This window comes from Bos taurus, chromosome 26, assembly GCF_002263795.3.
Source record: "Bos taurus isolate L1 Dominette 01449 registration number 42190680 breed Hereford chromosome 26, ARS-UCD2.0, whole genome shotgun sequence".
Lineage (NCBI taxonomy): Eukaryota > Metazoa > Chordata > Mammalia > Artiodactyla > Bovidae > Bos > Bos taurus.
Genome location: NC_037353.1, coordinates 735,513 through 879,691, shown reverse-complemented (window position 1 = coordinate 879,691; position 144,179 = coordinate 735,513). Strand labels below are relative to the sequence as shown.

Genomic DNA, 144,179 nt, shown 5'->3' with positions numbered 1-144,179 from the left:
TTGGGCCAACGTTTGCTGCTAAGTTTCCATATCCCTTACCTGCTGTGTCCCTGGCAGTGTATTGATTAATGTAATTGGTGTAAGTAGTAGCTTTAATGTTTGTAACCTGGGACCCTTGAGTTAATTCTTTTTCTTGTTATAGCCCACCACACCTTTGCTCTGTAGGAATGCAACTTTATCTAATGCTTTTTGGAGGCTGGCGCCTGACTTTAGAATAATCACCTTTAGAGAAAAAGGCCTCCGGGCCAGAAGATGATGCAAATCACCTAAACTTTTGCATATGATAAGTTTGCAGGAAGAAAGCCTGGCTTACTGCATGACTCTACCCCTTCCCCCATTATCCTCTATGCATAACTTAAGGTATAAAAACTACTTTGGAAAATAAAGTGCGGGGCCTTGTTCACCAAAACTTGGTCTCACCATGTCGTTCTTTCTCTTACCTTCTGGCTGAATTATTTAGCCTCTTTTCTCCACTGAATTTCCTCACTGAGCTATCCTTATTCTATTACTCTTTATATCCTTAATTAACGTTTAATTAAGCAGTTGTTTCCTGATCCTCGCCGACGCCGTCTCTCCTTCGAATACCCTGGATCAGCCGGGGCTGGACCCCGGCAGAAGAGGAACTAGAGTCTCTTGATGAAAGTGAAAGAGGAGAGTGAGAAAGTTGGCTTAAAGTTCAACTTTCAGAAAAATAAGATCATGGCATCCGGTCCCATCACTTCATGGCAAATAGGTGGGGAAACAGTGGAAACAGTGGCTGAATTTATTTTTCTGGACTCCAGAATCACTGCAGATGGTAATTGCAGCCATGAAATTAAGAGACACTTACTCACTGGAAGGAAAGTTATACCTACCTAGACAGCATATTAAAAAGCAGAGACATTACTTTGCCAACAAAGGTCCATCTAGTCAAGGATATGGTTTTTCCAGTAGTCACATATGGATGTGAGAGTTGGACTATAAAGAAAGCTGAGCACTGAAGAATTGATACTTTTGAACTGTGGTGTTGGAGAAGACTCTTGAGAGTCCCTTGGACTGCTAGGAGATCCAACCAGTCCATCCTAAAGGAGATCAGTCCTGGGTGTTCATTGGAAGGACTGATGTTGAAGCTGAAACTTTAATACTTTGGCCACCTGATGCAAAGAGCTGACTCATTGGAAAAGACCCTGGTGCTGGGAAAGATTGAGGGCAGGAGGAGAAGGGGACGACAGAGGATGAGATGGTTGGATGGCATCACCGACTCAATGGACGTGGGTTTGGGTGGACTCCGTGTGTTGGTGATGGACAGGGAGGCCTGGTGTGCTGCGGTTTATGGGGTCACAAAGAGTCAGACACGACTAAGTGACTGAACTGAACTGATGGGCTTTGTTGTTCCACAGCATGTGGAATCTTCCCAGACCAAAGATCAAATTCATGTTCGTGCATTGGCAGGCAGATTCTTTACCACTTGACCACCAGAGAAGTCCTAGTTTATCTCTTTAAATAAGAGGTTGAAGAGAAAAGAACTCATTTCACCAGGAATGAACAGCCAGGTGAGGGGTAAGCAGATTACCCATCTCTTGAGTGGGTGCAAGGATGGATAGCTTTGAAACAGGGGTCATGAAAAGACACAGGAATACTGAAGGAGGCACAAAATACATAAGCCTCTGAACAAGACTCTGATGAGATAATGTGCTCTTGGTTTCTGGAGCTTGTGTTGTGGGATTAAAGAAGGATGATCCTGGGGAGGAGCTGTGTAATGAAAAAACTCAGTTCCCTTCCTGTGTTTCTCCTTTACTTTTCACATTATCACCATACTCACAACACTTCTGACAACAGCAATGCAATTCTCTAAGAAATCTACTGAATGTCCTACAATTTAACTCAATTCTGATGCTCTCTACCTGGAGATAACATAAACCCCATAGTTAAGAGCTCAGTCGAGACTACCACCCACTTCAGATGCCAATCTCAAGTAGTAGGCCCCTAGGTTACCTATAATTTCTTTCCCACTTGGCTACAAATCCAAGGTTCCCAAGACCTCCTCCTCCTTGGATTCAATTATTTGCCAGAACAGCCTACAGAACTCAAGGAAACACTTACTTATGCTTACCAGTTTGTTGTAAGGATTTACAATAAAGAAGATGATAAAGAATACAGATGAACAGCCAGATGAAGAGATACACAGGGTGAGGTCTGAGAAGGTACCAACTGTGGGAGCTTCTGCCTCCAGAGTTGGGGTGTCTCACTCTGTTGGGTAGGTTGGTATGTTCTACCTGGAAACTATCTGAACCTGGTACACAAACAATTGATATTTTAGACATATTATTCTTTAAGCATACGAGGCATTAACTGCCCTATCAATACTATTGATCTTTGTTTTGTAACAAATATTACAAAGAAAAATTGTTGCTCATTTCACATTGATATTAAGGGTTCATCAAAAAAACATTTTTATATTGGGTGTCAGCATAGATGTTGCTTCTGATAAGTTCATTTTCATTCATGCTTAATTTTGGGTGTGACATTAAAATAGATACTGCTTTTACTAATACAGATCTTATATAATTTGTGGTTATATAAGAGTATTCCATATAAATATTCACATCTTTTCTGTATTTCTCTGTTAAAGTATTTACAATTTTAGGTATTGGAAAACACCAACAAGCATTTTTAGGTATATTCTAATGCCTAAAATTCAGATCTTCTAGCAAAGTTAGCAGCATTGCTAGAAATCATGTGTCAAAACTCCCAATTTAAGAACTATTTTGTCTACAAAACTTATTTTTTGGAATGCTACTTATATAAGTTGCATATAGTATATAATGCATGTAAACTTATTAATATTAACTCATCTTTTATAAAAATGACTCACTGTGAAAAGTAGTCAAGGCCACAAGCACAAGTTATGTCAACAGCTCTAAGACTGAATGATTATATCATGACCACTTCCCTCCTATGTGCTCCTGTACCAATTCCCAGAAATGTCAAACTCAACCTTCAACCTCACGTGGCAGCTTTCCTGTTCTTGCTTTTAACTTGACTTCAGTGAAATCTCAAATTAGTAATTATGTTGATTGTTAAGCTTTAATTCCTTCAAGGTCTGGAATTTTAAAAAGCATACAAGTCATAAGAGCTACAAGGAAGGATTCCTGCATGGAAATACAAAGGCTGATCAATAACTAATTAGTAAATACAGGCAATAAGTCAAATGTAACAGTGTCCAAGGTCCCCCAGCTGTGGACACTCACTTACTTTTGGTCCACATGTATAAACTAACAATAGAATTGTACTATCCCTGGCTTCTGGGATTTTTCTAAGGGCAGGAGCTTCCCACCATGCCAAAGGGATCCTCAAAATCCTCAAGAGTCCAAGGAGATAACACACAGGGATATGAAGAAAAGACGGGGGAAACTTTCATCTTAGACATCTGCACTTATTTCTGTTGCCTTCAGCATAAGACTCCCTGCTTTGAGGCAGTGGTCTTTGAAAATGTGCAACAATTGATATGGGAAGCACTCAGCATGGTAGTAGGAACATAGTCGACTCTTCTGGTATGTTTAAATAAAATCCTTCCAAAGTAGTACCCTGGCCTTGTCCCTTCTCCCTGAAAACCCTTTAGAGTCATTCATTTTCACTGGATTTTGACAGTATTGTTGGTCTACATCCCCTCACCTCATCCTCTATGGTACCCAGTGTGTTGAATTTCTTCCTTTTGCGATCCTGCTCCATTGTTAATAGAAGCTTGTGAGCAGTCAGATTATTTCATCACCTCACTTCTAATCATTCTGCAGAATCCAAACGGGCAGTCACACAGTCCACAGGTCAGGGAAGAGGAAGGGACGGTGATGCCAGTTTAACTCTAGCACTTCCTAGTCCTAGTTGTGTCATTAAAATTTGGCCAATGACTGAGAATACACTGACCAGGGATTCACAGCCAAGATATATGAAAACTGAAGAAACCTCACAAATGAACCTTCTTTCTACCAGCCTGCTTCTATCCATTCATTTTGTCATCTTCTAATTTTACCTACTCATTTCCTTTTTACCTCTTCTCTTCTCCTCCATCTCCTTTCTCTTCCTCATTTGCTCCTCTGCTTCCTTTTTCCCTGTGGCAAAAGATAAAAATAAAATAAAATGGCATATAGAAATAAAAAGAACATAAACATTCAAGTCAGGTGAAAGAAAATAAATGTTGCAAAGCAGAAAACACATGCACATTAAATCATTTCTTGCTGTATGTCCTTGAGTAATGTGTTTAACCTCTCTGAGCTTTGTTTCCACCATGAAGAAATATGTTACAAGAATTAAATGGGAATAATATATGTCATTTCTATTATATATAACTAAAAGTACTCAATAAATGGTAACTACTATTATTTATTATAGGCAGCAACATAATTTTCTATCTTTTATAACAAACTTTGGAAAATTCTTAAAGAGATGGGAATACCAGACCACCTGACCTGCCTCTTGAGATATCTGTATGCAGGTCAGGAAGCAACAGTTAGAACTGGACATGGAACAACAGACTGGTTCCAAATTGGAAAAGGAGTACATCAAGGCTGTATATTGTCACTCTGCTTATTTAACTTATAAGCAGAGTACATCATGAGAAATGCTGGACTGGATGAAGCACAAGCTGGAATCAAGATTGCTGGGAGAAATATCAATAACCTCAGATATGAAGATTTACCACCCTTATGGCAGAAAGTGAAGAAGAACTAAAGAGCCTCTTGATGAAAGTGAAAGAGGAGAGTGAAAAAGTTGACTTAAAACTCAACATTCAGAAAACTAAGATGATGGCATCTGGTCCCATCACTTCATGGGAAATAGGTGGCAAAACAGTGGAAAGAGTGAGAGACTTTATTTTTAGAGTCTCCAAAATCACTGCAGGTGGTGACTGCAGCCATGAAATTAAAAGACGCCTGCTCTTTGGAAGAAAAGTTATGATAACCTAGACAGCATATTAAAAAGCAGAGACATTACTTTGCCAAAAAAGATCCATCTAGTCAAAGCTATGATTTTTCCAGTAGTCATGCATGGATGTGAGAGTTGGACTATCAAAAAAGCTGAGCACTGAAGAATTTATGCTTTTGAACTGTGGTGTTGGAGAAGGCTCTTGAGAGTCCCTTGGACTACAAAGAGATCCAACCAGTCCATCCTAAAGGAAATCAGTCCTGAATATCCATTGGAAAGACTGATACTGAAGCTGAAACTCCAATACTTTGGCCACCTGATGTGAAGAACTGATTCATTTGAAAAGACCCTGATCCTGGGAAAGATTGAAGGCAGGAGAAGGGGACGACAGAGGCTGAGATGGTTGGATGGCATCACCGACTCAATGGACATGAGTTTGAGTTAACTCCACCAGTTGCCGATGGACAGGGAGGCCTGGCATGCTGTAGACCATGGGGTCACAAAGAGTCAGACACAACTGAGGGACTGAACTGAACTGAACTAATAGGCTCTCTCTTTCTCCCCATACTGTGCTCCCTTAAGCCCTCTTTGCCTCCCATCATCTTGTATCCCCCAGAGATGATGTTCATGATGATAATAATGATGGATAAGAGGGAGGGGAAGTGGTTTGCAATTCATTTTGTGCTCATGATGTGCTATAACCTGTGCTAGATGTTTAACACACATTATCTGATTCAATTCTCACAATAATTCTACTAGGTAGCTACAGTATTAATATTATCCTCATTCTACAGATGAGAAATAGAGGCTTAGAGAGTTTAATCAACTGGACCAAAAGTTCATACAACTAATAAATTGCAATTGGAGATTTTGAAACTAGTCCTGTGTCCTTAACCACTACAAAACTTGCCTATCCAAGGTAATTCTCCACAATCAAAGGCAAGCACATCCACAGTGGCATACCTCATTTTACCTTCAAAGTTAAGGGGTTTTTATGTAACTTCAAGGATAGAAATGCTCATAAAGTAAAACGCTATGGAGAGAGAGAGCCTGAGAAATGGCAGTGCAGGTGCCTAAGCTTCCCTAGTTGTTCAATCACTCAGTCATGTCCGACTCTGCAACCCCATGATCTGCAGCACGCCAGGCCTCCCTGTCCTTCACTATCTCCATAGCTTCCTTATGAATCCCTAAGTTTTTAGTGTTGGATGAGTGTAGGATCTATTTTGTGCTCTGACATTTCACTGGGGAGGGTTCACGCTTTGTTGATATTCCCTTCAAGTACCTCTTACTTCATCCCAAAGACTAAGGAATATTGTTACAGACTGGTCAAGTTCCTGGATTGCAGCTCCAAGAAGTAGATCTTTCAAAGGGATTGACGTTCAAGCAAATATGATCATACACACACACACAGAAGTCGCTCAGTCGTGTCTGACTCTTTGCGACCCCATGGATTGTAGCCCACCAGGCTCCTCGGTCCATGGGATTTTCCAGGCATGAATATTGGAGTGGGTTGCCGTTTCCTTCTCCAATATATGATCATGATTTCTCTTTAAATATACTTTATTCCGAGGCTTAAGAGAGAACAGGTGAAATTGGCTCAAAGAAGGTCTGGCTAAATCTTCCACTTTATTTTGGACTGAGAGAAAGCAAGATGATCTCAAGCAACTGGTTTTGAGCAATGAACTAAATTTTACATAAAAAGAACTCCTCCTACACACACACATGCACACACACACACACAAAATCAACAAGAATAGTGCTTAAATTGGGACAAATGAGAGAAGAAAGCAAATTAACAGAAATATCTTAAGAGATCTCCTCATTCATAATAAAATTCTCACAATTACAGATAAAAAGGTACTCTGGCATAATGACAATGCAAGGCCCAGAAAGGCTTAACAATCATGCAAGACAGAAAAACACAGAGATCATGGAGCTACTCTCAGGGGCATGCCTTTAGAAATGTAGTCTTGCCACAAGAGGGAATGAGCACTAAATCCCTAGAGAGAACCTACACTGTATGGACTGAATTGTGTACCCCCAAAGTTCACATATTGAAGCCCTGAGCCCCAGTTCAGCTACACTTGGAGACAAAGCCTTGAAGGAGGTAATATTAAGGGTGGGACCCTAATCACATAAGATTGGTGTCCTTAGAAGAAGAAGAGATACCAGAGAGGTCTCTCTCTCTCCATCTATCTATCTCTCCTTCCCTCTGTCTATCTCTGTCTCTCCCTCCCTCTTTCTCCTTCTTTCTCTCTGTTTCTCTCTCTCCCTCCCTCCCTCTCTCTCAGTATCTGTCTCTCTCCCTCCTTCCCTCTCTCTCTCTCTCTCTCTCTTTCTCTCTTATATCTCCTTCCCTCCATGTCTCTCTCTTTCTCTCTCAATGTGCCCACAGAGGAAAGTCCATGTAAGTACATGGTAAAAAGGCAACTCTCTATTGGCAACCCAGAAAGAGAACTCTCACCAGAAACTGAATCTGCCAGTCCCTTGGTCTAGGACTTCAAGCCTCCAGTACCATGAGAAAATTAATTTCTGTTGTTTAAGACACCCAGTCTGTGGTATCTTCTTATGGCAGCCTCGTCTGACTAATACAGACACTAATTCAACAATGGAACCCAAGAAAGTAGGAAATCAAGAAAAAGTTGGAAAGAAAATTTAGGAGTTTTAAACAATAAAATGGACACCAAAAGGAAGACGGAGACTTCAGAAAAGATTGAGGGTGGGCAATGCCACTGTCGGAGAAGGCAATGGCACCCCACTCCAGTACTCTTGCCTGGAGAATCCCATGGATGGAGGAGCCTGGTAGGCTGCAGTCCATGGGGTCGCACAAAGTCGGACACGATTGAAGTGACTTAGCATAGCAATGCCACTGTAGCAAGTTGCTAAATTTCACAAAAATACAGGAGCTTTAGATATCCCTCATGGAGAAGAGACAATTTGTAACAGGGCAGATTTCCCCCTGGAGAAATCTGCCCCTGTTACAAATTGTCTTTTCTCCAGCTGTTGTGCCACAATTAACTTCCTGATGGGAGTTTCCTTCCAGTAGATTTGTAAGTTCACATGTCCTCCACTCTAGAAAACGCATGGATTCATCACCACCAGTAATGCTGGAAACAAGGAATCTCTGTCTTTTGCTCTCCTGTTGACTCTATCCATCAACTTCTCCCACATAAATCTCTTAGTCCATGGCTCATATCAACCATGTAGATCTAGAATATAATATATGTTAATTTCCAACTAATACTTTGTTGGAGGACATGCTACTCTATGAAGAAACTGCTACTGTGATTGAGAGTGGCTGAAGCAGGAATGTAAGTTGCTGCAATTTTATCTGTTTTGGAACTCTAGAACTGCAGGAAACATGTACAGCTGAAATTAACTCAAATTTTTAGAAGTTTGTTGGTGTTTCAGGAGTAAACTCAGCTCCAGAAGAAGTCAGTTGCAATAGGAGAAACCCAGTTCCCAGTAAGCCACCACTGACAGCAGAAGAGTCCAACAAGAAAACAAGGATTGTTATACATATATGGGGACTTTAATCTTTCTATGACAACAAGAAAAAAGGAAATCCAGTTTATTATACTAATTTCTCTGGTGAAACAAGGGATTAACTTACTAAGGAAATTCATATTGTTCAACTTTAGGTTAATGTGCTATAGCATTATAAAGCAGATGAGCCTGGGTTAAAATCCTATATCCATCATTAATTAGTATGTTGTTTCAGTAAATTACTGAATGTTTCTGAGCCTCACATGTAAAATGAAATAATGATACGAACCATCTCAGAAAGTTAATTTGAGAACTGAGTTAAATAATGCCCAAAAAGTACCTAGCACATCATAATTTCTCAGTAAATATTAGATCCTCTTATTATTAATAATTACTATTTTCTCTGGACTTTACTCTGGGGCAAATACCAAAACATTATCTGCTCACTGGGTTGGAGAAGGAGGCAAGTATAAGGAACACCTAGCACTGAATGAGCACTTACTCTGTGCTAGACGCAGTGCTGAGTGTTAAGACAGATTATTTCATTTTAAAATTTAATTTATTTTTCAATTATTACGTGTGTGCATGCTTAGTCACTTCAATTGTGTCTGTTTGAAACCCTATGAACTGAAGCCTGCCAGGCTCCTCTATCCACAGGGATTCTCCAGTCAAGAATACTGGAGTGGGTTACCATGCCCTCCTCCAGGGGATCTTCCCAACCTAGGGATGGAACCCAAGTCTCTTATGTCTTCTGCATTGGCAGGGAGTTTCTTTACCACCAGTGGCACCTAGAAAGCACCAATTACTATGCATTTGAATTTTTATTTATTATTTATTAGTTAGCACCACCTTATGAAGTAGGTACTATTACTTTAAAAATGATGAATCTGAGATTCAGAAAGCATTTTACTAAGGTCAACACAGATAGTAATTAGTGACTCTAGGAATGTAAATCTCAGTGATAAGACTCCAGGGTCTATCATCTCAACAAGGATCAACTAAAACATATTTCAACAAAATTCAAGTCAAAAATAAGAAGAGTGTGACATCTCAGGTACTATAGAGAATGGTTCTGGGTCTAACCTCAAAAAGGTTTCTTGGGCAACATCACAAAAGCCTTGAAAAACCAAGCTGCCCATTTCATGGTCACAGACACAGACTCAGAGACTGAGCCAGTGATCTCAGTGAGGTCAGGACACTAATATTTCCTGACTTTCACATCTCATTCTACTCCTAAGGAAGAAAAGTTTGTCTCTGGATTGACCTCTGTCCTTAAACGTGAGTTGTTCAAGGGCATGAGCATACATGTATGATCATGAGCATACATGTATGTTCTTTCCTTGTATTCTCTTGATTCCTTGAAGCTGGAGAAGGAAAACAGAAACAGGACCCAGGGCCTGCTCTGTCCTGGAGGAAAATACATCCATCTCTGTTTCCTTTTGGCCCCCTTCTCCCTTTTGAGACCTACATCATCCCACCTAGTGAGGAAAGATGTGTCTGCTGATGACTCCTTCCTGAGGGCTTCTAGAGCTTCTTATTCTTTTATTCATTGCTGGGCACTCTGGCCCCTGCCATTGGAGCAGAAAGACCTGAGGGGTGCACTTAATGGGAAAGAAGCAGAATAGATTAGTGGTTATTATCCTTGACTACACATTAGAATCCACCTTGATTTTTTTTTAAAGTTCTGTTGGCCAAGCCACATATTATACCAAATCAGCCAGTATCTTTGGTGGCAGAAAAGAGAAGAACCAAAAAAAAAAAAAACAAAGAAAAACAGTGTTTTTTAAATCTCAGATCACTCCAATGGGCAGCTAGCAAAAGAGGCTATATAACTTGTTTTGGTTCCAAAACTCAGAACCACCCTGAGAAGGAAAAAAAGTTTTCTTTTTGACTCAGTACAGACTGTTACAGTTCTACAACAAGTTTAAGGGTCATAACCAGAGCATAATAAAGAATGCTCCTTGGTCCCGCCATTTTATTCTGTTCATAAAGTCCCTTTGGGGACTTTGAATGATTAAACAGCAATGGTATTTATTGGTGTTTTGGGGTTTTGGGTCATATACAACCCTCTTATTGCATGATATTTCTCACAAATTGCAGAGACCACATTTCTCTCCAATAACAATTGTGCTTTTTCCCTTATCCTTTTCCCTCACATCTTCAGCAACACATGAGCTGGAAATTAGTCTCTACATAATTATGATATTGTTCCATGAAATATCAGGATTGATTTTTTAATATTTTTTTATTTTATATATGTATTTATTTCCGGATGTGCTGGGTCTTCATTGCTGCACAGGCTTTTCTTTAGTTGCAGTGGGCAAGGGTTATGCTACAGTTGTGGTGCATGGGCTTCTTATTGCAATGGCTTCTCTTGGTGTGGAACACAGGCTCTAGGGTGCTCAGACTTCAGTAGTTGCAGCATGTAAGCTCAGTAGTTGCAAATCCCAGGCTATAGAGTGCTGGCTCAATAGCTGTGGCACACAGGCTTAGCTGCTCCAAACATGTGAGATCTTCCCGGATCAGGGATTGAACCCATGTCTCCTGCACTGGCAGGCAGATTCCTACCACTGAGTCACCAAGGAGGCCCAGGAGTGATTTTTTAAAGTGTCATAAAAACATTTCCAGAGGATGAAATTCTTGTATCTGACAGAAATGTAATAGGTCAGCCAAAACTTCTATTTATGTGTCACGAAACAAAAATAAAGTTCTGTTTTTCCCTAGAACTATGAAAAAAATCACGAATTATCTTCACCATAAAAGAAAAAATTTAAACAAAAATATCAAATTATGCACAGAGGGAGAAGCAGCAGTATCAGACTGAAACAACACGGTCATAGAAATATGCTCTCAACTTGGTTCACATGTTACGCATGGTGAGATTTTTTTTTCTTTTTAATTTATTTTTTAATTGAAGGATAATTGCTTTACAGAATTTTGTTGTTTTCTGTCAAACCTCAACATGAATCAGCTATAGGTATACATATATCCCTTCCCTTTTGAAACTCCATCCCACCTCCCTCCCCATCCCACCCCTCTAGGTTGATACAGAGCCCCTGTTTGAGTTTCCTGAGACATACAGAAAATTCCCATTGGCTCTCTATCTCACATATAATAATGTAAGTTTCCATGTTACTCTTTCCATATATCTCACCCTCTCCTCCCCTCTCCCCATATCTATAAGTCTATTCTCTATATCTGTTTCTCCATTGCTTCCCTGTAAATTCTTCAGTACCATTTTTCTAGATTCCATATATGTGCGTTAGAATATGATATTTACCTTTCTCTTTCTGACTCACTTCACTCTGTATAATAGGTTCCAGATTCATCCACCTCATTAGAACTGACTCAAATGCGTTCCTTTTTATGGCTGAGCAATATTCAATTGTGTATATGTATCATTACTTCTTTATCCATTCATCTGTCGATGAACATCTAGGTTGCTTCCATGTTCAAACTATTGTAAATAGTGCTGTAATGAACAATGAACATGTGTCTTATTCAATTTTGGTTTCCTCAGGGTATATGCCTAGGAGTGGGATTTCTGGGTCATATGGTGGTTTTATTCCTAGTTTTTAAAGGAATCTCCATACCATCTTCCATAGTGGCTGTACCAATTTACATTCCCACCAACAGTGCAAGAGTGTTCCCTTTTCTCCACACCCTCTCCAGCATTTATTGTTTGTAGACTTTTTGATGATGACCAGTGTGAGGTGATATCTCTTTGTGGTTTTGATTTGCATTTCTCTAATAATGAGCAATACTGAGCTTCTTTTCATGTGTTTGTTAGCCATCTGAATGTCTTCTTTCGAGAAATGTCTGTTTAGGTCTTTTTCCCACTTTTTGATTGGGCTCTTTGTTTTTCTAGTATGGAGTTGCATGAGCTGCTTATATATTTTGGAAATTAATCATTTGTCAGTTGTTTCATTTGCTATTATTTTTTCCCATTCTGAGGGTTGTCTTTTCACCTTGTTTATGGTTTCCTTTGCTGTGCAAAAGCTTTTAAGTTTAATCAGGTCCCACTTGTTTACTTTTTTAAAATTTCCATTACTCTAGGTGGGTACCAGAGGATCTTGCTTTGATTTATGTTCTCAGGTGTTCTGCCTATGTTTTCCTCTAATAATTTTATAGTTTCTGGTCTTACATTTAGGCCTTTAATCCATTTTGAATTTATCTTTGTGCATGATGTTAAGAAGTGTCCTAATTTCATTCTTTTACATGTAGCTGTCCAGTATTCCCAGCACCATTTATTGAAGAGGCTATCTTTGCCCCATTGTATTTTCTTGCCTCTTTTGTCAAAAATAAAGTACCCATCAGTGCATGGGTTTACTTCTGGGCTTTTTATCTTGTTCCACTGGTCTATATTTCTATTTTGTGCCAGTACCATACTGTCTTGATGACTGTAGCTTTGTAGTATAATCTGAAGTCAGGAAGGTTGATTCCTCCAGCTCCATTCTTCTTTCTCAATACTGCTTTGGCTATTCGGAGTCTTTTGTGTTTCCACATGAATTGTGAAGTTTTTTGTTCTAGTTCTGTGAAAAATGCCATTGGTAATTTGATAGGAATCGCATTGAATCTCTAGATTGCATTTGGTAGTATAGTCATTTTCACAATATTGATTCTTCCTACCCAGGAACATGGAATCTCTCTCCATCTGTTTATGGCATCTTTGATTTCTTTCATTAGTGTCTTATAATTTTCTGGGTACAGTTCTTTTATCTCCTTAGGTAAGTTTATTCCTAGATATTTAATTCTTTTTGTTCCAATGGTGAATGGGATTGATTCTTTAATTTCCCTTTCTGATTTTTCATTGTTATTATATAGAAATGCAAATGATTTCTGTGTATAGATTTTGTATCCTGCAACTTTGCTTAATTCACTGATTAGCTCTAGTAATTTTCTGATACTGTCTTTATGGTTTTCTATGTACAGTATCATGTCATCTGCAAACAGTGAGAGCTTTACTTCTTCTTTTCTAATCTGGATTCATTTTATTTATTTTTCTTCTCTGATTGCTTTAGATAGGACTTCCAGAACTATGTTGAATAATAGTGGTGAAAGTGGACACCCATGTCTTGTTCCTGATCTTAGTGGGTGTGCTTTCAGTTTTTCACCATTGAGAATAATGTTTGCTGTAGGCTTGTCATATATGGCCTTTACTATGTTGAGGTAGTTTCCTTCTATGCCCATTTTTTGAAGAGTTTTAATCATAAATGAGTGCTGAATTTTGTCAAAGGCTTTTTCTGTATCTATTGAGATGATCATATGGTTTTTATCTTTCAGTTTGTTAATATGGTATTCCACATTGATTGATTTGAGTATATTGAAAAATCCTTGCATTCCTGGAATAAACCCAACTTGATCATTGTGTATGAGCTTTTTGATGTGTTGCTGAATTCTGTTTGCTAAAATTTTGTTGATGGTTTTTGCATCTATGTTCATCAGTGATAGTGGCCTATAGTTTTATTTTTTTGTATTGTCTTTATCTGGTTTTGGTATCAGTGATGGTGGCCTCGTAGAATGAGTTTGGAAGTCCTCCTTCCTCTGCAATTTTTTGAAAGAGTTTTAGAAGGATAGCCATTAGCTCTTCTCTAAATGTTTGATAGAATTCTCCTGTGAAGCCATCTGGTCCTGGGCTTTTCTTTTTTGGGAGATTTTTGATCACAGCTTCAATTTCAGTACTTGTAATTGGGTTGTTCATAATTTCTATTTCTTCCTATTTCAGTTTTGGAAGAGCAAGCTTTTCTAAGAATCTGTCCATTTCTTCCAGGTTATCCATTTTATTGCCATGTAGTTGTTCATAATAGTCTCATATTCCTTTGTTTTTCTGCATTGTCTGTTGTAACCTCTCCTTTTTCATTTCTAATTTTGTTCATTTGATTCTTCTCTTTTTTTTTTCCTTGATGAGTCTGGCTAAACGCTTGTCAATTTTGTTTATCTTCCTAAAGAACCAGCTTTTAGTTTTATTAATCTTTACTATTGTTTATTTTATGTCTTTTTCATTTATTTGTAGTCAGATATTTATGATTTCTTTACTTCTACTAATTTTGGGGTTTTTTTCTTCTTCTTTCCCCAGTTGCTTTAGGTGTAAAGTTAGGTTGTCTATTCAATCTTTTTCTTGTTTCTTGAGGTAGGATTTTATTGTTATAAACTTCCCTTTTATAACTGCTTTTGCTGCATCCCATAGGTTTTGAGTTTTCCTGTAATCATTGTCATTTGTTTGTAGAAATTTTTTTATTTCCCTTTTTGATTTCTTCAGTAACCTGTTGCTTATTTAGAAATGTGTTGTTTAATCTCCATGTGTTTGTGTTTCCTACAGTTTTTTCTTGTAATTGATATCTAGTCTCATAGCATTGTGGTTGAAGATGCTTGATACAATTTCAATTTTCTTATATTTACTGAGGTTGGATTTGTGACCCAAGCTGTGGTCTATCTGGAGAACGTTCCATGTGCACTTGAGAAGAAGGCCCATTGTTCTGCATTTGGATGGAATGTCCTGAAGATATCAATGAGATCCATCTCATCTAATGTATCATTTAAGACTTGTGTTTCCTTATTAATTTTCTGTTTTGGTGATCTGTCCATTGATGTGAGTGGAGTGTTAAAGTCTACTATTGTTCTGTTACTGTCAATTTCTCCTTTTATGTCTGTTAGTGTTTGTCTTATGTATTGAAGTGCTCCTATGTTGGGTGCATAGATATTTACAATTGTTATAATGATGCTAAAGCTGAAACTCCAGTACTTTGGCCACCTCATGCAAAGAGTTGACTCACTGGAAAAGACTCTGATGCTGGGAGGGATTGGGGGCAAGAGGAGAAGGGGACGACAGAGGATGAGATGGCTGGATGGCATCACTGACTCAATGGACGTGAGTCTCAGTGAACTCTGGGAGTTGGTGATGGACAGGGAGGCCTGGCGTGCTGCAATTCATGGGGTCGCAAAGAGTTGGACACAACTGAGCGACTGATCTGATCTGATCTGATATCTTCCTCTTGGACTGATCCCTTAATCATTATGTAGTGTCCTTCCTTATCTCTTGTAATCTTTATTTTATGCTCTATTTTGTCTGACACGAGGATTGCTACTCCAGCTTTCTTTTGCTTCCCATTTGCATGCAATATATTTTTCCATCCTCTCACTTTCAGTCATTATGTGTCTTGAGGTCTGACCTGGATTTCTTGTAGACAGCATATATAGGTCTTGCTTTTGTATCCATTCAGCCAGTCTGTGTCTTTTGGTTGGAGCATTTAATCCATTTGCATTTAAATATATGTTCCTATTGTCATTTTCTTAATTGTTTGGGGTTGATTCTGTAGATCCTTTTTCTTCTCTTGTATTTCTTGACTATATATGTTCCTTTAACATTTGTTGTAAAGCTGGTTTGGTGGTACTGAATTCTCTTAACTTTTGCTTGTCTGAAAAGCTTATTATTTCTCCAAAAATTTTGAATGAGATCCTTGCTCAGTACTAAATATATCCTGCCATTCTCTTCTGGCCTGCAGAGTTTCTGCTGAAAGATCAGCTGTTAAGCACATGGGGTTTGTCTTGTGTGTTACTTGTTGTTTCTCCCTTGCTGCTTTTAATATTCTTTCTTTGTGTTTAGTCTTTGTTAGTTTGATTAGTATGTGTCCAGGTGTGTTTCTCCTTGGGTTTATCCTGTATGGGACTCTTTGTGCCTCTTGGGCTTGATTGACTATTTCCTTTTCCATGTTGGGGAAATTTTCAACTATAATCTCTTCAAATCCCTTTCTTTTTCTCTTCTTTTTCTGGGACCCCTATAATTCAAATGGTGTGTTTGATATGGCCCCAGAGGTCTCTGAGACACTATCCTCAGTTCTTTTCATTCTTTTTACTTTATTCTGCTTTTCAGAAGTTATTTGCACCATTTTATCTTCCAGCTCACTGATTTGTTCTTCTGCTTCAGATATTGTGCTACTGATTCTTTCTAGAGTATTTTTAATTTCAGTAATTGTGTAGCTTGTCTCTGTATGTTTATTCTTTAATTCTTCTAGGTCTTTGTTAATTGAGTCTTGCATTTTCTCCATTTTGTTTTCAAGGGTTTTGATCATCTTTACTATCATTATTCTGAATTCTTTTTCAGGGAGTTTGCCTATTACCTCTTCATTTCTTTGGACTTCTGTGTTTCTAGTTTATTCCTTCATTTGTGTAGTATTTATCTGCTTTTTCATTATTTTTTTTTTTAACTTATTGTGTTTGAGGTCTCCTTTTCCCAGGCTTCAAGGTTGAATTCTTTCTTCGTTTTGGTTTCTGCCCTCCTAAGTTTGGTCCAATGGTTTGGGTAAACTTTGTATAGGGTGAGATTTGTGCTGAGTTTTTGTTTGTTTGCTTTTCCTCTGATGGGCAGGGCTGAGTGAGGTGGTAATCTTGTATGCTGATGATTGAGTTTGTATATTTGTTTTGTTTGTTGTTTAGATGAGGAATCCTGCACAGGGTGCTACTGGTGGTTGGGTGATGCTGAGTCTTATATTCAAGTGGTTCCCTTTGTGTGAGTTCTCACTATTTGATACTCCTTAGGGTTAGTTCTCTGGTAGTCTAGGGTCTGGGGTCAGTGCTCCCTTTCCAAAGGCTCAGGGCTTGATCTCTGGTCAGGAATAAGATAACACTTGTTGTTATGGCATTAAGTGAGATTAAAACAAATATTCAAAAACAAGAAACCAAAGATGAACCCCAGAAAAATGGCAGTTACAAAATCAGGCAAATAATAATTAAAATAATGGAATATATACATATACATCCATGAGCAAAATAAAAACAGTCCAACAAAAATAAAATACCCAGAGAACAAAGGAAATCAAAAATTATACTTACCAGTTAAGAACAAAACTAACTAAAGCACAAAGTGGAAAGCAAAACTAAAGCAAGGTGCCAAGAGGGAAATAAAGCAATGAAAACAAAGCTAACAAATGCTGAGAGGAAAGGAAAGAAAGAAAAGGAAGAAAGAATAGTTATGCAAAGTTAAATAGAGGTAGATGAAGAAGATTTATACACATTAAAGATTAACTACAAGGGGAAAAGAACAGTAGGAAAGGCAAACAAAGGAACAAATGTAGAAAAAATATAATAGGTTTTAAAAATTAAAGTTAAAATTATAAAGTAGAGGGGGGAAAAAAAAGAACGGAAGAAGAAAGAAAAAAGGAAAACACCAAGAACTGCAAAAGCCCAACACAGAGGCAGAGGTTTATAACAACAATAAAAAATGTGACCGAGGGGAAAAAAGCTCAAAAGCTTACTCAGGTTTCATAGTGCCAATAAAATTGACAAATACAACATAGATGGGGGGAAAGGAAAAAAAAGAAAAGAAAGAATCTACAGAACAAGTCAAAACATAAGAATAATAAATGTTTTTCCTGAGTCACTGCTGTCAGAGTCCTTTCCCTTGCTGGGAGTCCTAGTCCACCTCACCTCCCTATGATGCCCTCAAACACTGCTGATCTCTGGACCTGTTGTGGGGGCAGCTCAGGTTCTAATCTGGTCCTACTCTGTGTTCTTGCCTGCAACGTCCACAGCTATCAGCACTAGTGCATTTTCTTTTGTGGGAGCTCTCAATGACCTTTTACATATTCCATGGACACAGAGTCTGCCTAGTTTATTCTGTGGTTCAATCTGCAGCTTGTACAGCTGGTGGGAGGGTTTGAGTCTTCTTCATTAGTCACACTGACCCCTGGGTTTTTATTCTGGTTTTATTTCCACCTCTGGATGTGGGTCATCAACTGGGGTTTGCTTCTGAGGCTTCCCTGGAGGACTTGGGTTTGCCCCTGTGAGGGCCAGTTTGCAGGTGGTGCAGCTGCTTAGGTTGCAGGGGTTCTGGCAACACCAGGTACTCAGGGGAGTTGGCAGCTAGGGCAGCAGGAAATATAGTGCTCTAGAAGGGTATGGAAACCAATATTGGCCAATATGCTTCAGTATTCTTTCCCGGAGAACCCCTCTCCCTGACAGAGAAGCCTGGAAGGCCACAGTCTACAGGGCTGCAAAAAGTTGGACACTACCAAAGCAACCCTGTGCACATAGATGCAAGACATTTTTTGCTTATGGCAGCTCTACCCCAGTGAGAGTATGAAGGTGGCACAGCTGCTTGGCTTGTGGGGACCCTAGCAGCACCAAGTGTGCAGGGACACGGACTGCCTCCACCGCAAGAGTTATGGCCCTATCAGAGTCTTTTTTCAAGCCTCTTGTAGCTGGCAATCAGAAGGCCTCTTTGGCCAGTCTTTCTCCATAGCTCCGCCCATTCAGGCACATAGAGGGGTCCCCTTGCCTGAATCCTTCTCTGTTGTTCAGTGCATCAGGCATTTGATGGGCCAGCCTCTCTATTGTTTAGCTGCCAATGCTGGCTTGGTGGGGGGAGAGAGGCTATGGTGATGGCTCCACCCACTACATGTGACTCAGAAGTATCACCTTGCTTCCATGGCTGCCTGGCTTTCCTCCTCCACAGGTATTTCCCACCACAATCTCCTCCCTTACATTCCCTCGATCCATTTCTCTGCAGTCAACAGCAGCCCTTACCCTGGGATTGCTCCACAATCCCTAAACTCCAGCTCCCAGGCACTGTACCTTCCAGGGGATCTATGACCCTGTCCAGGGTTTGTATGGCTGTGGCAAGGACTGTCTGATTCTCATTCCATTTAGGCTGCCACAGATCAGCTGTTTCACTCTCAGCCTTAAATGTTTCTCCTCTGACTCAGACAATTGCCCCGATGTGGTGACTGGACCCCTGCTTCAGTTTCCCCACCTGCTCAGGGCAGGTCCAGCCCTACTAACATTTCTGTTTTTCCTCCTAGTTCCTTCATCCTACTGAGTTTTGTGTAGGTCTCTATATTCTTTTCCACTGGTCAGGTATTCTTGTCCACTCTCAGCTGGTGTTCTGCATGCACTTCTGTGTCTGAAGGTGTATTCCTGATGTATCCATGGAGAAAGATGTACTCCATGTCCACCAACTCCTCCACCATCTTGTTCTCCCTAGTGAAAGATGAATTAAACCAGAATCTGTAGAGATGAGATCTATATATGAGGTTGGTGGGGTGGTTTGTTTATTTGTTTGTTTGTTTTTTCAAGCTCTCCAGAGGACTCCAATATTCAGCCAAAATTAAGACCAATGTTCAAGCAATGTTTCAGAACCTTGAACAACTAGATACAGAATAGGCAGAAGTGAGAAAAAATAATAATAGAGACATTGTTCACTTTTTACTAAAGACATGATCACTTTTTACTAAAGAGACAGAAAAGTAGAAAAAAACAGGAGGAAAAAAAGTACAAAGCATCAAGAGAAAATTCCATTCTTATTTAAAATAGTGTTCTCAAACCAAAATGACATATAGGGTTCAGATAGAAAATGCTAAGAAAAGAAACAGACAAGGTTTGTTATGTAATGGTGGTTTAAGTTTACTCTTTTGACAAAGACCCTCTTTGCATATAGAGTACCCTCCAGTTACACATACATACACACGGACACATGCACACACACACACACACATTCTTTGATTCTTCTAGAAAAGCCATGACCTTCTAGGTCTGGATTTTACTTCTACTTTTTTTGTTCCGTTTTGTTTCTTTATATGGAATCATAAATTGTCAGAGGAGGAGTTTTGGAACTTTATGTTTATCCTTCTTTTTTTTTAATTTTTAAAAATTAATGTATTTATTTTAATTGGAGGTTAATTACTTTATAATATTGTGGTGGTTTTTGCCATACATTTACATGAATCAACCATGGGTGCACATGTGTCCCCCATTCTGAACCCCCCTCGCACCTCCCTCCCTATCCCCTCCCTCTGGGTTGTCCCAGTGCACTGGCTTTGAGTGCCCTGTTTCATGCATTGAACTTGGACCAGTCATCTACTTTACATCTGGTAATATATATGTTTCAGTACTGTTCTCTCAAATCATCCCCCCCTTGCCTTCTCCCACAGAGTCCAAGTCTGTTCTTTATATCTGTCTATTTGGCTGTCTCGCATATAGGGTCATCATTACCACCTTTCTAAATTCCATATTATATGTGTTAATATACTGTATTGGTGTTTTTCTTTCTGACTTACTTCATTCTGTACTTTTAATGGGAAAATATTCTTACGACTAATTGTATTTTCCTTTTTATTCGACTATAAGAAAAACAAGATGATGATAAATGGAAATTTGGGGTGGAGGGGAACACCATGAAGGTTAAACAGAACACATCTGTAGGATGATTTTGGCATAGATTACATCAACTCGCAACTATATGAAATTAGCAAAATAATTCAAAACATGTGAAAATTTATGTCTCACTTCAAAACTAAGATCAAATTAATTCTCAGGCTTAAATGTGCTCTATGATTTATGAGTTATTTAAAGGGGAGAGATCTTTTCACTATTTATCATCAGGTTTCCTACTTCCCAGTCAAATTACATTAGCAAATTTCTGTTTTTTGGCCTGATCCCTATAGTTCACACAATGCAAAAAAAAAAAAAACTGTAGCAATTACATGGACAATTCATGATGAACAGGGCATTGGCATAGCATTTGGGATATTCCATTATCATTTTCATTACAATGTAGGCAAATTATTTACTGGAAACCTAGATAAAGCAGTTCATATTTATCAGGCAAAACCACAGAGGATCTATGCAAATAGCTCAACCTTTTCTGCCACTTGAGTTATTTCAGTCAGTTCATCATGGAAAGCACCTTTCATTAAGCAAAGGAGTCTGACTGTGAAGGACTAAACCAAACAAAAGCTCTTTTTATCCAATCAATCATGGGAAAATAGATAGTACCCATATTATCTAATTTATTTATAACAGATTTGTCATTGAAAATCAAAAAAAAAAAAAAAAAAGGAGAGAAATTTGCTTTCTTCATAAACAAAGTAAATCATTTTTATGTTATTTCTTTAAAAGGAGGATCCTTCAGGCATCTGGTTGGATCCAATCACTCTGGATGCTCTCATTTTAAATAGCATTCATCCTGGTAGATTGAGAAGCCAGTTTTTCATTCTATCCCATTGCACTCCTGTGAGCTCTGTATACTACTCTTTCCAACAAATGGAAAGCCCTGGACCATGCTTTCTGTGACTTTGAAGAGGAGAAGCATTAAGGCATAATGTCAAAAATATTTACAGTTGCCAACAATTCCACCTCTGAGCTAAAGTTATAAATACTTAACTAAATTCCAAAGGAATATTTATGAGATGTTTTTCCCTCGAGAAAGAATTGCTATCTCCAAAACCCCCTGTTGTAAAAAATATATATATAAGCAGTTTGAAAAATGTATATTTCTTTCTGGGTTCACAGAACTTTAGAATCTATGATACAAGAGGACTAGGGCTCATCTCTCCAACCCTAAGGGCTGCCTGGGTGCCATAGGTAAAACTCGGAGGCTTGGGCTGCTCTAAGTGCTAGTGCAGACTGCCCTGGCTGCAGGCCTCTCTGATTAATCCTGATTCTTACAAAGTGGCTACAACCTGCCCATCAATTGGGAACTGGGATAGCATCATGATTCATATTGGAAGGCTACACAAATCGATTTCCAAAGATTTCTGAGACTGATTAACCACATGGGCACCCAGAGACCACCAAATGTCACTGCACACAGTTCATTCTATATCCTGAATATTCTATGCTTGCCTTCCCTGAGTATAATAAGAACCAATACAGAGGAAAACTCTAGTGATAAAAAAGACATGTGGTAGATGGCTAATTTAGAATTGATAAACAGAAAGTTTCCCCCAAGTGGGAAATGTTGCCTTTTGCAGTTATCAAGTGTGTGTCTGTGTGTCTGTTTTATTTAGGTGAAATTCATATAACATAAAACTAACCTTTTAAAAAAATTTTTTGTCTTTTAATTGGTGGAAAATTGCTTTACAATTTTGTGTTGGTTTCTGCAATACAACAACATGAATCAGTTATAATTATATTTATATATATATATATATATTATATATATATTCCTTCCCTCCTGAGCCTCCCTCCCCTCCTACCCCTCTAGATTATCACAGAGCACCAGGCTGGACTCCTTGTATTTTTTAGCAACTTCCCACTGGGTATCCATCTTACACATGGTAGTATATATGTAAGGTTTCTTTCTCAATTCGTCCCACCCTCACATCCCACCTCTGTGTCCACAAGTGCTTTATTTACTAGGTTCATTTGTGCCATTTTTCTAGATTCCGTATATATACATTAATATATGCTTGTTTTTCTCTGTCTGACTCACTTCACTCTGCATAAGAGCTCTAGATTCATCTACCTCACTACAACTGACTCAAATTTGTTCGTTTTTAAATGGCTGAATAATATTCCGTTGTATAAATGTATCACAACTTCTTTACCCATTCATCTGTCAATGGACATCTAGGTTGCTTCCATGTCCTGGCTATTGTAAATACTGACTGCTGCAGTGAGCACTGGGGTACATTTGTCTTTTAGAACTGTGGTTTTCTCAGAGTATATGCTCAGTAATGGGATTGCTGGGTCATATGGTAGATGATGGAGGCCTGGAGTGCTGCAGTTCATGGGGCCACAGAGTCGGACACGACTGAGTTACTGAACTGAACTGATGGTAGATGTATTCCTAGTTTTCAAAGGAATTTCCATATTGTTTTCTATAATGGCTGTATCAGTTTGCATTCCCACCAATGGTGCAGGAGGGTTCCCTTTTCTTCATATCCTCTCCAGCGTTTGTTGTTTGTAGATTTTTGATGATGGCCATTCTGATAGGTGTGAGGTGATATTTCATTATAGTTTCAATTTGCATTTCTCTAATAATGAGTGATGTTGAACATCTTTCCATGTGTTTATCGGCCATCTGTAGGTCTTCTTTGGAGAAATGTCTGTTTAGGTCTTCTGCCCATTATTTTTTATTGGATTGTTTGTTTTTCTGATATTGAGCTATATGAGCTGCTTGTATATTTTGGAGATTAACCTTTTGTCAGTTTCTTCAATTGCAATTATTTTCTCCCATTCTGAGGGCTGTCTTTTCATTTTGTTTATAGTTTCCTTTGTTATGCAAAAGCTTTTAAGTTTTATTAGGTCCCATTTGTTTATTTTTAATTTCCATTAATCTGAGGGGTGGATCAGAGAGAATCTTGCTACAATTTATGTCAAAGAGTTTACTGCCTACATCTTCCTCTAAGAGCATTACAGTTTCTGCCCTTAGATTTAAGTCTTTAATCCATTTTGAGTTTATTTTAGTGTATGGTGTTAGTAAGTGTTCTAATTTCATTCTTTTGCACGTGGCTGTCCAGTTTTCTCAACACCACTTATTGGAGAGGCTGTCTTTTCTCTATTATATATTCTTGCCTCCCTTATCAAAGATAAGGTACCCATAGGTGTATGGGTTTATCTGGGCTTTTATTGGTCTATATTTCTGTTATTGTACCAATACTACACTGTCTTGATGACTGTAGCTTTGTAGTATAATTTGAAGTCAGGGAGGTTGATTCTTCCAGCTCTGTTTTTCTTTCTCACAATTGCTTTGGCCATTTGGGGTCTTCTCTATTTCCATACAAATTATGAAATTTTTTGTTCTAGTTCTGTGTGAAATACCCTTGGTAATTTGATAGGGATTGCATTGAATCCATAGATTGCTTTGGGTAGTATAATCATTTTGACAATATCAACTCTTCCAATCCAAGAACATGGTTTATCTCTCCAGACAAAGATATCACACACAAAAAGAGAAAATTACAGGTCAATACCACTGTGAACAGGGTGCAAAAATCCTCAACAAAATTCTAGCAAACAGAATCCAACAAACATTAAAAGAATCATACACCATAATCAAGTGGGGTTTATCCCAAGGATACAAGGATTCTCCAATATATGCAAATCATGCATGCATGTTAGAACATGCTTTAAATACCACTGGATTTAGCTTATTCATTCCTTCCCAAGGAAGAAGTATACCATACAGTGGACTCCTCCATACTAAGAACTGTGCTGGGACAGTGCACTGCAAAATTAGAAAACGTACAAAGTCTGCTTTAGGGAACCTCCAGACCTTCTTACCAGAATTCTTCTCCTGCCTTGTTTTGCTCGGGTGTCCAGTGAATTTCTGTATGTCCCCATAGCCAAGCCTGCCCTTACCAAGAGGACACCGAAATCCTAAAACTTCCTCATTTCTGAGCAACCTAGTGATTAATGTCCAGTGCTTTACTGACTGCTTTTCTTCAAGATTTAAAAAATTTTTATTTATTGATTTTTTTTTTTTTTGACTGTGCTCGGTTTTCATTGCCGTGCAAGCTTTTCTGTAGTTGCAGTGAGAGGGGGGTACTCTCTAGCATCGGTGCGTGGACTTCCCATTGCAGTGGCGTCTCCTGTTGAGGGGCACAGGATGTAGGGCATACCAGATTCAGTAGTTGTGGCATGTGGACTCAGTAGTTTTACCTCCCAGGCTCTAGAGCACAGGCTTAGTTGCTCCACAGCATGTGGGATCTTCCCGGATCAGGGATCAAACCCTGTCTTCTGCTTTGGCAGGTGGGTTCTTTATCACTGAGCTACCAGGATTGCTTTTAATTACACGATAAACAACTCAAAACTATTAAGCTAAAGGTTAATGATGAGAGAAGACTCAAACCTCCTGCAGGCTGAAGGGTAGAACGAACTTGGGACTTCAGGGTTCTTTCTGTGCTCCTGAAACCACCACTGTGGTCCGTTAGCTTGTGAAGTTGATCCTGAGAATGTGTTTACTTTATGCTTAAGAGATTACAAGTGTTACTCTAGGGTGGAAATTTCACTCCAGATTCACCCATTCTCAAACGGAAGATGCTTGTGGCTGTTTCTGACTCTAGGGATACTGTCTTTAGCATCCAGGCATCCGTACTTCTTGAAAGCAACTGGGTAAATTTCAGCCACAATCAAGGTTGACTCCCTCTCTGTGGAGATTCTAATCAGGTGACCAATGAGGGTCAACCTGTTTCTCAAGTTCTATGATATTCAGTGAAACTTCTCTTTCTCCACAATCATGAGAGAAAATTACATCCTACTGTCTGTTCTGTTAGCCTCTTCTAAGGCCCCAAAATTTTTAGGCATTGATTTTTAGTACCAAGCATGACATCCAGGCCTTAAATCAGATTTCGTTTTTTCCTAATGCTCACCATTGATGAATGAGAGGTTGAGGCCTGCGTGACTCCGTTCCATTACTGAAATGAATTGAAAGGCCTCAAAAAAGCATCCTCAGCCAAGCCATCAATAATGTAAAAATATGGTCCCCGCGGATTGCAAAAGTGATGTCTATTTCGATGGGAACATCCTGTGTGGCCTTTGTGTGTGAGGAGGTGACTGTTTAATTAAGAAAGAGCACTGTCCCTGGCAGGACAAAGCAGCTTTCCAAACTCAATCGTCGTCTTAACTAGAGCACGTCTGCCACCTAGTGTTCAGAGCTAGCATAACATTCTGTCAGTCTTCAGGGAGAAGTGGCTGCTTATTTCAGGCCTACTTCAGTTTTACTTTCTTTAGTTAAGGTCGTTTCCGGAATGCTTGGGGGTAACAGTGGGAGGTATTATTTCTGAGTAACACCTAAACACTAAACCTAAAAATACAAACACTTGCACTCATCACTCACTCACTCACTAAGGACTGTAGTATTTTGGTGTTGAAATTTATATTTCATAAAATATAATTCAATCAAAATGTTCTGTCCCTGGGAAATGTCTGGGGCTCACAGCTCAGCAGACTAAACAGCCCTCTTTCCCTGGATGATAGTTATAAAGACACTAAATAGAATAAACATGAACTTACAGGGAGATATTGAGGAACAGCTATTAGATGTAGGGGTAAAGGATCTTGTCAAAACAAAGACATAGGTGTATCTTATGTGGTTTAATGCCCTTTCCCCAGCCAGAGTAAGAGCTGCCCTACATCTAATGTAAGTGGGGATGGATCACCAGGTAATGGATTCAGAGAGAGAAACCTATGGGGATAACTAACTCTCTTCCTCATGGTGCCACCTCTACAGTGCAGTCTATCTTCTTTGCACTCTTCCAGGTTCAAGATGAAAAAGGGCTAACAGCTATCAGGAGAATTTATCCAGGCACCACTGAAATTAACTGGTGTCAATTACGCACTTACGACATACCAGGCCCTGTGCTTCACCTACATTACTACCCCAGTGAGACAGAATCAACTGTCAGTACCCTGTGCCAGTCAGCCTGGAAGAACTAAAGGTCTTCCCTACATGCAGGGAATTCCTGCATCCCAATTTTCCTTGGTACCAAAAGCCAAAGGAAAGTTTGGATAAAACTTTTTAAGGATGCCAGGACTGAATCCAGCCAATGGGCAGCCAGTTCTAGAATCTGGGCTCTTGAACACTGCACTACACTCCCCTCCTGCAGCACAACGTTATACATTCTCCCTGACGGCTTATTCTCAGCCCAGTAAAAACAAAAGAGAAATATCTCAATCTGATGCCATTTAAACTTAAATCAGACACTGAACAACACCACTTTTCCCTAAAAAAAAAAGAAAAGAAGGAAAACCATTATAGAAATGTCTAATTCTTACCCTAATTCTCACAGCTGTTGCTGAAAGCATGGTTCAGTGCCATGATGAAGAAGGAAACCACAAAACCATTCCTGGGCCACCAACTCTGACAGCAGCAAGCCCAGGATGGCTGTCCTGGCTATAACAATGATGTACATCTCACAGCCTCAGTCCTTCTCTTGGTTACACAAAATGACCTCTGCATAATATTTAAAGTTTCTTTCTACTGGATTGGACAATATCAGTATAATGCATTCACATTATTTATAAACATTTGCAAATATTTACAGTTTGCCAAGCAATTTAAGACAAAAAATGTAAAGATAATCTAAATCAGTGAGCATTTTCCATGGTTTTAATTTCTTATATTGGAATTGTTTTACTCATATATGTTGGACTATTCCTCACAACAGAAAAAAAATGTATATCTAGCTTGTGAAATAGCTTTAGGAAGACAGAGCTCCCAGGGTTTAAGTCAATAGTTCAAGATCTGGCTAATCATCAAAACTTCCTGCCCAGATTTTCAGAAATACAGGTTCCCAGGCTCCATCCTGAAGCATCTGAATCTAATTCTTCTGAGAGCCCAGTGTTTATCAATATAATTTTTCAAAACTCCCAGTGATTCTGATGGTCAGTCAGGTTTGAGATCCTCTGCTGCAGACCACAGGAGGAGCCCTTCTCTTTCTTTCTCTGTTCCTTTTTTTTTTTTTTTAATCTTTCTCTGTTCCTATATTGGGTCATTTAATGGGAAATTTCAGAATTAATTTTACCCTAAATGTTAAGGGGAAAGTTTCTGTCAGCCCTTGGTTCCTCTTTCCCTCACTTGCTTCCACCAGAGAAGAGGAATGACGTGTCTTAGTTGGCGAAGTTGAAGGAAGGTCACTGCATGTGCATGACCTGTCCTCTGGTTGCTGCTGGCTCCCAAGTAGACCAAAGCAGGAACATCTCCTCCAATCTGCTTCTGCTTCCAGGCTCTAAGAAGCCCTAAAATGGCCCCTTCTTCAAGGCTTTTCTCTCGGCCCTCTGACTCTTGGCTATTTAAACTTGAAGGGCTATGACCCTCCAATTGCCTTAATATGCATCACATCAAAGGGACTGACATTCTTAAGTTATCAGTCAAGATGACATCCTAAGCAAGATGTTATTTAATTGGATATTTGGAAATCATCCAAGTTCACATGAGACTGAGGGAAAGGAAACTCATTAACTGGCAAATAAAATGCATTTTCACCTATAGGAATATTGATTTGGCCATATGAATGAAAGATAACTGATTTATCTTACCAGCAGAAATATATCATTTGGGCCTTTGGGTCTATATTGTACTGTAATGTCAAACATTTGAAAGGTAAATTCTTCCAACAAGTTCCAAATTTATTCCTCTCACAATGAAAATTTATTCCTGTGTGATTTTCCCATGGTAGAACACACAAAAAATATATTGCTAGATGCCTTTATAAGACAGCAGGAAATATGATTACCTCTTTGATATTCTTTTTACCAAAAAATGGACTGGAAAGCATAAGGGACATTTAGTCACATCTAGAGGGAGAGAAATTTAACTAACTTGCTATTATTTCCTTATGAAAATGTCAAAAAGAGAGAAACTCTTCTAAATAGCTTTTCCTGTTTGTTACATCTTTCTTCCTAGAGAAAAAGACAATAGTTGAGTGATGATGACAAGAAAAAATATATTGTAATTTATGCTTTTTCTGCATGACTCATGTGAAAGACAATAAAAGGAAAGAATAAAATTCTTATTTTAAATCACAAGAATAAGATTACAACTATCATAGCAGTGTAATATGTGAAAGAAACTCCTTGGGATATTAAATTAAGAGAATACTGTTGGCCCACCATATTCATGGGTTCCACCTCCATGGATTCAACCAATCTGTGAATCAAAACTATTTGGAAAAAAAATTTTTTTCTAGAACGTGCCAAAAGGCAAGTGAATTTGCCAGACACCAACAACTATTTACATGGCTTTTACATTGTATTTACAAACATTTACATAGCATTTATGTTATATTAGGTATTATACATAATCTGGACAGGATTTGACCCAAATCAAATCTCTTATGATTATATATAGAGGAAGTGACAAATAGATTCAAGGGATTAGATCTTATTTTTTTTTCTGTGTTTTATTTATTTTACTTTTTTTAATATAAATTTATTTATTTTAATTGGAAGCTAATTACATTACAATAGTGTATTGGTTTTGCCATACATCGACATGAATCTGCCACGGGTGTACTCATGTTCCCCATCCTGAACCCCCCTCCTACCTCCCTCCCTATACTGTCCCTTGAGGTCATCCCAGTGCACCAGCCCCGAGTATTCTGTATCATGCATCAAACCTGGATTGGTGATCCATTTCACATATGATAATATACATGTTTCAATGCCATTCTCACAAGTCATCCCATCCTCGCCCTCTCCCACAGAGTCCAAAAGACTGTTCTATACATCTGTGTCTCTTTTGCTGTCTCGCATACAGAGTTATCATTACCATCATTCTAAATTCCATATATACGCGTTGCTGCTGCTGCATTGCTTCAGTCGTGTCCGACTCTGTGCGACCCCATAGACGGCAGCCCACCAGACTTCCCGTCCCTGGGATTCTCCAGGCAAGAACACTGGAGTGGGTTGCCATTTCCTTCTCCAATGCATGAAAGTGAAAAGTGAAAGTGAAGTCGCTCAGTCGTGTCCGACTGTAGCAACCCCATGGACTGCAGCCTACCAGGCTCCTCCGTCCATGGGATTTTCTAGGCAAAAGTACTGGAGTGGGGTGCCATTGCCTTCTCCTATATATGCGTTAGTATACTGTATTGGTGTTTTTTCTTTCTGACTTACTTCACTCTGAATAATAGGCTCCAGTTTCATCCACCTCATTAGAACTGATTCAAATATATTCTTTTTAATGGTTGAGTAATACTCCATTGTGTATATGTACCACAGCTTTCTTATCCATTCGTCTGCTGATGGACATCTAACTTGCTTCCACGTCCTGGCTATTGTAAACAGTACTGCGATAAATATTGGGGTACACGTGTCTCTTTCAATTCTGGTCTCCTCGGTGTTTATGTCCAGCAGTGGGATTACTGGGTCATATGGCAGTTCTATTTCCAGTTTTTTAAGGAATCTCCACACTGTTCTCCATAGTGGCTGTACTAGTTTGCATTCCCACCAACAGTGTAAGAGGGTTCCCTTTTCTCCACACCCTCTCCAGCACTTATTGCTTATAGACTTTTGGATAGCAGCCATTCTGACTGGAGTGAAATGGTACCTCATTGTGGTTTTGATTTGCATTTCTCTGATAATGAGTGATGTTGCACATCTTTCCATGTGTTTGTTAGCCATCTATATGTCTTCTTTGGAGAAATGTCTGTTTAGTTCTTTGGCCCATTTTTTGATAGGGTTATTTATTTTTCTGGAATTGAGCTGCAAGAGCTGCTTGTATATTTTTAAGATTAATTCTTTGTCATTTGCTTCATTTGCTATTATTTTCTCCCATTCTGAAGGTTGTCTTTTCACCTTGTTTATAGTTTCCTTTGTTGTGCAGAAGCTTTTAAGCTTAGTTAGGTCTCATTTGTTTATTTTTGCTTTTATTTCCAATATTCTGGGAGGTGGGTCATAGAGGATCCTGCTGTGATTTATGTCGGAGAGTGTTTTGCCTATGTTCCCCTCTAGGAGTTTTATAGTTTCTGGTCTTATATTTAGATCTTTAATCCATTTTGAGTTTATTTTTGTGTATGGTGTTAGAAAATGTTCTAGTTTCATTCTTTTACAAGTGGTTGACCAGTTTTCCCAGCACCACTTGTTAAAGAGATTGTCTTTTCTCCATTATATATTCTTGCCTCCTTTGTCAAAGATAAGGTGTCTATAGGTGCATGGATTTATCTCTGGGCTTTCTATTTTGTTCCATTGATCTATATATCTGTCTTTGTGCCAGTACCAAACTGTCTTAATGACTGTGGCTTTGTAGTAGAGCCTGAAGTCAGGCAGGTTGATTCCTCCAGTTCCATTCTTCTTTCTCAAGACTGCTTTGGCTGTTCGAGGTTTTTTGTATTTCCATACAAATTGTGAAATTATTTGTTTTAGCTCTGTGAAAAATACCGTTGGTGGCTTGGTAGGGATTGCACTGAATCTATAGATTGCTTTGGGTAGTATACTCATTTTCACTATATTGATTCTTCCAATCCATGAACACGGTATATTTCTCATCTATTAGTGTCCTCTTTGATTTCTTTCACCAGTGTTTTATAGTTTTCTATATATAGGTCTTTTGTTTCTTTAGGTAGATATATTCCTAAGTATTTTATTCTTTTCATTGCAATGGTGAATGGAATTGTTTCCTTAATTTCTCTGTTTTCTCATTGTTAGTGTATAGGAATGCAAGGGATTTCTGTGTGTTGATTTTATATCCTGCAACTTTACTATATTCATTGATTAGCTCTAGTAATTTTCGAGTGGAGTCTTTAGGGTTTTCCATGTAGAGGATCATGTCATCTGCAAACAGTGAGAGTTTTACTTCTTCTTTTCCAATTTGGATTTATTTTATTTATTTTTCTGCTCTGATTGCTGTGGCCAAAACTTCCAAAACTATGTTGAATAGTAGTGGTGAGAGTGGGCACACTTGTCTTGTTCCTGACTTTAGGGGAAATGCTTTTCAATTTTTCACTATTGACGATAATGTTTGCTTTCGGTTTGTCATATATAGCTTTTATTATGTTGAGGTATGTTCCTTCTATTCCTGCTTTCCGGAGGCTTTTTTTTCATAAATGGATGTTGAACTTTGTCAAAGGGTTTCTCTGCATCTACTGAGATAATCATATGACTTTTATTTTTCAATTGTTAGTGTGGTGTATTACATTGATTGATTTGCAGATGTTGAAGAATCTTTTCATCCTGGCATAAAGCCCATTTGGTCAAGATGTATGATCTTTTAAATGTGTTGTTGGATTCTGATTGCTAGAATTTTGTTAAGGATTTTTGCATCTATGTTCATCAGTGATATTGGCTTACAGTTTTTTTTTTTTTTTTTTTTGTGGCATCTTTGTCAGGTTTTGGTATTAGGGTGATGGTGGCCTCATAGAATCAGTTTGGAAGTTTACCTTTTTCTGCAATTTTCTGGAAGAGTTTGAATAGGATAGGTGTTAGCTTTTCTCTAAATTTTTGGTAGAATTCAGCTGTCTGGACCTGGGCTTTTGTTTGCTGGAAGATTTCTGATTACAGTATCAATTTCCATGCTTGCGATGGGTCTGTTAAGATTTTCTATTTCTTCCTGGTTCAGTTTTGGAAAGTTGTACTTTTCTAAGAATTTGTCCATTTCTTCCAAGTTGTCCATTTTATTGGCATATAATTGCTGATAGTAGTCTCTTATGATCCTTTGTATTTCTGTGTTATCTCTTGTGATCTCTCCATTTTCGTTTCTAATTTTATTGATTTGATTTTTCTCCTTTTGTTTCTTGATGAGTCTGGCTAATGTTTGGTCAATTTTATTTATCCTCTCAAAATACCAGCTTTTGGCTTTCTTGATTTTTGCTATGGTCACTTTTGTTTCTTTTGCATTTATTTCTGCCCTGGTTTTTAAGATTTCACTAACCTTGGGATTCTTAAGGGATTAGATCTGATAGAGTGCTGGAAGAACTATGGACAGGTTTGTGACACTGTACAGGAGACAGTGATCAAGACCCTCCCCAAGAAAAGGAAAGGCAAAATGGTTGTCTGAGGAAGCTTTACAAATAGCTGAGAAAAGAAGAGAAGCTAAAGACAAAGGAGAAAAGGAAAAATATACCTATCTGAATGCAGAGTTCCAAAGAATAGCAAGAAGACATAAGAAAGCCTTCCTCAGTGATCAATGCAAAGAAATAGAGTAAAATTATAGAATGGGAAAGACGAGAGATCTCTTCAAGAAATTAGAGATACAAAGGGAATATTTCATGCAAAGATGGATACAATAAAGGACAGAGATGGTATGGACCTAACAGAAGCAGAAGATATTAAGAAGAGATGGCAAGAATACACAGAAGAACTATACAAAAAAGACCTTAATTACCCAGATAACCACGATGGTGTGATCACTCACCTAGAGCCAGACATCCTGGAGTCTGAAGTCAAGTGGGCCTTAGGAAACATCACTATGAATAAAGCTAGTGAAGAAGATGTAATTCCAGCTGAGCTATTTCAAATACTAAAGATGATGCTGTGAAAATGCTGCTCTCAATATGTCAGCAAATTTGGAAAACTAAGCAGTGGCCACAGGACTGGAAAAGGTCAGTTTTCATTCCAATCTCAAAGAAAGGCATGCCAAAAATGTTCAAACTACCATACAATTACACTCATCTCACATGCTAACAAAGTAATGCTCAAAATTCTCCAAACCAGGCTTCAACAGTACGTGAACTGTGAACTTCCAGATGTTCAAGCTCTATTTAGAAAAGGCAGAGGAACCAGAGATCAAATTGCCAACATCCACTGGATCATCAAAAAAGCAAGAGAGTTCCATAAAAACATCTACTTCTTTATTGACTATGCCAAAGCCTTTGACTGTGTGGATCACAATAAACTGTGGAAAATTCTGAAAGAGATGGGAATACCAGACCACCTGACCTGCCTCCTGAAAAATCTGTATGCAGGTCAAGAAGCAACAGCTGGAACTGGACATGGAACAACAGACAGGTTCCAAATTGGGAAAGGAATATGTCAAGGCTGCATATTGTCACCCAGCTTATTTAACCTATATGCAGTCATGCGAAATGCTGGGATGGATGAAGCATAAGCTGGAATCAAGATTGCCAGGAGAAGTATCAATAACCTCAGATATGCAGATGACACTACCCTTTTGGCAGAAATCAAAGAGGAACTAAAGAGCCTCTTGATGAAAGTGAAAGAGGAGAGTGAAAAAGTTGGGTTAAAACTCAACATTCAGAAAACTAACATCATGGCATCTGGTCGCATCACCTCATGGCAAATAGATGGGAAAACAATGGAAACAATGAGAGACTTTATTTTCTTGGGCTCCAAAATCACTGCAGATTGTGACTGCAGCCATGAAATTAAAAGACACTTGCTCCTTGGAAGAAAAGTCATAACCAACCTAGACAGCATATTAAAAAGCAGAGACATTACATTGCTGACAAATGTCTAAAGCTATGGTTTTTCCAGTGGCCATGTATGGATGTGAGAGTTGGGCCATAAAGAAAGCTAAGCACCGAAAAATTGGTGCTTTTGAACTGTGGTGTTGGAGAAGACTCTTGAGAGTCCCTTGGACTGCAAGGAGATCCAACTAGTCTATCCTAAAAGAAATTAGTCCTGCATATTCATTGGAAGGACTGATGTTGAAGCTGAAACTCCAATACTCTGGCCACCTGATGCAAAGAACTGAGGCATGGGAAAAGACCTTGATCCTGGGAAAGACTGAAGGCAGGAGGAGAAGGGGACGACAGAGGATGAGATGGTTGGATGGCATCACCAACTCAATGGACAGGAGTTTGAACAAGCTCTTGGAGTTGGTGATGGACAAGGAAGCCTGATATCCTGCAGTCCATGGGGTCATAAAGAGTCGGACATGACTGAGCGACTGAACTGAACTGAACTGGAAAGAATTTTAAAGTATATGGGAGGATATGTATAGTTCAGTTCAGCTCAGTCGTGTCCGACTCTTTGCGACGCCATGAATCACAGCATGCCAGGCCTCCCTGTCCATCACCAACTCCCAGAGTTCACTCAGACTCATGTCCATCGAGTCAGTGATGCCATCCAGCCATCTCATCCTCTGTCGTCCACTTCTCCTCCTGCCCCCAATCTTTCCCAGCATCAGAGTCTTTTCCAATTAGTCAACTCTTCGCATGAGGTGGCCAATGTACTGGAGTTTCAGCTTTAGCATCATTCCTTCCAAAGCAATCCCAGGGCTGATCTCCTTCAGAATGGACTGGTTGGATCTCCTTGCACTCCAAGGGATTCTCAAGAGTCTTCTCCAACACCACAGTTCAAAAGCATCAATTCTTCGGCACTCAGCCGTCTTCACAGTCCAACTCTCACATTCATACATGACCACAGGAAAAACCATAGCCTTGACTAGACAGACCTTTGTTGGCAAAGTAATGTCTCTCCCTTTGAATATAGTATCTAGGTTGGTCATAACTTTCCTTCCAAGGAGTAAGCGTCTTTTCATTTCATGGCTGCAATCACCATCTGCAGTGATTTTGGAGCCCCCAAAAATAAAGTCTGACACTGTTTCCACTGTTTCCCCATCTATTTCCCATGAAGTGATGGGACCGGATGCCATGATCTTCATTCTCTGAATGTTGAGCTTTAAGCCAACTTTTTCACTCTCCACTTTCACTTTTATCAAGCGGCTTTTTAGTTCCTGTTCACTTTCTGCCATAAAGGTGGTGTCATCTGCATATCTGAGGTTATTGATATTTCTCCCGGCAATCTTGATTCTAGCTTGTTTCTTCCAGTCCAACGTTTCTCATGATGTACTCTGCACAGAAGTTAAATAAGCAGGGTAACAATATACAGCCTTGATGTACTCCTTTTCCTATTTGGAACCAGTCTGTTGTTCCATGTGCAGTTCTAACTGTTGCTTCCTGAGCTGCATACAGACTTCTCAAGAGGCAGGTCAGGACGTCTGCTTTTCCCATCTCTTTCAGAATTTTCCACAGTTTATTGTGATCCACACAGTCAAAGGCTTTGGCATAGTCAGTAAAGCAGAAATAGATGTTTTTTCTGGAACTCTCTTACTTTTTCCATGATCCAGCAGATGCTGGCAATTTGATCTCTGGTTCCTCTGCCTTTTCTAAAACCAGCTTGAACATCTGGAAATTCATGGTTCACATATTGCTGAAGCCTGGCTTGGAGAATTTTGAGCATTACTTTACTAGCATGTGAGATGAGTGCAATTGTGCGGTAGTTGGAGCATTCTTTGGCATTGCCTTTCCTCGGGATTGGATGAAAACTGATCTTTTCCAGTCCTGTGGCCACTGCTGAGTTTTCCAAATTTGCTGGCATATTGAGTACAGCACTTTCACAACATCATCTTTCAGGATTTGAAATAGCTCCACTGGAATTCCTTCACCTCCACTAGCTTTGTTCGTAATGATGCTTTTTAAGACCCACTTGACTTCACATTCCAGGATGTCTGGCTCTAGGTCAGTGATCACACCATCGTGATTATCTGGGTCATGAAGATCTTTTTTGTACAGTTCTTCTGTGTATTCTTGCCCCCTCTTCTTAATATCTTCTGCTTCTGTTAGGTCCATACCATTTCTGTCCTTTATTGAGCCCATCTTTGCATGAAATGTTCCCTTGGTATCTCTAATTTTCTTGAAGAGATCTCTAGTCTTTCCCATTCTGTTGTTTTCCTCTATTTCTTTGAATTGATCACTGAGGAAGGCTTTCTTATCTCTTGCTATTCTTTGGAAGTCTGCATTCAGATGCTTATATCTCTTCTTTTCTCCTTTGCTTTTCACTTCTCTCCTTTTCACAGCTATTTGTTAAGGCCTCCCCAGACAGCCATTTTGCTTTTTTGCATTTCTTTTCCATGGGGATGGTCTTGATCCCCGTCTCCTGTACAATATCACGAACCTCAGTCCATAGTTCTTCAGGCACTCTATCTATCAGATCTAGGCCCTTATATCTATTTCTCACTTCCACTGTATAATCATAAGGATTTGATTTAGGTCATACCTGAATCATCTAGTGGTTTTCCCTACTTTCTTCAATTTAAGTCTGAATTTGGTAATAAGGAGTTCATGATCTGAGCCACAGTCAGTTCCTGGTCTTGTTTTTGTTGACTGTATAGAGTTTCTCCATCTTTGGCTGCAAAGAATATAATCAATCTGATTTTGGTGTTGACCATCTGGCGATGTCTATGTGTAGAGTCTTCTCTTGTGTTGTTAGAAGAGGGTGTTTGTTATGACCAGTGCATTTTCTTGGCAAAACTCTGTTAGTCTTTGCCCTGCTTCATTCCGTATTCCAAGGCCAAATTTGCCTGTTGCTCCACGTGTTTCTTGACTTCCTACTTTTGCATTCCAGTCCTCTATAATGAAAAGGGTGCAGGAGGGCCTAGAGGAGCTATCCCACGTTGAAGGTCAGGAAGGGCGGCGGTGAGGAGATACCCCTCATCCGAGGTAAGGAGTAGTGGCTGCGCTTTGCTGGAGCAGCCTTGAAGAGATACCCCATGCCCAAGGTAAGAGAAACCCAAGTAAGATGGTAGGTGTTGCAAGAGGGCATCAGAGGGCAGACACACTGAAACCATACTCACAGAAAACTAGTCAATCTAATCACACTAGGACCACAGTCTTGTCTAACTCAATGAAACTAAGCCATGCCCATGGGGAAACCCAAGATGGGCAGGTCATGGTGGAGAGATCTGACAGAATGTGGCCCAATGGAGAAAGGAATGGCAAACCACTTCAGTATTCTTGCCTTGAGAACCCCATGAACAGTGTGAAAAGGCAAAATGATAGGATACTGAAAGAGGAACTCCCCAGCTCAGTAGGTGTCCAATATGCTACTGGAGATCAGTGGAGAAATAACTCCAGAAAGAATGATGGGACGGAGCCAAAGCAAAAACAATACCCAGCTGTGGATGCGACTGGTGATAGAAGCAAGGTCCAATGCTGGAAAGAGCAATATTGCATAGGAACCTGGAATGTCAGGTCCATGAATCAAGGCAAATTGGAAGTGGTCAAACAAGAGATGGCAAGAGTGAATGTCGACATTCTAGGAATCAGGGAACTAAAATGGACTGGATTGTGTGAATTTAACTCAGATGACCATTATATCTACTAGTGCGGGCAGGAATCCCTCAGAAGAAATGGAGTAGCCACCATGGTCAACAAAATAGTCCGAAATGCAGTACTTGGATATGCACAGGTTATATGCAAATACTACACCATTTTATATAAAGGATCTTAAGATCCACAGATTTTTGGTATTCAAGGAAGTCATGGAACCAGTGTCCCACAGACACTGAAGGACACCTATATATCAACATCCTCATCTATTGCAAGATGATGTTCAATAAGATAATTAATATACCATCATACCACAACAGTATTAAAGGGATTGTGCTATTCAAATAATAGCACAATGTCTGGGAAATTTCATTAACAGAGGAGTCTAGTGGGCCACAGTCCATGGGGTCCGAAAGAGTCAGACACAACTCAGCAACTAAACAGCAGTCGCAGCTTCTGCTATTCAAATTTTATTGTATTTCAGGGCTTCCAATTTAAGCTGGTGACATAGGAAGATCCTGAACTCACCTCCCCCAAGTAGCACACTCATGTATAGCTATATACAGAATAATTTCCTCTGGGAAAAAAAAAAAAACAACAACTTTAAAAATAGCTGCCAAGCCTGGATGAAAGGGGGGCTTGGGGGAGAATGGATACATGTATATGTATGGCTGAGTCCTTTCATTGTTCACCTGAAACTACCAAAACATTGTTAATCATCTGTACCCCAATATAAAATGATTTTGGTATTAAAAAATTAGAAATAAAAAAATAATAAATTAAAAAAAAAATATAGCTGGCAAATAAGAAAAAAACACATCAAAAGGATAGAGGAGGCTGGGACACAATCTCATCATAAACCATACCCCCTGTGAGGTGAACCACAATCAGAAGGAAAATAGAAACCTGGAACTTCTCCCTGAGGAAGGAAAGGCTTTATCCCACATTGGGCACCCCAACTTTTAAGGCCTGCACCTGCGAGACAATCCCTAAAAAAATTTGGCTGTGAAAACCAATGGAGCTTGCGTCCACAAGACCCACAGGGCTATGGAGAACTGAGAAAGAGCTCTTCCTAGGTCCCCACACAACTTACTCACCTCAGGGCTCAGCACAGAAGCAGCCCTTTGCAAAGCACTCAGACTTCCTATGAAAGAGGCTCAGTTGCTAGTTTTCAAGCATTGGACTAAGGGGCAGAGGCCTGCTGTGTACTCAGGGGACCAAGATTGGTACATGCCACCTTCCTGCTCTCCCTCTGCTGACCTCCAGAGTGACAGTATCTCCTGGAGAGGAGCTTCTACACACAACTGGTGCCCTGGCTTCTGTGGCTACAGCCCAAGGGACACTACTTGATTGCCTGATTCTGGAGGCCAAGGGGGTTTGCCCTGTATTTTCATATTTTTATATCTTAAAGGTGAACATTGGAGGCTATGCACCTAGTCCACCCCTTTTGTTTTATAAATGAAGAAGCTAAGGTCTGAGGAAGATAAGTCACTTGTCCAGGGTTACAAAAGTAATGCTAGAGGGAGGGTTTTCAAGCCAGTGGTCTATGTCAAATATGACTAGCTCATCCAGTTGCCTTGGGGCAAAGATCAAACCAACATTTATTGAACAGTTACTATGAACCACAAGAAACCCTGTGTGCCAGTTATCAATGTATTGCCTCTCAGCTTTATCTTAAATGCACCCCTTCAACACATGCTCTGCAGTAAGTGGATTTTCTTAATGCATTTCTCTTTTACAGTGAGTGCCGTTTTAAAACATTTCCAGTAGAGGGTGCTACAGGAACATTTCTAAAGGAAAGATACCTGCTGTTTGCTGTGGCTGCAGGGTCAGTCCTTGGTGTTGGTGTGAAGGCAAAATGTAGTACTTGACCCCAGCCAGCTGCCAGAATGTATGGTCTTTTGACGACCTTGCAGCCTCAGCCTGACCTAGCAATCACCTTCTCAGAGCCCTCTCAATAGCGATGGCAACCCTGAATGGTGCCCTCACTCTTTCTGCACAGCCACATGCCAGCTAGCTGGCTACAGCTCTCCTGTACCCGACATGTTCCTGGAGAGTTGTTTCCTGCTTGCCCAGAATATGCAGACCATGCAAATCAAAAATTTTTACCATGCAGTGGGCTGTAACTACAACTTTTCCAACAAAATCTGAACCCCAGCCTTAAGGATGAGCCCGTCTTCCAGGTGTGTCTTCCTGTGTACTCTCCCTCAGTCTAGGAACCCTATAAAGTCTTCTTTTATCTTACAGTTACCCTTTTCTCAACATTTAATAGGTCTTTATATGCTGCTGCTGCTGCTGCTGCTAAGTTGCTTCAGTCGTGTCCGACTCTGTGCGACCCCATAGACGGCAGCCCACCAGGCTCTGCCGTCCCTGGGATTCTCCAGGCAAGAACATTGGAGTGGGTTGCCATTTCCTTCTCCAATGCATGAAAGTAAAAAGTGAAAGTGCAGTAGCTCAGTCGTGTCCAACTCTTAGTGACCCCATGGACTGCAGCCTACCAAGCTCCTCCATCCATGGGATTTTCCAAGCAAGAGTACTGGAGTGGGGTGCCATCGCCTTCTCCGCTTTATATGATACACACCTGTTTAAATTATTTTGTGGTTTATCTCACCAGATTGGATACAGACTGATATATTTTGCCAGATACTTTCAAAATGCCAGTCCTCTCCCATGACATCCTTGCATGCATGTGTGCTCAGTTGTGTCTGACTCTTTGCAACCCCATGGATTATAGCCTGACAGGCTTTTCTATCCATGGGATTTCCCAGGCAAGAACACTTGAGTGGGTTGCCATTTGGTACTCCAGCAGATCTTCCCAACCCAGGGATCAAACCCACATCTCCTGCGGTGCAGATGGATTCTTTATCATTGAGCCACCATGATGCCCTTAATAATTATAATTATTGTCATCATCATCCTAACAAAAAATAGCACTTTTATTGCTTACCATCATACCTCTACACAGCAGACACTTTAGAAATTGAATCATTTAATCTCAACAATTTTATGGGGTAGACGTGCTGGAGGAGGTCACTGAGAGGATGTGCTGCAGGTTGGCTCTTGAGCTGGACCCAGACAGTGGGAGGCTTCCCGGCCACTTCCTTGCCCTTGGAATGAACCTGTGCTTACTGTCCCCATCCTAGCAGCCAATTCAAGGATGTAGCCTTAAAAGATGAAGGAGTTGTTGAGACCCTCTGAATGGTATATGTGACTGAACCCCTGAAGACCTCTGTATGAACTTTTAAGATTCTGTTGTTCAGGTACAGAGATCTACTCATCTTGTGGTCACACAAAACAAACCTCACATGTAAATTTTCTTGCTTACTAAATCAGCCATATACCAATCTGTAGTGGTCAGCCTCTTTATTCAGTTTCTCCCTACCCTCCATGTATGGGGGCCAGTTTTAACATTCACCCAGGGAACTCTAAGGTTTCAAACCAAAAAGGTATTATTATAATTCCCATTTTCAAACAGATGTGAGGCTGAGAGAGGTTCAGTAACTGGTGCAGGATCAAACAGCCAGGAGATAATGGAATCCACAGCAGTTGTGTCAGTTAGCAGCTCACATCCCATCTCCCTTTATCTCCCAACTATCTGCTTCCAGACCCCTCCCCTCACTATGCTCCTGGTATTGTTTCCTGCGATCCTCATCAAAACCAGAAGCAGCTTAGCCCATCCTTTCCTTTATAAAAGGCACCACAGCAGAGCTGTCTTTTACATGCTGCAATTGCAGAAAATTTCCAGCCACTTCTTGAACAAGCAACAGAGATACAGAATGTGACAGTGCTCCACTCCACAATCACCACTGGAAAATGATGTCATTAAGTGGTAGAGAAGAAGCAGGTAAAATAAAAGTCTCCTACCCAAAGGCTTAGACAACCTTTTTAAAAACAACAGTCCCTATCTGTAGACAACAACACATGCATCCATCAAGACAGCTGACTCATTGCCTCTATTCCCATCTCTGGATTAGGTTCAAAAGAACAGATAGAGAATCTTGGACTTTTTGTTACCCTGGGATGTTCTGGTCACTAATTATCACCACAGATGCTCAAGATAACCATGACGTATTCCTCTTCTCTGTTGAAGCTCCTGGGAGATTTTCTTTGAAATAGACAGCAAGCTAAAAGTCCTGGGTCATATATGCCTTAGATACACTCTTCAGCAGCTCATTTTCCAAAGAGAATTGAATCTGTTACCCTTTGGAGGCACAAAACAACATATCCACACTCTAGAATATACAAACAAACATACTGAGTCCTAGGTCATATATGCCTAAAACACACTCTATAGCAGCTCATTTTCAAGAGTATTCAATCTGTAAGTTACCCTTTGGGGGCACATGCTAGAACAAACAAACATATCCATTCAAAATAAATTTGTCGCGTCAGGAAAGTACACATTTGCTGGAAAAAGACAAACTGTAAACCTGATGGGTGGCCCTGGTGGCTGCATCTACACTTGCCCCCTTATTGTCCCTTCTCATCACTGCCCATCATTTTGGTGATCTGGCAAAGAGTTTGCTCAGTAGGAGTGAGCTGGCTCAGCTGAAGCTCTACAAGGTAAGTAGTTCCTACCAGCTTCTAGCATGTGAACCCCCTCAACTAATGACTTCTGGGCACTGAACACTCTTTTTTCAGCAAGGCCACTTCTTGCCACCAGAAAACACTCATTGTACGTGACCAAACAAGTGTTTTCTGCTCCCCTTCAGTATTTTCTTAATCCTTTCAGGCTGCTATAACAAAACAGATTATAAACAACAGAAACACGTATCTCACAGCTTTGGAGGCTGTTTGTCTGAGACCAACATGCCAATACAGTCGGTTTCTGGTGAGGGGCTGCTTCCAGGTTGCAGACTGCTAACTTCTCACTGTGTCCTCATGTGGTGAAAGAGGCAAACTAGCCCTCTGGAGCCTCTTTTATAAGGGCTCTAACCCCATTCACATGGGCTTGACTCTTAGGGCCCAATTGTCTCCCAAAGACCCTACCTACTGGTTTTCAACTTGTAAACTTTGGAGAGACACACATACTCAGACCACAGCATTCTCCGTTTTCCAAGGAGTACAGTGGCAGGATTCTTCTCAGGGGCTACTTTCAACAGTACATCCTGCTAAGCCTAAACTACACATGATGGGCTGACCTTCTTTAAATCTCCCCTAATAAACTTCACTTGATCCGTACCCCTGTGACACGAGAGGTGTTTGTCTCTACCCTATGGCATGACACTTACATGACAAAACTCAAGAGGAAGTAAGTCTCTTTGCTTTGCATGTTGTGCTTCAGCCGTGTTCAACTCTGCGACCCTATGAACTGTAGCCCACCAGGCTCCTAGGTCCATGGGAGTCTCCAGGAAATAATACTGGAGTGAGTTGCCATGCTCTCCTCCAGGGGATCTTCTTGATCCAGGGATTGAACCCAAATCCCTTACATTTCCTGTATTGGCAGGTGAGCTCTTTATCATTAGCACCACCAGCAGTTTTTATTCCAAATAAAGTCAGCCTTGTCTATGGCCATACCACCCTGGATGTATCCAATCTCATCAAATAAAATCAGCCTTAAGGACACAAAATGGTGGAAAGAAAAAGTCAGTCTTTGGAGTCAGACAGATCTGAGATTGGGTCCTAGCCCTGGCTACATGGACTATGAACCCTCAGGCCATTTACACAACTTCTCTTAGGTAAACTGAACTTAATAATGGCTACTAAATATATTTTAATGAGTTTTAACAAAATGTATTAAAAGTTCATTTCCTTTCTAGTATACTTTCTTTCACTTATGCTCCTGAGTCTCTTTCTCTCCAAACTTAGCAGACTTAATTTCAACTCAAGTTTGGCTGGTTGCAGAAACCAAGTCATTTTCACATGATAAAGGTTTATTACTATTGAGTTACAAAGAAAAAAAAAATGCCACAGATGTTGAAGGCAATTTGTAGGACCATTTCTCAAAATACACTGAGCAGTGGCAGTAACATTTATTGAAAGATGTTTAAAGACCCCAATGTGACTACTTTGGGAATAGTAATAAGCATTCTATGAGTTTGGGCCTTCAAAATAAAATTAGGTATCTGATAATGGTTGGTCATACCATTGTTAAGTATTAGCTCTCTTGAAGATACTGTTGCCTATGAAAACTGCAAAAAGAAAAAAAAAAAAGAATAAAATCCAGTCTTCTGCTTTATTGACTATGTCAAAGCCTTTGACTGTGTGGGTCACAATAAACTGTGGAAAATTCTGAAAGAGATGGGAATACCAGACCACTTGATCTGCCTATTGAGAAACCTGTATGCAGCTTAGGAAGCAACATTTAGAACTGCACATGGAACAAGAGACTGGTTCCAAATAGGAAAAGGAGTACATCAAGGCTGTATATTGTTACCCTGCTTATTTAACTTATATGCAGAGTACATGATGAGAAATGCTGGGCTGGAAGAAGCAAAAGCTGGAATCAAGGTTGCCGGGAGAAATCTCAATAACCTCAGATATGCAGATAACACCACCCTTATGGCAGAAAGTGAAGAGGAACTAAAAAGCCTCTTGATGAAAGTGAAAGAGGAGAGTGAAAAAGTTGGCTTAAACCTCAACATTCAGAAAACGAAGATCATGGCATCTGGTCCCATGGGGAATAGATGGGGAAACAGTGAAAACAGTGTCAGACTTTATTTTGGGGGGCTCCAAAATCATTGCAGATAGTGATTGCAGCCACAAAATTAAAAGATGCTTACGCATTGAAAGAAAAGTTATGACCAACCTAGATAGCATATTCAAAGGGAGAGACATTACTTTGCCAACAAAGGTCCATCTAATCAAGGCTATGATTTTTCCAGTGGTCATGTATGGATGTGAATGGACTGTGAAGAAAGCTGAGCACCGAAGAACTGATGCTTTTGAACTGTGGTGTTGGTGAAGACTCTTGAGAGTCCCTTGGACTGCAAGGAGATTCAACCAGTCCATTCTAAAGGAAATCAGTCCTGGGTGTCCTTTGGAAGGACTGACGCTTAAACTGAAACTCCAGTACTTTGGCCACCTCATGCGAAGAGTTGACTCATTGGAAAAGACTCTGATGCTGGGAGGGATTTGCGGGCAGGAGAAGAAGGGGATGAGATGGTTGGATGGCATCACCGACTCAATGGACATGAGTTTGGGTGAACTCAGGGAGTTGGTGATGGACAGGGAGGCCTGGCGTGCTGCAATTCATGGGGTCGCAAAGAGTCGGACACAACTGAGCAACTGAACTGAACTGAATTAGAGGCCAGGAATATTTAGCTTCAGGAATGGCTAGAACAAAACACTCAAATAATGTTACAATCTTTTGGTGTCTTTGTGTGTGTGTGTGTGTGTGTGTGTGTTAACTCCATGCCAATATTTTTCCTCTGTTGGCCTCTCTTTCAGACAAGCCCTCATTTATGCCAAAAAGAGCCTCAGATTCAAATCCTCATAGTTTATCAACTGTGGTGGAAAAAGAGCTTCTCCTTCCTATTAGTTCCAATAAAAGTCCCAGATTGTACCTCATTAGTCTGGGATGGATCTTGTGACTATCTGTGAACCAATCACCGAGGCCCACTAGATGGAATGCTATGATTGGTGAGGCAAGGCTCATATGCCCTTCCTTGAAACTGGGGGACTAATCTCAGCCTCATCTAATCACATGTATAAAAACAGGAAAATTGAGATAGTATATCCTGAAGAATGGAAAGTGCATGCTTGACATGCAAAAACATTGTAGAGTCTGTTAGCTAAGATTATATTAGAATGTGAGTGAGTGCCAAAATAGCTAAAAATCATAGTGGTTTAAACAAAAATGGAAGTTTATTTCTCTCTCATATTCAAAAAGCCAAATAGTAGTCATATCAGAACTGTTAAAGCACTTGTAGTATAAGAAATCAAACTTAATTATCTTGTTATTGCTCTCTATAGGATATCTAGTCTAAAGGTCACCTCATTGTCCAAGATAAATGCTGTAGCTCCAGCTATTACATCTTTATCTGCCCAACAAATATAAGAAAGTATAAAAGAAGACAGATCCCCCCCCCACCTCAACTTTATACATTACCTCCAGATACATCCCATTGAATGGAACATAATCATTTGGCCATATCTAGCTATAAAAGTTGGAGAAGGCAATGGCAACCCACTCCAGTACTCTTGCCTTGCAAATCCCATGGATGGAGGAGCCTGGTACGCTGCAGTCCATGGGGTCACTAAGAGTCAGACACGACTGAACGACTTCACTTTCACTTTGCACTTTCATGCATTGGAGAAGGAAATGGCAACCCACTCCAGTGTTCTTGCCTAGAGAATCCCAAGGACCTGGGAGTCTGGTGGGCTGCCATCTATGGGGTCACACAGAGTCGGACACGACTGAAGTGACTTAGCAGCAGCAGCAGCTACAAAAGAGGCTGGGAAATTTGTTCTTTTTTCTGAGGAACCAAGCACTGAACCAAAAATTGGAGTTTAAAAATTGGGGAGAGAACAATGAATACTGGGGAAAAACTATAAGATTTTAATACAAAGAGTTAAATAATTATAGTGCAATACAAGCTAGTAAGTGATAATAAAACAAAATAAAGGAATGATGTGTTTGGCTTTATATTTCTGGAACTCTAAGCAGCTATAATTCAAATTGGTCTCCTGATAACACTGTCAAGTTAGGGACTCATTGATCCAGAAGAATACTGAATCATGATAAAAGTCAAACTGTGTCAGCCAGAGACTTTAGGTACATCACTTATATAACTGTAGACATTCACTGAAGACATTGTTTTGAGAGTAATAATGAAATAATTTTTCAGACATTGGGAGTTTTTCATTTCAGATCTTCAAATAATGTCACAAACAGTCACAAATAGTTTACATGACAACGTTGAGAATAATATTAAGTAAATGTTTTCCCTGTTCTATTATTAAGAAACCAGAAGCAAAGCCAAACCAACAGAGTATTTCAGAACTGTACAAAGTCTACCGAATAAAATGAAGAGCCTCATTTCAAAGATTTTTGCTAACATGGATTTAACATACACTTCCACACTCCCCTCCCAGAGATACACAACACTGCCAGCACTAACCATAACCATTCATTCAGCACACTCCCCACATTTTCAGCTAAATCTTTTAGTAATGTTGTCATTCTGGGTAAAACTCCCTGAAAATATCCATTCTTGTTGAAATTTCACACTTCTTTTTACAGTTGCGAAACCACTAAAGAAGAGTGGATGAGCACAGCAGGAGAGAGAGAAATAATAACTAAAATAAAATTTCCCTCTCAAGAATGCCCTCCAAATGCCAAAATCATTGAAAAGATCTAATTAAGCCAAGACATAAACACAATAAACTTCTATAATTGTTTGGCAAACACCAGAAGTATAAGGTGATCATCAAAATAATTGCAAAAAGCATTATTCTAAGAAGAACAACTATAATTCTAAAATTATGTTATATATTTACAACATAGTCCTCTCAGAAAGTGATATAACAAACAGATAAGAATAAGTGATAATATCAAAGATATGAACAATTAATACTGTACTGGATTTATCAAATATATTAAATGTTGGAATACACACACACAGAGCCATTAAGAATATATATTTTTTGGATACACATACAACATTTATAAAAGTAAACAATTTTAGGCCTTTGAATTAATCTTAATAAATCCCCAAAGATCAATATACAACTCAGATTACTTCAACCATAGTACAATAAAATTTGAAATTAATGCCAAAAAAATATAGTTATTAAGACCTTTCAAATGCTTGAGAATTAAATAACATAAGACCAGGCAACTCATGGAGTTAAAAAAAAGAAAAAAACAGAGAAAATAAAGATCTGCTTAGAACTGAACATGAACAAAACACCACTCATGTAAAAAATTGTTTGACATAGCTAAGCCAACACTTAGAAGGAAATTGATTGTTCCACAAACACTCATTAGGAATTAAGGTTAAAAATAGAAATCTTTATTCTTTCTTTTCTTCTTACCTCTTTGGACGTGCTTTGTTACTCTTTCCGAATTCACTGAGTTAGATGCTGTGCTTAAATGACTAATAAATATATGAAAAATATGCTCAGCCTCATTAATATTCAGAGATAAGCAAATGAAAACAATGAGATACAAGGCTGGTTTGTTACACACATCTGCATAGTCCATATTTGCATTCCAGACATCAGAAAAAGAAGGAAATGGAGAAGAATGGGAAATCCCTTCCTTTAAAAGGTACATGGCCTGAAAAATACACACATGACCACAGCTCAAAACCAACAGACCAGAACTTGGTCATATGACTATACATAACACCTCAGAGCTTTCTTAAGGTCTGGGATATGTATATTTTATAGTATGGCTTCCATATACCAAGATGATAACTGGCGTTTTACATTACTGTTGAAGGAGCAGAGAATGGATACTGAGCAGAGAGCTGGCATGCTCGGTCACAGTTGACTTAAATGAATTATTTTTTTTTTACCCTTGGACTTCTATGAAGGTTTCAGTTCCCTTCTGATATTCTCATTTAGTTGTAAAAAAGTCTCTGCTGCTCAGATTTGGATTTCAAAAACATGCCAAAAGTAGCTTTGGAAAGAAAAAATATATATATGGAATTTTCCTCTAGGAAACTCTTTACTCCAGTATTTAATTTTTAAGCATGTACCTTTTATGGAGTGTTCAAATTAACACTATCTGTGGTCTTATAAAGTGGAACTGATTTGGAAGTTCAGACCCTGAGGATTGATGGCAGTCAACTATGTATACTTAAAATCAGACTATTTTGCATTTCTGTTCATGATATTCCATGATTTACTAATGTTTTTATCTTTTCAATTCTTTCACCCCAAGAAAAATGTATAAACCTCCTTGCATGCTATGACAAGAACTTTTAACACTTCTTTTGTATCTCTGTTAAATGAATGGGTATTTGACAAATAAATTGTTTAACTGAATACAGAGCAGAATATTTTCTTTGGAATAACTGACTCCTCTCAATTAATATGAAAAGCCATAATTTCCTCTCTCAGACCCTTCCCACTTATTTCCCAGGAAACAAGATAGCCCAGGCTTATCAGTTTATAAAAGTCTAATTTCTTTATATAGAAACATTCTAGTCTTCAACCTTCAAGGCAAAATCTTAAGATTCTGTCACTCACAGAAAGAATCAAGAGACCTATTGTCACCTATGACTGACTCATGATAGAAGCAAGCAAGAAAATGAGAATAAATGGGTAGAAAAGCAAAAGCCAAGAGGTGGAGGGTTGTGATACAAAGCAAGGTGCTAGCACTAGAGTTCAAGGTCATTGCACTTACATCAAGGGTCAGCAGATCAAGGATCAAGGGTCCAAGATCCTCACCCCATTGACTGAACGGGGATGAAATATCACTTTTTATTCTACCTCTTTTCTGCTGTAACCCATAGCACTCAAAGAAATGTAGATACACAAGTAAAATCCGTCTAACATTTGCATTTGTTCCCCAAAAGTGCATAAAAGAGATAATAATGTAGGAAGTGACAACACTATCTCTTTCCTGGGGTGCCACTGGCTGCCTATCAGAGTCAGTGCTGGTACCAGGTAAGGAATTCATGATACCCTAGGGATGAATCTAACTGTAGCCAGTGGAAATAAGCTTCTTTCACATGACACATACATTTCCCCATGTCCTGAGTTCTGAAATGTGTTTGTGCAGAGAGGCATTACCCTTCACTGGTCCCCAAGCCTACTTCTGAAGTCTTGGAAGAGGTTTAGCAGGGAAGAGTAGGTTCAAGATAGGCAAAAATGGAAAATGATTAAAAGGAGCTATAAACACCAAAGTTGGGCAAAGATGGTGTCATGAGCTGAACTGTGTCCTTTACATATTTTTATCTCAGTTCCCCATTTGTGAAATTACAATAATAATTTTTTTACCCCTTAAGAGTTTTTGTAATTACTAAAATGAGTCAACATATATAAGAGCTTAGAATATCTGGCACATAATAACAGCTCTGCAAGTCTTACCTGTGACTGTATGCTACATTCAACTACCTTTAGAATGCAGTCCACACAGGCTCCAGCCAACAACTGTTCCACTGAAAGCAGTAGCTAGGACCTTTTTCTGGTGCTCAGGCTCCATCTTGATGTGTTTCACATCTCTGTCTCACTGCCTCTCCCAGCAGAGCCAGTCTGAACATCTTCCTTGCTGAGCTGGTGCATGTAGCTAAGGAAACAAAGACAATGACAAAGCTGTATATGCTGCTGCCCGGTTCATCATGTGTGACCTGTAACATGCAAGAGAACTATATAGTGAAACTGAAACACTGAGACCCAGATTACAGTTTTCCCTTTGTACATAACTGCCATTTCTTGAGGGCCTTCAGTGTGACAGGCACTGTGTACTTCCCACTTTCCATGCTGTCATGAACTGAATGTTTTCATCCCCCCAAAATCCATGTTTAGGCCTTAAATCCCAGTGTGATGGTGTTTGGAGGTGGGGCCTTTGGGAGGTAATTAGGGTTAGATGAGGTCATAAGGTTAGAGCCCCAGTGATAGGCTTTGTATCTTTATAAGAAGAGCCACCAGAGGACTCTGTCTCTCTCATTCTCTCTTTCTACTGTATCAGGACACAGCAAGAGGGTCAACCAGGCTGACACCATGATTTCACATTTCTAGCCTCCAGAGTTGTGAGGAAAAAAATTATTTTTATTTAAGCCACTTGGTTTATGGTATTTTGTTAAGGTAGCTTGAGCTGACTAAGAAACAGGCATTATTCTTTGTTCTCATCAGGGTGCACAAGACCCAGTCTCTGCCCTCAGGGGACTTACAGCTTAGTGATTAAATACTAATCTCAAAGCAATTACTTAGTGTGACAAGGAAATACAATGATAGTTCAAGGGAAGAAATATGTAAACTACCCCCTACATACCTGCCCATAGCTTTCTGCCAAAAGCAAGGTATTTATTTCTGTCTTCATGATAGCAAGCAATGAAATTTGAAAATATGAAGCACCATTTTTTTTTTTCCCACTCATCAACCTAGCAAATTCTCCAGAGCTATGCTTTTCTCTCTTTCTCACACTTTCCCCCCTGTGTGTGTGTGTGTGTGTGTGTGTACACATTTCCCGTCACTTAGAAATCACCAATATCCTAAGGTTTCACAACAATCTTGCCCTCTTGAGTGATGGTGGTTTCAGAACCAAGGTCAGCACCTGAGCCCTACCATTCCCATACTGTCAATTTTGTATTTATACCTATGGAAGTGGTGTGATCAGATTTCTTCTACAGTCACAGGTTAAGCCATCCCTCATACACCAGTCTAAGAAAATAATACTAATAGTAAAACAATAGCAATGATATCTAACATTCATTGTGTTCTTACTATATGGTATACATGCATTGTTTATTATCTCCAGCTTTTAGTTGAGAGATATTCAGCAAAAGGAGGTCAAGTGACTTGCCCAAGATCACACAAACAGTAAGAGTTAAGGCAGAACTGGAACCTATGTTAGGTAATTATTGTTATTATTCAATTTGACATTTCTAATTATATAACTGAAATTATTGTTTCTCTGAAACATATTTCTGGAAAAAGGTACTGTTTTTTAGGAATGTTGTAAGAATTATGTGCATTTCACCAGACAAATATTACACTGTTGATCACAATTTAATTAATTTTGGGTCACGGAGCTCCAATGAACTGAGGTAACATGTGAGGTCTCCAGCAAAAAAGTCAAGCTGTGAGGCTGAGTCAGGGGCTCCTTGAGTTAGCTACTGCCTTCAGTCCTAGCCTGTGAGTGATGTATTTACTGCCACCAATAGGGAAGAATCCAGAAGGGGGAAGTAATGGAAAATTACTATCTTTCACAGACTTTGCTGGATATTTTTGCAATATTTTAAAAATTTGATATTCACCTTTAAAAATAAAAGTGTTCACCTATAAATACACACTCGAGACAGAAATAAGACCAAGAGGAAGAATTTATTCATTTCCCAGTACCCAATCACTCTTTTTTATTTTTTGTGTATGTCTTGTATTTATAAAATTAGTTTCATCAAGTAGGGGAACAAGCAGTCCCCATCCCTGCTTCAGTTGTGAAGCACTTATCAGCTAAACATATTGAGACTTCAAGTAAAATTTCATTTGAAGAATGCCATTAATTTTTAATTAAGCATTTAAAATTTATCTAGTAATGGTTTTAGATAATTTTGTATATACTTTCAAATTGAATTTCATTCATAAACAATAAATATTTATAGCTGATTTAGTGATCTCACGGAAGAAAACAAGGAAACATGAATCTCAGGATTTCAGGAACTCAGATATCAACTTGCTATCTACTCAAAAACCACTAGGTGGTACTAGGTAATTTTTCTTTTCCCTTAAAAGTGAGACGCGCGCGCGCGCGCGCGCGTGTGTGTGTGTGTGTGTGTGTGTGTGTGTGTGTTTCTTCTCTCGGTCCTGTTAAGAACGGTGAAAAAAGTGCAATATGCTTAAAGGAAATCTGGGGCTTGACGAAAAAGTTCCCAAATTGGACTGTGGTGATGGCTTACAAATTTAAATCATAAATTTTTGCTAAACCAGCTTGAATTGTACTTCAATAAAATAGTTCAAAGAGGAAAAAAGCTAAAATAAACATTTCCATACATGGCACATCTTGAAATTTATGTATACTTTGTCTATATATTCATAAAAAACTTTTTGGTCAGCTACAAGTTAACATTTTTAATTCAGGTATATAATCTGAATCAGTGTAATTGAGGATATATTTAAATTCTTTTCCTGTGTTAGGTAGTACTCTCAAACAGAAACAATCCAGTATTTAGTTTTGGCCTTTTCAACATCTTCTTCCCATGCAGAGTACCTCCATGTTGCTCATAGTGGACCTTGCAGGCATTATACTGGCTGGAAAAAAAAAAAAAAAAGAGCGAGAAAACAAACATCACCTGATCCTACTTATGTTACTGTGCTAAGTCACTTCAGTCATGATCCTTCAGTAGGATCTTTGGAACCTACTTATATGTGGATTAAAAAAAAAAAAAGAACTCATAGACACAAAGAACAGATTGGTGATTACCATAGTTGGAGGATCAGGGGTGCAAAATGGGCTGTTGTTCAGTCACTAAGTCATCTCTGACTCTTTCGACCCCATGAACTGCAGAATGCCAGGCTTCCCTGTCCTTCACTATCTCCTGGAGTTTGCTCAAACTCATGTCCATTGAATCAGTGATGCCATCTAACCATCTCAGCCTCTGTCTCTCCCTTCTTCTTTTGCCTTCAATCATTCCCAGCATCAGGTGGCCAAAAGATTGGACCTTCAGCTTTTGCATCAGTCCTTCTAATGCATATTCAGGGTTGATTTCCTTTAGGATTGACTGATTTGATCTCCTTGCTGTCCAAAGGACTCTCAAGAGTCTTCTCCAGCACCACAATTTGAAAGAATCAATTCTTCAGTGCTCAGCTTTCTTTATGATCCAACTCTCACATCCGTACATGACTACTAGAAACACCGTATCTTTGACTAGATGGACCTTCGTTGGCAAAGTGATCGTCTTTTTTAATAACACTGCCTAGATTTGTCAGCTCTCCTTCCAAGGAGCAAACGTCTTTTAATTTCATGGCTGCAGTCACCAGCCACAGTGATTTTGGAGCCCAAGAAAACTGTTACTGTTTCCACATTCTCCCCATCATTTGCCATGAAGTGATGGAACCGGATGCCATGATCTTCATTTCTTGAATGTTGAGTTTTAAGTCAGCTTTTATATGGGGAGAAATACTTTTATATGGGGAGAAATTACAGAAAACCTTTCTGTACTTCAGAAAGTACAAACTTCCAGCCATAAAGTAAGTCATTCATGGGGATATAATGTACAGCATGGTGACTATAACTAATAATAATATATCCATTGGGTATTTGATGTATTGCATATTTAAAACTTGCTGCGCAGCACCACAGCAGGAGCAGCAGCTAGGCAGCACTGGAATGACTTTGAGGAGACAGCCCACATCCAACAGCAAAAGAGAAGCCCCAGCAAGATGGTAGGAGGGGCAAAATCACGTCTAGAATCAAACCCCATACCAGCAGAGATGCTCAGAGGGTCAAACAAACCTTGTGCACACCAGGACCCAGAGACCCCAGAGAGACTGAGTCAGAACTATGTTTGAGTCTCTCCTAATGAGGTATAGTCAGCAGTGGGCTGCTGCAGGGGCAGGGGCTCTGGGTGCAGTAGACTGGCATAAGCCCTCTTGGAGGTCACCATTAATCCACCATAGAGTCATGAGAACTTACACAGGACTGAAAAACAGATTCTTGGAGGGCACAAATAAAACCCTGTGCACACCAGGACCCAGGAGAAAGGACCAGTCACCCCACAAGAGACTGACCCAGACTTGCCCATGAGTGTCCAGGAGTCTCTGGCTGAGGCCTGCTGCAGGGTAGGGGACACTGAATGCAACAGTGCCTGCATGGGACCTTTACCTCCACCATAGTTTGGCCTCAGGTCAAATAATAGGGAGGGAACATAGCTCCGCCCATCAACAGAAAATTGGATTAAAGATTTGCTAAGCATAGCCCCACCCATCAGAACAACACCCAGTTTCTCCCTCAATCAGTCTCCCTCATCAGGAAGCTTCCATAAGCCTCTTATCCTTCTCCATCAGAGGGCAGAAAACCATGCACAGAAAACTAACCAATCTGATCACATGGACCACAGCCTTGTCTAACTCAATGAAACTATGAGCCATGCTGTGTAGGGCCACACAATATGGACGGTCATGGTAGAGAGTTCTGACAAAACGTGGTGCACTGGAGAAAGGAATGGCAAACTACTTCAGTATTCTTGCCTTGAGAACCCCACGAACAGCGTGAAAAGACAAAAAGATAGGACACTGAAAGATGAATTCCCCAGGTCAGTAGGTACCCGACATGCTACTGGAGATAGTGGAGAAATAACTCCAAAAAGAATGAAGAGATGGAAACAAAGCAAAAATAGCACCCAGTTGTGGATGTGACTGGTGATGGAAGTAAAGTCTGATGCTATAAAAGCAATATTGCATAGGAACCTGGACTGCTAGGTCCATGAATCAAGGCAAATTGGAAGTGGTCAAACAGGAGATGGCAAGAGTGAACATCGACATTTCAGGAATCAGTGAAATACAATGGACTGGAATGGCTGAATTTAACTCAAATGACCATTATATCTATACTGTGGGCAAGAATCCAATAGAAGAAATGGAGTAGGTATCATAATCAACAAAAGAGTCCGAAATGCAGTACTTGGATGCAATCTCAAAAACGATACAATGATCTCTGTATGTTTCCAAGGCAAACCATTCAATATCACAGTAATCCAAATCTATGCCCCTACCAGTAATGCTGAAGAAGCTGAAGTTGAACGTTTCTATGAAGACCTACAAGACCTTCTAGAACTAACACCCAGAAAAGATGTCCTTTTCATTAAGGGGACTGGAATGCAAAAGTAGGAAATCAAGAAACACCTGGAGTAACAGGCAAATTTGGCCTTGGAGTACAGAATAAAGCAGGGCAAAGGCTAATAGTTTTGCCAGAGAATGCAATGGTCATAGCAAACACCCCCTTCCAACAACACAAGAGAAGACTCTACACATGGACATCACCAGATGGTCAATACAGAAATCAGATTGATTCTATTCTTTGGAGCCAAAGATGGAGAAGCTTTTTACAGTCAGCAAAAACAAGACTGGGAGCTGACCATGGCTCAGATCATGAATTCCTTATTGCCAAATTCAGACTTAAATTGAACAAAGTAGGGAAAACCAGTAGACCATTCAGGTATGACTTAAATCCCTTAAAATTATACAGTGGAAGTGATAAATAGATTCAAGGGATTAGATCTGATAGACAAAAGAGTGCCTGAAGAATTATGGAGGTTCGTGACATTGTACAAGAGGCAGTGATCAAGACCATCCCCAAGAAAAAGAAATGCAAAAAGGCAAAACGGTTGTCTGCGGAGGCCTTACAAATAGCTGTGAAAAAAAAGACAAGCAAAAGGCAAAGGAGAAAAGGAAAGATATACCCATCTGAATGCAGAGTTACAAAGAATAGCACAGAGAGATAAGAAAGCCTTCCTCAGTAATCAATGCAAAGAAATGGAGGAAAACAATAGAATGGGAAAGACTAGAGATCTCTTCAAGAAAATTAGAGATTCCATGGAACATTTCATGCAAAGATGGGCACAATAAAGGACAGAAATGGTATGGACCTAACAGAAGCAGAAGATACTAAGAAAGGGTGGCAAGAATATAACAGAACTGTACAAAAAAGATCTTCATCATCCAGATAACCACGACGGTGTGATCACTCACCTAGAGCCAGACATCCTGGAATGCGAAGTCAAGTGGGCCTTAGGAAGCATCAATAGGAATAAAGCTAGTGGAGATGGTGGAATCCAATTGAGCTATTTCAATCCTAAAAGATGATGCTATGGTAGTGCTGCACTCAATATGTCAGCAAATTTGGGAAACTCAGCAGTGGCCACAGGACTGGAAAAGGTCAGTTATCATTCCAATCTCAAAGAAAAGGCAATGCCAAAGGATGATCAAGCTACCATACAATTGCACTCATCTCACAAGCTAGTAATGTTCAAAATCCTCCAGGCCAGGCTTCAACAGTACGTGAACTGTGAACTTCCAGATGTTCAAGCTGAATTTAGAAAAGGCAGAGGAACAAGAGATCAAATTGCCGAGATCCACTGGGTCATCAAAAAAGCAAAAGAATTCCAGAAAATCATCTATTTCTGCTTTATTGACTATGCCAAAGCCTTTGACTGTGTGGATTGCAACAAACTGTGGAAAATTCTTAAAAGAGATGGGAATACCAGACTACCTAACCTGCCTCTTGAGAAAACTGTATGCAGGTCAAGAAGTAACAGTTAGAACCAGACATGGAACAACAGACTGAACAGTTAGAACTAGACATGGAACAACAGACTGGTTCCAAATAGGGAAAGGAGTATGTCAAGGCTGTATATTTTCACCCTGCTTATTTAACCAATATGTAGAGTACATCATGAGAAACACTAGGCTCAATGAAGCACAAGCTGGAATCAAGATTGACAGGAGAAATATCAACAACCTCAGGTATGCAGATGATACCACCCTTATGTCAGAAAGCGAAGAAGAACTAAAGAGCCTCTTGATGAAAGTGAAAGAGGAGAGTGAAAAAGTTGGCTTGTAACTCAACATTCAGAAAACTAAGATCATGGCATCTGGTCTCATCACTTCATGGCAAATAGATGGGGTAACAGTGGAAACAGTGACAGACTTTTTTGGGGGGGGGCTTCAAAATCACTGCAGATTGTGACTGCAGCCATGAAATTAAAAAGTGCTTGCTCTTTGGAAGAAAAGTTATGACCAACCTAGACAGCACAGTAAAAAGCACAGACATTACTTTGCCAACAAAAGTCCATCTAGTCAAAGCTATGGTTTTTCCAGTAGTCATGTATGGATGTGAGAGCTGGACTATAAAGAAAGCTGAGCACTTAAGAATTGATGCTTTTGAACTGTGGTGTTGGAGAAGACTCTTGAGAGTCCCTTGGACTGCAAGGAGATCAAACCAGTCCATCCTAAAGGAAATCAGTCCTGAATATTCATTGGAAGGACTGATACTGAAACTCCAATACTTTGGCTACCTGATGTGAAGAACTGACTCATTGGAAAAGACCCTGATACTGGGAAAGATTAAAGGCAGGAGAAGGGGACGACAGAGGATGAAATGGTTGGATGGCATCACTGACTGAATAGACATGAGTGAGTAAACTCTGGGAGTTGGTGACAGACAGGGAGGCCTGGCATGCTGTAGTCCAATGGGTTGCAAAGTGTCAGAGATAACTGCACAACTGAACTGAACTGAACCTGATCTAATACTTCTTCCTGATAAAAACCTTGGACCATTAATGACATGATACGACTTGATTTTCTGGGGCCCCATGTGAGCTGGTCTGAGGTTAGAGCGTGCTGTTGATTGCACTGTGGCCTACTGGCATGTCTTTCCTCCCTTACCGACTCAGGATTTAGCAATCTTCTCTTGGACCCCAAACTACTATTAAGAGAAAATGCCTGGACTCGCCTGACTGGACTAGCTCACAACCCATCCTCACTAGGCCCCACTCAGCCAACCTGCCAGCTGATTGTAGATGCCCAAGTCCAGCCAAGATTAGCAGAATGACTCAATTAACTTGCAGATCCATACAAATAATAAAAGATGGTTGGTTGTTTATGCCACTTACATTTTGGGGTGTTTGCAGCAATAATTGCTGACAGGTTAGTCAGGCTACTGCAACTTAGACTGTCCTCTCTGCCTCTGGCATAACCTAGGTGAGTTCAGTTCAGTTTAGTTCAGCTCAGTCGTGTCTGACTCTTTGCAACCCCCTGGACTGCAGCACACCAGGCTTCTCTGTCCATCACCAACTCCCAGAGCTTGCTCAAACCACAGTGGGTTAGAGTCAACCATACTAGAGTGAAAAATGGAAGTTAAGATGGATGAGAACTTAAAGTTATATTATAGCTTCTAAACAAATTTACAACAAAGATACTCTTTGAACTGGATCCAAGCTCTATAATCTGTAAGTTAAGCCTATATATTTAACTTAAATTCATATTCTTCAAAATGTGTGAGGTGATACTCTTTTATTCTCCCATAGACTAACATGTTCACATGGTTCTTCCACATTCATTACTTTTTTTCTGCCCATCCCAAGGCAGTTTGTCAAATTACATTAACTTAAATAACAATTTTAACTAACTTCTCTTAGAAACACACAGATCTGACTATTTCAGAGTATCTAAGCCAATGATACCATGTCATTTATGCCTAAAGCACTTCTAGATGTTGTTAGATGGCAAGTACAACATAATTATCAAGCATATATAGGATGTTTTCTTCAGTTGGCAAATTAGTCAACATTCACATGCAAATAACAGAAAATGAATGTCTATGATTTGATTAAAGATTTCTTAAGATCTGTTGCAAAAGGAAGGTTTAATGGCCTAACAGAATGACCATTACCTTGAACTCTTGCTGACTCTATTTTCTCACATTGTAAACCATTTTCTTTCCCAGCACTCTCCTAGCTTTCAAATGGCTGTATTCCTTGGATCAAGCTCCACTATACACTGTCTTCCACAAAAAAAAATTTTGAAAACCTTGCTCTTCAGTGTGGTCCACAAATCAGGAATATCACAAATCCCATCCAAACATGTTGAATCAGAATCTGCATTTTTAAAAAAAATCTCCAAGTGATTACTTTTCACTCTTAATTATACTATTATTTTCATTTATTATTTCATTTCAGGCTCTATTTAATTCGTATACTTAGCCATAACTTGGAGACCATGGCAGTGCAATTCCCTATTGTTTTCAGTGGTTAGGCAGGCAGTCTTTTTTTTTTTTCTTCCTCAAAGAGCCTGTCTTAAAAAGACGGTAGGTTTCAATTGGGTGTGTCCACTTAGATATGGTTTGCAGGCCCTCTGTATCTATGGATTTGAAACCCATGAATATAGACTGCTGACTGTACTAGCCATTTTATATGAGGGGCTTGACCTGTGGATTTGGTACCCGTGGGGGCTCCTGAAACCAATCCCAAAGATACTGAAGGAGTGTACTTCACACAGCACTGCTCCTCCCTACAGTGCACAGCAGCAAGCATGAGTAATGCCACACAACCTTTGAGAGCTTTGACTCACAATTGCTGTGAAGTGTTCACCCTCTTACATGCCATCAGAACTGATTCCCCTTCTCCATCTCTGCTGGATATTGATAAGTATGCATCATATCCTCAATAACATTTTCCCCACATTTACATGTTTTTCTTCTATCAGACAGTGCATATCTTGAGGGCAAGTACTAGATCCCTTATTCAACTTTTTAGAATCTCCAAGGCCAAATACAGTGCATGATACAGGGTAGATAGACGTTGGATTGTGCTCTCTGTAATTAATGAATGAAAGAAAAAAAAAAAAAAAAAAACTTGGTCACTAAGTGACTCATGAAGTTTCAAATACATGCAAAAATATCTAATCTGTTTCTGAAGTTTTAAATTATAGTATATATTTTCACAGTTAAGTCAATATTTTTCTCTTATAGTCTATTTCTCCTACTAGGCTGATTCCAAAGATTTCAGACTATGATAGAAAAAAATATTAATACAAAATATTCTACATACTTTTTCATTTCCAATGCATATGCTTCTATTAATATTTTGTCTTAATCATCTTTGACTCCCCAATGATTCCTACAGTTTTTGGTATATAACATGTACTCAAATATTTGGTGAATGAGTAAGTTATTTTCAAACTACCAGGAGTCTGTAAGCTATCACAATTAATGAAAAAAGCTCCAATGCAAAACATTTTAATAGGTGGTCAAATATACAGTTATTAGAATTACCTAAATATGACTTATATAAAAATTGGTATATCACATTAGATGACTCTATAAAAACACAAATCACACATTGACAATGACCCCTGCAGTCCAAGAATACCCCCCTCATCAATAGTACAAATTACACTTTTTAAAAAAAACATTGTTTAGACATTTAAACCAAAGTAACTTTGACTAGACTAAATACATTCATTCATCAAGTACAATAAAGTTAGCATAGTCACTAACAACACGATTTTAGGTGCAATTTCACATGCTTTCATAAATCTTCCAGTTCAGTTCCCACAGTAAAGTGTCTTTGTGCACGCCATTTTCATTTATATATAGGTGCATCATATATCATACTTAAGACTATTTTATTTCATAATTAAATGTGTTAATGTATATTTTAAGTGAATACCAGGCCAAAATTTAACCCCAGTGATGACAAATTTCAACATTTAAAAAAAAAATTCTTTACAGTATATTCTAATTTGTTTAATTGCATGGGTACTATTTCCTCTTACTAAATACTATCAAAATAATTAATAAGAATTTAAATATTAAATCCAAAAACATGGAGATTCCAACCTTCCTAAAATATTAATAAGCATTTTAGTAATATTACCATTTAAATCAAAAAGTAATTTCATATTCATTGCCAAATTAAAATACCTATGATTTGAAGTCAGAGGTCTAAAATACTTGCAGTAAATTGAAAAGTACAATTTTTTAAATGTGCAGTAATTTGCTTGTGAATTTGTAATGGAATGTTTTTCACAGTAATACTATGTTAAAACACTACTCTAAATGACCAGTCTAAGTACACGTACCTTTACCAGCAAGAAAAATTAAGGCCTTTTAATGCTATCAATAATTACAGCTGAACTCAAATGTCAAATAGAGGTTACAATGCTGCAAACTATTATTTTTAACCTCTAACATATTGTTAGTTGCTTCATCTCAACTCAATTACTTATCTTTCCATGAAGTTGAATGTTAGTTAACTATTACCTTTAAATAAGCATTTCTCCATATCTCTATTTTCATTTAGCCCTGAACCCAGTCAATCTAGACAGAATGCTGGAAATGTTAGGGCTTTGTCTGATTGGATCACAACTATATATTCAGGGGTTAAAAATGTTTGTCCCATTTATATTTCTGGATGAACTAAGATGCCTGGCCTCCATAGACAACATTACTTATTTTCCCAAAGCATTGGCAGATAATTGCTACTTCTTCACTTGACCAAATTGACTTTTTTTTTTTTTTTAATTTAAGTGTAGGCTATGAAGATATTACAGGATGTAAGGAAGGATAACCAAGGCTACAAATATATCAAATCAAGGTTAAAGGCACTGGATAAGGAAGATTATTACAAAGCACTGTAAACAATTTTTAAAGCAAATCAAGTTTTACAGTATCAAATGCCAAACTACTAAGGGCAGATGGTACTGAAATGATGACAATGCCTTAAAATAGTGGACAAAATTTCTATAATTTCACAAATAAAATTTTTTCATTGTTCTACCATTTTTTTTCATCCTACATGTTCTTTAATATTCCAAATCCTAGAAACAAAAGTGTTTTCAGTTGCATGAAATAAGAAAACTGCAACTGAAATATCTCTGAAAATTAATTTTATCTTAAGCTACATTATAAGTTTGATATATATACACATATATATATGGTACAGAGATATGAAGATCATCTTGGAAATCATAAAACAGTAAATTATACTCAATTAAAGTCACGAAAAAAGATCATATTCAGTTGAACACAATCTAAAGCCCCACAACAGCAAATTGTAGTGTAGAGAGGCACAGTAAGTACAATTTCTAGACATATTAAACAAATAATGAATACGGAGTTGAAAATACCACATGCTCCAGTTTAGAGTCATTTAATACACACATTTTCACAACTGTTTCTTGAAAAACTATTTAGATAAAATATTTAGCATTTATCATCAATTTTAAATTTATCTGAATCTATGCAACTTTCATCCATATTAAAATACTGATTACTGTAAATACTTTATTATAAAACTATTATACAATTTAAATTTTTATTAGAGAAATGTATTATTCACTATCCATAATTAAAGTCTTTTTCATGAGTGCATTTCATAAGAAATACACAAAAATCATTATTTTTGATTCCTAGGGAGAAGAAACTATGGTATCCTATTAACCCAAACTATATCCTTATTATTATTTCTTAAACATTTAAATGTTTAAATATGCTTGGTGACTAGTGATCTTTCATCCCCACAGTGGTAAATTTCAGCATAATGTTATATGACTGGACTAGACAATAAAATAATCACATGTAGATAAACGCAAACCAATACTTGTTCTCTTACATGTAAGCTTACCTATAAAGTAACACCAAATAGGCAGTGAATGACAGTGATTAAAAAAAAAATGTAAACAGAATAAAATGTGAATCCCTTCCCTGAAGAACAAAAGATAAAAGTATTTCTGGTTTTATGAAAACAAAACATTATCTATCAAAAAGGTAAGACACTGATTTTACAAATCCATTATTTCTAAATATGGATAAAGAAAATCTGGAACAATAGATTCACATTTTATTGAGCTAAAATGCACAAAAATATGATAATACTTAAATTTATTAATTCATTGTAATAGGTTGATACTATCCCATACTAAAAAGTATCTTGTTAAGATTCAAAATAGTGTTTAATTATCTGAGCTTAAGATCTACTGAATCACTACCCAAGTAACAACAACAACAAAAGTCCACATTGTAGGATGGAAAAAGCAAAACAAAAATTTAAAAGCTATAGCAATACCCATTTAGGCAATAGGCAAACATATGAAGTCCTTATGGAAAATACCTACATTGACCCTAAATAAAAAATATAAAATAATCAAATTTTGCTATAATAAATGCATGTGAATTTTAAAGGTATACAAGCTTAATAAAGTTACTAAGCATAGAATTAATTTCATACTTCTCTGTGCTCAGATGATTGCAAAAGCACATTCAGAGAGAGGGTTGGGAAGGTGAGATAAAACTGTGATATTTTCCTTCACACTAAAAAAGGGTATTTTAATTCTGAGGGGGAAGGAAAGGGAAGAGTCTAACAGTTCACAACTCTAAAACAACTTCCAAGAATATGACAAGACTGTTAACTACTTAAGACATTTTTCTGGTAAATCAAAGTTCAATGAAAACAAACATTTAACATTTTTGCAAATTTAATTTCAAAGTTTTAAATGTTTCTGATAATAACTAGTTTTTTTTAAGGTGGTGAATGTGAAACAGAGATAATACTTACAGATCTACTTTTTCCAAGAAAATTAGCACTGCCCCTTTCATGAAATTAAATTATAATCACTCTCTTGAATATGATATAAAACTGTTTTGAGTAAGAATGAAACAGAAGCATGAATTTAGATATGCACCAAGCTCTGTATGACGTACTAATTTATACATGCTATTTTTGACAACTGAATTTTGTCCTTAACTGCTTATTAGAATTCTGAGAAACACTTTTTAGCAACATACAGTCAATACCACTGCTTAACTAAAAGGGGACATATAAACACATGATAAAAGAAAAACCTCAAAATGAGTTATTTAAAGGGGAAACAAAAAGAGCTTCAATCATCCATCTTTTTGAAGCTACAGAGTAAAAGGCAAGGTACTTTATGGTTTATAAATACTTGTTACAATGTAGTAAATACATATTCCAATTTTCCCATAAATTAAACATTTTAAAAGAAAAATATTTTGTTCGTTGCAAATATCTTCTCTTTTCCCTAACCCTGGCAAGACTAATAAGTGCCCTTAATTTCAAGACTTTTGTTGTTGTTGTTTCTATCCATTTCAATGATCTTTTTCGTGAATTATGTATATAAGTGAAAATGAAAGGAAAAAAATGTGCTTTTGGAATGCAATAATCCTAAATCATTTTACTAAGAAGCACCTTTTGATATGCTGGTTTGAACTTTTAATACAAAACCTAAAGAGTAACTTTTTTCTGTAGAATTTTCTCCAGTTTTAATAACTTCATACATAGCAATACTAAGGATATCAGCCTATGCTTTCTACATTTTTTAAAGTATTCTAATAATGTAATGAGTTATAGATATGGCTCACTATGTCCGGGTAGACAGAGGTTTCATGATAAATGGCTACAGAAAACAAACTAAACTCATTATGATTGAATAATGGTTTGCATTTTGCTTGAGCCAACAGACATTTAAGCCACGTACCACCACATTCCCTGCATAACATTCCTAAGTTTCTTTACTCTTTATAGTTTTCTAATGAACAAATAATTAGTTTTCCTGAGTTAAGATTATAAAAAAGTTAACTCTTCTACCAAAAGTATAAAGACAAAATGTAGACTCACAATACAAATTTTTTACACAGCATTACAAGTGCAGAGTTATTAACTGCTGCTCTTCATTATGATTGCCCCACCCCTTTAAAAGACTGCAGTAAAAGATTCAATTGTCTAATATGCTCTGCAGTACAGTAATTAAATGCTTCAGCCCATAAACATATCCCTCATCTACTGTGTTGCTAGGGAACACATGAGCAAAGTCTATCATTCTCACTTCTACTTCTGCAGTCTCTTGACAACCAGTGGGAAGATGGCAGAAAACTTTTTCCAGTTGGGAAAGTACATTTCCATTTAAACGCTCCTGTGACATGCTTTTCCAACCATTGTCTTGCTCTATATTTTCAACTTTCAACGAAGTCTGACTGTGATGCTTTTTTGAATACATTTTTCTGTGACAAGCATACATTTTGGACAAGCTTTTACCCACTGAAGCTTCTATTTTTCCATTCGCTGTAGAATTTAACACATGAAAGTTATTATTGTACTCCAGTACATCTGTGTCTGAGAGCTGACCTTTGGACAAAAACTTTTCTGCCAAAGTCCTGTCATTCAATTTTGTAGTAGTTGGCTGAGATGAACCTTCATAAACAAACAGTAATGAACTTGCATAAAAGTTAAGCTGCTTTTGGCTTTCAAACCACTGGAGAATTTTCTCAATCTTCTGAATACTGGCAGCAATAGCATCTCTTCTTAAGCAGAATCCATTATGAAAAAAATGGGAGACTCCTATAAAAAGGAAAATACTAGGATTATAATGAAATTATGAAATAACCATCACTTGGGAAGTACTTTCATCTTAGATACAACTCTTAAACTTTCTCCCATCAGCCCCTGCAATTAAGTGAACAGATAAGAATTCCAGTTAAACACAGAATCTTGGAGCTCAACTTAATTTCTGGTGAAGACATTCTTATTAGAAAACATACAAACGACACTTAAGTAAAGCAAAATACCTTATTTAGACAAAAAATTTACTACAGGTAGACTACTAGTTTAGTGCCCTCTATATATATTCTCTTAAGGAATAGGATTCCAAGATTTGCTTCATTTGCTATTATGAGGAATTTTATAGTAAGACTATATGTTTGTTAGAATCATGAACTAATCTAGAACCTAGAGTCAAAGCATAACCATTTTCAATTATGACAACAGTCCATTACCAAAATACCAAATCATAACTGTACTTAATTTTTTATGCTCTCAACAATACTAATTAAACCAGCCTTTCACAAAAGGTGAGCTCACTTTGGAGACTAGCAGTAGTCCAAGTTAAGTATGTTATTCAATACTGAGACTTAATGTTTTAACCTATCATATTAAGCCTCTTTTAAAATTATTTATGCATATTTTACCATATTTGGGAATTCATGGAATTTGATTTTTGCTGTTCCCCTACTTTGGGATAAAAACTGCTAAAAAAATATATTCATATTGGCCTGAGAAATATTTTAATATAGAGCCAATTTGAATGTTATCTTGCTATTGGTTAAGTATACCAAGGCAAATATCAAACATCGTAGATGAGTATTTTGTAAGCATAAACATTTTTTCAACTATTTACACTACTCAACTTCTTCCTCATCCTGGATACAGTTAATAATAAACTTTAACAGAACATTATATCTGGAAATCTGTTATCATTGCTTTTATAATATCTTGGCCATACATATTTTAAAAGTATATATGTTAAGACAGTATTGAGAATTGAATCACAACACCAAAGAAGAACTAAAACTGAAATCACTTTAGAATTATTCTGATTAATTCTATAGTAATAAAAAGCACTGAAGTATGGTTTCTCAATCCTTACCATCCTTTAGAGTTTCTTTTGTTAAGCTTCTTCCATAGTGCTGGTTTTTTGTCTCATAGCTATCAGAATGAACATGATAAACCTGTCAGAAAAAATACTGAATATTAAAAACTAATACTCCTTAACCCTGGGGGTTTTATCCCAGCAATGAAAGGATGGCTAAAGATGGGAAGATCTACTCATATAACTCATTCTAATGGATTTAAGATGAAAAAGAGTCATAGTGTCATATCAATGATGCTGAAAAGGCATTTAGCATATTTATATCCACTACTGACGAAAACTCTCTAAAAAGATAGTTAAGTATTTCCAATATGAAAAAAAATTATCCATTTCAATCTATCAAAAGTTAGTCTCAAGTTTAAAAATGAAATAAGGAAGCATTTGTCTTAAAATAGAAGAAATTTCCACAAAAACTACTCTACCACAATACCTTTTATCATTATTATTACCTAATATTGTTCCAGAGCTTATGCAAATCCAAATAGATTACAAAGAAATAAGAAGCATAATTTGAAAAGGAGGGAAAAAATATTACCCTTTGTACATAATGGTTATATAATTGGAAAAATCAATTTAAAAAGAAACACAAACAATAAAAACCTGAAATGGTGACAGTACAAATTAGTAAATAGAAAATAAGCTTCCATATATACAAACAATTGACTATAAAATGTAAGACTCCACTTATAAATCAAGTTAGGAAATAAAACAAAGGAATAAACAGAAGGCATGAACCTTATGTGCAAAGTACTCATAAGATAAAATGTAAAAGAGATTATACGGAAAAGTGAAAGTGTTAATCGCTCAGTTATGTCCCACTCTTTGAGACCCCTATGGACTGTGGCCTTCCAGGCTCCTTTGCCCATGGGATCTCCCAGGCAAGAATACTGGAGTGGGTTAGACAGGGAGGCCTGGTGTGCTGCAGTCCATGGGGTCTCAAACAGTCGGACACGACTAAGCAACTGAATTAAAACTAAACACAGCAGAATGATTACTAAGATCAAGAAAATAAACACATGCACCACTTCATACAGTTAACTAATTTTTAGTGTGTATGTAAGATCCACTCTCAGCCAATTTCAAGAATATTGTATTATTAACTGGTGACACTACTGGTAAAGAACCCACCTGCCAATACAGGAGACATAAGAGACACAGCTACAATCCCTGGATCAAAAAGATCCCCTGGAGGAGGAGATGGCAACCCACTCCAATATTTTTGCCTGGAGAATCCCATGGACAGAGGAGCCTGGCAGGCTACAGTCCACAGGGTCGCAAAGAGTCGGACAAAACTGAAGCGACTTAGCACACTTGTAGTCACTATGGTATACATTAACTTATAAGAATTTATCTTATAACTCAAAGTTTGTATCTTCTGATCTCATTTCTCCCTTCCCCAAGTCCCTGGAAAGCCCCATTGCATTTTCTGTTTTTATGAAATCAGCTTTGTCTTTTGAGTTTCTGTTTTTGACTACATATGTAAGTGCCACCACATACTATCTGTCTTTTTTTGGTTTATTGCATAGTTTCATCCATGTTGTTGCAAATGGCAGGACTTCCTTCTTTATAATTGCTGAATAATATTCCACTGTGTAAAGAACCACACCTTCTATGTCCATAAATCTGTAGACGAACACTTAGGTTGCTCCCAGATAGGTTGTTTCCACATCTTGGCTATTGTGTATAATGCTGCAATGAACACAGGAGTAGAGATATCTCTTCAGGATAATAATTCTATTAAAACATATTATAGAATTAAAAACATATGAGAAGCCTGTATGTGACCATGGTATTTTAAACCAGTAGAAAAAGATGGATGATTATTAAATGGTATTAGTATCATTAAGTGGGGATCTGGAAAAAAATAAGTTGCATTTATAACTTATACTAAATTATTAATAATAATCCAAATACATCAAAGATCAAAATGAACAGAATAAAATGCCTTCCCATCTCAAGATGGCAGAATCCTTGAATAACTGGTAACTAGGGAAGGCATTTCCAACTAAAACTCAATCTACCACATACAATACGCTTTTTAAAATGTTGATAGTGTTTTTGCCATTCAAAAATCAAAAGACCAACAGAAAAAAAAAGGTATTTGAAATGTATCTGATGAACAAAGAGCATGTTTACTCATGGGAAAATGAACAATGGATCTGAAGAGTTCACTGAAATCAGGTCTCAAACACACCAGGAACACAGACTATCCCCAAATTGTGGCAACCAAAAGTATCTCCAGACACTGCCGAATGACTCCCTGGGAAATTAAACTGCCCCTGGTTCAAACCATCTACTTCTGCTTTATTGACGATGCCAAAGCTTTTGACTGTGTGAATCACAACAAACTGTGCAAAATTCTTAAAGAGATGGGAATACCAGACCACTTGACCTGCCTCCTGAGAAATCTGTATGCAGGTCAAGAAACAATAGTTAGAATGCTGCAATAGTCGCATGCCGTAGTTCATGGGATTGCAGAGTTGGACATGACTGAGCGACTGAACTGAACTGGTTCAAAATCACTGCTCTGTATCAAGCAGATTGCCAATATCTACCACAATTATAAATGCATACAAGCTCAATTCCCCTCTAGGCACTTATTCCATAAATACCCTAGCACACTGGTGAAATAAGGAAGGTCTCCAGTCATTCATTTCTAACATTATTCGTAACAGCAAAAGACTGGAAACAAGTCAAAGATCCATTACAGACAGCTGGTAATGCCACTATGGAAAAATCTCCATGATACATTAAACAGAAAAAAAGCAAGATACAGAACAGTGTTCAAAGTAGATGGTTTCGCAATATAGGAACAAATATCTCTGGAAGCATACATTGGTGAGGGAAAAAAAAATCACTATTAATTATGTTAATATAATTATATCCCCACGCAGGATATATAATATATCCTGTGTGGGGAGGGTGACTTCTCGCAGTATATGTTTCTATACTTTTTGGCATCTGAACCATACAGTGATGTATTTCATCAATTTTTAATTAAATATTTTTAAGAAGCATTAAGAATACATTGCTTTAGAAACTGGTATTTTATAACTTTCAGTATGATATGGCTACTTACTGTCTATCTCAAATGCTTCACTTTATTCAAAAAATCCAAATAGAACTGTGTTCTTTTTACATACACTTAGCAGCCTATTTAAAGAAAGACAATTTATCTTGAACAAAGTGTTACTATGAACAGAAGAAAAACACTTTATATATATATGCCAAAATTACATTTGACTACAGGAAAAATTATTTTTATAAGGACAGTTAATCATATCCAGAAAGTGATTTTTTAAAAAGTACTCATGTTCTCTATGCCCAGAAATACGTGTAAAAGAGGACTTTCAAAATGACAGAGGTATTAGCTAATACTATATGGCAATAAGATGGCAATATATAAATTTATCAAATCAACACGCTGTACAGCTCAAACATACACAATGTCATGTGTCACTTATCTTGCAATAAGAAGATGAAATTGAGAAAATAATGTGATTAAATTAAATACAAAAATAAATGAGAAGAATTTTCAAATACCCAGTCATGTAAACTACCAACGGCTGCTGCTGCTGCTAAGTAGCTTCAGTCGTGTCCGACTCTTTGCGACCCCATGGACTGCAGCCTAGCAGGCTCCTCCGCCCATGGGATTTTCCAGGCAAGAGTACTGGAGTGGGTTTCCATTGCCTTCTCCAAAACTACCAACTAGGAAATGTTTATAGAATCCCCAGAAAAGGATTCTCAAAACTTCACCATTCTACTATCCAGGGATGTATTTTCTGAGCATAAATTTCACATATTTAAAAAAAAAAAAATTCACATATGAAAAATCTAGATTTCATCTACAGATTAAAGCTAACTAGTTTCAGTGAGACTCCTTTATTTATATTCTCTCTTTCTCTATTTACTTAATTTCATTTATTCATTTATTTTTTACTGAGGTATAGTTGATTTACAATGTTGTATTCATTTCAGGCATGTCTGTTTACTTCTACTTTACTAGTTAAAGCTAGAACATAAAGAGATCTGAGAATTTCTCCAATCTCAACCCATTACCCAGTCTTGATCAGTTACAAAGACATTGGTAAATCAAAAGTTAACAGTGCCACCTTGAAAATATCGATACAGGTAACAAAAAAGATACTTAATTGTTTTTAAAGGAAAGGTAACCTGGAAGACATGAGGAAGGGAAGAAAATGACAAGTATAAATCAACTAAAATCTTGAATTATATGTTTTAAAGAAATTTCAAGTGAATTTCTACAAATGGTATTTCATTATTTGCAGTTAATATTTTAAGTGTTAGTCTCTCAGTCATGTCTGACTCTTTGCAACCCCAAGGACTGTAGCCCAATAGGTTTCTCTGTCCACAGAATTCTCCAGGTAAGAATACTGGAGTGGTTAGCCATTCTCTTCTTCAGGAGATCTTCCCCACCCAGAAATTGAACCCACATCTCCTGCATTGCAGGCTGATTCTTTACTGCCTGAGCCAACAGAGAAGTCCGATAAATATAATAATCCCACAGTTATACAGCACATGTTTAAAAAGTCAATATAAAACTGGAAAATTAAACAACCATTGATTCACTTAATAGTTGACCACTAAGGACGCTACTTGAAAAAGGCAGAAAGTCCCAAAGCAAGCTGCTGATATATTTACTTCTCTCAAGTCTCATACTTTAAGCTAAAATACACTCCACCTGCCTATATATAATATGCTCGTTACATAAACTTACAGCCACCTTTCATGAACTAGTTAAAAAAATGCTCTGCTTCTTGATTTTCTACCTATTTTCCCTGTTGCCAGTTCAAAATACTATATTTTCCAAAGTCACTCTATACTCCTCCTCTCTTGACTGCTTTGCTCTTATAGCTCCTATTATGTTTCTTTTTTGTTACAAATTATCTTAATATATCTTTTGTTATTAAATCAAAGTGAGTCTTATCATCTATACCATCTTGGGATCAAGGAGATAACAGTATAATTGTTGACAGTCATTTAAAAACAAGGAATTCCTGGGACTTCCCTGGCAGTCCAGTGCTTAAGATTCTATGCTGCCAATGCAGAGGGCATGGGTTTGATTCCTGGTCAGGGAACTAAGATCCCACATGCTGCACAGTGCAACCAAAAGATTTAATTAATTAATTTCTGGAATTTATGTATTTGTATAAATAAATTATGTATTTGTATAAATAAATTCCTTTAAATGTAATAAATTCCTATAAATATATTTATATGTATAAATTCCTTATATTTATATAAGAAATAATTATATATAATTCAGTTCTGTTCAGTCACTCAGTCATGTCTCACTGTTTCCGACCCCATGGACTACAGCACACCAGGCCTCCCTGTCCATCATCAACTCCCAGAGTTCACCCAAACTCATGTCCATCGAGTTGGTGATGCCATCCAGCCATCTCATCCTCTGTGGTCCCCCTTCTCCTCCTGCCCTCAATCCCTCCCAGCATCAGGGTCTTTTCCAGAGTCAGTTCTTCATATCAGGTGGCCAAAGTATTGGAGCTTTAGCATTAGACCTTCCTTCCAATGAACATGCAGGACTGATTTTTCCTTTAGGATGGGCTGGTTTGATCTTGCAGTCCAAGGGACTCTCAAGAGTCTTCTCCAACACCACTGTTCAAAAGCATCATTTTTCGGCACTCAATTTTTTTCATAGTCCAACTCTCATATCCATACATGACTATTGGAAAAACCACAGCTTTGACTATACAGACCTTTGTTGGCATATAATTAATTAAATATAAGGAATTCCTAAATTGGCATTTTCTTCTGCCCACCAAACCTCTTCCTATTTACTGGTTAAATATAACAGAAAAACAATTTAAAACTGATATATTTGGTAAACTTCAGTATATTCAGTGAGGGTTGGTTTTGGGATTTTTGTTTTGTTTTGTTTTTTAATTTAAATTAGGCATGATTGTCTTGGAGGAAAATTTTTTGAATCTGGAACACTGATTCTAAAATTATCCAACTCTATCTTTAGTATTAATCTATAAACCCATTGTGATTGAAAAGTTTAATAAATTTGCCAAACGCTAAGGAAACAACTATCTGAAAAAAAAATCTTAATAGAACTCACACTAAATTCAAGTTATATCTCCCAATTTTAACATTCTAGACTTACATAAGTCATTCATTATTTCACACTGCAATCATATCCTTTCTCAGATAAGCAAACTATATGTAATTATAAACTGTTGACTACTATACAAAGGAAAGCCATGAGAATAAAATTAGGAGAACTCAAATTACAGATTCAACATAATTCCTACCCAAAATCCCAGGTAGACACTTGCTTGCAGAAACTGACAGACTGATCCTAAAATTCACAAGGAAGTTGAAGGGTCCCTAGGTAGTCCAAACAATCTTGGAAAAGAACAAAGTTGGAAGTCTAACAATTCCTAGTTTCAAAAGTTATTCCAAAGCTACATTAATCAAGACAGTATGGTTTTTGGGAATTCCCTGGTGGTCCAGTGGTTAGCACTCAGTGCTTTCACTGACATGGGCCAGAGTTCAATCTCTGATCAGGGAACTAAGATCTAGCAAGCCATGTGGTATAGCCAAACAAAACAAAACAAAACAAAACAAAACAAAAAAACAGACAGGGTAATTCTGAGAAAATACCTGCTGCAAATCAACGTATCTGGTAAAGGGTTAACACTCAAAACATATAAAGAAGTCAGACAATTTGATAGGAAAAACTAACAAGTGTTGTTGAGAATATGAAGGAAAGGGAAACCTTGAGTACTACTAGTAGGAATGTAAACTGGTACAGCCACTATAAAAAACAGTATGAAAGTTCCTCAAAAACTTAAGAAATACCATTATACACCCAAGAAAAAGAAAACACATATCCTGGCACTACACAAACTACCTGTTCACTGCAGCATGATTCACAATAGCCTAATTGTGATATAAAACAATTTAACTGTACATCAATGAATGAAAGGATAAAGATGTGGTATGTACAGGCACACCTCATTTTATTGCACTTCATAGACACTGTGTAAACCTTCAGAGTATAGAAACCTTCAAAACTGAAAGTTTATAGCAACCTTACATTGAACAAGTCTATCAGAGCCATTTTTTCCAACAGCATTTGCCTCAGTTCATGTCTCTGTGTCACATCTGGTAATTCTCGCAATATTTCAAACTTTTTCATTATTACTGTATTGTTATGTTAGCTGTGATCGGTGATCTTTGATATTACTATTATAATTGTTTTGGCATTTCTTTAGCAATAAAGTATTTTTAAATTAAGTCACATCCATTTTTTTATACATAATGCTTTTGCATACTTAGATTATAGTACAGTGTAAACAAAATTTTCATATGCACTGAGAAACTAAAAATTATGACTTATTTTATTGTAATATCTGCTTTATTGTTGAACCCATGGTATCTCCAAGGTATGCCTGTACATAAACAACAGATTATTCAGTCATTAAGAAGAAGGAAATCTACTATCTGGAGTAACACAGATGAACCTTAAGGGCATTATGCTAAGTGAACTAAGACAAAGACAAATATTGCACATCTTCGCTTACACATGGGAATCTGAAAAACAAACCAGACTCATAGAAACAAGAGAGTAGAAAGTGGTAAAGTTTACCAAGGACTGGGAGGGGAAATACAAAGAGGTTAGTATTCACTTTCCAACTATAAGATTAAAGTCTGAGAATCTAATGTAAAATATGGTGACACATCAATAATACTACTGCATAACTGAAATCTGCTAAGAGGGTAGAAATAAAAGGTAAATATGTGAGGTGAAAGATGTGTTAATAAACTAAATGAGTGAATCCTTCTACAATGTGTATGTATTTCAAATCACCACAATGTATACTTTAAATATCTTGTGTAAATGATACCTCAAATAAAGCTGAAAAAGAAAAAAAAAAAGACTGTGGTTCTTCCATAAAGATAGACAATATGAATCAACAGAAGAGAATTCAGAGTCCAGAAATGCACTCTCATTTATGGTCAACTTATTTCAACAAGTATGTCCAGAGCACTCAATGAGGGAAAAAATGGTCTTCTCAACAAATGGTGCTGGGATAACTAGATACACATACGCAAAAGAGAAAGGTTGACCCCATCCTCAAACCACACACAAAAAACTAACTTAAAATATACATATATCTCAATGTAACAGTTAAAAACTATAGAAGAAATATAGGAGTAAATATTCATGACTTTAGGTTAGGCAATGGTTTTTCAGTCATGAAACAAAGAGCACAAACAACAAAAGGCAAAATTAAATTAGACTTCAAAATTAAAAATATCTGTACTCCAAAGGTATTATCAAAAAAGTGAAAAAACAACCCACAGAAAAAAATAAACCAAATTAAAAGTGAACAAAGGACCAGAATAGACATTTCTCCAAAGAAGACATGCACATGGGTCAATAAGCACATGAAAAGAGGCTCAATTCCATGAGCCATTAGGGAAATGCAAATAAAAACCAGAATGAGATACCACTTCATACCCACTAGAATAACTTATAAAAAAAGAAGAGAGACAGAATAACAAGGTTTGGGCTTTGGGTAACAATGCAGAGAAACTGAAACTCCTATATATCATTGGTAGAAATATAAAATGGTGCAACAACTTTGGAAAACACTTTGGCAGTTTCTTTAAAATTTTAATTTAATCATGGCATTCACTAGTCTCAAATTCAGGAACTACATACCTTAAAAAACATATGTACGTAACAACTTGTACATGAATGTTCATAACAACATTATTAATGACAGCCCCAAAGTGGAAACAACCCAAAGTTGATCAATGAACCCATGGATAAACAAAATGTGGTATATCCATACAAAAACAAAAAATAAAATACAGATTTGTGCTAACAACATGGACGAACTGTGAAAACATTATGAAAGAAGCCAGTCACAAAAGACTACATATTGTATTACATCATTCCCTTTATATGAAATGTCCAGAAGAGGCAAAGCTATACAGTCAGAAAGTAGACTAGAGCTGTCTATGGCTGGTGAGTTGGAAGGAAATAAGTGACTGCTGATGTGTATAGCTTTTCTTTTTAGGTGATGAAAATGTTCTACAGTTGAATATGTTGATGGCTGCCCAACTCTATGAGTATACTAAACCAATGAACTGCTACTTTAAATGAGTGAATTGAATGGTGGGTAAATCGTATCTCAATAAAAATGTTATTAAAAAATACAAACAGAAGAACCTCTGTTTGTCTGGGGAGATAACACAGAGAGAGCAAAATCAGGCAGTGTCTTATTTATTTCTACATATATTTCTACATATATTCTACATATATATTCTACATATATTTCTACATATATATTCTAAATAAATAAGGCAGTGCCTTATTTATTTCTATATATAGACACACACACACACATATATAAAGGCAATGGAAACCAACTGAAGAATTTTTAAGCTGGGGAATGTCAAAATTAGATATACATTTTAAAACATTCGGAGAACAGACCAGAAGAGAATAAAACTGAAATCGAGAGGTAAGATACTTGTCTAGAGAAGAGTAATTTTGAAAATGGGACTAGGTGCTTGAAAATTAAGATCAACAAAATTGATGGATGGCTTTGAGAGATGATGGTACTAAAAGGTTTCTCCTTCATAAAACTGGATGTATGATAATGTCATTCACTGAGACGGAGAATAACAGAGATTTGCTGTTACTGCTTTGGTTGTTATTTTGCAAGAGGGATATAAGTCAGTTTTTTACATGTTAGTCCTAGATGTCTTTAAGTTATCCAAGTAAAATGTTGAATAGGTTAGCTATATAGATTAGGAGATCAAAGAAAAACCAGAGGCTAGATATGTACGTTCAGGAGTTATCAATATAAGTGAAACTGAATCAATGAGATAAAGGACACTACTTGAGAAGAAACAGAAGGCAGTAAATGGAACTAAGTGGAATACCTCAATATTTAAAGAACAAAGAAATGAGCTGGCAAAAAAAGACTGCAAAGTGCTCTTAGGGAAAAAACAGGAGAGACTGCAGTGTTATGGACACAAAAAGGAATGTTTCAAGGACATAGTCATGTTGAAGACTGCTTTTAAAAGTGAAGTAAGATGAATAATGAAAAATGCCATTTGAATTTAGTGACACAGAGATGTCATTAGGGACCTTCATGAGGCACCAGTCTGGTGGCATGATGAAGCTAAAGCCAGATTAAAATGGGTTAAAGAATACAGCATGGGAAGTAAGGCAACAGTAACAAATATAACAAGTTTGGGTACAAAGGGGAAGCATTTAAATTCACTGCTGAAGAACAGAGCAGGATAAAAGTGGGTTTTGATTTTTTTCTTTTTCAATTGAGAGTGATTTGAACATTATTTGAAACAAAAAGGAAAAACAACTAAAGAGAGACCAAAGTTGAAGATAAAACAAAACTAAAATAAAATAACGAGAATCAAGAATATTAGGTTCAGAAGAGGCGGAAGAGAAATGCAATCCAGAGAGAAAAGGGAAGGGCTGCCTCTGACAGGAGAATGGAAAATTCTTCAATGTAGGGAGGAATAACGAGGAAATGAAAGTATATGCAGGTTAGATGTGTATGTCTGTTAGCAGGAAATTAAAGGAAACCCTGTATAATGGCTTATTTTTTCTGAAGCAGAAGCCAAAATTATCTCCTAAAAGAAGGAAAGTGGAAGGGTGAATGATTTAAAAACAGTGAAGGTTTAAATAGGCATCACTTGTTTATAGAATTTTATTCCATATTACCTAACAGTGGCATATTGTTTGCAAAGAGGGCCTCAACATCCTTATGCACACTGCCATTTGTATTGTGACTTCTCTTTTTCCACAACCAAAAGTGGAGTCTTCTCCTTCCTATGAATATGGACTGGCCCTGTGACATACTTTGACCCATATAATTCCATAAAAGTGACAGAAGGTGACTTCCTAACCTAGATCTCAACAGACCTCGTAGCTTTCACTCTTGCCTTCCTAAAATGTATATAGTACATGTAGAAGCTCCAGTCAGCCTTCTGGAAGCAACCTTATGGGAAAAAGCCCAGCCAACAGTTAGTATCAACTTGTAAGACAAATAGGAAAAGGAGTATGTCAAGGCTGTATATTGTCACCCCGCTTATTTAACTTCTATGCAGAGTATATCATGAGAAAGCTGGAATCAAGATTGCCGGGAGAAATACCAATATCCTCAGATATGCAAATGACAGAACCCTTATGGCAGAAAGTGAAGAGGAACTAAAATGCCTCTCGATGAAAGTGAAAGTGGGGAGTGAAAAAGTTGGCTTAAAGCTCAACATTCAGACAACGAAGATCATGGCATCTGGTCCCATCACTTCATGGCAAACATATGCGGAAACAGTGGAAACAGTGTCAGACTTTATTTTTTTGGGCTCCAAAATCACTGCAGATTTTGGAGGAATCTGGATATCCTTGGAAGGAAAGTTATGATCAACCTAGATAGCATATTCAAAAGCAGAGATATTACTTTGCCAACAAAGGTCCGTCCAGTCAAGGCTATGGTTTTTCCAGTGGTCATGTATGGATGTGAGAGTTGGACTGTGAAGAAAGCTGAGCGCCAAAGAATTGATGCTTTTGAACTGTGGTGTTGGAGAAGACTCTTGAGTCCCTTGGACTGCAAGGAGATCCAACCAGTCCATTCTGAAGGAGATCAGTCCTGGGTGTTCATTGGAAGGAAAGATGCTGAAGCTGAAACTCCAATACTTTGCCCACCTCATGCAAAGAGTTGACTCACTGGAAAAGACCCTGATGCTGGGAGGGATTGGGGGCAGGAGGAGAAGGGGACGACAGAGGATGAGATGGCTGGGTGGCATCACCGACTTGATGGACGTGAGTTTGAGTGAACTCCGGAAGTTGGTGATGGACTGGGAGGCCTGGCATGCTGAAGTTCATGGGGTCGCAGAGTCAGACATGACTGAATGACTGAACTGAACTGAACTGAAAGACATAGAGTGAGGTCACTTGGACCAACTAGACCCAAAGGAGCCATCAGATGAGTATAGTCACAAGGGGGACTCTGGATGAGATCAGAACTGACCACCTGAGTCCATGGCAAATTGCCAGTCCAGGGAAAAATAAGCAAAGAAAACAATGGCTTTAAATCACATTCTTAAACCAGTAGTAACCTAATTTATTTCCCTTTTTTGGTTTAAATATACAGAAAAAATTACTGGCACTTTTCTCATGGGAAAAAAAAAATCACAAATAATATCATATTCATTTATCATATTTCTTTTCCACTAAACTTAAAACTTCTTTAAAACAAAATTTCTAGAGTCAGAGCTTTGAGGTTCAGCCACTCATTCACTTACTAATCATGTACTGCTTCCCAGAATAAATCCAGACACTGTCCATATACCAGTGAACAAAAGAGATAAAAATCTCTGCCAGCTCTGAGGAGTTATGGATAATCTAATTCTAAAATATATGCGACATCTGTAACCTTCAAGAAAACATGCAATGAGAAATGTATGTATTACACTAAAAATCACTCTTACCCTCATGCCAAGCACCAAGAACCCAATCTCTTCCATTAATGGGTACTTGCTGACCTGTTGCTGAATCTTCTCAGATGAAGCAAAAGGATCATAGCTTTTCCGCCCTATCTTTACATCCATTATACAGGGCTTATTAAATTTATGGGTCACATCTTCCAGTTTTAGGTATAAATCTGTTATTAAAGAAAAACCCTAATTAGTAATAGGAAAACATATTACTACTTAAGAGAAAACAAAAATGAGGAAATCTTAAAACTAAGAAAAAGTTAAAACTGATCCAGAGTCAACAATTATTATTACTTTACCTGGAGGGGAAAAAAAAGCTTGACTAATAAATTTTATAACAGGTATAAATATCACAGAGTAACTCTTTCAAGAGGTGGAATAAATATTCAACCATAATTAAAAGGTATGAATTAGATATAAGGCTTCCAAGAACATTAAAAAGGCAATGAGATAATTTTTAAAAACCGTCCTTGAATACATTCTTCTTCTGAACATGATTTACATCCTATGTGCCTTAGCAGGCATCTTAGTGTTTTAACAACTTTTTAAATTCTTCATTTAAGGATAGTAAAAGGAATAAATCCTTTCCATAGAGGATACAACAGGTATAGGTTAAGAAAGGTAAATCAATCCAAATGATGTTAATGCCAAATATACATTCTAGGCTTACTAGTACAAAAGGAAAAAGAAACACCCTGCTTTTTAGAACACAAAAAGTCTTCAAAAGTTCATTTGTAAATAACTTTGGCATCCTGTATACACCTTCCCTCAGAAAACTATTAGAAAGGGAGATTCAAGTAAAAAATTATAAACATCTCAGTTATAACACACTGTAGCCGACCTTATAGTTTTAGGTTGAAAATACAGGTCTGATTGCACTGAGGGAAAGAAGTAAGGAAAGAAAGTCTTTCCCCCTTCCTAGGTGAATAAATCTCCCAAACAAAATTCTGAATGAGATCACAAATTTCAGTCATGTCATAAGAAGCACTTCTTGTAAAAACCTTTCCTTACAAACAGAAAATATTTTACTTTTTATCAAAGTAACAAGGTTTGATTTTTTGAAATAAATGAATTTATTTTTTAAAATCTTATGCCTTAGTCAAAGGAAAATGGAGAGAGGGAGGATTGTGTAGAACCAGGTGAAGTTAAGAGACAAAAAATGAACTGTAGCCTAAGAGACTAGCACTCACAGAAACAAAAAGGAGCAGGCTACATTTAAAAGAAAAGTTCTAACAAAGGGACATTTTCAACAAGATAAAAGGGCTGGACACAGACATCCTGTTGATGGTGAGAGATAATGAGACAAGTAGGAATATCCTGCTCAAGAAACTAGAACCTACCCATTTCTGTACTTTAAAAAGATAACCACAGGAAAGTATGATAAGATGGGGAAGAAGGAAGCATAGCAGTCCCCTTCACACACTTCCCATTTTCAGCTACCTTGAGGAAAGAGAAAGAAAGGGATCCATCCTCTCCCTAAAATTGTATAAAAATTTCAGTAACAAAGCTTATGTTTCAAATATCAGAAGAGACTAATTAGATCCCAATACAGTAAATCATTAGCATTCACAAGTTTATCATCATTAATTTCCATAACTCAAGAAACCCTGAAGGCCTTAGTGAGGTAAGGCTATACATGGGAAGACAAAAGATAGTGTGCAAATCTAGCTAAACATCACAGCATCTACAGTTCAGTGTAGGGTTATTATTTTCTACCTGCCAATTTGGTAGTGATTAAAAACAAAAACTGTTTTTTGGCCAAACAACAGAAACAAGAGAAGCTAAAGACTTTTTGCAAATCCCTATTTCATCCTCTCTTGGGAAAGAGAAAAATACAAATACAAACTCTCCTTACAGTAGGAATATAATAAATGCCTGCTTGAGTGAATCAGTGTTTGCTCTTCTCATTCTCTTTCTGCCCAAAGGGACTTTGGGTTTGGCCTTCTTCATCCTGTAATAAGTTGAGCCATTCCTTCAGTAAACAGGCCTAAGTATCATCAGTTTTATCTGACATTTATTTTGATTAGGCAAGGGCTTTCCTGGTGGCTCAGATGTTAAACAATCTGCCTGCAATGGAGGAGACCTGGGTTCAGTCTCTGGGTGGGGAAGATCGCTAGGAGAAGGAGAATTCAATGGACAGAGGAATCTGGCAGGCTACAGCCCATGGGGTCGCAAAGAGTTGGACATGACTGAGTGACTAATACTTGACTAGGCAAATGTGTTTTATCTTACTTTCAGATTCTTGATATGCTTTATTTGATTTGAATTACCAAATCATATAAAACATATATATATATATATACACACACACCATATAAATGGCTAAATTATTGATTATTAGCCTTTAGTTCATAATCCTTAAATTAAGGCCTACTGAGAGTTGGTTTAGTGTATTCTTTTGGTTCTCTAAGTGAAAAGTTGAAATTTTGAGATCCTTGTTTCTCTTTCCCTCTAAGTTACTAAAAAAAAAATCAATATCAAAATCTGCTTTAGAGATGCATAGTTAAGGCAATGGCACCCCACTCCAGCACTCTTGCGTGGAAAATCCCATGGATGGAGGAGCCAGGGAGCCGCAGTCCATGGGGTCGCTAAGAGTCGGACATGACTGAGTGACTTCACTTTCACTTTTCACTTGCATGCATTGGAGAAGGAAATGGCAACCCACTGCAGTGTTCTTGCCTGGAGAATCCCAGGGACGGGGGAGCCTGGTGGACTGCCGTCTGTGGGGTCCCACAGAGTTGGACACGACTGAAGTGACTTAGCAGTCAAAAAAAAAAAAGATTATATATCTAGCAGTTTGCCACAGTTGCTTCTGAATAAAATAGGGAAATGAGACATGATGTGGGAGCTCAGATTTAAATTGATTTTTTTTCAGATTATCATCACTAGAAATAAATTTAAATACTGATTCTCTCTGAAAAAAAAGTAAGAGAGCTTAATTCAAAATAAGTCAATCTCAAGACAATAACTTAAATGATCAAAGGCATTTTTAACTACAGGAGAGCCTCACTGATAAGGCAATGCTACAGATAACAAAGGACACTCAGCCAAAACCCCTCTGGGTATAGAATGGTACAACAGTTCTCAATTTTTAGGTATATAGAGAATATGTTCTAAAAATTGGATGGACTAAGAGTAAGATAGTGTTCTATCTGGAATAGTTTAGGTTCATTTTGACCAAAGTCAAGGAAATAAATTAAACTATATTGATATGATGTTTGGAAAATAATTATGACTTTTTGCTATGATGTAACTTGTAAGGAAAGTAAAAGTTAAAAAACATTTAGTATTTTTAAATATTAAAAAAATTAAAAAAGTTGATTTTCATATATACATATGAATTAATGTGTGTATAAATCACATAGAGAGCAAAATAACTATATTTACTTTTTTAAATTCTTAAAAGCTCTATTTAGTACAACAGATTCTGATGAAGCCAGTCAGTCAGAGGTCTAAAGACTGACATTTGTGAACCTCAAATCTAAGAGATAATCCATTAAGCTTAGTCTTAATATTTGTGTAATAAATAACAGGACATCTACTTTTCATAAATGTATGGATCTCATTATAAGAAGTCACACTGACTAGAAGTATAGTTCTCTATGGTTGTAAGAGAGAAATCTGTTATCTATTAATTTATGGAAAATGTATATAGAATTTCTATTGTTCTTTAATATTTTGAGGTAAAAATCGTAAAAATACCTACCAGGTAGTCCAAAATATACCACTTCATGCTTTTATAAGCAGTCTATAAGTTAAGACTTCTCAGTGGCTGTACCAACAACAAGGTTAATATGCTCAAAATATTTATATATTTCATGTTGCTGACGATAGTATGTTTAAGATTACACAAGGTTACTATGAACAAAAAAGTTTTTCTATTTTAAGTGTATTTTCTATTTAAATATATACAATTAAATATAATTATCTTAAATATAAATTAAATACTTACATCGTTTTCTAATACATTACACATAAAAAAATTCTACTGCTGGAATACAGTCCTGATACTAAGAAAAAAAAAAGGGGCAGAAAATTCCCCAGTAACAAAGGAGAAAAAAATAAAAACATTTGAAATATTATGGAAAACTGAAAGATCTGCAAACATTTATAAACAGTAAAGATGAGATAACTATTCTTTTAAAGGAAAGACAAAGGTGAGGACATTTAGAGTTGAAGATTTATTCAGATCCTCTTAATGAATATTGATTATACAGATCATTACAACATAGGTTCCAAGTTTCATCATATTCTTTCCCACCCTATCTAGGCATTGGCTACTATTATCATTTCTGAACCTCCCAAAATGTAAAAAAGGCCGGGTGGTGAAACCCTGCCCATTTATGAAGCCAAATGGAAAAACAGAGGACGCCTTTCTTCTGCCTTTCACATCAATCATCAGCTATTTCTGAGAGCAACAGAAGCTTGAAGTATAAGGAATTATAAATAGAAGAGACCTTGAGTGTCCAAATGTGGGGTGAAGAGGGAGAAAGGGAACAGCTTATTTCAATCCATGCTTCTTAAAACCTGACTAGTAGTGAGATCCATAAACCTATCAATCAATGAGACTAGAGATTACATTTGAGAACTCTCAATTTGCTCAAACCTAATTGAAGATTTACTTTTCTATTCCCCCAAATAAATATTGATGGCACATGTATCTATATGCTTATACACAAGTAAAATGAGATTTAACATATATAACTAGTTTCAAATCTTCAAATATAATTGCAACAAATGCTTTACCTTAAAAAAAAAACACTAGTCATATTCTAAGGTTTGCTAATGTGATGTTTGTATAACTCTATGACTGTAAATTTTAAAAAAATGGGTGAGATTTATGGTACATAAATTAAATGTCAATAAAACTGCCGTAAGAAATTCAAAAGGTAAAAAACTGTTGGTCAGGACATCCTTATGCTTCCTTTAAGTGACAATAACTTGCTGTGCAAACTGGAAGTACTTTCTCTGTTTTACAACTTTGGATTCTAAGAATTATACAAAGTTGTATAACACTCTACCTTGAGACTTCCCTGGTGGAGTAGTGGATAGGAAATCTTCCTGCCAAGGCAGGGGACACGTGTTTGATCCCTGATCTGGGAAGATTCCACATGCTTCTGAGCAAGTAAGCACACATGCCACAACTACTGAAGCCCCAAACTTTTGCTCCAAAACAAGAGAAGCCACTGCAGTGATAAGCTCATTTACCACAACGAAAAGTGGGCCCTGCTCACCACAATTACAGAGAAAGCCCACATGCAGTAACTAGACCTAGCACAGCCATAAATACATAAATAAAGATGCTCAAGTAGAAAGAGGGGAAAAAGAGTCAAGAAATAAATTATATCAATTTAATACTACGTAAAGTATAGTAATGCAAATCACAGTGTTCTATTAAAATTTAAGAAAATATTCATTTTCATGATCCTGTGGACTAAAGATGTCAAAAAGTTTCCCATCTTATATGTGTTTCATTTACAATCAAAATGATAAAAACAGAAAGAGGACTCCATGAATTCTCTAGCAAAATCAAAGCTTAACAATCTCTATGGTGCAGTTCTCCTTCCAGAGCTAAAAACTGGAAAGGAAGGGGTTTCCGTGACTGTCCGGTGGTTAGGACTCAGTGCTTTCACTGCTGTGGCCCAAGTTCAATTCCTTATCAAAGGAACTCCCAGGAAGTTGCAGTGCGGCCAAAAAGAAAAAATATGTTTTTAATTTTAAAAAATAAATTAAAATATTTTTCAAAAGATTACAAAGGAATAGGAAATTTCCTAAGGCAATTGTTGGTATTACAGGACTACATCTATTTACATGTATACTTCTATTTATATTTTCTCTTCTTTTTTCTCATTTTCCTCGCCTCATCTTTTCAACTCAGTAGTACCAACATCTCCATTTATACTCAAATAAGAGTTTCAGAGTTTACAAAGCATTTTCACATAAAATAACATGCATTTTCACAACTCCACGTGAAATTATTTTCAATGTATAGAAGAAAAAGTGGACCTCCAAAAGGTTAATGAGTTAGAGTAGTTCACAAAATTTGGAAATAACCAACAAAGAAGCCAAGACTTCTGACTTCAAAGTTACTGATCTTTCTACATTAACATAGATATCCCTCAGGATTATTTGGTATTGAAAACCAAAAAGGTATTGATTGCTAGCAAGTCTTTGATTTTTAAATTATTTTAAATTATATAATTCTAGACTATAAAATGTTTCAATTAAAATATTTCTTCTCCTACCCAAATTCTTCTTATATACTCTACTTTTCAAAATAATGATGCTGTTGGCTCAATTATTTGACCCACTCTATTTTTTTTTGGTTGTGCCTCATGACATGCAGCATCTTAGTTCCCTGACCAGGGCTTGAACCTGTGCCCCTTGCAGTGGAAGTGTGGAGTTCTAACCACTGGACCACCAGAGAATTCTCTCTACCCCTTCTAAATAATTTTTAAACTTAACATTTAACTATCTAGATATAGATTAGACAAGGAAAAAGGAGGGAAGGGAAGAGGGAAGAAAGACAAGGAAAGAAAAAAGGAGGAGAAAAGAAAAAGGGAAAGTAAAGAAGAGGAAAGTGAGAAAAGAAGGGGGAAGACAGGAAGGAGGGAAAGAAAGGAAAAGCAGGAGCAGAGCAAAGCTCAAGTCTCCTGCCTCCCCAAATGAAGCACAGAAGAATCCTACAAATCCTGGGGAACCATTGATTTACTATTATAATAGTAAATCAATGGTTCCCCAGGATTTGTAGGATACTCACAAGAGATACTATGAGTCCTTATTAATGAAACCTAGAATAAGTAGTGACAAAGAACTGAGGGAAAGAACAAGCTCAAACTTGAGTCCCCATCTCTAACTGTTCTCAAAATGTGGTTCAAGCACTATCTCCATTAGGAAGAAAAAACAACAAACATACTTTTATTTAATAAGCATATCATGAACTCCAACACAGACAGATACACATTATCAAAATGTCTGGGAGTTGAGCCTATTAATTTGCATTTTAGCAAGACTATGGGTTTTTCTTAAACTCAGTCAAGTTTGAAATTCTTCCCTCACTCATGAATCTTCTTCAATGGTTAGCAGTCATGTTACCAGTTTAACTGACTTTTGTCTGCTCTGTCAAAGGCCTTAATGTGGCAAATACTGCTTCAAGTATTAACTAATATTAAGAGAGAAATTCTGTGCCCTTACATAAAAAATTTTGTCCTCTATATGAAAATTACAAGTATTTTTTAAAGCATGCAAGTAGGAAATGAAGGAACAAGACAGAAGATAGGAAGGAAGTTACACAAAAAAAATATTTCTTGATTTTTCTTTTTTCAAAATGGGAAAAGAAATTGCTCAAAATGTTTGAAAAAAAGAACATCTGATAATTAAGAGTATTAAGTACTAATGTATATATATACATATATATATATGTTCATTCAATTGTTTAAGAAATGGGTTATTAATTTGTATATGCTATTTAAGAAACTGGTTATGAAAAGCAGAAGTATTAATTAGTTTTCTTAATGAATAAGAGAAAGAGTAGTAAGAAAAACACATATATTCTGTTTTTATAATACGAGGCTTAATCTTACTTAAATCTTTTAAAAAGCAATTCTCATAAATTAAGACTAAAAGATGGATTTTAAAGAAAAGATTACCATTTGGTGCAGTAGGAGGTGACCAGATGCCATAATATTTTGGCAAATATTTTTGTAGCTTTAAAAGAATATCATCAGTACAATCAGCAGCAAAAACCTGAAACAAAGAGAAATGGAACATTTCCAAGTCAGTTCCTTGTAATGCTTTCTAACTGCTCCACACATTTCTCAAATAACACAATACAATGAATCATAATTTATCCAGTATGAGTTTTAACTGGAATTTAATAAGTTTAAGTCCGGAATAAGCAAAAAAAAAAAAAAAAAACTCTATGTGTCTCCAATGAGAAACTCTGTATTATTTAGAGCATATTCTTGGTTATCTAATTCTAGCCTTTCACTGTCCTTGAACTATTTTACAACAAAGTAAGTTGTAGATAACTCTTAGCAAATGCAAAAGAATTCTTGTCCATAGACAAAGAATAAATTCTGGCCAGAGGAGGATCTGTGCCTCACTGGAGTCTCAGTGGTAAAGAATCCATCTGTAATGCAGGAGACTTGCAGGAGACATGGGTTCAATTCCTGGGTCAGGGAGATCCTATGGAGAAGGAAACAGCAACCCACTCCAATACTTATGCCTGGGAAATTCCGTAGACATAGGAGCCTGGCGGGTTGCAGCCCATGGGGTCACAAAGAGTGAGACACAACTGACCACTAAACAGCAACAGAGGAGGATTACTGACTTCCCTCTAATCTCCCTGGAAAGGGAGAGTTTACAGTGTTCTTATGTACACTCATTTCACCTTCCCTTTATGCCATATAAATTTGTGCTTCTTTGACTTTTCTTTTGAACTAGGTTTTAACGTCTGCTTAGTTCTGATACTAAGTAGGGCCCTGTGGGGCTCCTGAGCACAAAGCCTTTCCGTATCCCCCATTTCTTTGATTATAAGAAAGAGGCTTCATTTAGCCTCCATGACCTTCCCTGAGTTCCAATGTGCAGATGCAAGCAGTTACTAAATAGGAAAGATAGGTGAAGTGACACCAGGGAGAAACAGTCAAGAGCAGCCTTGGGGGAAGGTCCTGTTTCCCTATCAAGGGATACACACAACACTATCTTTGAGCTGTTTTGACCCCAGACAAGTTTGAACCTGAAAGCTGATGACACTGACTCCTATTTACCTCACCACTAACCCATCAGAAGAATGCAAGCCAGTCACTGCTTTGATCCTTATCACCTACCCCCACCTCATGTCTGTTAAGACCTTTTCCTATTGCCCAGTTCTTGAGGGGATAGCCTGCTGGGTTCCCTTTTTGCCTGGCAAAGAAATAAAGCCACTTCTTCTCTCTCCTCCATAACAATTTCCATATTTGTTTGGCATCGGCACACAAAGTCAATATTTTCGCATCACTTACCTCATTAAATGAGTTTAAACAAAATCTTTAACATGTGTTCATTTTATATCTGTAAAGAAATTGTGATTTTACCTTAAAAAATGTATCATTTAACTCAATGTAAGTCTAAGTATTATTCATTTAATTATTTGATTTATAACCAGTAATAATTCTAGAAAACAATGAAATATGCAGATATCCTGGAACTAGATTTTTAATTTTTCTTCTAGAAAAGCAGAAAGAAAATATTTTTTGTTTCAGACTCAGAGACTGAGGGAAAGAACTTCCGGTTGTCAGGGAAAGGGTGAGTGAAAGGAAGAGTTAGGGAGTTTGGGATAACAGGTACACACTGTTATATCTACAATGGAAAATCAACAAGGACCTACTGTATAGCACAGGGAAGTCTGCTCAATGTTATGTGGCAACCTGGATAGGAGGGTAGCTTGGGGAGAATGCATACATGTATATGTATGATGAGTCCCTTTGCCGTCCACCTGAAACTATCACAACACTGTTAATCGGCTACACTCCAATACAAAACAAAAGGTTTAATAATAACTTGTAAGATATCTTACTCATTAACTCTTGCCAAATAGGTCTACTAATAATAATGACTAGCAAGACATCTTACCCATTAACTCTTGCCAAATATGGTGTACCTAAGTACTCAAAACCATTTAAGTTTACTCATGTAAAATGCTTATGAAATCTCAGTATCAGAATTCTAATTATATATGTTCAAACCACATTCACATCAAGTAGTTATATATGACATAATTCTATTGAATAAACTCAAGTATGGCAGAAACTCACCAAACGTGATACATTGTATTTTCCAGCTTCCCCTATTGAAATGTGAGCAGAAATGAAATCAGTCACTTCCTGGCCAAGGTAATTAAAAGCAGGGTGTACCTTATCATCCCTTTGTTCCTGGCACAAAGACATTGAAGACACAGTGTTCATGATGACCTAACAAGATGGAGGAGCCAAATACATCTATGTGCTTACCTGAAGAAGTCCACAATATAAGTGAAAAGATAAAAGAACTAGAAGAGTAGAAAGATAAACTTTCTCTTATGTTAAATATGTTTTTTAAAGTATTAAGACTGATCTTTACTACAACATGTCAAACAAGATAACCTAAACAACTCTGTACCTAGAAATGTAGGATAAAATATAATATTTTCTTAAATGCATAGCTGAGCTCCCATGATTAAAAAAAGGAAATTCACAGAGATCTAAAATAAAGAGGAAACCCAAAGTGCTAAGCTGAGCAGTCATTTGGGCTCAGATGTCCACTCTGAAAACCTGAACCAAAGGATCTCTGAACTTAGGATCAGTCCTAGATGAGGACAGAGATACTAAAAGAGGGAGAGTAAAAAATGCTCTGAGCCAAGCTAATACAGAAAAAAACAGCAAATAAACAATATCAGGAATAAAAAGGGAGTCATAATTAAACTAGCATAGCATTTTAAAAAATACTATGAAGAACTTTACCAGGTGGATAATTACATAAAACTATAATCTATATTTTAATACCACATTAACAAAGAAAATCAAAACATTTAAGAAACTGAATCATTAGTTAAAAAATATATCCCTTCCCAGGAACAAATGAAAGGAAAGATGGAAAGGACTTATGGAAGAAAAAGAGACAAGTCAACAGGCTGCTGTGATGAATTTATAGGTAAGTTTTATCAAGTCTAAGGAATCAAATACTTATCTGATACAAATTCTTCCACAGAAAAGAAAAAGGAATGCCCCTCAAAACTCATTTTATGAAGCTAAAAGAAACCTGGTATCAAAACAGGACAAGGATAATATGTGAAGAAAATAATAACCTCATTCATGAGCATAGCTGTAAAAAATCTTATATATGTAACAAGGCAATGGCACCCCACTCCAGTACTCTTGCCTGGAAAATCCCATGGACGGAGGAGCCTGGTAGGCTCCAGTCCATGGGGTCACTAAGAGTCGGGCACGGCTGAGCGACTTCACTTTCACTTTTCACTTTCATGCATTGGAGAAGGAAATGGCAACCCACTCCAGTATTCTTGCCTGGAGAATCCCAGGGACAGAGGAGCCTAGTGGGCTGCCGTCTATGGGGTCTCACAGAGTCGGACACAACTGAAGCGACTTAGCAGCAGCAGCAGCAAACAAAACCCAGTAATGCATATTATTAAAAAACAAAAATGACATGTCCAAGTATGTTTTATTTCAAAAATCAAAGGTAATGTAATATTAGAAATCTGTTATGGCATTTACCAGTGGCTTCCCCAGTGGCTCAGATGGTAAGGAATCTGCCTGCAATGCAGGAGACCTGGGTTCGATCCCTGGGTTGGCAAGATCCCCAGGAGAAGGGAATGGCTACTCATTCCTGTATTCTTGCCTGAAGAATTCCATGGAGGAGAGTATAAAAGCTGGCTTAAAACTCAACCTTAAAAAACTAAAATTGCAGCATTTGGTTCCATCACTATATGGCAAATAGATGGTGAAAAAGTGGATAAGTGGAAACAGTGGCAGATTTTATTCTCCTGGGTTCAAAAATCACTGCGGACAGTGACTGCAGCCATAAAATCAAAAGATGTTTGCTCTTTGGAAGAAAAGCTATGATAAAGCTAGACAGCGTATTTAAAAACAGTTATCACTTTGCCAACAAAGGTCCGTCTCAGTCAAAGTTATGGTTTTTCCAGTAGTCATGTATAAATGTCAGAGTTGGACCATAAAGTAGGCTGAGTGCCAAAGAACAGATGCTTTTGAAATGCAGTGCTGGAGAAGACCCTTGAGAGTCCCCTTGGACAGCAAGGAAATCAAACCAGTCAATCCTAAAGGAAATCAACCCTGAATATTCATTGGAAGGATTGATGCTGAAGCTAAAGCTCCAATCCTCTGGCCACCTGATATGAAGAGCTGACTCATTGGAAAAGACCCTGATGCTGGGAAAGACTGAGGGCAGGAGGAGAGGTGGGCAACAAAGGATGAAATGGTTGGATGGCATCACTGACTCAATGGACATGAGTCTGAGCAAACTCTGGGACATAGGGAAGGACAGCAAAGCCTGGCGTGCTATAGTTCATGGGGTCAAAAGAGTCGGACACAACTTAGAAAATGAACAAGGGTATTTACCACATTAACAGATTAAAAGAGGAAACTCATGATCATTTCAACAGATACAGAAAATCTTTGCCCTCCTGCATTGTCTCTTCCTGGTACAAGAAACTAGGGGGTTGGTGAATAGCTGAGGTCACTTATTTACTTCTCTAGTTTCCTCCTTATCAGTCCAAGTCGTCTCTTAAAGTTACCTTGCTGAGTTCCAGCAACCACTCCCTCTCCATGCTGACCAGGCCTACAGATGGTATAGCCTTCTCTCTTGCAGGTGACCTTAAACTCTGACTAAATCATTGTAAATGGTCCTTTTATTAAACTGATAGAGTGTATCATTTGTTCCTTGAGAAAATCTTAACTCACAAAGAAAGCACTTTCTTTAATTTGTGGGGAATTATCTCTCAAAAACTTAGCTTGAAAGTCATACTTTAACAGGGAAATGTTAGAAGCACTTTTACTAAATGAGGAGAAGACTCCCCCCACTATTGCTTCAGTTCATCACACTGAACTATATAGAAATCCCCGATAGAAGTATATAGATTCAAAAGGGTTTCCAATCACAGAAGATGCAACCATCTATACAGAAAGCAACTAAAATTGTTAGAAAGTCTCAGATAAATATAAGTTACTAAGAGTTCACCAAGATTATTGTATGTAAGAACACCATACAAATATCTCACTCCTGTGTATTAGCAATCATTGGAAAAGTTAACTCAAAAAAATACTGTTTACAATAGAAACAAAAAATAAGAATGAATCCAACTAAGAATGAATCCCACTAAGTATGTGCAAGACTTTTACAGAGTAAATATAAAATATTTTCTTTGAAAAAGAGGAAGTGTCAGCAACTGAAAGCATATTCTAGAGCCAGACTGCCTATGTTCAAATCCAGGGACCATCATTAACTATTTGAATGATCCTGGTCAAATTATTTAAATTAATCATAGTTTAGTATAAAATGAGGATAATAACAGTGTATCTAACTCACAGGTTGTTGTTAAATGAGTTGGTAAAGCATTACTAGCAAGTATTTGGTTTTTGTTTTGCATTATCTTTTTACTTGCACCTAAATTTAAGAGGTAAAGTTATAAAATTCTTAGAAGAAAATATGAGCATTCACCTTCATGACATTAAATATGACACTAAAAGTCTGCACCTCAAAAGACACTAACAAGAAAATGAAGACAATTCAGAGAATAGGGGAAATATTACAAGTCACATATGAAAATCAAAGCAAATTACAATAAAATTAACACTTCACATTCACTTGAATGCCTATTTAAAAACAAAAACAAAACTAACAAGTGTTGATGAGGATAAAGAAAAACTGGAATCCTCATATATTAGTGGTGAAAGTGTAAAATAGGGCAGGCACTTTGGGAAACACTTTTGACAGTTTCACAAATAATTAAATGTAGAATTACTATATGACCCAGTAATTCCACTCCATATCCAATTCTAATATCTAAAAGAATTAGAAAATAGGTATTCAAATAAATACCGATACATAAATGTTCATAACAGCCTTATCTACAAAAGCCAAAAGATAGAAACAATCCAAATGTTCTTCAATGAGTGAATGAATAAACAAAATGTGGTATGTAAATTTAATGAAGTATTACTCAGCCACAAAAAGGAACAAAGTTCTAGTGCCTATCACAAACTTTAAAAACATGCTCAACAAAAGAAGCTAGATACAAAAATAACTAAATCCATAGAAAGCAGGTTGGTGGGTGGAAGACATTGGGGTGAGGGAGGAATAGGACATCGTGGCTTAATTAGGTACAGGGTTTTTTGTGTGTGTGTGTGCTGAAAATGTTTTGTTAACTAGATAAAGGTGATGGTTGCAAAACATTGTGAATCTTCTAAAAATTATTCCTAGTAATAAGGTTAATTAAATGTTAACTGTCCCCCAATCCTTCCTTCCCCTCTACCCTCCTTTGGAGTTTCATAGTACACACTAGCATGTTCAAGGCTCAAAGAAATTCTATAGTAAAAAAAAAAGTACTTAGTTAAACTCAGCATTTCTGAAAAATACAGTCTATCATCTAAGCGTTTTTCAAAAATGTAGGTCAAAACCCATCAATCAAAATTAATTCAGTATATCAAAATAAGAATCACTCAAAAATGAAATAGAATAGAAAATACTAGAATATATTAAACATCGTATTTTTTTGAGCTGTTATTTCAGTCACATACAAAGTGTACTAAGACATGTTATCAAATGTATTTCTTATTGAGTCAGCAGCATAAAATTATGAAAAGCACTTTGAATACAACAAAACAAATCTCACCTCACTTACCATATTATAAAATTCCAGCTCTCTTGGACCCCTTGGAGGCGGCTGCAATTGTTTCAAAACTGTGCCATCTGGATGTTGCAGTATACCTACAGAACAAAAATAAGATATTCTAAAATGCTTTAATAGCCAATTTCATAAATTTAACAGTTTTCTTTTACTTATTTCAGAAATTGAAACATTCAAACAACATATTTCAGTGCCTGTTATAGGCAAAGCACCAGGAACACAAATTCTAAATAGCTTGCTTTTGTTGTTTCCAACTGTTATGCCCCTTATAGCCCCCTCAGACTTTCTAATAAATAGAACATATTTAAATTTTTATAGAAATTCTTCAGTAATAGACTTTCCAGGAGATGTTAATTTATAGTTAAATAAGAAGCAAATTGGGCCTCCCCATTCTGAAGGAGATCCACCCTGGGATTCCTTTAGAAGGAACGATGCTAAAGCTGAAACTCCAGTACTTTGGCCACCTCATGCGAAGAGTTGACTCGTTGGAAAAGACTCTGATGCTGGGAGGGATTGGGGGCAGAAGGAGAAGGGGACGACAGAGGATGAGATGGCTGGATGGCATCACCGACTCGATGGACATGAGTTTGAGTGAACTCTGGGAGTTGGTGATGGACAGGAAGGCCTGGCGTGCTGTGATTCATGGGGTCGCGAAGATTCGGACACGACTGAGCGACTGAACTGAACTGAACTGATAGCTCAGTTGGGTAAAGAATCCACCTGCAATGCAGGAGACCCTGGTTCAATTCCTGAGTCGAGAAGATCCACTGGAGAAGGGATAGGCTACCCACTCCAGTATTCTTGGGCCTCCCTGTGACTCAGCTGGTAAAGAATTCACCTGCAATGCCCAGGGAGACCTAGGTTTGACCCCTGGGTTGGGAGGATGCCCTGGAGAAGGGAAAGGCTACCCACCCCAGTATTCTGGCCTGGAGAATTCCATGGACTGTGTAGTTCATGGGGTCGCAAAGAGTCGGACACGGCTGAGTGACCTTCACTTTCAAGAAGCAAATTAAAAGCAGTAGCATAAACTGATCCCACTTTTATAAGCAAACAAAAAAATGTTAACAGTGGTTCTATATGAGTTTCCCATTTTTTCATTTTTTTAAGTTTCTCTAATCTGTTATTAAGAAAGCAACTAAAGTTTTTCCTGAGTCAGATGCACTGTGTAAAGCTGTACTGATAGCATGAGGGCACCAAGCCAATGCGAAATGTAGGGGCTGAAATCAGGTGCCAAGCCTGGACAAGAAGGGGCACCATTTTATGATATGCCCACTCAAAGGGGAGACTGTTTTTCATTTATATGTGAAAATCTTAAATTTTCATATATTGAGATTTCATAAAATCATGCCAGTTAGAACACAACAGAGCTCAAATAAATCTATTTCCAATTTTGATAAAATACACTACTTAAGTTTCTATTTCTTTGGCAAATTTCAGGAATTTTTAAGGACAAAAATGCAGAATTTAATCAACAAAGTATCAACCTAAAAGATACAATAATCGAGTTTGTTTAAGTGCTACTTATAGAATATAAGGAAGGTAAAAACATTAATTCATATGGGTAAGATTGGTTGGTAAGTAATGAAAAGATTTTGGGACTTCAAAGAACAGTCTAAAATAGCTAAAAGTTACTGAAGAGAAATACTGTTCCAAAAGTCTGGGACAGCCTTCACGCCCATGGTAACAAACATTTTCAATGGGCTAATGAATAAAGGTAGATGTAAAAAAGCCCTGGAGCTTCCTGATGGCTCAGTGGTAAACAATCAGCCTGCCAATGAAAGAAACACAAGTTCGATCCCTGATCCAAGAAGATCCCACATGCCGCAGGGCAACTAAGCCCCTGTACCACAACTACTGAGCCTGTGTTCTAGAGCCCGGGAGCTGATACTGAGCCTTTATGCCACAACTACTGAAGCCCATGAGTCCTAGAACCTGTGCTCCACAAGAGAAGCCATCATAATGAGAAGTGTATGCACCAAGACTACAGATTAGCCCCCTCTCCACAACTAGACAAAAGTGTGTGCAGCAACATAGACCCAGGACAGCCAAAAATAAATAAATAAATAAACCTTAAAAATACTTTATTTAAAAAAAAAGGACTGATGAGCTGAATTGGGAGGGAGCAGCGAACATTCATCAGTGAAGAGAGAACTATGAAGCTTCCCCATATTGAGGCAGATACCTCATCTAGAAACAGGTGAGTCTGCCATTAGACAAACATTTTAGCAGGCAAGCAGAAATCAGACTGTAGACAACAGCGTGGGGTACCAGGATGGATTACAGATAATAGTCCTAACACAAAAAAAGACTGCTTGATCCAGTAATTCTCCCACACTATTCACTCTGAAAAATACCACTCCAGGTTTTCAGAGAAAGCAGCCATGGAGAAGGAGATAGTAATACCAGGCATTCTCCCAGTGAATGAATTATAGGATCTAAAAGTAAACCACTAGTATCTTACACTGCAGCCAAATCCCTTACAGCTGAAAAACAGTCAGGATAAGAAAAGAAACATCTTGGAAGGCTGAGCCAACACCACATGAACTGAATCTAAGAATGCAGCCCAGCACCAGGTTCAACTAAATTCTAGAGGGAATATGATTTATCAGTCCCTCACTCTAAACAGAGGGGAAGGGCTTATACTCTATGTGGAACAAAACAAAACAAAAAATAATATATTTCACTTCCCAGGGTTCTTTTCTTTCTTCTCACTGTTTTTTAAATAAGGTATCCAAAATTCAATTTAAAAATTGAGACATACCAAAAGAAGGAAGTGTGATGTATAACCAAAAGAAAACACAGTCAACAGATGATGACACATAGATGAACGAGTACTTATAACTACCAAACAAGGATGTTAAAACAATTATAAGTATGATGCAATAGAAACTATAGGAAAAATGGATATAAACACTGAATAGATACTTCAGGAGAAATGCAAAGTCTAAAAAAGAACCAAAAGAAATTCTAGAAGTAAAAAGACCCAGTATCTGAAATAACAATTATCAGCAGATGATTAAGAATAGGCAATCAAAGAGACTGATAATAAACTTTAAGGAAGGTCTACAGAAAATATCTAAATTAGTGCAGTGAGAGAAAAAGTATCTAAAAAGAAAAACGGAATAAAGCACTAGTAGCCTGTAGGACTGGAGAAGGCAAGGGCAACCCACTCCAGTACTCTTGCCTGGGAAGTCCCATGGACGGAGGAGCCTGGTGGGCTGCCGTCTATGGGGTCACACAGAGTCAGACATGACTGAAGCAACTTAGCAGCAGCAGCCTATAGGATAATATAAAGCATTCTAACAAATACATAGTTGGGGTATCATAAGGAGAAAAGAGAATGGGTCAGAAAAATAATTCTGGACTTCCACTTCTACATAGTATACAAAAAGCTGAAAGAACACCACTCCCATCTTAAAATAAGGAAAAGTTAGATAATCTACAAAATTGTAACTTTTCTTGAAACCATTAGAGCACTGAGACTGTAAACTACAAACATATAATCTAACCACTATGATACGCCCAATGGGAGCATTCCCTTGCTTATGGTAGCACACGGCAAGAAGATGGGACTACCTTACAAGGCAGTAAGAATAATTCAGCTAATATTTTTAACAAACAGTTAACAATAACAAGTTAGGGAGGGACTACTGACTTCGAAAAATTACAAAACACTTGCAACATCTTTTTCAGAAACCCCTCTCTGTGTCCAAGACTGGAGTAAAAGGAAAAAAAAAAAAACAAAACTGAATAAAAAGATAAAAGCAACCCTCAAAGGTACAGTCCTTGAGGAAGCAAACACCATTCCTGTAAGCAGATAGAGCAGGGAGTCCCTGGAGAAAAAGAACCAGGCACAGCTTTCTTGACATAAGAGAAACCATTTTAGGTCTAAGTTGTTTGGGAATCTAAGCCTGGCCACAATGCTTGCCCTTGAACAGGACCCAGTAATTAACAATCTTAAGGGAAGTTGGATGGCATCACCAGCTTAATAGACAAGAGTTTGAGTAAATTCTGGGAGATAGTGAAGAACAGAGAAGCCTGGCATGTTGCAGTTCATGGGGTCACAAAGAGTCACGACTTAGCAACTGAACAATGAAGTGAAGGATTGCAGGAACAAAGGAAAAGCAGTCAAGAAACAATGTGCAGTGCTGTGCTTAGTAGCTCACTACTCTTTGCGACCCTATGGACAGTAGCCTGCCAGGATCCTCTGTCCATGGGGATTCTCCAGCCAAGAATACTGGAGTGGGTTGCCATTTCCTCCTCCGGGGGTTCTTCCCAATCCAGGGATCGAACCCAGATCTTCCGCATTGCAGAAGGATTCTTTACCTTCTCAACTGCCAAGGAAGCACCAAGAAACAATAGTTCAGTGATAAAGTCCTAGTTCCTCCTCAAGATATATATATAACAATCTGATACAGATCATAGCTGTTCAGGAACTACACCCCTACTCAAGTGAAGGATGAAATGATGAGGTTTCCTTTTCGAACCCTCTGTGATTTCAATCAACTAAAACTTGGACTCTGTCCATCTCTGCCCCAATTCTATACTGAATTTTCTGCTCAAGCCCCTTCACAAACATTCCTTAACTTAAAGTTTCCCCAATTTTACCATTTGGGGAGACACTGCTTTGGGAAAGAGCTCCTTACTTGCTGCAGGTAATAAATCCTTCTTCTCCTGATTTTTAACTTGGTTATGTCTTTTGGCTCAACACCCACCAAGAGAAACCCAATTTTTCAGGTAACACAACTACAGGAAAAAACAGTTCTTCCCAGAAACTTTTCCCCTGTGAACAAAATTCTTAAGCTTCTAGGGTAAGGGCAGTAAATCATGTTGCCCTCAAGGCACAAAGATGGGGAGAACAGTAAGAAAAAAAAAAATCCTTTAATCCTGGAGGCAAAGAAGGACCAGAAAAGCATGATGAGTCCTGACTCAGAGGTGGTCTATTGCTGGGGGAAGAAAAAGAAACTCACTTGCTAAAGAGTTTGTCTCCCACAAAAAAAAAAAAAAAAAAAGGAGCACGAGACAGGAGGGAAAAGGGCAGGACACACATGCTAGATAAATAAAGGGCTGCAACCCTTAGGATACAGACTGGCTGGAACCAGTTAAAACTAAGGTGGCTCTGAGAACAGTCCAATCATTGACCTGTAGTTCATTATACCTTCATTGTAATAGGTGGTACAGTTGGTAATGAACCTGCCTGTCAATTCAGGAGACATAAGAGACATGAGTTTGTTCAATCCCTGGGTCAGGAAGATCCCCTGGAGAAAGGAATGGCAACCCACTCCAATATTCTTGCCTGGAAAATTCCATGGACAGAGAAGCCTGGTGTGCTACAGGCCATGGGGTTGAAAAAGTCGGACATGACTAAACACGTACAACCACAACCAGTACTAAAAATCACCCCCACTTAAGCTGAGACAGTTAGATCATAAAAGGTCAGAAGGTGGGCAGTGGCCCAAACCCTGGGAAATCCCCACCCTTCCCAGACCTAACAAGGATACTCACCACCCTCATTAGCACATGAAACTACTGAGCCCTTAAAATCCAAGACCCCTATGCCCTGGGGCAGCTCTCACTTTCTGACATGGTCTGTCACCAGTAAGCAACAGTAGTCTACAGATGGAGGAGGGGCACGAACTTAGAGAATAAACACTTCTGAAGCATGGGTGCAAAGAAGACCTAAAGCAGAGGGCTGGAAAGGAATACTGAGAAAAATCCTCCAGCAAATCACTCTCAATCTAAACATAAGATTACAATAGAGGAATTTCAAGCCCATGATACACTAAAGGTATATTAGTCTGCTTGTACTTCTGAAATACCAAAGATTGGATGCTTAAACAACACAGATCTATTTTCTCACAGTTATAGAGCTAGAAGGCCCAGATCAAGGTGCCAGGTACCTTGGCAAGAACCATCTTTCAGGCCTGTGGACAGCCACCTTCTCACTGTGTCCTCACATGGTCTATTTTTATAAGGACACTAATCCTACCAGATCAGGCCCCACCTTATGATTTTGTTTAGTTATAATAAGAAAAAGGAATGGCTAAAAGACAAAGGGAAAAGCCCTCAAAAATAGAACAAAAGAAAATCCCAGTACCAATACCTCAGGTGAAACAAACACACCCCCATCCTAGCTAGCCCTAATTTGCATAGGGGAGGTGAGGGGGGAGGAGACAAAACTTATAAAAAGAGAGAGCCAAGACAGGTTGAAAGTCTAATACTCTGGCCACCTGATGCAAAGAACTGACTCAATGGAAAAGATCCTGATGCTAGGAGCAGATGGCAGAGAGGATGAGATGCTTGGATGGCATCACCGGCTCAATGGACATGAGTTTGAGCAAGCTCTGGGAGCTGGTGATAGACAGGGAAGCCATAGGGTCGCAAAGAGTCGGACAGGACTGAGTGACTGAACTAACTGAAGATGGGTTGAGGCCTTTCCTCATTAATCTTAAAAGCCTTGTCTCCAAATACAATCATATTGGGAGTTAGTGTTTCAATATATTAATTTTGGAGGGCACAACAGTCCATCCACAACAGAAGGTAACTACAACAACATAATTCAAACTTGGCTCTACTCCTGACTAGACTGGTTCTGCTAGGTTAACAGCCTAGCAGAAGAGGTATATTCATTTCAGGCATAAATACTGTTTGCCTCAGTTACTTCAGTCCTACATATGATATACAGATTTTAATTGAAAAATCACAAGTCATATAAAAAACTAAGGGAAAAAACAATGCCAAGAGATAATGCAACATACAGAACAGTTTCAGAGATTACACTAATGTTATAATTATCAAACTTAAAATAACCATAATTAATCTATTCAAAACTGTAACAGGAAAGGTAAGACATGCATGAAAAGATACGGAATTTCAGCACAGATAAATTTTGAGTTAAATGGAATGTAAGAAATAAAAACATGGTAAGAGAGATTAAAAACTGCTTTCTATTGGTTTACCACAGACATAAAACAGAGGAAGAAATTAGTAAATGTGAGGACAAGGAATCCATAGGGACAGAGGAGCCTGGTAGGCCACAGTCCATAGAGTCACAAAGAGTCAGACATGACCGAAGCGACTTAGCACACACATGCATGCAACAGAAATTACCCAAACTGAAACACAAAAAGAGAAAAAAAATAACTGCACATTAAAATTTCTATCTGCGGATGGAATAGTCTAGGTAATTTTTAACTTTTTTTTGGTAACTTTTCCCAGAAATTTCTATAATAAACATATTTTGCTTTCATAATAGAAAACATACTTGACTCAGGAAAACATATACACTAAATACTTACATACTCTGTATAATCTCAATTATGTAACCAGGTTATTAAAAAGACTTTTTTTTTAATGACCAAAATGACAATGTCTAAAATGTTCTAAAACTAATAAAAACAAACTATAGTCAGGAAGCCCAGGGAATCATAAATACTACGGAAAAAAAAAAAAACCTCCTAATTTAATACAACATTTAAATACGAAAACAAAAATGGTTAAAAGGATGGGGGATTAAAAAAAGATATACTACTCATAAGAAAGTTGATATATTAATATTCTTATATATCAAACTATGCTAATGTCAAATAGACTTCAAGAAAAGAAATATTGAATGTAAAGGACATGCCATAATGATAAGAAAGTCAATTCATTAAGACACAATGGTAGCAAAGTTTCGAAATATATGAAACAAAAACTGAAAAGATAGATTCACAATTACTATCTCAATAATTCATAAAAACAAGTATTCAGAACATTATTAATGATATATAAAACTTTGTAACAACACTATCAAACAACTTGACTATACCGACACTTATAGAATACTACATCCAACAGAATATACATATTTTTTCATGTATAAATGGAACTTTTACCAAAACTGATCATCTGCTGGACTACAGAAAATAAATCACACAGAGAATATTCTCTGACCACAACGGAAGTAATGATAAGACATCTGGGAAAATACTAAATAGGCAGAATGTAAACACACTTCTAATTAATCCATGGATCAAAATTCACAAGGGAAATTAGGAAATATTTTAACTAGGTGATAATGAAACCAACATATCAAAATTGTGGAATGTAACTAAAAGTACCACATAGTGCTTAGAGAAAAATGCATAGTTTTAAATGCTTATACTGCAAAAGAAAGAAGCTTCCAACTTAAGATGCAGGGGGAAAAGATATTAAAGAAAGACAGGAGCAAAAAAAAAAAAAAAAAATCAGTGCAATAAAAATGGACAACAGAAAAGAATCAGTGAAACTAAAAGGTTCTCTGAGATCAATAAAACTGATAAACCTCTAGCTAGACAGATCAAGGAAAACAAATAATCATTATTAGAAATAAATGAAAGATGAGATGTCACTACAAATGCTACAAACATTAAAAGCATAAATGAATTATGAACTTCACACCAATAAATTCAACAACTTAGATACGGGTTTCCCCAGTGGCTCAGTGGTAAAGAATTCACCTGTCAATGCAGGAGACAAAGGTTCGATCCCTGGTCCAAGAAGATCCGACATGCCACAGAGCAACTAAGCCCATGTGCCACAACTACTGAGCTTGTACTCTAAAGCCCAGGAATCGCAACTACTGGGCCCACCGGCCGCAACCACTAAAGCCCATGCACCTAAAGCCCATCCTTTGCAACAAAAGAAGCCACCACAGTAAGAAACCCACACACCACAACAAAGAGTAGTCCCAGCTCACTGCACTAGAGAAAAGCCTATGCAGCAATGAAGACCCAGCACAGACAAAAATAAATAAAAATTATTAAAAAAACAGATAAAGTGTACAAACACCTTTAGACAGAGAACAGAAAATTTAAGTTCTTCTATGTATACCAATACTGTGGCCACCTAATGCAAAGAACTGACTCATTTGAAAAGACCCTGATGCTGGGATAGATTGAAGGTGGTAAGAGAAGTGGACGACAGAGGCTGAGATGGTTGGATGGCATCACCGACTCAATGGACATGAGTTTGAGTAAACTCCTGGAGTTGGTGATGGACAGGGAGGCCTGGTGTGCTGCAGTCCATGGGGTCGCAAAGAGTCGGACACAACTGAGTGACTGAACTGAACTGATGTATACCAAGGGCTTCCCGCATAGCTCAGTCGGTAAAGCATCTGCCTGCAATGCAGGAGGCCTGGGTTCAATTCCTGGGTCAGGAAGTTCCCCTGGAGAGGGAAAAGGCAACCCATTCCAGTATTCTTGCCTGGAGAATCTCATGGACAGAGAGGAGCCTGTCGGACTACGGCTCATGGGATCACAAGAGTCGGACACGACTAAGCATTAACTTTTTATGTATACCAAAAACATTGATTTCATATTTTTAAATATACTAAGACAACTGAAGCCAAAATGTGCTCATTAGTAAATTCTATACAACATTTACAGAAAAAGATACCAGTTTTACCAAGAAAAGCAGGAAACATTTCCCTGCTCACTTTATGAAGCCATCATAATCATTTTTAAAAACCTCAACAAAGACTTAAAACTACAGGCAATTATCTCAAATGAATACAGTCATAGAAATCTATAATAAAAACACTAAGAAACCAAATCCAAACATGCCAACAAATTTGGAAAACTCAGCAGTGGCCACTGGACTGGAAAAGGTCAGTTTTCATTCTAATCCCAAAGAAGGGCAATGCCAAAGAATGTTCAAACTACCCCACAACTGCACACATTTCACATGCTAGCAAGGTTATTATACTCAAAATCCTCCAAGATAGGCTTCAACAGTACATGAACCAAGAACTTCCAGATATACAAGCTGTATTTATAAAAGGCAGAGGAACCAGAGATCAAATTGCCAACATCCGCTGGATCACAGAAAGAGCAAGAGAATTCCAGAAAAAACATCTTCTTCTGCTTCATTGACTATGCTAAAGTCTTTGACTGTGTGGATCACAACAAACTGTTCAACAATTCTTAAAGAGATGGGAGTACCAGACCACCTTACCTGCCTCCTGAGAAATCTGTATGAAGGTCAAGAAGCAACAGTTAGAACCAACCATGGACAACACACTGGTTTAAAATTGGGAAAGGAGCATGTCAGGCTGTATATTGTCACCCTGTTTATTTAACTTGTACGCAGAGTACATCATGCAAAATGTGAGACTGGATGAACCTCAAGCTGGAATCAAGATTGCTGGGAGAAATATGAATAACCTCAGATATGCAGATAATACCATTTTAATGGCAGAAAATGAACTACAGAGCCTCCTGATGTAGGTGAAAGAGGAATGAAAAAGCTGGCTTGAAACTTAACATTCAAAAAACTAAGATCACGGCATCTGCTCTCATCATTTCATGGCATATAGATGGGAAAACAATGGAAACAGTGACAGACTTTATTTTCTTGGGCTCCAAATCACTGTGGACGGTGACTGCAGCCATGAAATTAAAAGATGCTTGCTCCTTGGAAGAAAAACTATGACAAACCTAGAGAGCATATTAAAAAGCAGAGACATTACTTTGCCAACAAAGGTCCCTATAGTCAAAGATATGGTTTTTCCAGTAGTCACGTACATATGTCAGAGTTGGACCATAAAAGAGGGCTGAGCGCTGAAGAGTTGATGCTTTTGAACTGTGGTGTTGGAGTTGGACTGCAAGGAGATCAAATCAGTCAATCCTAAAGGAAATCAATCCTAAATATTCTTTGGAAGGACTGATGCTGAAGGTGAAGCTCTAATACTTTGGCCACCTGATGCTTCCAAAGAGCTGATTCATTGGAAAAGACCCTGATGCTGGCAAAGACAGAAGGCAGGAGGAGAAGGGCATGAACAGAGGACAAGATCCTTGGATGGCATCACCAACTCAATGGACATGAGTTTGAACAAGCTCTAAGAGATGGTGAAGGACAGGGAAGCCTGGCATGCTGCAGTCCAAGAGGTTGCAAAGAGTCAGACATAGCAACTGAACAACAACAATTTATCACAACCATGTGGACCTTAATCCAGGAATGCACAGTTGATTTAAATATTCCAAGATGAGTAAACATATTGATGTTTGGGAAGACAGTTTTCTGAGAAAAAAGGGAGATATTAATATAGAACAGGGAGAAGAAAGAACCCTGTGATATTAGATTTTAATTACAGATATGATATTAACTTTAATTTTTACCAATAAGAAATTATTTCTTAATTCATTCTGCTGAAAGGACCAACAGTAATAACAATCAAGGAGCAATGAGTATACCTGTTGCCCAGATGTCGGTTTTTAAATACCATTTATCCCCAAAGGATGTACCTTTCCCTCTCTTCCTTGCTTTTTGCTTCTCTTCATTCTTCCACTATTCATAAAACCTCCTCTGATAACCACTTCACCTTCTTTTCTTTTTCTTTGGGATGGTTTTGTTCACCACCTTCTACACAATACGACAGACCTCTGTACATAGTCCTTCAGGCACACTGCTATCTAGATCTAGTCCCTTGAATCTATTCATTACCTGTACTGTGAATTTATATGGGATCTGATTTAAATTATACTTGGCTGGCCTAGTGTTTTTCCTGGTTTTCTTTAGTTTAAGCCTGACTTTTGCCATGAGAAGCTTATCATCTTAGCCACAGTCGGCTCCAGGTCTTGCTTTTGCTGACTGTATATACAGCTTCTCCATCTTCGGCTACAAAGAATGTAATCAATTTGATTTTGGTATTGACCATTTGGTGATGTTCATGTGTAAAGTTTTCTTTTGTGTTGGTGAAAAAGAGTAGAGAGCTGGCTTAAGACTAAATATGAAAAAAACTAAGATCATGGAATGGCCCCATTACTGCATGGGAAATAGAAGGGGGAAAGGTGGTAGTGACAGATTTCCTCTTTTGGGACTCCAAAATCACTGTTGACAGTGACTACAGGCCATGAAATCAGAGGACAATTGCTTTCTGGCAGGAAAGCGATGACAAACCAAGACAGTGTGTTGAAAAACAGAGACATTACTCTGCTGTGATGCTGAAGCTCCAGAATTTTGGTCACCTGATGTGAACAGATGCCTCACTGAAAAAGTCCCTGATGCTGGAAAAGACCGAGGGCAAAAGGAGAAGAGGGCATCAGAGGATGAGATGGCTGGACAGCATTACTGGTGCAATAAACATGAATCCAACTGGGCAAACTCCAGAAGATGGTGAGGGACAAGGAGGCCTGGCATGCTGCAGTCCATGGGGTTGCAAAGAGTCAGACATGACTGGGCAACTGAACAACAACAACCCCCAAATGAACTAGGTTCTTGAGAAAATAGTGTCTTATTCTAAGGCTGGGACCTGAAAGGTATAAGATGAACGTGGGACATCTTTTCATGCCACAAAATGAGAAAATGCTTTAAAATATGGGAACATTAAAAAGACACAGGAGCCAGCTTGAAGAAGCTCCCAATGCCAAAATCTGGGACAACTGAGCATCAAAATTAAGCACCAACAATAAAGGCTAAGATCCATTTGTTGAAGTTTGAAAAACCCAGTAGTCCATCCTACTAATTAGAGAGAGAAGGAAAATCTGTATTCCTTAAAGAAGAATGCCAACTAACAAATGTAACAGGAATAAGAGATTAGAACATCATTTTCCAGCTAACACGGTAATAAGTTGAGTTGGTCAAATATCATTAACGAGTGCTTGTAACATTTGGTGAAAATGCCAATGATATGCAGGATGTTTAACAATCTCAAAATATTCCTCTCAAATTATTTACCTACAATAGGAAAAATTAAACTTAACAGTGGAAAAATCTGGCAGATATCATTTAATCAGCTGATCAAAGTTATATCACCAGTAATGCAATTGACATCCTGTGCTGTATGATATGATGCTTCAAGAAAACAACAAAATTCATTTGATATTCTTAGAAAAAATGCATTCATCTGATTCTAATCATAAGGAAATAATTAGAGAATCTTGAAGAATATTCTAAAAGTCATATGCCTATAGTCTTCAAATATTTCACAGTTAAAAAAGATAAAAAATTTTAAGAACTGCTCCATATGACAGGCAACTAGAGGGTGATAATAACTAAATGCAATGTATATAACCTTAGATGAGGGAAAACTGCTATAAAGAATATTAGGGAAAACTGCTATAAAGAAATATTATAGGAATAGTGGCAAAAGCCAAATGATAAATATTCTGAATTTGATAATTTTACTATGGTTAGGTAAGAAAATGTTCTTATTTTTAGGAGATAGACAAGAGGTCATGATGCCTGCAACTTGGTTTTAAATGGTTCCACAAAACCATTATCATACATGATAAAGCAATTGTGGCAGAATATTAATAGGCAAATACAGATGAATGGTAATATGTATTAGTTTGTTGTTCTATATTTGCAACTTTAAGTTTGAAATTTCCCAACACAGAAATTTTTTAAATTCCTTAAAAAGGAAGCATTAAATACAGTAGCATCAATTATTTAGGTAAAATCTAGTGTAAGACTTTTACACTGAATGTAAATGGCCAGAAATAGTCAAGACAATCAAAAGTGAGATGTTTATTCTACCATACATCAAGATTTATTATACAGTAGTTTAAATTAAGACAGTGAGGTATTACTGCTAGGATAAACAAATCCGTAAAACAAGTCCAATATGAAACTGAAAGAACTAAGGTATATATGCACAACTGAGTACTAATAAGTTGTAAAAAGGCAATAAGGAAGCACTCTATGAACTGCTAATACTGATTTCTAGGAAATACTGCTAAGTTTAAAAAACAAAGTACAAAAGAGCATACACAGCATACTACTTTTTGTCAGAAGAAAGGAAAAGAAGAAAATAGAGATCTGCTTAATTCTGCAACAAGAAATTCAGAAAAGATAAATCAGAAACAATGAACCTGGTTACCTACAAGGGATGCTGAGAAATGGGATGAAGTGATACAGAAGAGAGTGACACTTCTGATAAACCTTTTTTGTAAAGTTTTGCTTTTGGAAGCATATTAATTTTATAAGCATTCAAAAACTGATCACTGAAGGAAGCAAAATGAATTTAAACAGAAACAAACATATTTCAAATGAATAATATTACCATGGAGAAGAGGGAAGTAAAAATAACCACATACACAAAAAAATCCTAATCCAAATAGCTTTTGAAAAGTGTCCAACCACATACCCTCAATGAAAGGGAATCTAATCTTGAATTCTTTATTCTAGGTTTGTTTTCTACAGTAGTATGAGTACAGAAATTCTGAAGATCATAGGATTAAAAAAAAATTTAATACTGCTGGGTGCCAGGTTCTCACTGAGGTAAATGTATCAGTATGCAATTATGGTTTCTAAAATATTTATACACACTTTTTAGTAATGTCCATTGAAAAGACCTGGAAGCAATGACATCTCAGTGGTAACAAGCAAACCTGCACCCAGATCTTGGTTTCTAAAAACCATTTCCCACTAAAAATGAACCAGGGCTCCTTGGAGAAATGGCAGGTTCCAGAGCTGTGTGGACTTCCCTGGCAGTCCACTGGTTAAGACTCCATGCTTCCAATGCAGGCCTTCAATCCCTCGTTTGGCAAACTAAGACCCCACAGGTCATGTGGTGTGCCCACTCAAAAAAAAAAAAATATTGAAAAAAAAAAAAAAAGTTTGACAGAAAGGAAGGAAGTGCTCCAAACTGGTCAAATCTGGGACAATTTGAACAGCAAAATAAACAAGTTCTATAATAGATTATGACACTATAAAATAAAAATCCATGAATGCAAATTGATCATAAAAAAGAACACACATACACAGGAATAACAGAGAGCTATTTCTTTTTATTTTCTTACAAAGTCAACTATGCTTCAATAAATAAAATATCAACTATATTCCCTATGTTGTATATTACATCATTGTAACTAATTTTATATCTCACAGTTAGTATCTGTTAATCCCCTTCACTACTTCACTGCTCCCCAGTGCACATCCCCTCTAATAACCATTAGTTTGCTCTCTATATCTGTGAGTGGAGAGGCTCCCCCAAACACCTGCACTCTCTTGGAGCTATTTCTTAGAATCAGTGCTCAGTCACTCAGTAGAGTCTGACTCTTTGCAACCTCACTGACTATAGAATGCTGACTGTTAAAATAAAGTGGTAGAATGAAAAAAGAAAACCACAATTTTTCAACTATCAGAGTAAAGGCTGCTTCAGGCAGAATCATCATTAGATGTCTAATCTAGGAGTAAAGTATGAGGATCCCAATATTTGCATGAACTTATAAGTATCTCTCCACAGACAGCTTAGTAACACAGGGAGAAAATATTAACTATATACTAGAGAAGCCAAACCACACTTGGACCAGGTGATCAAGTTAACATCACCAATAACGGGCAGATAGACAGTGTGAACCTCTAGATGTGATACCCTAAAAAGGATATCTTATATATCACTTGTATAACATTCCAGCCAGAAAAGTATAACCTGAATCTCATCGTAAGAACCCATCATAAATCCAAATTAAATAATACTTTATTAAATAACTTGGGCTTCCCTGGTGGCTCAGACGGTAAAGCGTCTGCCAGCAATGCGGGAGACCAGGGTTCGATTCCTGGATCAGGAAGATCCCCTGGAGAAGGATATGGCAATCCACTCCAGCACTCTTGCCTGCAAAATCCCATGGACGGAGGAACCTGATAGGCTACAGTCCATGGGGTCGCAAAGAGTCAGACACGACTGAGCGACTTCACTTTCACTTATTAAGTAACTAGCCTGTACTCTTCAAAGTCTTATCATTTTTAAAAAGGCTGAGAAACTGTTACAAATTATAAAATTCCAAGAGACAAGAGAACTAAATACAAAAAATGATTCTAGACTAGACCCTATCCTGAAAAAACCAAATATAAGACATTATTGGAACAGTGGACAAAATTAGAATATGGACTATAGATGGAAGTACTGTATTATTACCAAAACACAAGTTAACTATGCCCAACACACAGTGAGGCCAAACGATATCAAAACAAGCTTGGAACAGAGAAAGGGTTACTGCAGGGCCATGCAAGGAGATCAGTGGTTCATGCCTTAAAACCCCCAAACTTCCCAAGAGCTATCAGCAAAGCACTATTAAAGGAAAGGTGAGCGAGGGGTGTGGTTAGTTGTTGCAGGGTCAGAACCTTTGTCCTTGAGGTCAGGTCATGGTCAGGTAACGATGTTCCCGTAAATCTCCACCAAACAAATTATGTTTTAATGTGTTATTCTCTGTTCTGACAAGAAAGAACCAGATCCCATGGCACAACTTTCACCCTTGGAGATCCAGGTCCTGGTTAAGAGGAGGCAGATCTCAGCTGGTGGCTCCCTCAGGGCCAGGTCCCCAGACCCTGCCCAACTGTCATCAATGAGGGAGCCTAGTGCCCTGGACCCACCTGTCCCTCAGGCTCCTCAGGCCGCCCAAATGGCAGGGGCCAGCGCCCACAGATTGGCCCCATGCAGACCACCACTGCTATTAGTTGGCACAGGCAGGGGTAGAGGAGAGGTTCACTGCGGTCCACAGGCCTGGGCCAGGCCAGTGGGTGGCCCTGGCCAGGGCTCTGGAGCTCTGCAGAACACAGCCCCCAGTCTGTTCCCTGGGCCCCCCAGATCATCCAGCAGCCCAAGGCTGGGTGAGCTGGAGGGCCCCCCCCCCAGGCAAAGGCTGGAATCTGCCTCCTACCTCACTCTCCACCTGACACCACCACTCCCCCAACTGTTGGCTGAATCCCCCACTAACGGTAGTTCACCAACAGTTGGTTGCTTGTGGGAGAGGCCCACTGTGGTGTCAACCAATGGCAGAACAGGACCGCTACGTGTTTGGGGGTGGGGGTGTCTGGTGTGAGGCGGTAATGGAGCTCAGCGACAGTCAGGTGCTAAGGGCTGTGCTCTACAGCTCTGTCACTGTATCAAACTGTTAAATTTTCCATATTTGATAAACGTGCTGTGGTTACAGAAATACACACTAAAGTACGTTCTTAAGATTTACACACTGAGGCATTACTGTATAAAGAAAGGCGCAACCGACTCTCAAACAGTTAAGAAAAAATGTTGTTGTTGTTCAGTCGCTAAATCATATCTGACTCTTTCGTGACCCCATGGACTGTAGCCCACCAGGCTCCTCTGTCCATGGGATTTCAGAGACAATAATTCTGCCGTATGTTGTCATTTCTTTCTCCAAGGGATCTTCCCAACCCAGGGATCAAATCCACGTCTCCTGCGCTGGCAGGTGGATTCTTTACCACAGAGCCACCAGGGAAGCCCAAGAAAAAAATTAGTATGTATATACAGAGAGATAAATTCAGAAAAATGTTAAATTCCCTATATTATTCTTGTAACTTTTCTGGAAGTTTGAAATTATTTTAAGTCAATTAGTTTCAGAGGTCATCTTAAAAAATAGACCAGTAGTAAGCCAAAATAGTTGTGGGTTTTTCCCCCAGAACAATATCAGTTTAAATCCTTCTTTTCCCTATAGACCATCTCATTTCTATATCCTAAATTGAATTAAGATACAAATACCTGATATCAACTTGTTTAAAACCTCAAGGACATTTAAAGGAAATTAATAGTACATGTTAAATATCAAAACAAAAAAGGATTTTACATTTTGGCAAGCTTTTTGATTTCAAATTGGTAGCAATTACATTTTTGTGAAACATATCTATGGAAAAAGTTGTATAAAACAAGACCCAGGAGTTCCCTGGTGGTAAAGGATTCCAGGCCTTCACTGCGGAAGCCCAGGTTCAATCCCTGGTCGAGGGAACTGAGATCCTACAAGGCCTGCAGCATGGCCAAAAAAAGGTTGTATAATGTGCAAGGTATACTATGATGTACAAGAATGCTTAATACATTATTTTTAACACACACACACACAAAATAGTGAAAATCTAAAATTTCATCACCAGAGGACTAATTATGACATATCCACATTACACTATCCACTATCCATACAACAGTTTTTTAGATGAAGTATATTATAAGCATGAAAATATGACATACTATATAACACAATACAAAATGAAAGCCAGAAGTTTCAGATATATTTGTACGAAAAATTGGAAGTGTGTTAATGTGTTTATATATGTGACCAGAAACAAAGGCCTGAAAGGATACACCAGAAAGCTACCAGTGTTTGTGATTGCCCTGGGAGAGGGAAAATAGGGGGAAAGGCATTGATATATGTTTGTAATTTTTTTCCTGAAAGATCATGTACAATTTACAACTTGAAAATGCAAATATTTTGTATTCTTAAAAATAATACATAAATATACTTTGATGAAATGATTTCACTGAAGAACAAAAAATATATCTCTTGATATCAGAACTATAACATAGCCTTCTTAAGCAATTATAACGATATAACAAGATCTATTTTTCTGTTCAAGTACTTGGTGCTATTAGTTCTATGTTTTTAAATTTTCATTTAATAAAGCCAACAAATCCCTTCTGGAAATAGGTAAGACATTAATCCTAAATTGAAAAACCCTGCTTACTAAATGATAGCAATATTTTTTTTTTAAAAATCCACAATGTCTTTAACAAAGTTTATTCTGAGAATTTAAGTTGATAGCCAAAGTACATCTTGAACTACAAGATATACTTTACAACTCTAAGTGACTTATGATAGTACAGAGACATAATAAACTTGAACTTTGAATTACTGACCATCTTGTTATCCATGCTATGAATAAAGTAGATTATCATCATTCAGGTGTCCTTTCACTAATAACATTTTAAGTTAAATGTAATAATAAATAAAGCTAAGGACTCCAGCTTCAAGAATCTATACTACTTTGATTAGTTCATTTGGATGACAAACTCTTTCAGTCACTGTTTGCAATGCAGCTTTAAGGTACATTAGTTATTAGTCAGAGATAACTCTGAACAGGTTCACTATTACATACTTTGATAAGCAGTGGTGACACTAACGTGTTTGTGGTTTAATTTCAGATATTTTGTTAATTCTCCTTTGTACATAAGTCCATCTTAGGGGCCCTCAGGGAAACAATTATTTTTTTTCATGCCTCTAGAATATTATTAGGAATATCATCCTTATAATTCATTAATATAAACCAATAGGTATGTAGTATAAATCTATTAAAAAGTATTCCATAATTACTCTCAAACTTCCATTAACAGAGGGGACATATAGGAGAATGTCTCTATTCTAAGCACCTTGATAATGTTTCCTTACATCTAAGCTAAGCACTTGAGAACAATTATTTATTTCCTAACCAGGGTGTATCAAAAGAACTGATAATTTTCACTCTCTCAACATTTCCGGAGTTTAACTGAGCCTAAGGCCACGCAGGAGGCTACCGGAATACAAAGATTCAGTCTCTGAGGAAGTAACAATTTAACAATTTTAAGGGAAGAAAGGAATACAATTGACTCCTCATTAACCCTTAACTTTGAAAAAGAGAAAAGTAGATAAAAGTATTGGAAAATGTTGTTCTCTGACAATTAACATACATACATTGTCCAAAATCCATCCATTTTCAAAAATCCTTGTTTGAGTGGTTTTCTGCAAGCACAATGTATGTGTGTTCACTCAGTCTTGTTCAACTCTTTAAGACCCCATGGCTTGTAGCCAGCCTGCCAGGCTCCTCTGTCCACGGAATTTCCCAAGCAATACTGGAGTGAGTTGTCATTTCCTCCTCAAGGGGAATCTTCCCCACCCAGGGATGGAACTCATCTCCAGTCTCCTGAAGTGGCAGGCTGATCCTTTACCACTGGGCCACCTGAGAACATGGTGGGAAAAAAGTGCTACGAGGCAGGGCCCTTGGTTTCCATATTCTCCACATAGTACCTGTATGACTTAGGTTTGTCACTGAACCAGTCTTGGCCTATTATCTCACCTTAAAATGTCAGTATTACCTTACTAGCCTAAGCCAGAATCATCTTACCAGCATAAACCAAATCGTCCTCAGTGGTTTCCAGGTCAAAGATCCGCATTACTCACACACACTCATCTGATTTCCCCCAGTAATCATGGCCTAGGAACCAGTGTGAGTAAGCTAGGTGAATTCCAGTTCCTAAACTGAACTTTTACATCACCAAGAGAATAAAAAGGCCCTGGATTGTGCTTTAAACGCTGTGACTCAAAACATGTATTACACAGGCTAAAGATACAGTCTTAAAAAGATGATCAAGAATGACTGTCTTAACTGTGTACCATCCTAGTACAACAGCAGTGTATTTTCGACCGTGAATCCGAGTTTCAGCATTACTGAAACCACGCCTCCCATAGAAATCCAAGAGCTATCAGAAAAACCTCTCCAAAGGGCGGGGGAGAGAGATAAACCAGGACAAGCTTTCCCAAAACAAAACAGAACTCAAACAAACAAACATTAAAAAACAAAACTGTTTTTCCTTCCCCTCCAGCTATGCAGCTGCAACGAAAAGAGAAGCACTTAGATTAGCATCATCTGCGTTTCATTCCTTTTCTTTTGCAATACTAGCTACCCGCCTATAATAAACAGACCTTGTGCTCAGGGGAGAATTTACTTCCCCATCCAGTAAAACCGAAGTTCCTTATTTTCACTAACAACGAACGCCGTCTCCAATCAATATCCACCCTCCCTGGGGAGACCAGACACTCCCCTCTCGCCACCTCCCACTGCAGGCCCGACACCCCACATCCCAGAAATCGCCCCACTTTTCAAGCCCCTGCTGCACGGGTCGCGAGGCTCTGGGGGGAAGTGAAAGAGACCCAGGGTGCGGCGTGCACATCAGCACAGGCGTCCAGCGCGGTCAGTGAGCCCCCCGGTGCCTCCGCCGGCCGGGGTCTCGCGAAGGCGGAAGGGGAGCGGCGAGCCCCGCGCCACCCCCACTTACCCACTTTGTCCTTCCCGTACATGTGCCCGGCCACCTGATGCGAGAGGGGCACGCAGCCGTTGAGGAAGCGGAGCCTGCCGCCCGCCGGCTTCGGAGCGCCCTCGGGGGCGGTCTCGCTCGCCGGTGGGGTCCGCATTTCTGGGGGGCCGGGCGCCTCAAGCCGAAGAGGGGATGGCGGCTCCGTTGCCATAACGGAGAGCTGAGGCGGCAGCAGCGGCGAGTGAAGGGGAAAAATAGGGCGGAGGGAGAGGGCTCCGGAGGACCCGAGGGTCGCTCAGGCTCGGCCGCGAGGAGGCCCGGGGGTTCCTGCGGCTGGTGCCCGCTGTGGCCCGGGGAGGGGGCCCATGACGCCGCGGACGCGCGGGCGCTCCCCTGCCCAACTCTCCGCTGGGGGCGGCTCTAGGCTCCCGCTTCTCTGCCGCCGCGGCTGCCGATCCCGGCGCAGCCCTGGAGACAGATCCAAGCACAAGAGCAGCGGCGGCGGCGGCGCCTCGCGCTCCCCGGGGCCTTGACGGCGACGACAGCCCCACCTCCCGCGCCCCCGCCCCCTCCCGCCGTCCTCCAGTCCCCTTAGCTGCCGCGTGCGCGTCAGCGCCGCCTGCACGGCCGCCTCCGCCGCTAGCTTCCTACTGCGCGACCCGCGGCAGCCGCCGCTACTGAGCATGCCCAGAGGCAGCCCGACGGGACCCCCGAGGCGGGGCGCGCGCTCGGCGCTGCCCCGGCGAGCGGAAGAACCTGGAAGGGGCAAGCACAAGCGGAGCTCTTCTCACCCCCACCCGATGGGCCTTTTGGTGCAGCCCGGGCTGTTCCTTCATTCATTCAGTACGCGCTTCAGCGCGTCCCCGGCTTAAAGATGTCTGGTTCTTGCAGTTGTAAGGGGCAGTCAGTCACTCGTTAAGAGTTGGGAGGCAGAAGCGTTACCCTGGGTGGCTTGGGAGACCACCTTTTACCGCAATCACCTCCCTCCAACTCCCGCTCCGGAAAGATATAATAGGAGTAAAACCAGGCAGCCTTCGAACACCCTTTAAGTAATCCTATCTTCCTCACCAAATTGGTGCCTCTAAACAACTTATAACAAGTTATAAACAACTTATTCAAAAAATTTTGAAACCGACACTAATTTCAGACTGTAGAAGATAGGAAATAATCTTAATTTTTTTTAAGTGAGCACGTTTTTTAAAAGAAACGAGCAGGATGTTTTTTATTTCTCTCTCTCTCCCACTGGACCCTTAGCGCAAGTTCCAAGATGCTCCATAGATGGAGAATTGTGTCGAAATCAGGAAAAAAAAAAAAAAAAGAGGGGGTGTGCACACCGGGAGCGAGGGGGAGATTCTGGGATGGGACACCACTGTTGGTTCCTGTGTTTGGCATTTCAAATGAAAACTGGACCTGGCCTTACAAGTACCAGACTAAGCAAGAAATTTGGGAGTGAAATCTTGGATATCCGTCTATGGCAAGTGTTATATCAGCACATATAATTTGCCCTCGTAAATCCACCTGGGAGAGACATAAAACCTGGCCCGGACTCTCTATTCCAAAGGTAGGTCCGCTGGGCTCCAGGACCAAACCCCTCAGGATTGCGCAAACTCAGTTGCTACCTCTCTTGGTCTCTTCCTCCTCCCTCCTCCTGTGGCTGTCAAATTCCGTACTCAACACTTCCTAAAGGTCCGGGACTAAGCTCCGCGCATGCTCAGTATCAGCCCGGGTGCTTAATACACACGTGCTGACGGACAGTCGCGGCGCCTGCGCGGTAGCTGCCTGGAGTCAGTGCCCTTAGGACGGACGCCTGTCGCACCTTGACTCCTGCTGTCCGCGCGAGCCGGTTTGTGCTCACTGTCCTGTGCACACCCTTGCAAGCATCGGCGCCATGAGTATGACTTCCAGCGTACGAGGTGAAGTGGGGCATGGGAGTGGGTGCCGCTGGCGGCCTGCGCACTGGTTGCAGCTTACTCAGCACCTCCTTGGACTGATACAGCTGCCGTGCGTTCCCGCCAGTCCTGTAACCTTGAAATACAGAAGGGCAAAAGCTCCGCGGGCCTGCAGGCTCCCCGGGCCGCATGGGGCAAGGGGGTGAGATCAGGCTACGATCGCGGGGCATGCGTGCCGTGGGAGCCATGCGTGCCGTGGGAGCCATGCAGGTATCTACCCAGGTCTAGACCTCGTTTCCCCTAGCTAGCTAAACCCTAAATCCTAATGATCCCACTACGCTGCTAGCTTTTCTTGTTCTCCCCTGAAACTCCTGTTAGGTCACAGGGCTTGGGGAAAAAGGAAAGGTGAAAACAAAAGCAAAAAAACAAACAAACCAAAAAACCCTTCCCCCTTCTCAAGGTTTAAATCACCGTGGAGCGAAAACGTGGATTTCCTGCAGCTCTCAAGCTATGCATGACTAATCACATCTTAGTTTTGCACATTTTTTTTAAAAGGAAGAAACCCAATCCGAGGTCTTCAGTTTTACCAGTTTGGGGTTTTTTTTTTTTCTTTTTTCTTTTTTTTTCAATTACGCCTCTGGCATCTGGCGCTCGGTGGCGGTAGTCCAGGAGAGAGGATTGAAAACAGTTCGTTGAGCCTTCACGTTGCTCAGCCTTGCTTCCCTAGTGCTGGTACCTAGCTTTCTGAAATGTTACTTCACAGAAGGTCCGATTAAAATTAAGGGACTTTCTAGAAGTCAATTAATATGGAGCTTCACTTTATAGCAACTCTTAGTGGTAGTATAATTGTCAGTATAATAATGTATACCCGCTGCGTGATAGAAGTGATCTTTGCCCAGATATAAAACACCACACCTCAAGGTTTGGTTCCCTGTAAAAGTAGTTAGGTAAAGAGATTGTCCAGAAGTTAATTTAAAATAGCCTTATTGATTCATGTAGTGCCAGGTTCTGTAACAGATCCCTGGTAACTTGTGCCCTAATTTTGTAATAGATTCTATAAATTGGAGAATTCACTTGTAGCCAAAAGTTACCTAACTGAATGAGAGTGATAACGCATGACATTTTTAAGTTACTAATGCAGTATATAAGAGCTGGTTATTTGCACAACTTATTTTCAAGTTTTGAAAGTTTTTATTTCACCTAAAAGCATAAGGATTGTTGTGAGGACCAAAGCCTTTGTAAATCACCTCTACTTTCACAAATACTGTGCCTTCTTTCACAAATACTGTGGTGTGGCAAGGGACAGATCCATTTAGATCTCAAATTCTCCTACTCTGTTTTTAAACCAAACCTGTTCATTGCTATAGATTGAAAATCAGCTTAAATTTTTTGATTTGGGGGAGGATGATCATGTCATTTCTCAGTTCAGATTAGATCAGATCAGTCGCTCAGTCGTGTCCAACTCTGCGACCACATGAATCGCAGCACGCCAGGCCTCCCTGTCCATCACTAACTCCCGGAGTTCACTGAGACTCACATCCATCGAGTCAGTGATGCCATCCAGCCATCTCATCCTCTGTCGTCCCCTTCTCCTCCTGCCCCCAATCCCTCCCAGCATCAGTCTTTTCCAATGAGTCAACTCTTCGCATGAGGTGGCCAAAGTACTGGAGTTTCAGCTTTAGCATTTCTCAGTTAAGTAAGTGAATTATATATATGCTTTATAGTTTGTGTATATATTATATTGTTATAAAGGGAATAGGATGGTATTTGGCACTGGACAGAGGAGCCTGGTGGGCTACAGTCCATGGGATCACAAAAGAGTCAGACATGACTTAGCAACTAAACCCACCATAACAACAAAGCACGAAATAAATAAATGTTAAATAAAAAATAAAAGGGTGTGTATATGCATGCAGAATTCTTGTTTATATTCAGGTAAAAAAATAATGGGTGGGAGACTTCCCTGAGGGTCTGGTGTTTAGGACTCGGGACAGATGGAGTAGCAAATCTCTTAGAAAAAAGCTTCATCTAAATTATTTCATCTGATTGATGATTGTCATTTACAGATTTATTGCTACTTCTGTTTCAGGTATTCCTTTGGAAAAGGTGTGTGGATTCATTACATATTCTAATGTATTGTCTATAGATATAAGATAAAGTCAAGCATGTATCTGCTGATACTTTTTAAGTTGACCTATCTTTATACTTAGAAGTGTCTCTTAATAGTAAGCTGCTGGGGTGGCTCAGATGGTAAAGAATCCGCCTGCAATGCAGGAGACCCGTGTTTGATCCCTGGGTCGGGAAGATCCCCTAGAGAAGAAAATGGAAACCCACTCCAATATTCTTGCCTGGAGAATTCCATGGACAGAAGAGCCTGGCAGACTACAGTCCGTGGGGTTGCGAAGAGTCAGACATGACTGAGCAAATGTCACTCACTCACTTCCAATGCAGGGGTCCTGGGATCCGTCCTTGGTCGGAGAACTAAGACCCTGTATGCCACTCGCCTCACCCAAAAATTAAATAAATAAATTACAATAAGAATAATAAAATACATTTTAAAAAATAATGGTTGGGCTAGAAATAAAATGAATGCAGATCAGGTCAGGACATGAATCTGATGGAGGCAATGAGGATGAGTAATTGGAATTGTAATCCAACAATCCCAGTCAGAGACATGGTTTTTGGTACCCACTTTTTTTCTTTACTGATGTATAATTGACATTCTTATACCAAACTTTTTACGTAATGTCTGTGAGTGTGTGTTTGTATGTGTCCATGTCCAATTCTTTGTGACCCCATGGACTATAGCTTGATAGACTTCTCTGTCCATGAAATTTTCCAGGCAAGAATACTGGGGTGGGTTGCCATTTCCTACTCCAGGAGATCTTCCTGACCCAGGGATTGAACCCGAAACTCTTGCATCTCCTGCATTAGCAGGCAGAGTCTTTATCACTGGTGCCACCTGAAAAGCCCCTTTTTATAGGACACCAAATATTTATTGCAGTTTTAGAAACTATAAGAAACATTAAGCAGCTTTCACTGCTACAGAGTCCCCGTTCTCAAATGACTCTTCTTCATACCCAATAGATGACTTCTAGGAAGTTTACTAAACTTCTTGCTCCTCTATATCTCTAAAACTCATTGAATCTGCTCTCTTAATCCCTTTCCTTCTACTTTAAAATAGGTGTTAGGCTATCTGCCTGGTGCTTTGTTATGTAACCCAAACCCTGAGCACTACAATGGAGGTGGTGGTGTAGTTACCAAGTGGTGTTTGACTTTTTGGGACCCCATGGACTGTAGCCCTCCAGACTCCTCTGTCCATGGGATTTTCTAGGCAAGAATACTGGAGTGGTTGCCATTTCCTTCTCCAGGGAATCTTTCCAACCCTGGTCTCCTATGTTGCAGGGGGATTTTTTACCGACTGAACCATCAGGGAAGCCACCACCACTACAATGCATGTAACCAAAACTAATCCTCTGACTGTTATATTGTTGTCTCTTTTATTGAAACTAACTATAATTTTCCATTCCATTTAATCTCAACATATAAAAATACTGCTTGGGTTCAATAGATTTATCGAGTCATTTAAAGGATTTGTTTTTTATCTGAGAAGGAATGTGCAGATCATACTGCAAATAAAGGAGATAGCTCCTATAGGTTATAAGCAATATATAATGAAGCTCCTATAGGTTATAAGCAATAAATAATGAAGGGACTTGGGAGCTATCGATGAAACAAGATTGGCAGAGAATTGATATTTGTTGGAGCTGAGTGAGGGTAAGTGGGAGTTCATTACACTATTTTCTATGTTGATCTGAAGCATTCCATAATGAAGTTTTATTTTTAATCTCAGGAAGTATTTGAATTCCACACTTTGATACTGAAGGATAAGACGAGGCCAAAGAGAAGTCATTTTTATGAAAGCAATGTGATAGTAGGATGGACAGATGGAGTAGCAAATTCAAATTATAAATCTGTTATATCTTTTTATTAAACTAACATTGGACACTGCCTGTACACTGGTCCTGGAAAGAAAAACATTACCAGGCATATCCTACAGATCTGAGAGAGACCCAAGAAAGGCAGAGACTTAAGCACAGCTCCCCTCCCCCTCTCCTGAGGTGGAGGGTACATTCTGATTCCATGGCAGTTGACACTGGTTAGGAGAGAACAGTTTGGGGCCGAAAAGGGGCTAAAGGAAAAGAAGCAGGGTGAGATTTCTGTCTTGGGTTAAAGCAAATGATTCCCACAGTAAAGAAAAGTTAAGAAATGAGTTATAAATGAGGGTATGGGATTTGGGAACAAGTTGATGTTTTCTCTATCTGTAGTTAATACTAAGAAAACTAAAGATTATATACAAAGAATGTAAGCCAAGGGAAGAGTAAGAAAGAGAAGGATTATTTAAAAATGTATTTTTTGTATTTTCTGTATTGGCATATGTGATAATTGTGTAGATAGAAAGCATGGTTAAGCAAAGGAAGGCTTTGATCTAACTATAGCACTACTTACATTGAGAGAGGCGCACAAAAAAGGGAAGTAAGGATAACTAGAAGAGGCAGAAATGAAGCTCAGGATATTTCTGGACCCCAGTTTTGAAAGAATGTCTGAAAGGTGCCAACTGAAATATCTTTAGAAATTAGGTCTTGATAAAATCCCTTGTTTACCCTGAGATTGTGTCTGTTCATAGATGTATACACTATCAAGAACTAAATGTTACTTGGGTTTTGCTTATTGCTTTTATCTGTTTACTGTCTTCGGTTTTCAATTCTTTGTCCATTGTAATTGTTGACTTTGGAATCCATCATTATTCTCATCTATCTCCGTATAGTTTCCTTTTCTCTCTTTTCCCTAGAGTTGCCAATGGCATCCATAGCTTTTTGCCAGAAAGACTGATTCAGGCTGCAGTAATGAAATGATAAAACAGCAACATTTTTCTTATTCTGGGAACTTTTACATCTGTCTCTAATGAGGTTAGAGAATTAGAATTTGGGAAGGAGGGAGGGATGGAAGTTGTTTTCTTAAGACCTTATCTAACTCTATGATTCTATCAAACTCATTGGAGCAAATGCAAAGCCATTTCCCTAGCACACATATGGTGCCGTGAAATTTATATACTGTCATAAGTGACCCTCCTTGGGTTAGGTTAACAGAGTACATGTTTTGAGACAAATTAATCCTAGCCAATTGTAGTTGTTTCTCAGTCTCAGACATTTATATAATATGTAGGTGCCATTAGAACAAGTATGTTAGCAATACTTCAAATTTCACCTCCAAAGTAAGTAGTAACTAAGATCAACAGCATTTAGGGAATTATTTTATTTCAGTCTTTTGGCTGTTTCCCACTTTTAAGTTTGCCCTAAGGATTCAGCATTCAGAAGACATAATTGAATATATACCTTCGAAGCTCTATTTTAGCCCATTTTGTGATGGGTAATTAGCTATTCAGAGTGGCTTTCCCTTAGCTAAGACATGGATTCCCATACCTCCTGACATTTTATTAAGGGAATTCCATGATTGAAAAAATGCATCAGAAAGGAAGATCTTGAATCAAACTAGAAATCAGAGCTAGTGTCAGCCCTGCTTGGAGTTGCCACAGAATGATACTATGAAGCAGGTAAAATTCAAGACAGGGAACTCTCCGGCAATCCAGAGGTTAGGAGTCCATGCCTTTATTGCCATGGGCCTGGGTTCAATCCCTGGTCAGGGAATTAAGATCCCATAAGATGCACAGTGGAACCAAAAACAAAAAATATATATCCTTTATCACTGAGGGAAAAAAAAAACGTTTGTAATAAAGAAATTTTTTAACAATTTTTGATTAATGAAATATAGCATTCAAGACAAATCTATACAAGGTGTGTAGCTGAAAATATCTTTCAATGAGGCCAAAGGTTTGAAGCTGTCAAATGACTTATTAACTTTTCGCAGTCATGCAGCACATGGGAAGGGCATAAAGTTAATGTTTGTTTTAGGGGATTATAGCAGGGAGGAATAGAAGGGTTACGTTGCCAGAAAAACAAACTAAATTTTTTCGCAGATAAAAATACTGTGGTTGAAAACAGGAGCCAAGGAACATGCTAATTAGAAACACTTGATAAAAACTAAATTATTAAACAAGCTAGAAGAGAAGACTAAGATAAAAGTAACTAAGTGGGAGAATGGTTATTTCCTTCCATTAGAGTTTTGTAAGAATGAGCTCCAATTTTATATAAGATACAATTAGATTCAGTGATTACTCACATTAGTACAATAAGAAATTTGACTCAGTAGTGCAAGTAAGCCATACAGTTAATTATTCATTTTATGTTTTTATTTGGCTTTGGAATGTGTTTTTTGTACTTATCTCTCTAGGGCTTTATTTGATAGTCTGGGAACTTATTTCAAACACTGAGAAGATCTGACTCAGGAAATGCTGGGACGCAGTCCAGTGTGTTTATCCTGACCCCTGTTCAACTTTTTCCTGCAGTCCACTCCATGCTGGGACTAGACAACTCTCCTCTGAGGCTGAGGCTAACCAGACTATGCAGCACCCTCTTCTCTCCACAATTCTCTGGAACTGGGGTAGTTGTTAAGTGCTTGGATTTCCAAAGGATCCTTGAAAAGCTACTTTAAAAAAGAATAAATAGATGGCCTATTAGTCAAGCAAATAATTGGGCAGGAAAATGTCATTTTTTTTTTTTTTTTTTTTAACACTGAAAACATTTTGTATTGAGGTTTAGTCTGTTAACAATGTTGTGATAGTTTCAGGTGAATAGTGAAGGGACTCAGCCATACAAACAGTCATTAAATTTAAAATGAATTTGTAGAGAATTCAGATCATCCACTACTGGATCATGGAAATTTAGAATTTATTAAAGGAGAATCTAACTAATTATATTAATTATATTTTCTATGAAATTAGTATATTCTGGTTTTTATTTTAATGAGACACTTTGAAATTAAAAAACAAAAAAAATTTGCATGACTTGAAGACCAGAATACTGCTGGATATATTCCTTTGAATGTTTAATATTAAGGCTTGGTTTAATTTTGTCCTTTCTTGCTTTTTCTTTGGATAGCATTTCTCTTTGAAGTTATTCCTTTTTAAATGACTATAGGACCTATTTAAATGAACTCTGATGAGTCATTTTGTTAACATAATCACCTCCTGATAGTAAGAGGGATAAGGGGTTCTTGTTTGTAATCTGAATTTTTATGGCCTTATTTGTAATCTGAATTTTGTTATGTATCAGGTTTTTTTTGCTTTTTTTTTAAGCAATGTGCAGGCTCACAGGTTACTTTAAATCTGTTTATGAACACTTTTAAATGATTACTAAGCCTTGTTTTTCCTTCTCCAACCATGAAATAATTTTTAAGTTTCTCTTCTATCTTAATTTAGCTAACATCACTCAATAGAAAATACACAGTTGCCTCCATAAGGGCTGGGGAAAGTTTTAACAAGGGACCACTACACCAGTGTGTTTTGATCATTTTATTAACATTAAAAACCTTTGACTGTTGGGATACTTAATACTCAAAACTTGGATTTCCTGAATGTTCTTGTTAGATTATTAGTATGCATTTTGGTTTTGATAATTATTCCTGTTTTCCTTCCCTATTCTAGTTGAATGGATCGCAGCTGTTACCATTGCTGCTGGAACAGCTGCAATTGGTTATCTAGCTTACAAAAGATTTTATGTTAAAGATCATCGCAACAAATCTATGGTAAACCCTCACATCCAGAAAGATAACCCCAAGGTAGTACATGCTTTTGATATGGAGGATTTGGGAGATAAAGCTGTGTACTGCCGTTGTTGGAGGTCCAAAAAGGTAAGAGAAACAAGTCCTTTATGTCAATGTCATTTTTAATGTAACATTTCTTTTTAAACTATTCTGTCAAGCTGGCATCACCATGAATTGTTAAGATATCTGTTCTTTGGGCTTCCCTGGTGTCTCAATCGGTAAAGAATCCACCTGAAATGCAGGAGACCTGGAGTCCTTGGATCGGGATGATCCCTTGGAGAATGAAATGGCAACCCATTCCAGTATTTTTGCCTGGAAAGTCCCATGGACGGAGGAGTCTGGTGGGCTGCAGTCCATAGGGTCTCAAGAATCAGACACAACTTAGCAACTACACCACCAGCACCACCATCCATTCTTCTTTTCTTTCTCTTTTTAATGGAATCTCTGTTTTCTCTATTTTCTGTGTACTCTTCAGGAATATATTTACTGAAATGTATAACCAACATGCAGTAAAGTTACATCACACCCTTGTTGAGTTAGGTGAATGTAACCATATTCTTTGCCAAAGAAGAAGGAAAAATTCCTTTGCTTATGTTTAGAATTTCCTCCCCAAGTGTGTCTTAGTGTCCACTATCCCAGGAAAAGGAGTATGCAGCCTAAATAAAAAGAGAAACAAAAAATTAAATAAACTAATAAATAAATACAAAGAGAAATAGGTCTTTTTTTCTTTCCTCTCTCTCTCCTCTTGGGATTTCAAGCTCCTGGATTCTAGGATAAGTTTTGGAAATATCTAGAGATTCATCTGAAACTATCACGACATTGTTTGTTAATTAGCTAGTAGCTCTGTTGGTAAAGAATCCTCCTGCAGCGTAGGAGACCTGGATTCAATTCCTGGGTCAGAAAGATCCCCTGGAGAAGGGATAGGCTACCCATTCCAGTATTCTTGAGCTTCTCTTGTGGCTCAGCTGGTAAAGAATCTGCCTACAATGCAGGAGACCTGGGTTTAATCCTTAGGTTGGGAAGATCCCCTGGAGAAGGCTACTACCCACTCCAGTGTTCTGGCCTGGAGAATTCCATGGACTATACAGTCCATGGGGTCGCAAAGAGTCAGACATGACTGAGTCTTTACTTTATACCTCAATAGAAAATAAGTTTTTTTTTTAATAAATAAAAATTAAATGCTAGTTTAAAAAAAAAGAAAGAAATATCAAGAGAAACTATTAGAAAATTGCCCCTGAAGATTTCTTACCTAGTACATATGTACTGACCCTGTATCCTAAGCTTTCTTTAAGCTGCAACTCCTATATTTAAATATCTAACACAAGATTTTTTTGTATCTTTTTTTCTTTTGTGAGAATTGCATTTTATCAAGTTCCATTTGGAAGTATCTCTGTGATACCTGCAGCTTCTAGATAATGATGACAGCTAGTGATCTAAAGATGGTAAAATGTTCTTCTAAGGTCATCTTGAAAAGCTTCATACATTGAATGACTTCAGAATTTCTGGTATATTTAGAGAAATATGATGGCATACTGTGTGTACTGCCACTATTTAGCATTTAAATAAAATAGGTTTGATACTATGAGGCCTAAGAACATAGACAATAAAAACGATGTATCTACTTCTGAAACCATGTTGTATCTACTTCTGAAACCATGTTGTATCAGGGACCTCGTCCCACAGTGGAAAGCCATTATCACAAATTACATATTGCAGATAAGGAAAAAGTCACATACCAGGTACTGGAAAGCATATTCTACTTACCCCTTTCTCTGGCTGCAGTTGATGTTGTATAATCCAGTGGTGACACACCACTTAGATTATGTCATTCTGTTTGAAAACTGCTTGATGAACATAAGGAATATGAACCAAAAATTAATAGTCCCATTACAACAAATTGTTCCTTCACAAGAGCACTGTTCATTTGGAGTGTGGGATTGTTTATACGTACTCTTGAGGTTGCTAGAAAATAATCCTCAATAATATTCTATAGTCTAGATTTGCGTTTTTTTTTTTTTAATTAACACCTATAATAGGTTTCATTCTCTAGTTGCTCACCAAGATACAAAAAGTAATATCTTTAGAAATTAAGGAATTTCTAAGTCCAGAGTTGTATTGATTCTTTAGTCAGTGATCTAAAATAGTTCATTTAGCTTCTATTACTAGATACATACATGAGAACACTTGAAATAGTGAAACAGCAGGTGTCATAAATATGTACAGTTGGTGCACTATGAGTGCTTTAAATGAAAGAGCTTGTTACACTGTGGGCTCGAATTTTCTGGAAAGACATAGTGATATCCATAGGAATTCAATTGCCCCCTGGGAAGATGAATCAATGAAGACTCTAGTCTGATCCTTGTACCTGCTTCCTCAAAAGAATAAGTCTGAATCAAAAATCTTAAGTACCAAGGAAACAGTTCACCTCAAACTGGGAGTTGAACCTGTGTGCAGGGTCTCGAACCCAGCCAGAACCCTGCTTGGGACTGTAGCCCATGTGGTAGGGACTAGAGCCCAGTATTCCAATGATCTTATATGGAGGCTTAAGTTCTAGTGGAAGTCGACTTGTTTGCCATCTTGGACCTGTTTGGTTCTAATCAGTTTATGTCGTGTCCTTAGGCTACATCATTCTTTTAAAGATTGTGCCCTGCGCCTTTCCCTCCTGTTTCACCTTCGAAAGGAGTTTGCCTCCTGACATGGGGGAGCTCCCTGTCAGGGAGTTCAGACATAAAGTTATACTTAAACCAGAGTGCTCACTGTGGGGAATGAAGAAAAACGAACAGATATATGAAACATTTTGAAGGAAGGATTAGCCAGTGAAGGAAGGATTAGCTGTGAATGATTTGTGTGGAAGACTGAGGGAGGAAAACTGAAGCTCACTGAAGTGTCTTGCTTAAGATAGGATCGTAGGGTTAGACCAGATGGTGCGATCAATGGAAATAAGGAATTCAGAATGAATGGCTGATTTTTCAGGACACCAATGATAAGTGCAATTTCAAAGAGTGACATTGAGGTAACATTTGAATAGAAACATACAGCAGTCTGAAGTGTGGGACTAAAGTTGAGACATCAGGGTTGGAGATAGCAATCAGCAGAACTGTGAGCCAAGTGTAGGAATGCAGCAGATCCTTGGTACAGATAAAAATCAAGGAAGGGCTAAGTAAGAAATCTCTGGAGAATTTTCTGTGTCTTCTAAAAAGGAAAAAGAGTCAAAAAAAGGAGATGAAATGGACACCAGAGTTAAATGAAAACTAATAATATCATGGCTTCAGAATGAAAAAGGGAAAAGTTTCAAAGAAGATTTTGTTATGAACATCAGTGTGTGCAAAAGACAAGGAGGTGAATAGACTATTAAACTAAGACTATGGGGTTAAGCAATTAGGCAATTGACCTTTTGGCATCATTTGAACAGAATAATTAGAACAGGAGCTGTGTCCAAGTTGATTATAGTATGAATGTGTAAATATGACACTGCATGGAAAGAAAAATACGATGACTGCTTGAGTGAAGCTAAGTAAAGAGTGTTTGCTTTGGTTGGGTGTTTGGACTGCAAGGAGATCTAACCAGTTGATCCTAAAGGAAATCAACCCTAAAGATTCATTTGAAAGATGGATGCTGAAACTGAAGCTGCAATACTTTGGCCATGTTATACAAAGACACAACTCATTGAAATTAACCCTGATACTGGGAAAGACTGAAGGCAAAAGGAAAAAGGTGTGGCATAGGATGAGATGGTTAGATAGTATCACCAACTCAATGGACATGAACTTGAGCAAACTCCAGGAGGTGGTAAAGGACAGGAGCCTGGCATGCTGCAGTCCATGGGGTCACAAATAGTCGGACATGACTAAGCAACTGAACAACAGCAACAAAGGGTCAATAAAGCAAATATGGGCTTTTACAAACTAAGATCTCAAGTATTTCAGGAAAAATCACAAATGGACACAAGCTAATGGGTTAAATGTTTCAGTTTTCTCAATGTCTTTTTTCTTTTTAAGCTTGTCTTTTATGTCATTATTAATCCTTTTTGCATCTATGATTTGTCTGTTCTGAATTTTCACTGAAGCTTGGGCACTTTTTATTCCCCCATGAGTGGATTCAGAGATCACTTTGAATGCTTTTCAAATTAGTGGATGTGCTTGTTCTCCAGAAATTTTTGAAAACTCCGCACATTCCTGAGGTTCTTTAAGGTTGTCACACAGGTGTCAAGTCATATATTTACATGTCTATGCACAGAAGGCCTATAACTGATAACTTTGATTAGATGGCTATATTGAGTTTTTATTCAGTAGTTTTTCTTCATATAAATGAGTTTTTATAATATTAATAATATGACAAAATTTAAGCTCCTATCCAAAAAAAAAAAGTTTCATGTGATATAAACTAATTCAATTTTAATTCATTCTTTTTTTATCAAAGTATAGTTAATTTACAATATTGTTTAAGTTTCAGTGTATATGTTTGGCTGGGTCCCTTTGCTGTTCACCTGAAACTATCACAACATTGCTTGTTAATCAGCTATACCCCAATACAAAATAAAAAGTTAAAAAAAAATATCGTGTAAGTTTCAGGTGTACAGTGTAGTGATTCAGTTTTGGGGTTTTTTTTCTTTTTTTTTTTTTGCTGATTATATTCCATTATAGGTTATTACAAGATATTGGATATAATTCTCTGTGCTATATAGGAAATCCATGTTGCTTATCTATTTTTTATGTGTGGTAGTTTGTATCTGTTAATCCCATACTCTTAATTTGTCCATCTCCCCTCTAATTCATTCTTAAGGTACAGTCACTAGTAACCTGTTGTGTGTTTCTAACATTTTGAGCAGTTTTCTCAGACCTGATGAATCAGATCTCTTAGTCATGTTCAGAAATTACATGCTTTTAACATGCTTCATTCCTCCTCTCTTCCCACCCACACCCCGACCCCCTGGTGTGGCCTCTGCTCTTCAGAAACTGGCCTGTTTCATAGTATTTCACAAAAGGGCTATCCCTAAGTAAAGTGAGAGAAAAAGGAGCCAATACAAAGGAAATGATTTTAAAACAACTACAGGGAGAAATCCCATCTGAGACAGTGGTAAGAGACTGGAAGGAAACAAAAGTACAAGCAATGATTTGAGATTCGCCCTTAACAAGAAATAGTCTTTCGAAACAAGGTGAGGGAACCTTGATATCAAAGGAACAGTGTTCAGCAGTCTTACTAGATTCCCACCCACTGAAAGTGAAAGTGAAGTTGCTCAGTCGTGTCCGACTCTTTGTGACCCCATGGACTGTAGCCTTCAAGGCTCTTCCCTCCATGGGATTCTCCAGGCAAGAGCACTGGAGTGGGGTGCCATTTCCTTCTCCAGGGGATCTTCCCTGACCCAGGGATCGAACCCGGGTCTCCCGCATTCCAGGCAGACGCTTTAACCTCTGAGCCACTAGGGAGCCCCTTACGCACCTCAAATAGGTTACATCATTTACTGAGTTATGTGGTGACCATTAGGTAGCCAGGAGAAAGTTTGAACAAGGACCGAAGGAGAAAGCAGACTAAGAAATAAGAGGAAAGATGAGCCAGTTCATATCAGGAGCTCAACTGAAATTGAAATGTAACTGGAGAATCATTTTCTTTCCTTTACAACTTCAGAATTTGAGTTGGGGTTTTTTGTTAGTGGTGGGTTTGTTTTTGTTTTGAGGGCCTGGGGTGTGATTATGGAAAGTCTCCATCCCATTAATGGTTAGAGGTGTGTTGCACTGACTCCCTTTCCTCACAGACACAATAGTCTAAACATTGGTTACATTGCTTGCCCAATCCATATGAAGACAGTCTTGTAAAGTCTTAATTTTTTCTTATGTATATCTTATTATATCTACTATTATATCTACTATCTTATGCTTAATATTGCTCAAGTTAAGTATATAAGAATGGTATAAAATGTCATATTCTCTCTTGTAGTCTCAAAGATCTCATTGCTTTTATTTTCTTTCTCAACCAAAGCAAGTTCATTCCTCAGAACAATTTATGGTAATGAGCCAGATTGCCCCAGGCAGCCTCCTTGGAAATTATAATCCAAACTCTAATTAAAAATACAAAGTTTAGAGAAGGAAGATTCAATTTTTTTTTTTTTAATTTTTGCAACTAGAGTAGATAATTCAAGGAGTATTTATTTATCTCCATGTTGAATCTCCCTAAAAACAGAAACAGCTTAATTTGGGATGTGGGAATCAACCATTAAGAAGAAACACATTTTGTGTTTTCTTATGAACATCCTGCCAAGTTTGCTAACTTTCCAAGAGGAGAACAAGGATTTCTAGGATTTTTTCCCCTAAACATTTATTCCCATCTCTTCTCCACACCCTGTATTCTCTAGTTGTAAAGCTGTTTGGGATTTGTAATTTTCTAATTGGGTTAACAAATGATAGGATATTTTCTGGACATACAGAGAATGCAGCCAATTTAATTCTCAAAGTTTTCTCCAGGATTTGTTAATAAACAAACAATGACATCTTAGAACAAATTTAGAATCATCTGTGAGCTAAATGTTTTCTCCTTATCAATTTTCTGATTCTTTTAAGTATTAATACTACATGAACTGAATTAAATATACCTTTTTTTTTTTAATTTCAGCCCTTTGCTTGACATTTTTAACACATTTAAAATTTTAAATGAAAGAGGGCTAATAAAATTCATGTTTTCATTATATTATTATTTAATACAAAACTGCTGTACTTTCTAGATTATGCTCGAAAGTATATATCCACCACGTTTTCTTTCTCTTGCACAGAAAGGTAAAAAATGAAACAAGACACTTTCTGAAAAACATAAATATTGTCAGATAATTTGCCACTTGAATTTTTGTGCCAATAATTACCATTCTTTAGTTTATACTGTATTTAGAAATATGAGTTAATTTTAATAAATATATTTCATTAATACATATAGCATATTATGAAATTTCTAATCCTTTCTTGAAATAACTCATTTTGGCTCTTTGTTGTTTGTTGGAAAAGAAAAAGTTGAATCTTTTCATCATCTTAAAATAAGAAATCTCTAATAGATAAATACAGAATGCCTAATCTTCACATGAAGTTTGGGAAATTATTCTAATATTAGGTAATATAGGAAGTACTATTAAAAGATGTATTGGCCTCTGAACAGAATGATTTTGAATCCTGAGTTTACATTTTAAAGGAATTCAAAGCTTTATATACTTTTTTAAAAAAAGCATAAAAGTTAATTAAGAAATAGCCATGATCTACTTATTCACTCCTTTTTTCTGGAGGAGAAACATAAGTGAAAGTCACTCAGTCGTGTCTGACTCTGTGACCCCATGGACTATACAGTCCATGGAATTCTCCAGGCCAGAATACTGTAGTGAGTAGCTATTCCCTTCTCCAGGGGATCTTCCCAACTTAGGGATCAAACCCAGGTCTCTTGCATTGCAGGTGGATTCTTTACCAGCTGAGCCACAAGGGAAGCCCTTTGGAGGAGGGGTGGGAAGTATAATTGATTTACAATGTTGTCTTAGTTTACAGCAAAGTGAATCAGTTATACATATACGTATATCCACTCTAGTTTCTTTGCCTGTATAAATTAACCGAGTAGTTAACCTATTTTATATACAGTAGTGTGTATATTTCAATCCCTATTTATGAAAATGAAGGTTTTTTTTTTTTTTACAATGCAAACCTTTTTTCTCACTGTAAAATCACCTGTGTTTGTATATTAAATATATGTCACTTTGAAATGCTGTTCTTTGCTGTGGAATACATTTCCATTTGATTTTTGTATGGCCTGTTTTGTCATCCATGCAAGAAAACCCTGAAAGCTTGAGTTCATCTTTTTGCTGCAAGGACTTGTTTGTAATATGAATATACTGTGCCACATCTTATTGACAGAAACAATTTAAATTTCATATATATCACATTTGTATTGCTACCCCAGGATAGATTTTACATCTAGAAATTTACAATATGATACCTTGAGTTTTTTTCAAGGTAGTTTTTAACTAATTTACTGCCCCTCAGAATTATATACAGATAGTAAAATTAAAATTGAATTTCTTTAATATCAACTAAATATTATTTTAGTCTTAGACACATTTCATCAAGGTTAAAGATTATATACCATCATTGTCTGGTTTCAGGTACTGAAAATTATACTTCCTTGGTGGAGTAATAAGGTGATCTTACTCTTCAGACCAAGACTCCTAGCATTTTACTCTTCTAAATAGGCCCCTTCAGTGGAAGAATGTACCTTATACCAAACAGTGAAGCTAGATTCTAGAGTGAAGGTATGTTCCAGACAAAAAGAATAAAACAAAGATTCTAGGTGTCATCATTTGACATGAAATAAAAGTAAAAGGTAAAATATAGAAGGAAAGAAAATAATTTACTGATAATTGTAAAATCCTGAGAAACACCTAAAAACATTGTTGAGTTCTTATTTTTATCATTTAACAATAAAAAGGATATACTTGCAAAAAACAGGTGATATACAGGCACACACACACAAATATATATTTATATATATGTGATATATATCAAGAATAGTCAGATATGAAAATATATACTTAATACCTGTAAAACATATAAAGCAGAAATGTTCATATCAGAAAAATGCATGAGACCTAAGGATGAAGAACAGAAGAGAAATAGGACTTGGCTGAAAAACTCTCAAGTTTATTTGGAAGAATAAATAGGTAAACGATAAATCGGAAATTTTAACAAAGAAGAAATGTGAAGGAAAACCAGCCCTACCTAATACTGAAGCAATTTTAAACACAGTCATTATCTCGAAGTAGGCTGATGACTGTGATAGTGTGGAACCTATAAATAAGCACTTTATATGTAGACTTAGTTTTGATAAAATTTTAAATAAAGATATAACAATTTGGGAGGCAACCACTTCTAATAATACGGAAGCAACAGGTTCTTAAGTGCTGTTATTAGAACAGCATTTTGCAAATTGCAGTCCACAGAACATGAAGATAATGGACGTCAAAGAAGTGTTTGTAAATCCAGTCAGCCTGGGAAATTTGAGGTTAAAATTGTGTGTGTATCTGTGTGTGTTTTTATTGGAGAATAATTGCTTTACAGTATTGTGTTGGTTCTGCCATACGTCAACATGAATCAGCCACAGGTATACATGTGTCCTTTCCCTCCTGAACCACCCCTCCCAACTCCCACCCCATGTGTGTGTGTTTTTAATAATAGATCCTCTTTAAAATAATAATACATGTTGTTAACCAGGAGAACTGTATACGTTTTTTGTATATGAAATGAAACCAAATCAGAATATTTTGCAGGACTTCTTAGTTTGCAGAGCTCACTTTGGGAAACACTGTGTTAAATATTTAGTTTTGTCCCCTTTCCTCCCACTGGACACCAAAATGTCTGTTTTATCTAAAATGTGAGATCTTGAAAACAAATGGAAATTTATCACATCTCCAGGAGAAAGAAGTCTCCATGATGGATGTTAACAAGGGAAATACTGGCTTATTTGTATGAAAGAGAAATTAAGGATGTGAACAAATAAAATAAAAAGGGTTGGGGTGAAAAATTGCCAAAAAGTTGATTAGCAAGGATAATGAACAGATTGATTTTGAACAAATTATAAACTTAGACTCTTTCCAGTAGATAGGTCAGGGATACAATTCACTAGAAAGGAAATATGACTAGTACATAAACATAAAGAAGGTTTTTCACATCCATAAGCAGATATCACAAATGGAAATGCAGTTAATGATCTGTGTTTTATCCACAAGTCAATTTCTTCCTCCTCCTTAGTGTGTACACTTTATATATGCTCATTCAGAAAACCATCTCTAAGGTAGCCAAGAAAAATCTACTGAGTTATCATGTTATATATGTGAATTAAGTGTCATGCTACTCTGCCAAACGTAATACTGATTTTGCAGTTAGACATTTCACATTCTTTCTCTTCCTAGTTCCCACTATGTGATGGATCTCACACAAAACACAATGAAGAAACTGGAGACAACGTGGGACCTCTGATCATTAAGAAAAAAGACACTTAAATGGACAGTTTTGATGCTGCAAACCAACTTGTCATGATGTTTCCTGATTGCTTAATTAGAATGACTACCACTTCCGTCTAATTCACCTGCCCTGGGTTCTAGATGTGTGGTAAACTATAGCTTTCACATTCACGGCATTTGCCTTACACGTGGAACCATTGTGGTGCACATCTGTTGAAACAAGGAAAAACAAAAAACCAATCTCATGGCCTGTGGGTTATTTTGGTCTCTTAAGGATCTGTTTCTTTACATTTAAAACTGACATTAGAATATAGTTGTATGTCAAAGTTAACGAATTAAATTATTCTCAAAATCATGTATGTGCAGATTGTACTTGTAAGTTTCAAAGAAGAATTAATCACAATTTAATATTACTTAGCCTAGAAAGTAAAATGGGTGTGATTAAGCTACATTAATCTCCTAATGACAATCTAGGAAAAGCCTATTATGACCTTGGTTTTTTTCTTGATCGTAGTACTGATACTAAGAAAATACAGTTTCTGTGTTTTCAATCAAAATGAACTTTGAATGTTAATTCAATTATAAATGGGCCAGGTCAGTAATAAAGAGACAGTAACTTCTTTGTATTCATCTTCCTAGATATTTAATCAATTCATTAAGGAAACCAATAGTCGAAATTTAGATCAAAGTAGTAAGAGATTTTAAGTTGTCATGAAGGATGTCTTAAAATGTTATGTTCCAGAATTCTCATCAAGGAGTGGCAAGCACTTGAACTGGGGACACTGAAGGAATTGGAGCACATAATGCCAAGTCTCTTGAACACTAAATACACATCCTTGGCAGAAATAGTGATAATGAGGGTAGATCAAAGACATGGGAAGATTTTTATTTCCTCATTCTCAATCACCAGGCATACAGTTACAAAAGAAGCTATTTTGGAGAGAAAAATAAGAATTATATGCTCTTTTAAATTATATAATCTTAAAAGCAAAACTTTGAAGACAAGTTTTTGTTTATGTAATATTCTTCAAAGACAGACCAGTAACTTTGCATTTCATTGCTGATTTAGAAAAGAATATGAAAACTGAAGATAATGACAGGAATAGTTTATATATATATATATATATATATATATATATATATATATATATATGAAGACGTAGTTGGAAATTGACAAAGTTAACAGTAGTAATCAGTCATGTAGAATCCAGAATTACCTTGGAAGTAACAGGAGTCAGTGAAACCAAACATCAGTGTTATTATATTAAATATGCTCATTGGTATTTTTTAACATATTACTTTGTATATTACAGTAGATAGAGTTGATCCCAAAATTGTGTGTACCAGTTTTTAAGTAGTGCACATGACTTAGTTGAACTTGTCTTCAAGACACATCTTCACAAAATCTAAAGTTACTGAAACTGAGTGGGACCCTGTGGGGCTTTCTCCCAGGCCTTTCTGTCCCCCATTTCTTGTAGGCAAGACTCCAGCCATTATGACCTTCCACGAGTTGCAAAGGGTAGATTTGAACAGTTGCAAATCAAGAGAACAGCAGCCAAGAAATCACCTGAGGCAAGATTAAAAGAAGCAAAAAAGCTCATCAAGATTCAGTTCAGTTCAGTCGCTCAGTCATGTCCGACTCTGCGATTGCATGGACTGCAGCATGCCAGGCCTCCCTGTCTGTCACCAGCTCCCAGAGTTTACTCAAACTCATGTCCATCGAGTCGGTAATGCCATCTAACCATCTCATCCTCTGTCGTCCCTTCTCCTACTGCCTTCAATCTTTCCAGCATCAGGGTCTTTTCAAATGAGTCAGCTCTTCGCCAAAGTATTGGAATTTCAGCTTCAGCATCAGTCCTTCCAATGAATATGCAGGACTGATTTCCTTTAGGATGGACTTGTTGGATCTCCTTGCTGTCCAAGGGACTCTCAAGAGTCTTCTCCAATACCACAGTTCAAAAGCATCAATTCTTTGGCACTCAGCTTTCTTTATAGTCCAACTCTCACATCCATATGTGACTACTGGAAAAACCATAGCCTTGACTAGATGGACCTTTGTTGGCAAAGTAATGTCTCTGCTTTTTAGTATGCTGTCTAGGTTGGTCATAACTTTTCTTTCAAGGAGTAAGCATCTTTTTATTTCACGGCTGCAGTCACCATATCCAGTAACTTTGGAGCCCCCCAAAATAAAGTCTGCCACTGTTTCCACTGTTTCCCCATCTATTTGCTATGAAGTGATGGGACCAGATGCCGTGATCTTAGTTTTCTGAATGCTTAGCTTTAAGCCAATTTTTTCACTCTCCTCTTTCACTTTCATCAGGAGACTCTTTAGTTCTTTACTTTCTATCATAAGGGTGGTGTCATCTTCATATCTGAGGTTATTGATATTTCTCCCAGCAGTCTTGATTCCAGCTTGTGCTTCCTCCAGCCCAGCGTTTCTCATGGTGTACTCTGCATATGAGTTAAATAAGCACAGTGACAATATACAGCCTTGACGTGCTCCTTTTCCTATTGGAAACCAGTCTGTTGTTCCATGTGCAGTTCTAACTGTTGCTTCCTGACCTGCATACAGATTTCTCAAGAGGAAGGTCAGGTGGTCTGGTATTCCCATCTCTTTCAGAATTTTCCACAGTTTATTGTGATCCACACAGTCAAAGGCTTTGGCATATTCATCAAGATTAGGTTCCTTATTTTATCAGAGACCACCTTTGATCCACTGTTAGAGAAACCCTCATCAAGCTCTCCAGTTGAGACAGTGTTTCAAGGGTGAAGCCAGGTTTGTCTCCCTTTGCCTGGTAAAGCAATAAAAGCCATCCTTTCTACTACATCCAAAACCGTCTCTGGGGTTTGATTGGCACCAGTGTACAGAGAGGCAGAGCCTTTGGTGATGGTACTACAAACTCTGATTCTACCTGAAAAATTCTTAGGGTGAATCTTTTCATGCCTCTTCCCCCCTTTTTATAATAAGGATGACTAGGTCAGCAATAGGATCATGCTTTTAAAGGTGAATTGCTTTAAAGAAAAATACATCTATGAACTCCCAGATTTACTGATGAAAGGACATCCTTTAAACAGACTAAGGTGTTTTTTTTTTTTTTTTTTGGCCATGGCATGTGGGATCTTAGTTCCCTGACAAAGGATTGAGCCCATGCCCCCTCCTGTGGAAGTTGTGAGTCCTAACCACTGGACCACCAGTGAATTCTTCTGTAGTCTTAATTTTAAATTTAAAATGATAAATTATGAGTCATGCATTTTTATAGCTAGCAGAAGAAAAAAAACTAGTGCCAATTCTCAAATGGGTGAGTATGTTTATGGTAAAATTAGAAATGGTCACTTTATTGTGAAAGGCAGATCTACTGTAGCATTTAATTAGATAAGTGTAGTTCCAGGGTCATGTAAAATTCTATTGCATGCTTTTGAACTAGAATTCCTTTAGGATTTTAAAACCTTTTCATGTTACTAACCTACAAAGTAAAGTAGGTGTTATGTACAGTTACTGTTCTCACTTAAACACTTAAAACTTCTAATTGTTTTTTCCTTTGATTAGAGTTCAAGCAAGTGGGACTCCCCCATACCATCACTATCTTTTTTTCTTTATATCATTTATGTTTTATGGATTTCTGCAGTAAGAATCTGCCAGGTTGGGAAGTTTCTAATGTTATGAAGAAATTGTTTTGCAGCTATTTGGAGTGATACACACCTATTCATGCAGATATTTATTAAGCATTTATTATAGACTGTGTAATTGAGAACAAAACACTTTATAGAATTAAAAGCTCACAGTTTAGATTATATCATCTATGACATAGGTTATATTATGATAATTTATGATTTATTTTCCTTGACATTATAACAGGTGCAGTCAATACACCAATTCTTTCTACCAAGTAGGTGCATTTATTTGATTTTATATTAGTTATCAAAGATTTTAAGATGAACATTGGTAGGACTTCCCTGGTGGTCCAATGGCTAAGACTCCACACTTCCAGTGCAGGGGGCCTGGGTTCAATCCCTGGCCAAGGAACTAGATCCCACATGCCTCACCTAAGAATTCACACACAGCAACTATTAGTAAAAGGTCCCACATGCCACAACTAAAGAACCTCCACGATGCAACTAAAACCTGGCTCAGCCAAATAAATACATAACTTTTTAATTTGTTAAGTGACCAAGTGAAGTCGCTCAGTCATGTCTGACTCTTTGCGACCCCATAGACTAGCCTACCGTGCTCCTCCATCCATGGGATTTTCCAGGCAAGAGTACTGGAGTGGATTGCCATTTCCTTCTCCAGAGGACCTTCCTGACCCAGGGATCGAACCCGGGTCTTCTGCATTGTAGGCAGACGCTTTACCGTCTGAGCCACAAGGGAAATCCTAACTAATTGGTTAAGGTTCCTCCTAATTAGCAACATGTTTAATGCTTGGGTGTCTCTCAGGGTATTTTACTCTACTGGCTGTCAGGAGCTGTGCTTTTCCTCCCCAATTTTAACACCAACTGATGTCAGGCAAAGCTACCTCTTAGCCTTTTAATTAGAACAGTTGGATGAAATGGCATGTTAGGCATTTGTTCCCCAATTCTAGGCCACAACTAAAATTTCAGCATCTCTAAAGGGGCGAAAAAAAAGGTTGATAGACAATCAACTTGAACTCCATTTTTATTACATGATTAATCCCTACTTTTGTGGTATTGAAGTATTGTTTTATGAAATACTATTGTTAGTAGTATTAGTTGGTTTCAATATTCTTGGCAAAGTAAAATGTTGACAGCCTCATATTAGCTCCCACTTTAACTGTTTCATGAAATCTAAAAATCTGGGAACCACTAAACCAAGAGTTTTTCTAAAGTTCTGGGACTTAGTTATTATTTTATAAAGATGTTAAAACAATAGGTTCATTGATCTTGATATTTAGTTTGTATATTTGAAATTTTTTCATATATAGCTTAAGACAATGAGTGAACCTTCATGCAAAGTTATTCATGTAATAAAAGTGGATTTTACTTCCACTCAACTTACTATCATGATCAAGTTTAAGAATAATGTCAATCCGGGCTTCCCTACTGGCTCAGTGGTAAAGAATCCACCTGCCAATGCAGGAGACATGGGCTTGATCCCTGGTGCAGGAAGATCCTACATGCCTCAGAGCAACTAAGCCCAGGAGCCACAACTACTGAACCTGTGCTCTAGAGCCCAGGAGCTGGGACTATTGAGACCATAAACCAAAACTACTGAAGCCAGCATGCTCTAGAGCCCATGCTCCACAACAAGAGAAGCTACCACAATGAGAAGCCCCTGCTCACCACAACTAGAGGAAAGTGCACACAGCAATGGATACCCAACACAGCCAAAAAATAAAAAAGAATGACATCAATTCATCCTAATCCTGTCACAACCTATGACATTAAAGGGTTAAACAAAATAACACTGAGATTTGCATAGGATGACTATTAACTGCACATCTGCATTTTCTGAGAAAAGTATTTTTTATGGACTTAACAGTATTTCATAAACAAAAGAATTGCATGTTGAGCTGAAGTTACCAGTAATCATGCTCAAGGGGAAAGACTAGAAATCAAATTTTAATCAGTAAATGGGTAAATATTATTCAGATTATAAATTAAGGGTATTGGTATGATGTTTGTCCTAAGGTCTCTGAACAACATTAAAGGCAGTTCAACCTCAGACATGGAACTGAACAGTGCCAGGCTGAGAATGTTGTCAGCTAGGCCGTGTAGAAACTGGATGTTCTTCACTTGCAGTAATGCCTGTGTCTTTGAGGATAGTCTATATCTTTCTTGTTCTTCCAACTTGTCCCTTACAGATGAACAGAAGTCAATTTCTGTCAAGATTTGGTTCTTCAAGTGCTATTTCAAAAGTTTTTTTCATTTGTAAGCATGTAGAGTTTTATAGATTCTCAGCTTTATTTTCAATTTTAAATAACTTTGAACATTGCTCACTGCCTCTACATGCTCATTACTATAGGATAAATTGGTTTTCTGCTGGTAATACTGCCTGTCAACATTTTCATTATTGGGTTAGGCAGCAGCTCATCTCACTCCATGTATAAGGTAGACATGAAAGATGATGTCTCTTATGTCTGTATCAACCATTAAACTTAGCTAACTAAATATGTTAAATTTATTTTGAAATCTCCAAACTATGAAAAGCGGAGTTTCACTTATGTATTCCATCTCTGCACAGCACTCTTTTACCATAAACTTTCTTGATACTGACTTCCTCTCCTCATTCTAGACAATAAGATATTATATGTTCCCTTTAATATCATTATGATTTTATACTTTTAGAATTTGTCAGCCTTTATCTTTCCAACTTGCAGTCTGCCTGGAAGTCATCACAGGAACCTTTATCTCTTCTCCTCTGCAACTCTTCGGGCGAAGAGCATTTTGATCATCATAAAGCAATCTCATCCCTTTCTCATTTAATACTATTTCTCAGGACCCACTGGGAAGCTGCTTCTAGCACAAAAGATAAAACAACATTGACTTTTGTTGTTTACTGTTTGGTTACTGTTGGTTAACGTTTATATCCTGATCCTGAAAACCACCTGCTGTAGACTCTCTTGTAATGGGAATATTATACCATGAATTATATGTCTTAATTTAACAGTGCCATCCAGCATATGCACTTGAGGTGAGTCCCTGATCCTGAAGAACCTTTCAGTTCAGTTGCTCAGTCGTGTCCAACTCTTTGTGGCCCCATGGACTGCAGCACGCCAGGCTTCCCTTGTCCATCACCAACTCCCAGAGTTTACTCAGACTCATGTCCATCGATTCGGTAATGCCATCCAACCATCTCATACTCTGTCGTCCCCTTCTCCTCCTGCCTTCAATCTTTCCTAGCATCACAGTCTTTTCCAATGAGTCAGTTCTTTATATCAGGTGGCCAAAGTATTGGAGTTTCAGTTTTAGCACCAGTCCTTCCAATGAATATTCAGGACTGATTTCCTTTAGGGTTGACTGTTTGGATCTCCTTGCAGTCCAAGGGACTCTCAAGAGTCTTCTCCAACACCACAGTTTAAAAGCATCAATTCTTTGGCGCTCAGCTTTCTGTATGGTCCAAGTACCACATCCATACATGGCTGCTGGAAAAACCATACCTTTGACTAGATGGACCTTTGTCAGCAAAGTAATGTCTCTGCTTTTTAATATGCTGTCTAGGTTAGTCATAGCTTTTCTTCCAAGGAGCAAGTGTCTTTTAACTTCATGGCTGCAGTCACCATCTGTAGTGATTTTGGAGCCCAAGAAAATAAAGTCTGTCACTGTTTCCATTGTTTCCCCATCTATCTGCCATGAAATGATGAGGCCAGATGCCTTGATCTTAGCTTCCTGAATGTTGAGTTTTTTTTGTTTGTTTTTTTTTTAGACTCATTTTTTTTTATTAATTTTTTTTGGAGGCTAATTACTTTACAATATTGTATTGGTTTTGCCATACGCTGACATGAATCTGCCACGGTGTACATGTGTTCCCCATCCTGAACCCCTCTCCCACCTCTCTCCCCATCCCATCCCTCTGGGTCATCCCAGTGCAGCAACCCTGAGCACCCTGTATCATGCATCGAACCTGGACTGGTGATCCATTTCACATATGATAATATACATATTTCAATGCCATTCTCCCAATGAATGTTGAGTTTTAAGCCAACTTTTTCACTCTCCTCTTTCACTTTCATCAAGAGACTCTTTAGTTCTTCTTCACTTTCTGCCATAAGGATGGTATCATCTGCATATCTGAGGTTATTGATATTTCTCCCAGCAATCTTGATTCTAGCTTGTACTTCATCCAGCCAAGCATTTTGCATGATGTACTCTGCAAGTTAAATAAGCAGGATGACAATATACAGCTTTGATGTACTCCTTTCCCTATTTCGAACCAGTCTGTTGTTCTATGTCCAGTTCTAACTATTGCTTCCTGACCTGCGTACAGATTTCTCAGGAGGCAGATCAGGTGGTCTGGTATTCCCATCTCTTTCAGAATTTTCCACAGTTTGTTGTGATCCACACAGTCAAAGGCTTTGGCGTAGTCAATAAAACAGAAGAAGTTTTTCTGGAACTCTCTTTTTCTATGATCCAGTGGATGTTGGCAATTTGGTTCCTCTGCCTTTTCTAAATCCAGGTTGAACATCTGGAAGTTCACAGTTCATGTACTGTTTAAGCCTGGCTTGGAGAATTTTGATCATTACTTTACTAGTGTGTGAGATGAGTGCAATTGTGCGGTAGTTTGAGCATTCTTTGGCATTGCCTTTCTTTGGGATTGGAATGAAAACTGACCTTTTCCAGTCCTGTGGCCACTGCTGAGTTTTCCAAATTTGCTGGCATATTGAGTGCAGCACTTTCACAGCATCATCTTTTGGGACTTGAAATAGTTCAACTGGAATTCCATCACCTCCACTAACTTTGTTTGTAGTAATGCTTCTTAAGGACCACTTGACTTTGGACTCCAGGATGTTTGGCTCTAGGTGAGTGATCACACCATCATGGTTATCTGGGTCATGAAGATCTTTTTTGTACATTTCTTCTGTGTATTCTTGCCCCCTCTTCTTAATATCTTCTGCTTCTGTTAGGTCCATACCATTTCTGTCCTTTATTGTGCCCATCTTTGCATGAAGTGTTCCCTTAGTATCTCTAATTTTCTTGAAGAGATCTCTAGTCTTTCCCATTCTGTTATTTTCCTCTATTTCTTTGCATTGATTGCTGAGGAAGGTTTTCTTATCTCTCCTTGCTATTCTTTGGAACTCTGCATTCAAATGGGTATATCTTTCATTTTCTCCTTTGCATTTAGTTTCTCTTCTCAGCTGTTTGTAAGAACCTTAATATCCCCAGAATTCTAGTGACGTACAAGTTCAGTTTACAGTTCTGTGATTCTCTTGTGCTTTTGGTGTCTGATTTGCCAAGACATTGGTAATGCTGCATGACTCACTTTTTATTTTTCAGTCCTGGGAAAGAAAATGTTTCAAATATTAATCATTACATAAATCTGTCCAGTACCCCCAACAACTGGGGTACTGGAGTGTACTGAAATTACTACCTAACAAAGTAATTTTGAAGAAGGTTAAGTGGGTATTTATACCAAAATCATCCTAGTTGCTCACTGCCCATCCATGAGCATGCTAGAGGGTCCCTAACAAAGCAAAAAGATAGTGAAGTGAAAGGACTTCCCATGTGGTGCTAGTGGTAAAGAACCCACCTGCCATTGCAGGTAGATGTAAGAGACATGAGTTGGATCCCTGGGTCAGGAAGATCCCTTGGAGAAGGGCACAGCAACCCAGTCCAGTATTCGTGCCTGAAGAATCCCTTGGACAGAGGAGCCTGGTGGGCTACAGTCCATAGGGTCACAAAGAGTCAGACACAACTGAAGTGACTAAGAGCTAGGGACTCTATGTTTTCCACTGTGTGAATTTGATCAGATCCCTTAACCTAGTTGAGCCCCTGTAAAACAGCAATAATAGGGCTATCTCACAGAGCTGTCATGAAGATGAAATGAATGTGAAGCACTTCACACTGTGCTCAGCCTCAGGTAGGTGTACTCAATTATTATTGTCCTTTATTGAATTTTAGCTGTTTAACAGTGTATCAAAATGCTGTAGGAATCACTACTAATGCATCTGCCATGACCATTTCAATTCAAAGAAACCTTTTCTTAATCAAAAACTATTGTTTGGTTAGAATTATAGTCAACCAACCATATTTAGATTTGAGCGTAAGGAGGCTTGGATTGTTACGCGCTTTATTTGATCAGTATCCTGAACAAGAAGCTGGAAAATAACTGAAGCAATAAACACACCACACAAATGTAATGAGATTGGAAATTTAAGCTGAGAGAAGTAATCCAAACATTGCTACATTATTCTCCTTCCCCTTTTGTCCTTTGGTGGTTTAGTCGCTTAGTCGTACTGGACTCTTGCAACTCCATGGACTGTAGCCCACCAGGCTCCTCTTACTAATGGGATTTCCCAGGCAAAGATATTGGAGTGGGTTGCCATTTCCTTCTCCAGGGGATCTTCCTGACCCAAGGATAGAAACCTTGTCTCCTACATTGGCAGGCGGATTCTTTACTGACTGAGCCAACAGGGAAGTCTTTTGTCCTCCATGGACTGTAGCCTACCGGACTCCTCCCTCCATGGGATTCTACAGGCGAGAGTACTGGAGTGGGTTGCCATTTCGTTCTCCGGGGGATCTTCCCGACGCATGGGGTCGAACCCGGGTCTCCCGCATTCCAGGCAGACGCTTTAACCTCTCAGCCACCAGGGAAGCCCCTTTTGTCCTTTAGCCTTTTCTATCACGGATAAAGCAATGGCAAACCCACTCCAGTACTCTTGCCTGGAAAATCCCATGGATGGAGGAGCCTGGTGGGCTGCAGTCCATGGGGTCGCTAAGAGTCGGACACGACTAAACGACTTCACTTTCACTTTCATGCATTGGAGAAGGAAATGGCAACCCACTCCAGTGTTCTTGCCTGGAGAATCCCAGGGACGGGGGAGCCTGGTGGGCTGCCGTCTGTGGGGTCACACAGAGTCGGACACAATTGAAGCGACTTAGCAGCATTATGGAGAAAGCAATGGTAACGCCCTCCAGTACTCTTGCCTGGAAAATCCCATGGACGGAGGAGCCTGGTAGGCTGCAGTCCATGGGGTCGCTAAGAGTCAGACACGACTGAGCGACTTCACTTTCACTTTCATGCATTGGAGAAGGAAATGGCAATCCACTCCAGTGTTCTTGCCTGGAGAATCCCATGGACGGG

General features: G+C 38.1%; 2 protein-coding genes across 9 annotated transcripts; one reads left to right on the top strand and one right to left on the bottom strand.

The window, feature by feature from the left end:
- Positions 1–59,936: 59,936 nt before the first annotated feature.
- IPMK (inositol polyphosphate multikinase) lies at positions 59,937–114,391 on the bottom strand. 2 transcript variants are annotated; one of them, XM_005225346.4, is made up of 6 exons: positions 113,855–114,391; positions 93,073–93,158; positions 86,333–86,429; positions 78,732–78,850; positions 66,156–66,237; positions 59,937–65,071 (listed from the first exon to the last, which is right to left on the bottom strand). In XM_005225346.4, the coding sequence occupies exons 1-6, from the start codon at positions 114,042–114,044 to the stop codon at positions 64,449–64,451; spliced, it is 1,197 nt and encodes a 398-aa protein (XP_005225403.1). In that variant the 5' UTR covers positions 114,045–114,391; the 3' UTR covers positions 59,937–64,448.
- A 1,215-nt stretch (positions 114,392–115,606) lies between these two features.
- CISD1 (CDGSH iron sulfur domain 1) lies at positions 115,607–133,778 on the top strand. 7 transcript variants are annotated; one of them, XM_059881874.1, is made up of 5 exons: positions 115,621–115,746; positions 117,812–117,828; positions 122,189–122,283; positions 123,326–123,531; positions 133,373–133,778. In XM_059881874.1, the coding sequence occupies exons 3-5, from the start codon at positions 122,244–122,246 to the stop codon at positions 133,460–133,462; spliced, it is 336 nt and encodes a 111-aa protein (XP_059737857.1). In that variant the 5' UTR covers positions 115,621–115,746; positions 117,812–117,828; positions 122,189–122,243; the 3' UTR covers positions 133,463–133,778.
- Positions 133,779–144,179: the final 10,401 nt, after the last annotated feature.

Bases quoted from the DNA above. Each gene is read 5' to 3' on its own strand.
- IPMK (XM_005225346.4), bottom strand. From the start codon at position 114,044: ATGGCAACGGAGCCGCCATCCCCTCTTCGGCTTGAGGCGCCCGGCCCC. The intron at 78,851-86,332 runs GTAATCTTTTCT...CTTTAATAACAG, and splicing joins ACCTCCTACTGCACCAAATG to ATTTATACCTAAAACTGGAA. The intron at 66,238-78,731 runs GTCAGCAAGTAC...TTTTTCTGACAG, and splicing joins CTGAGAAGATTCAGCAACAG to GTTTATCATGTTCATTCTGA.
- CISD1 (XM_005225342.5), top strand. The intron at 122,284-123,325 runs GTAGTTGTTAAG...TCCCTATTCTAG, and splicing joins CACAATTCTCTGGAACTGGG to TTGAATGGATCGCAGCTGTT. The intron at 123,532-133,372 runs GTAAGAGAAACA...TTCTCTTCCTAG, and splicing joins GTTGTTGGAGGTCCAAAAAG to TTCCCACTATGTGATGGATC.